The following is a 107,695-nucleotide window of genomic DNA, read 5'->3' on the forward strand; positions in this document are numbered from 1 at the left end:
ATGTTTGTCATCTCTTTATGTTCTCTAGATCTGAAGTCATTCATGTCCTAGACTATAAATTGTTTGCAGTTGTAACATGTTAGTATAGTTTGGAGCGTACTCTCCCATTGCTATGGAAACAAAATCTACTTGATCCAGTTATGAAATGACATAAGCCATAAAGTCACTGCAAAAAGAAGAAATAATTGCAGAATTTTCCAGCTCCCTTCGAGGGGAAGGATGCATAAGAAACACGACTCCATGCATACTTCACATTACCACAACCTCTGTTTTGTACATCATATTAGTAAGTTGTACCATTATGTCATTTGTTTACACATGTATGAACCCAAAATATGAAGTTTCATCAGTATGTTAAAAACAATTAATAATATGACACTATATCACATTGATACAAGTCTTTTTTATAAGAAAAAATAGATTTACACATTTTTGCATAATTGTTCATCATTTACACTGAGTGAACATGTGTTTGTGTATTTATGTATTTATGTCCATGTTCAAAGCATGTCTGTGCTGTGTTGCTATGTGTCTGTGTGGGAGTAACATCCTTGTGTTCTATTTATTCCTGACAAAATGATCAAACCAGCTCTGGCAGTCTATCTCTGACAGTTGAACAAGTAGCACGTACAATACTAGATCACAAATATTTGGCACCGTGAACAGAAACTGAGCCGTTCATTAGATACAGGAAGTGTATGAGCATGGGAACTACTGTACATCTGTAAGACAAGTTGTAAAGATTTATGTAAGCATATATGTCTAACAGTAGAGAGGCTCTGGGTATATATCAAAGTGGATACACTGATAAAGATGCAGTGTATTTACAGTACATGTAAGTTTGTGATATTTATTATAAAGAGAAACAGAATCGATATTAATTAGGGAAAACCTGTCTATTCCTGTACACGCTGGCTGTAAATTACTCTTTCATGCTACTGTATATGGAAAGACAAAAAAACGTTTTCTTCTTCTTGACTCTCGTGCCAAATGTTGTTGTGGCGACGGGCGGATGATCTCACAGTGAACCCATAATACGAGGAGAGGCAGGAATGACACAGAGTCCATATGGAGTCATGTCTCCTCCACGTCAGTGCCAGACCCTCCATCTGGATGGCTCTTTTAAACCTCTGCATTTGACATGGGGCATGTCATGTCATCAACACTCCTCCATGATGAAAGAACAAAAAAAAACTTCAAATGGAAAGTGTCAGTGCCGGGTGCAGTCTGAGTCCAGCAGCTCTACACCATCTGTTCTCTTTACTCCCTGCATGAACCTATCAGTGAGTGCATGGACTGGAGGGGGACTTGATTGGGTTTGTTTTCTCCTCCTTGAGCACAGACCTGCAGAAATATCCAGTGTAGATCGTGGGCCGGGGGCAGAGTTTAAAAATGACTAGTGGCTACCAGTTTTCGGGCTTTACGTCCCCTTACGACAAAGAAATGTTTACTTGTGAACCATTATCACTAGTTTAAATGGTAGATAGACTGCATTTATATTGGGTCTTATTAACCACTGAAAGCACTTTGCACTACAAGTCACATCCACCCATTCACACAAACATTCATACAGCCCTTCTACACACATCATTTAGACATAACGTAATCATTCAGTGTCTTGCCAAAGGGGACACGTGGACTGGAGGAACCAGGGATCAAACCACCAACCTTCTCATTAGTGGACAACCTATGGAGTTTTTTTCCTATCTCTTTTCAACAGCGTGGTCTTTCATTTTGAGAGCAGGACCTATTGATTTCACATTCAGTTTTTGTAATGCTATCACTCAAAACCCTGCGCTTGCACTCAAATATCCCCCGCTTGTGCTTAAACTGTGTACTAGCACTCAGATACTGTATTTTCTTACTATATTCTTCCTCAAAATTCTGTGGGTGTGTAAGCTAACTTTACTACTGCACTTGGCATTGGTTGGGGAATTTTAATAAACTCATTGTCTTGTGTGCACAGAAGCCGCATGAGCGCAGGAAGACCTAAAGCTGGATGGCAGGAAATCTGTTCAAGCAACAAAATATGTAAGTGCAACAAGCAGAGCAAATCTGAGCACAAGCAGGGGCTATTTGAGTGCAAGAGCAGGGTTTTGAGTAAAACATTGCAAAATCTGAACGTGAAATCGGTCCTGCTCTCAAACTAAAAGAACACGCTCTTGAATGAAGAGGGGGAAATACCCACCCTTCCTATTGTATGTAAGTAGCCGCCTGACAAAGAAAGCAACCAGCTTGTGAGACTTCACCAAGTTGGGAGGGTACAAGAGCATCAGTAGGCTTCTGAACATAAGCGGATACACAGTGGCAGCAGTAGGAGAAAAGGAAGAGCCCTATGGCCATATGGGTGCAGTGTTCCTCGAACATACAGTACAATGCAAGTGTAAAAGTAAGAGCTTAAGCAGTGGCACAAGGATCGTCTGTGGTAATTGATGTTTCAGAAACTGCTGGTGAATTCTGACAGCACAGATGTAACCAAAATAAAAGTGTGTGGACCAGCATGTTTGGTGCGAACTTGCCCAGGACCACCACAGTGACTGTATAACCCGAGAAACATGGAGGTGGAGTAGTTTGCTGAAGTGGTGGAGGGAGGTGACATTTATAAATGGCACGATGAGTGCCAGTTAGTCATCCAAATATTTAATAAAAAGGTGACTCCAAGTCTCAAGAAGCTTGGCAGGAGAGGATTTTTCCGACATGGCAATGATCCCAAACAAAACTTTACACAAGCATATGTAAAAAGTGGAAACTGTGACCTGGCCAAGAACATCCTCTGGGTGGAATCCAATGGAAAACCTTTGCAGTATTTTAAAGCTAAAGCAGTGAGAAACCCTGCAGCACATTCAGTTTTGTTGGGTTTTGGCCAAAACAAATAGACTTTTAGCGATACTTCCTACTCAGTTTTTGGCTACTTCCCTGTGAAGACCCCAATCATATGGAACTACTAAACCAAGTAAATACAATGGTGACAGTTCCTATATAGTACTCTTCAATGAATGAATGAATTACAATTGTTATCGGTCACATCAATAATATGATAATCAGTTAATGTGCAGCTCCAGCAAAGCTTAGCATCAATACAGACAACAACAATAAATAATAATAATTAAAGACACACATCCAGGCTCAAAGAATTAACATATTATATATTTTGTATCTAATTCATACAAAGACCAAAGTATAAAAGGTACATATCGAAGTGTTTTGGTATTGTACTGGTTTATTGCTTGGCTGGGCCTACTATAGTCCTGGAGTCTCTGTTGGCCGCCTGGTAACTGAACCAGAGTCAAGAAGTCATTATTATGTTATTCCATCATTATGGCCAATAAATCACAACTTGATGTTTTGTCATTTTTGACCTTTTCTTCCACCATCAGTCCCTGTGTTACTACAACAGGGTGTGTTACAGTATTTGTTATAGTTTCAGCCATCATCTATGTTGACCCTTCATAAACATTTTGTATTATTATTATTATTACAGCCATGTTGGATCTCAAAGGTCTGACATGTTCTATAGTTTTGATAAGAGATTACATTGCTTTTGCACGTTGGCTTCGTACAGAATAAACAAACAGGCTACAACATGTTAAATGTGAGCTTCAGAGTTGCTGGTAGCGTAGGTGGTATTTGTCAGACAGAGCCAAGCTTCCCTCTGTCTCAGGTCTACTTGCTGAGCTAAGGTAACGCTACAGTAGCTTCATACCTATGTGACACAAAGACATGAAGGTGCATCAATCATCTCTCCAAACTATTGGCAAGAACACAGGAAGCTTGTTTCCAAAAATGATAAAACATTCTGGCAGATAAGGTGAACTAAAAAAGAGGAGAAAATAACTTATATAAATAATATAGATGAATGGCAGATGAATGGATATTTACTTTGGTTTAAATCAAGAAAAACAAATGTAACTGTTTAATAAAAACAGTCAGAACATGGTGTTCATTTTTTCTGTGATTAATTTCAAAATTTCAAAATAAGATTGGGGGGAAGTTTGCATGAAATAAGGCATCACCTTCTTCTTACAGGCTTCCCATTTCACACAAAATTAACAACTCTTATTAAAATGCACAAAAATAAATGAAATTTGTTTTGAAGATAATTTTGGGGCATTTCATCTTTATTGATAGTACAGAACCAGTGTGGAATGGAGAGTATGGATGAAGACATATAAAACATATTTTATATCACATGTAATATGATATTGATTATAAAATACATTGTGACCCCTTTAGGATCCATGACTCTCAGGTTGCCAACAACCACTCTGTAGTATGATTTAATAATCTGACTCATTGTTATTTATCATTACATTATATTTTCAGATAACACAACTTGAAAGAGGAGCTCTGCTATGTGATTGCATCCGTGTATGAGTAATCATCTGACACTCGATACTGTCACATGATTGAAGCGTCTCAACTTTTTAAAAGTCCCTCCGGGCTTTTATGAAGACAAATGTTTTGTGCAAAGCCATGATGTCACATCACAATGACAAGGAGTTGTAGATCATTTTCTACAGAATTCAGTTGAAGGCTTGTTGGCTACAAATTGTCTTTTTCCTTAATTAAAATTCTGTTTGATAATTTCTGACCTTTTCTCTCAGCCTCAGACCCTGTGTTACAACACCAGGTGTGTGACAGTATTCTCATATTTTCATACATCATGTATGTTCTTCAAAACTATTAAACGCTTCCTTTAAATTAACCTTTTGCTATTTGTATTATTACATGTTGGATCTCAAAAGCCTGACATGTGATATGTTTTGATAAGAGATTACATTGCTTTTCCCAGTCTACACTATTACCAACATGGTAACAGCAAGTTGTGTCTGTGTTGTGGTTTGCCTTGTGTGTATCAGAGAGAAGCATCAAAGCCTCCTCCAGTCACCTGCCTCAGCCTGTCCCATCTTGTGCTTGTCCACTCAGCCGGAAAACTGCTCCTTTAGGATACAGTGACGTGATGAATCTGTAGTTCAACTCCTCTGGGTTAGAGCTCCATCTCTACTCAGGACTACCGAAGACTCAGTGTGTTGCTGATGCTTCCAGTTTCTTTATGAGCTTTACAAAATGTAGTTACAATGAGTCCGACCACTAAATCATTCCGAACAAAGAACATAAATTAAAATAGTTACATTTTTATTACCCCTTTAGCCAAATGACCTCAAATGGAGAGTGAATAAGTGTAAGTGCTGTAAAAGTAATGACAGCAAAGATTTCTGACATTGGAAACTCATCTCAATAGATATGATGCCAAATTATTTACAGTGATAACGTATTTTAAATAGTAATTTGTTGTATGTTTAACAGGTATATCTGTCAGACTACACTGTTGTTAACGTCTCTCTCGTGTGACATTGTAATTAGTATCAGTGATGTGCCAGAGTTAGACTCATAGATCACCTAAAGTCACAATTACACAGGATTTTGTTGGTGCAATTTAAACCCTGATTTATTTATGTGATTTATGTCTCTTTGAAATAGAAATTGGGATCACAGTGAAGGCGGTGATCAACATGTTATCAGTTTGAAGGTCAGAAATCTTACTGGTTGTTGTTTTTCTGTACAGCCTGAACATATGAAAAAAGAAATACATTTGTTTCAAGAATAATGCTGAACTGTAAATCAGTTCAACTGAGTTTGGTGTCTTTGTTACGGCGGCAGCTCTTCTGGTTTAGGAAGCCGAGGATCAGGGGTAATATCCATGGTTCAGATGTGTTTCAGTTCATTGAGGGGAACTACACAGTCAACACAGGTTTTTCTTCTCTACATGAAAACCACTTAATGGCTCAGACACTGAGCACCAGAGAATGAATCACCCTGTGAGGCTCCAGGGAGCATTGTTGCTTTGTACAAGTTACAAAGTGTTGTTTTAAATTCTCCAACTCTATTTAAGTGCAACACTAAATCAACGGAGTATCTCTCCTTCTCCTCTCTCATTGTACATGTGCAGTACAGATCATATACAACAACACATAAAAACATATAGTGTACCATCGATTATGTGATTTGGTGCCGTGCAAATAAAAGTGAATTGAACAAAGTTCCCTAATGGGACTGTATCAACAGATTTTCCTGACAGTGCGAGTAATACAAATTCACACACCCTCCCCTGGATACTGACAGGATTGTAGGACAGTATTGGAACAGACAGGATGATCTGCCAGAGTGCAGGCTCTCAGGGCCATACTCCAGTGACCACACATACTTTGTCTCCCTCCCTGCTGCTGCAGCGGTTCAGTGGCCGGTCAGCAGAACTCAGGTGTATCAGTGCACAGTCGGGGGCCTCAGGAAGCTCAGGCAATCTGCCAGACGACTATGGAGGTTGAGTCTTTTCATGAGCAGGAACACTCGACATACCCACAATATCAAAATACTCATCCTCAAACGTTATTTCATTATAAAACATGAGTCTCCACCATCCAGAGGACAGGACGAAATACAAAATAATATGAATTAATAATGATAACAGGAGAAAGGTCACTGTAGGCCACAAACACACAATTTATATAAGCTTTACAGAAAAGCATATCGGCCCCTTGATCATGGAGGGCATTGCATAACCGCCTGAAGAGGCACCATCCTGCCCCAGATCATGTTTTTTGTTTGTGTGTACGTGCAGGTTGCCAGACTTCCCCTGTTACCATGACAAGTGCCATTAGGCGCACACTAGTGTTTCTTTATTTAGACTGTAGTGCATACATTCCCCTGGCCTCGATAAAATCTCACATCTATGTGTGTGTGACCAGAGTTTGTCTTGATGGGAGCAACTTAACATAGAAAGGACAGCTAAGTTATCACTGTCCTTTGTATCACAGCAGTACGTCTGATCCATATCTTTCACATCTAAAAAATGATAAATATTTAATAAGGAGAATTTGCCACCACCTGGTCAAGAATAGCACAGATGACCTGCCCGGTATCTGTGTGAGCTAATCCTCATATCTTGATTTGCTTATGACGTACAGGCCACAGTTGTCTTCAGCTCACCTGCCAAGGTGCAGCAGTCCTCTGAATATAATAAGCTCCTTCCTCTGACGGCCACAAGACTCACCGGTCCCTCCGGCTTACACCTGTCCCATCCAGTCACGAATAACAAGCAGACCCACCCCCTCATTAACACTTCCAGCACGCACACCCACAGATCAGAAACTCAGATGAACACCCCTGGTATAAAGGAAGGGGTCCCAGGAACATAATAGTTGATGGCAAAGTGTTTATGGAAAAATAAGACGGATCAAACGTGTTGTCTTCCTGCTATAAAAGGTCTGTAAGGTGTTTGGTGGAACAATACCCTTCGTGGGGAGATTCGTGCCCAGCTGAGAGATAGCGTGTGACTATGTGCAGCCGCGGCCACCCACACAGATAAAAGAGGAATGGTGTCGTGCAGACAAAGACACCAGGCCTCACCCGTCCTTCAGATGCCTGTACTTTTTTGGACGAGTCACACTTGGCCTGTTAGGGAAATCATTTTCTTCTTTTTCTCTTCCTTCACATGAGAGGGGAAATTCCATCCTAACACTTGTAAGTTCACTCTCCACATATCCAATGTTTATGATTCTCTTTGCTTTTTATGTTTGAGAGTTATTAAAAAATGGTTTTGAGGTCATTTGCTGCGAGTCTCTCTTTTAATTAAGCATATTCCTCCTTTGCATGCGAGCAGCAGGTGTTGTTTGTTCTGACAGGTAATAGCAGGTTAGGCCTCTCTCATCATTCCTTGATTTACATCTTGACATTTTCTGCCCAACGAAACCGAGATAATTAGGTCAGGCTAATCTGGAATCCGTTTCCTCTCAGCACAAGTGTGAGAGGATTGTTGTGATTTCTGATTGGGTTTGGTAAAGCAGTGCAACAGGCCTGCACACTGTTGCGTGTGAACCTCTGGCCCGCTGCCAGATAAGAGAGCGAGTTAGAGGACAGGTTGCATAAGAAATGAGGTATGTTTTGATTTTGAAAGAGTGTGTCACGTAACATGTATTTAAATTGGCAATATCCATGGTCAAGTGTCACGTAGGGCATTTAATTAGACAGGTGATGACACTGATTGTTTCACGCTCATTTTGGTTATGGTTAACTCTCTCGAAATAATTCAGGGTGAGTAATAATAAAAGGCTCCTGCCACAGATCAGTCACCAATGACTCGAATACTTGTTCATGATGGAAAAACGATACGTGTGGTGTGTGAAACATGGTGTGTGAGAAGTCAAATGAGGGAAACCTCTCCCTATTGATCAATCCTTCCCACAAAACTGAATACTTTTGTATTCTGATGGTGTTTTATCATGTGTCTATAGTATCTATGTACATTTATTTGACTGTTTTTAATTTTTACCTTAATTTGTTGTTTAAAGACATTTACTCAAATGTAACATACCGTATATAATAATTACATAACATGTGTAGTGGCATCTCCACAGTAACCTTACAATTTGTAAATCCTTTAAATATTTCAAAACACTTATATTTGCAATAAAGTTACTAACTTATTTATAGTTTAATATGAGTTTCTGCAGTTTGTTTGCCTTTTATTTACTTGTTTTTCCCACAAAAGTCTAATGTACTTTTTAATGATTTATTCTAACTAGAGCATGGGAAATTGGTGTGGAGAGCTTGCTGAGCTTATTACACATGGGTGTATTAGTTTACCTACCTACCAGACCCAAAATGGCGCCTATTCATATAGAGTCTATGCTTCTACACGAACTGCTTGTCTGGCCATGAATGTACTATAAATCTTCAAATAAATAAATAATTAATAATAAATGTAATTTAATACAAATAATAATAAAAATGTGTTAAATCATCATCATCATTGTTCTCTGTAAAACCAGTACATGCAGCACACGGTCCAGTAACTACTGAACTGTAGACATCCCTCATGTACGCACCAATGTTGGCAGAACTGGATTCAGTTAAACCTTCTAAATGAAATGATTTACAAACTTCCCTCAAACTACAGGCTTTTTTTCCCCTTGGACATTTAAAATCTGTACTATGTGATGTTTTTATTAATCTTGTGAGATGTAACTGCCTGAATAGATAAAGATAAAAAAATATATATTTAAAGTCTATGGCCTCATGTCATACTCGCAAAAAAGAAAAGAAATCACTCTAATTTTATTAACTGGCGCCCTCCAGAGGACAAAACCTGCACGCGCTGAGCATTTAGCAGAACTACAGATCCCAGCATGCACTTCAGTCCGCGGTGCTTCCTCATCGAACCCAGCGGTGTGGTGACCTGCAGCCATGGACAGGGAGGTGAAGGCTTTAATATTTGACCTGGACAACACGCTGATAGAAACCAGCAGGGCCGGTGCACTGGCGATACGAAAGGTGATTAACATTCCGCATGTAGTGTTAGTGAGTCGGCGGCCATGTTTGTGACGTGGAGTCGAGAGAGGGACTCAGCTGCTGATTCATTAGACTTCAGTTCACCGGATAACACAGATCAACGGTGTCATTTCATTTTGCTCCCACTGAAATAAGCTTCTCTTGGTTTTGGAAATGTTGCGTCACTGTTGTAATCGAGAAGAAAGAAGAAGAGAGAAACTGGATATATTCAGCTTCATTTTGAAGGAGGCGACACTGACACCTCTCCTGTGGCCTTAGCTTATACACTGTGCAGATTTTATATATGTCTTCATGGCAGACATTTTGATTTGTGACAGCAGGATAAACTGATGATAATTAGTTCTTCATCCTATTTAACTGGACGATTTATTTATTTTTCACGTTTAAAGGCTCAGTGTGTAAGATTCAGGTGAAAGGGATCTATTGGCAGAAGTTGAATATAAAATAATCCTAGGGATGTTTTCATTGGTGTGTTTCATCTAAATCGTATGAATTGTTTTCTTTACCTGAGAGTGAGCCATTTATATTTAAAAACATAATATTTACATCAGGAGAGGGTCCTCTCTACGGAGGCAGCCATGTTTTTTTTTTTACAGTAGCCCAGACTGGACAAGTTTAAAGACTGATGGATGCTCTTGAGTGAAGGTTGTGGTTTTAACGTCTTCTCTATGAGCAGAAAATGACAAACAGCAAAACATTTGACAAATCTGAGGTAGATCAGTTGTTATATCTTCTTACTGTGCTTACACAATGCAAAAGCAATATATCGATGTGCATTGAACCTTTGTTATACTTTTAATTATAAATATATTGCAGGAATTGATATTGTTTTATTGCCCAGCAATAACACAATCCAAAATATTTGCCTCATTTAAATTTTTTAATTTTATTTACACATATTAAAAAGTTGCCAAATTCCCACATCCATCAAAATAAGTGTCCGTCATATTTCCTACACAACCCCAGGCTGTGGTTTATTACTCAGTTAGATATGAAGGTATCTGTTGTGTGTGATTTACAGACCAGTGAACTTCTGAAGACGACACTGGGCCTCGATGACGACACCATCAGCAGCATTTGTGACAAGTTCAAGCAGAAGCTTTTCCGTGAGTGTTTTGAGCCTGCAGCAGGACGATCCATAGATGATGTACGAGAGGGTCACTGGGAGGAGAGCCTCCAGGAGACAGTGGGCAGTATTCTCACGCCCTCTCTCGCAGCTCAGTGCTACTCTCTGTGGAAAAACAGACGGCTGGAAGTTCTCAGTCTGTCCCCTCAAATCTGCGACCTCCTGAAACAACTGCGCAGCAGATACAAGCTGCTGCTGCTGACCAACGGGGTAGCTCAGACCCAGAGAGAGAAAGTGGAGGCAGTCAAATGTGAGGAGTTCTTCGATGCCATTGTGATTGGGGGGGAACATGCAGAGCAGAAACCATTCCTCTCCATCTTCACACTGTGTTTCAACATGCTGGGGGTGGAGGCCCGGGACTGTGTTATGGTTGGAGACTCTCTGGACACAGATATTCAGGGGGGCTTTAATGCTGGAGTACGGGCCACAGTTTGGATCAGTAGTGCTGGAGGTGCAGTGCCAGAGGGCTCAGTGAAACCAGACTACACTGTCCCCACTGTGTTAGACCTGCCACATGTACTGGAACAGCTGAATTAAGAGTCAAATGGTGACTGGAACCATGTGACATCATCAAGTGGGATCTCGTGAAAATGTTTAAAGATGAATGTCATGATCTGGACATCTCTCAGCTTTAATTTATTTTAGGCAATCTATTGATGTTTACATTTTTTAAAAAACTTTTATTTGTATACACCTCAACAGAATGTGTCATTCACTCCATCACATGCTGGTCATTTCTCCAAAGTTTCTGCTAATAAAACACTGGACAAAGCAGTTGAATGTCTCGGGTATTTGGCTGCTCTTTATACACACATCAATGTCTGTGCAGTATATTTGATCTGAAGCATGGTTCATTCAAGCAGCTTTACTGAGACACATTTTAACAAAACAAAAGCAGATTCATAAAACAAATTTCTTCTGATTTGTACTTTGTCATATTTAAGGCAGGTATCTACTCATTCTCCTGTAAAATTTACTTTACATCTAATTTTACTTTGATGTTCATCGCTGCGAGCTCGGCTACAAAGTAGCGGAAGACGTAAGGAACAGACACCGAGTCAATAGAGTCACTTTTGCCACACAGGGTGCACACAGTCTTACGGTGGCGCATGGACGACCAGTAGGGAGGCGGTTTCTCTAACAGAGGGGAGATGAGGCTGCCACAGTCAATGCACACCTGAGCTACTGATCGGTCCGAGCAGTTGAAGAGCCGATCCTGAAGCAGGAAGGACGAGCCGTGCGCCAGCAGGGCGTCTCGCTCCATCTCTCCAAAACGAATGCCTCCCTGGATGTTCCTCCCTCCCACCGGCTGGTTGGTCACCTTGTCTCGCGCTCCCGTGGTCCTCACTTGAAATTTGTCAGAGACCATGTGACGCAACCGCTGGTAGTAGACAACCCCGATGAAGATGTCGGCCTCAAGCTCCAGACCGCTCAGGCCACTGTAGAGCCGCTCTGTGCCGTAATAGTTGTAACCTCCAGCCCGGAGCATTTTACCGAAGTACTCTAGAGCAGAGTTCTCCTCAGAGAAGGTGAAGGGTGTGGCGTCGTGGCTCAGCCCGTGCAGGGAGCCGGACTTGCCGGCCATGCTCTCGATGAGCATCCCGATGGTCATACGGGAGGGGAAGCCGTGGGGGTTGAAAAGGATGTCGGGAGTCATGCCGCTCTCTGTGAAGGGCATGTCCTCAGTCGGCCACAGGCGGCTCAGGATGCCTTTCTGACCGTGGCGACTGGCAAACTTGTCACCGATGGTGGGGTTTCGTGGCACTCGTATGGTGATGCAAACTCGTTTGAAATAGCCTGAGCCGTTGTCGTTGCTGCAGATCTTTATATTGTCGACTACAGAGGATTCTTGGCTCCTAGAAATAAAGAGAGAAGAAACACAATACTTGTTGTAATTTGAAAAGTTTAACAATTTATTTTCTTGAATATGAAAGTAAAAACATTTAATGTCTTGAAAGGGGCATGATTTAGTGAGCTGAAGACTCACTTGTAGTAGTTGATGGAGGTGGCACCCGTGTTGAGGTTGATGTAGCTGTAGTAGGGGTCTCCATATTTAAGTGTTGATCCAATGTGAGGTAGTCCATCAGCGTCCAGTTTTCCATCCACCTTAGGATCACCTGGCTTGGTCCCAAACACCACGCCGTCCTCTCCCCTCACCTTGTCTGCCAGATCCACCAGCTCAGTCTTGTAAATGCTTCCATGGGCGAAGCCTCTCTCCCACGAGGACTTGTTCAAAATCTAAGAGGAGTGTGATAAATGTGGATTTTACAAAAATAATAATCATTAGTTCATTATGTAGTGTCTTGGTTCATAATTCTGTTTGAGCAAAAAATGATAGTAACTATTTTTCTTACCATAGCATCTTCCATGTCATAGCCTGTGTAGGATATGACGGCCACAATGGCGTTTGTGCCGCTGGGGTAGTTGTCCAGGTTGTAGTGGTCGTACATGTAGGGCCTGACCAGCGGGCTTTGTGGGGTCTGGAGCCGGTACAGCTTGTTATCTGAGCGGTCCGTGAACGAGTGCAGGGGAAAACCCATAGTCTGCTTACCTACACAGAGAACATGTTTAATCTCTGACAAACACGATGAAAGAACTGGAATATGAATCTACTCAACCGGTTCACCAGTGTAGGTGTGTGCAGGCTCTAGCTGTGGTCTCAGACTTACCCATCTGACACTGGTACATGTTCCTAGGACTCTGGTTGTGATCTGAGTAGGGGATGAAGTTGGCCACCACGCTCAGCATACTGTGAGGGAACAGTTCCTGGTGTGTGGTCACACCGGGCTCGATCTCCCCCTCAAAGATGCCCACATTGGTATAAAGCTGCAGCAAGGTAGAAAGAAAAAAAAAGCATTTCAGTTGTGTTCTGGTTAGAACCACCATAACATATTTTTTAAATCTTGGTTTACACATACTTGTTCAAAGGTGCCAATTAACTCTTCTTTTCCATGAGCTAAATTGCGTACGGGCCGCACCATACGACAGGGCGTTGTGAAGAGGAACAGGCCTGGGTACAAGCTGGCCTTGCCTGTTTTGGGAACCAGGACGATCTCAGTCCAGGGAGGGATCTTGTTTGTTCTCAGTACCTGAAGGTATTTCATATAAATGTCACTTTTCTGCACATACAACATGTGCAGTACAGCTCTTTTTAATATTTCACTATCATACCTTGAACCTACGTAGCGAGTCAACCACAACTGGAGCTAATTCAGTCTCCAACCAGCCGACAACGGCCCCGTCAAGCACCACAGGGTAGCAGTCTGAAAAGGGTTGACCAGGAGATCCATCCACGGGACAAACACCTTACCAGAGACAGAAGATTTAATTATATGAAATTCAGTTTAATGACGTGCTTTAAAACTTTTGTCAAAAAAAAGGACAAAGCGGTGAATTTGGACCTTACAGCTTAAGCCAAGTCACACAACACGACTTTGAGCCTGATTTGCCAGTCGCCGACAAGTTTTTCAGGTTGCAGACAAAAGTCCCCCTATTGTCGCTTGATCTGCAGTCGCTAAGTGTTAATTCTTAAAAGAGATGATCATAGAGTCTCGCCGACGTGTCGGATTTTCAATCTGCTGGAAATGTAGTCGGAATCAGTGACAAATCCAGCCAATCAAAGCGCAGGATGAGGTGTAGTGGTGAGGTGCCCCTGATTTTTAAACACACGACATGTCTGTAATCAGGGAAATAACCATGAGTGTGTGGGACAGTATATCACAGACTGTTAATGTCTGTCGGGTTCCATTCAAGCTCTGTTAGTTTTTCGCCAGTCAGTCATGTAGTATGAACTCACAATGTCTGCAAGATTCCTGATCACATGACAGCGAGTCAAGTAGTGTGAACTATGCAGTAATCCAGCAACTTTGAAAATCATTTCCTGGGAACTCGGCTTTAACTGAACAGAATAGTAATCTGAAGAAAGAACTCACCGAGGGAACATAGCAGAGCAGGCAGGGATGTGGTGGACGAGGTTGGTGCCACGATCTCACAGCTGGCTGTCATGTGATTCATGAGGCCACAAGGCTCTCCGTCCGGGGTGTGGACAGGACACAGGAAGCCCCAGGACTCAGGCAGCAGCTTACGAACAGAGGTGGTCCTCATCTTGGCGAACGCTGCTCCTCTGTGCACGCAGCGGAAGTGGGACAGGTAGCGGATGAAGTTGAGCTTGTCGGCTACGACACACAGACCTGTGTTCTGCAGCATGCCGAGACCTGGGGTCAGAGGAGAGAGCGATATGCATTTAATACATGAGCTCTGCTTTTGTACCGTAACACGTATTCATACTCATGTGGCCGCACCTGTCTTGGAGTTGAGGTTCCCAGTAGCCAGCAGAAATTCAAAAGGTTTGGTTACGTCACTGCCCATGTTGAAAAGCTTTATCATGTTTTCAGCGTTCCATCCTCCACTCAGTCTGCTGCCTCTCTTGTCAAAGGCCAGCTTGACAGACACCAGCCAGGCAGCCACTCTCTCCTGTGAAGATATCTTAGGGGTTAAATCACTTACAGCTGATCAGTGCAGATGCTCACTTAGCGTTTCCTCTATCCAGCATTTCCCACAGAAGTAATTTATTCTATGGCGGCAATGGGGATGCACGCACGCACACACACACAAAGGTCACTCTCACACCAGAAACATTCCAAGTTAAAATAAGTTTTCATGTGAGAGAGACAACTGCATTCCATGATAGAACTGCAGCTGAAACTATGAGGTCTGACTGTCTGCATGGAAGGTAAAAACATATTTGTGCAACACGCAGCAAATAGCGCTGCATCCACCCAGTTAGAGATCTCTTATGTTATAATGAAAAGTATAAAAAATGTTGGTTTCTTATGAAACTGTGGCGGGACGTATGTCTGGCTGCAACAGTCTTAATAATTAATGGGAAACACTTTTACCAAATCTTACTGCAGCTCCAACTGTTCAGTATCAGAAGCTAAAAAAAGGACAACAGTTGTTCAGAACCAGTTTGAATGACTTTAAACAAACTTGCCTTCAGGAACATGAGGTAGAGCTGACCAGGAGTGAGCACTTCCTGACACATGATGCTGTCGGGGTTCTCCTCCATGCACTCCTGCTTGGCAAATGTGAAAAGCTTCCTCGTCATCAGACAGAGCAGGTAGAACTTCTCCACATCGGACTTCAGGTGGATACAGATGCACTCCCTGATCAAAACAGAACACAACTAATTTTACTAAATGTACCATAAAATACCACACTTGTGCATTGTGAGGTTTTAAGTAACAAAAATGTCTCATTCATCTTTGATAAAAACTTACTCTATCAGGTAGTTGGCACACTGCTCGTTTGTGTACCACTCAGGAAGGTTCATCTTAACCCTGAAGCGCTCTCCGAGGTAACTGAGCACCTTGCTGCGGGTGGTGCAGCCCTCCTCCATGACGATACGCAGCATCTCGGATGCACAGCTCTTGTAGAAGGAATTGTCCTCGCGGCCCTTGATCAGCTCCTGGTAGATCTGGAAGTCTGTGAAGTCCACCAAGGCCTAGAGGACACAACAGAGCAAGTTTGCTTGATCAACAAATCATACAACACAAAAAGAGGTTATACTTATATTTTTGAACTCTTCTGTGATTTGGACTCTTAACATCTCTTTTCACTCCAAATTTAATGCTGCAGACTGCTTCATTTTTTAAAATACTGTAACGACTGTGGTCATTTTTCTGATGTAGATTTGTGTTGTCTGTACGTGTGCTTGTGTGTATGTATATACATGTATGTAAATAATGTGTGAAGGTGCAAGGACATGGTTGGTGGTCCTGTTCCCCGCTCAAAGGTGATTAGCTGCCAAGCAGAGACATAAGAAACCAAGATGGCTCACTCCTACCAACCAGCCACACAAAAACTATTGTTAAACATGGAATTTATAACGTTGTTGAATAGTAGGGGTGGACTGTCACTTCTGTTGATTGTTTTCTGCTGTTTCACTTAGTTATTAAGTCAAGCTGTTGTTTGTTTTCGTTATTTTCTGTTAAGTTAGCAGCAACTTTCCAGCTAGTGTGGTTAGTTTGTCCGCCTGAAGTCGGAGTGATTATATTTTTTTTGCTTTTCCAATTTAATCTGTTTCCTTGTAAAATAAATGGCCTTTGTTGTCAATATTTGAACCATCAGTTCAAAGCACGATTTCAACACTTTTCAAAAAGACATTCTCCCTGATAAGTACCTTGAGTGCAAAGCCTAGTGGGAGGAAGAAGAGCTCTTTTTGGTAGACGAAGTTCAGCATCACAGTCCCGTTTTCCAGATAATGAAGGTTCATGTTGATGGCTGTGTGCTCTTCCTTCACACAATGTATAGATATACCTGTGACAAGAAAAAAAGAGAATGGCATCCATTTTAAAGGATATAGATTTCTGTGAATACACACCCACTGTCACTGAGTTTCTGCACATTATCTGAGGGGTTACACTTACCATACTGAGTGTAGCCCTGGCCCCTGCTCTTCCACTTAGGTCTTGACATGGCAATTGGATAGTTCCTCCTCGGCATGATCAGCATTCGGATCACCTTCTCGATTCCATTCACGATGAAATAACCTCCCATTTCCTGTCAATATGTAAAGGGAGATTACACTTGTTCACGAACATGGATTCATATAATGGGCACGTGTTTATATTTCAAATATTATAGACGTGTCTCTTACCTCTGATTCTTCATGGTGTTCAACTAGCTCTTTCGGAGACATAGCATGGAGGTTGCACAGCTTGGACTTCACCATGATTGGCACCTGACCCAGGGACTGTTTGATGATGCCTTTGGGAACTCCATTGACCGACCAGCTGACGTCAGCCTGAGGGTGAATAACAGGCACCGTTAGTCTCTCACATGTAGATTGGATCTGTCAATGACTGCTCCCTGCCTGTGAATGACTGATCATTTAGCATGATGCATTAAAAGTCAGGTAATAGGTGAAGTGAAAATGTACACAGTTAAAAATAAATCATGATGAGACTATATATGAATCTTACCACCAGCTTTCCTTTGTACGAGCATCTCCTGCCCCTGCACTCTGCAGGAAACACCCTCATGTCCCTGCAGACGTTCCCTTTGGCAACCACCGGGTTGTTGATGGAGGCCTCGACGAACGAAAGGCTGATCCTGTCATTTTTTACAGCGAACTCCAGCGGAGGGATGGCCTGAAGAACACACGTCACATCACAAAACAATGAGTAAACGTCCACAACACAAACACTGACAGAAACTCAGAGAACAAAAAAATGACACATTGGTTCCTGTTGAATCAATAACAGTGGTTCTCTGGTGATAGCATAGACACCTTGCAGAGTATTGAAGCTGGTAACTTTCACATAGACGACGCACTCAACCAGGTTTATGGTGGGTTTTGCGTTGCTGTGCAGCTTTATATTACAAAGTCTGCACAAGTTTCATCATTTTGAGAACAGATGAGCTACGAACAGTGTGTTTTAAGTGATTGGTTTTCCAACACAAATAGGAAAACACTGATTTCGAGACATACTCAAAACAAACGTTAGCAAACATGGTTAAAACTTAATGAACTAATTTACGTTAACAGCTAAAGACTATCTGTTAACTTTTGTATAATCTGATTTGGTGCAGTTTCATTTAAAATGTACAAACTGTATTTTATAAATAATTTAATTAGGCATTTCATTTCCGGTTAACAGCTGAATATTAACTTTATTTTATATATAATTTCGTTGTGCATTATTTCATTTATAGTAAACAGCTAGAGACTAACTTTATTTTATATATAAATTAGTTAGACAGCATTTCATTGATAGTAAACAGCTAGAGACTAACTTTATTTTATATATAATTTAGTTAGGCAGCATTTCATTTATAGTAAACAGCTAAAGTTATTTTAGAGACCTTATTTTACAAATATTTTTACTACGTGAAATTTGATTTAAAGATGACAGCTAAGGCTCATTTTCCACATACAGTAATATCTAAGTGTAATAAGTGAGAGCAGCGCGGACCTGTACGACCCGGATCAGTCCGCTGGTGACAGCCTGGTCGAAAGACTCGATTTGGGCTTTCGTCAGGTCCTGAACCGCCTCATGTTGAGTCTCCTTCAGGACACCGAACCCGCCCTGGGTCAGGTTCTTCAGACTCGGGCCTGTGGGTAAATTACTCCACTTTGTAGAAAAGTCCATGCTCCACACTCCCACACACACACACGGACGCTTGTTTACCACATGTGCAGTGACACAGGAAGTACATCCCTCAAGACCGGAAGAACTTCTCCTTCGCGTTCAGGTTTTGCGGCAGGTCGTTTCTTTGTTGTTGACTTACTGCCACCTTGTGGTGATAGTGTTTTATTTACTATCCAGTTCTCAAGGAAGTTTTTTTGTAGTATAAATAAATAAATATAAACATGCACATAATTATCTTGTTTTTAGAGACACACCTGACACAACTTATGTTGAAATGTGTTGTTTCCTTCCAAACCAAAGGCCTTACCATTAGGCATTATATTTTGCCAGTGTACAGTTAATGAAGAGTCAAGCTGTACCAGGACAATTCATACTAAATCTGAAACACTATTATCAAGTATCAAACATTTATAATTGTGTGATTTTAATTAAAGGTGTCACTGGAGGACACTGTGTAACATCTTAATTTCTTACCAGGAGACAGCTGAGAAGATGGATACCCACCTTCATGTCTGTCTAAAGATGTTTCTTTACTCAAGTCAAGTCAGAAAGATGACAGTAGTTTGATGATAGTATTTTTTTTTATTGTAGCAGTATTGTTTCTGATAAAGACAAATGTTCATGCAAGATTCTGAATAAAACATTACTGAACAGAAGCACAGCACACACGTCCCCCTGAATATGAGACTTGCTTTACGATCCCATTGGCCAGTCGATGTGATGACGTTCAGATTAAAGTAAGTACAAAACATTTTACAACTGGAATTTGATCTTTGGTAAAGATGAGGAAAAAAACGAAACATGAGAAAATTTGTCAGATGTGCAAAGAAACTCTGACGACAAAGAAATGACATCATTGAATCCAAAAAAGGTTGAATAATGAACAAAGCAAATTCACTTCAGTACAAACAAATGAAGGTGCATTCAATGTTGGAGGTTCATTGCGTTCTTTTTTTTTTTGTATGAATATGCAATATTCCCTCTAAGGCACCCGTCCCTTTGATGGAAAGACATTTCCCAACAAATTTTATTTAAATAATACTGATAGTTTGCTTTTGGATTTCCAAAATCCGCTATCAAACCCTTGTAACTTAATAAACAACATAATCATGCCCTAAAAACCAATTTTTGACTTACATTATCATCTTTCCAAACATCATTTCAGCTACAGCAGAACTCAGAAACTGATTCACCAAACTCTGTTCTTAGTTTCTGGGATTCATTTTACAACAAAGTTGTATTATGTCAGTGTAGCCCGCCCAAGACAATCCCATTTTTCTGACCTACAAACCACTCACATATCCTTCATTCTTCAGAGTTATCTAGTAAACACAAATACAAGGAGATTAAAAACATGAATAAATGCTGTGACGGTGTCCCTTAACTTATGTTACTCAAATAGTGTGGGAAACAAAGCCTCACACGTCTGAACTGAGGTTAAAACAGAGGAGCAGCAGGGTTTCTAACATTATGAGAGAACTATTAACATGTTCTGTATCTAAAATGAGCTCCCTGCAAACACAACAAAAATCAACCACCCAGCATGCAGCTGTCACAGATTCTGAATGGAAACACATTCCTATCCTCTGGAGACCAGGAAGAAAAAACTACTTAAGTATTAGGGAGTAAAGAAACTTTTCCATCTCATGTCTCAGTGAAAATAAAAGAACTCAAAACACTTTTTTATGACCCCATGAAATGAAAATCAACATAAAAATTTAATTTAAACAAAAATAAACATAAAAATTAAATCAAATTAACCAAATTGTTGGGTTTCCATTTGGTCTCCATCAGCTCCCTTATAAACAAATGTTTACTTGTTTTATTTCATGGGGTCTTACACTAATTCTAATAATCAACAACAAACGTTGGACAATCTATTCTACTTCCATTTCAACAATTAAAAAGAACATAATCCACACAGTTATTAACAACACTTTACATTTACACTCTTATCTGTTCCAAAGTAGAACACAGATATAAGGGCAGCTCTTTACAAACTGGGGGCGAACGGTTCGGTTTATTAGGATGCGTTCTACTACATGCGTTCACACGAACATGCTCTCTTCAAATGACAAATCAAAGTGTCTTCAGCTTAACTAATCACTGACTGCCCCACTTAAAGAATGGCTCTGGTTTCGGAAATAAATTTCCCATAAATTTTCTGAATTGACGTTTCAGAGAATCCATATAAAAAATAAAAAAAAGAGTTTAAAGTCTGGAGCCAGGCCGACCAGCAACAAGATGAATCATGATCATAAAACATTTGATTCAGAGCAGAACAAATATTGGGAAAAAAAGCAAAGGTCTGTGTACATAATTATTTTAAGAGCAAAGGGAACTACAAATCCCATAAACCATTGCAAATTATCCCTTTCCAACGCGTTTGTTCTTCAATTCAACCTTATGTTGATATAGTATTGCAATATATTGTAGTTTGTGTCTTGTGTGTACGTCTACAGTGTTTCAGATAGTATATAGTGTATTAACATTGTGTAGTAATGATACGATTGTACCAACGTGATTTCTGAAAATGAATGGGAGCGTCACTTCCGGAACAACACTGTTGAGCTCTATTAAGGGAGTCGTTTTCATAGAGAGGTCAGAGGTCAGGGAGCTTGCTGTAAACTTGGGCGTTTGAGCAAAAGGACGATCTCCCTGATCACTAATGCCACCATCCTGCCCTCAGTGTAAATACGCTGTAGTGTCCACATTGTGAAGTCAGAGGACTGATGTCAAACCTTGACACGTTGGTTCGCTCATCAGACTTATTTGGTTAGTATATTAGCTACTATTATATAAGGGAGTCATAGGTTTGCTTAGAGCGGTCCCTGTGGCTTGTTAGCATTCCACAGATCAAAAAATAGATTCAAATTAAAACGATTAAAACAAATAAAAAATAAGTGTCTGATGAGAAAATAACAAGTTCACCAAGATCTTATCAAGCAATCTGTTTTACGCTTACTCATGTGGACGGATCATGACTGCATTGACTGCAACAGTGCAAATGCTTATAGAACAAGTACAAGTCACGGTAACAGAGCAAGCTAACTGGCAGTCTTTTTAAGGGAGCATGGTTGGAAATGTAAGGCACTAGTCTCACTTGGCAGCATCTCTACATCCCTCAGAGCTCCATTCATCTTCCCAGGGAGAAAACTGGCGGCGGTGGGACTGAGATGGAAGGGCATCTCGTCCGCACTCAGAAACTCCCACACGTTCATCAGCATCCGCACGTTTATGATATGCATAACGAGGAGCGCAGAGATTAATTCTGCAGTTCAGTGATTTCCATGAAAAGAGAGACTCCCTCTTAACCTCGCCTGACTTGCCTGGGGAATTGGGGAGTGGGAGGTTTGAATAAAGGCCCTGCTCGCTGGCGTGTGCTACATCTCTTCTATGGGCGAGGACCTAGCATGAGGAAGTTTCTAGTTTGGAGGAGACAAGTGTGAGCTTACAGTCGAGTGAAAGGGCCGACGTGAAGAGGGGCTCTCAGTTTGGGAGAGGAACAGGAGTTGGTGGTGAACATGGAGGATGGAGAGGAGGAATAAGGAGAGGTGGAGGCAGAGGGGGAGTCACTGCTGCTGTTCAGGGTGAAGACACTGGAAATGGCCACATCCACAATACCTTGACATAGCTCTGAATATAGTTTCCTGCAGGAGGAAAGAATAGGAGAAGTGAAAATATGTTCACTTGTGAGACTGATTTAATGAATTTGAGTTAAATCAATGTTATACTTTGAAACAATGAAAACATTTTCAGAACTGGTATTTACATCTATCCTCATCACAACAGCCACGTGTCTGACCTGCTGCACATTCACAATGAATCACACTTATTTTTACTCTTCAGTTCCCATATGTTAATTTGTTTGTGGCCACTGATCACCACATAATATCGTAAAATATTTAATCTAGTCCCTGCTACGCTGCTTTCTCTGTCTCTCTCGTTCATATCGCTCGCGCCAACACGACTCTGCAACAGACACATCTGTAAAATTATGCATGTTTTCATTTGCATTTAGAGAAGGGAAGTGAGATCTGATCACAAGTTCCAGGAGGCCCGGCAGGATGTGTTTTAATGCCAGGTATGAACAGACAAACATAACTCTGTCCCCTTGTGATTGGATCTCTCAGGACAGATGTTAATACCAGGTCTGAACAGGGGAAAGAAAGCAGAGAATGTTGCATCTAATATTCAAAGCTTGGTTTTCCCCATATTGTAAATAGAAGGCAAAACTGTCCTGGAGGAACAGAAGAGGCAGAATACACTAAATTAACTAGAACTATACTATTTCTAAATGGAGAAAAACTGTGTATATCACAAACAAATTGACTGAGATGCAGAGAAAGAAAGAATATGTTCAGCATGAATGATCAGCTGAATGTTACTGACTGTGCACAGGCTGGAGCTCCGTTGATCTCAATGAGCCACACTTTGAAGCTCTCGTCCACCATGAAATCGAATCCAAAGAGCTGGAAGCTCTGGTAGGACAGGTGCTTGGTGCTGATCGACGGCTCAATACACGAAAGACAGTTCCTGTGAGACCAGACAACAGAATCATGTCCAACTAAACATATTTCATATCAACATTTCAGGCATCAACGAATCACAGATCTTGACTGTTTGAAAGGAAATGTCCAATAAGGCTACCCAGCATGCACTGTTGCAGAGGAATTATCTTTGCGAACATAATTATCTCTGTTATTGCGCTCCTACTGTTGTTATTGTAATCTGCACTATGTTCTACAGTTTTCCACTATTGTTCACGTTTCCACACTGATACACGATGAATTAATACGAGTGATTACATTGCAGGTGATGCTGAGTTCACAATTGTAGAGATTATCATCCTTCACAATGATCTGATGACACGACGCAACTCTGATGAATATTCTTCCACCAATGACTCATATGTAAAAAAAAAACTCTCTTTGCTCCATTTATATTTTCAAAATACTATCTTAACAGAATACATGTACTTGTCGTGTCATTGCCATTAGGTGCATTGTTAAATACTGCATGTGGACTTAAACCAGGACAACAGCAAGTTAAACCTCTGCAGTGACCTCTGCAGTGATTTGTAAGGAACACAGCAACAGCAAGTGCACTTTAAACTGCAGCTTCTCAGGAAAAATCAGTGGATTCTAAGAACAGCAGCATCTAGAGATTTAGTAGCTCAGATGTTTATAAAACACATGTCGGATACAGAGAGATTTATTCCCACTTATAATACAGTCTGCAGCCATGGTAACGGCTCTTAGAGTTTGCAGTTAAGCAAGATGCTAACATGTTCACAATGATAAAGCCAGCAGCCTATGTTGATGCTTATGTTTATCAGGTAAAAGTCACAAAGTACAGCTGAGGAATGACATTAGTTTTGCAGGTAATACGTCATAAACCAAGCGAATGGGGCAAAATGAAATTTTAAGTCAATTAAGTCATTAGAATTAATCCAGTAGGGACATTTAGCTACAAATGTCAACCTCATAGTGGTACCAAGTAAAATATTATATATATATATATATATATTTATTTATTTATTTATTTATTATAGATATTCATTGCATTCCCACTTATCGTGTTGTACCAAAGATTTCAGTCTGGACCAAAACGATGGACTGATGGACATACTGATATTACCATCACTAGAGTCATGCAGCTAACATGTTTTAATATACCTGTACTTGCCTAAAGGTGAAGTTTAAGGTAAAGCATCCGTCAAACTAATCACTATTGATATTTATATCTTGGCCACATCTCCCCAGAAAAAGAAAATATAATCTCAAGGGACTTTCCTAGTTTAATTAAGGTTAAATAAATAATGGAAACAAAGTCAAAAATCCTACAACAAAAAAGTTGTCTCATGTCATTGCTTCTGTTGCACTCAGGTAACAGGACTAAATATAATCCACTAATAGAGTAACTTAGTTAACCAAGTTACAGTCAACTAGGACAGATTTGACTGACAAGTTTCAGTAGTAGATTTTGAAGACGTCTCCAGCCACAACAGATAGGCTGGTTTGTGTGTTTGGGATGGGACTAAACACAACTGTCACTTAAAAGAAACAATACATTTCAGCTTTCAATGTGATATGTGATTGCCAAGGTTTTCACAGCAAAACTTGAGGGACCTACTTTATGATCTGCTTGATCTGAGGTAATATGCTCGTCTCCAGGGCGACGTTGTGAGTGTTCAGCATGTACACCCTGAACTCGTCAAAGAACATCTCGTTCCCCTCCTCATACCGGCCGTAGTTCTGGGAGTGCTCCTTCTGGATGCAGTGGTTGGTCAGGTGGCTGGTCATGTCCTGGAGGTCAGAGTCGTTGTAGGGCTCTGAGGAAGTCCGCAGCACACCCTCCCGGTACAAATAGATGTTATACTGATGGTCCACTAGCACCCAGCTCCTGACAAACGCACACAACACAAACCAAACGAGCTTCACTTACAAGGTTCGGACCAAATAACACAATCTGTGTGGGTTTGTGTTAAACACTACACACTCACCTTATGTCAAATTTCCGATGTCCCGGCTCCAGAAGTAAAGGATTCTCCAGGTACTTCTGAATGACATGAACCTGACCCTGATTATCGATGTATTCCAGCAGCTGATTAGCATCATGAGATATCAAAATACCAGCCCCTGTTGGAATGAGTATGAATAAGTTATGCCATCTACCACATCATAAGTTTGAAACTGTACATAATATGTGCAGTATATCACATAAAAGAGGGTTAATCGAGGAGAAAGTGTTGCCTTTAGGAGTTCAGAAAGATTATATTAATCTAAAATATAATCTAAGAAGACACTTAAGGTAAAGTGTCTGACATAAAGGCTCATTTGTAACAGATTTTACCTTTAGCTCCAGCAGAAGACTTTGCTATCCACGCTGTACCCTCCCCACTATCTTTTTTAGAGTGATAAGAGGCCAAGAAAACCTCCCGCTCATCTGTTTTAGGATTGTTCTTCAGATGGCTAATGCCATTTGTGGCTGGAGCCACCGGGGTCTTGAGGTTAGTGGGATAGATGATGTAGGATTCTGGGAACCAGTTACAGGAGTCGGACAGCTCCGGGCTGGTCTTTATCAGCCTGGCGGCAGAGAAGGGAGATGGTCAGCTAATGTAATCCCCTTTAAATGATTTACTCATAAGTGCATTAGTAATATGAATGATGGAGAGACAAAAAAAACAAGGTACACACTTGACCAAGGACGCCTTTCTGCAAAGCTTGTCTGCTCCTCTGTAGTAGTTGACCAGCTGCACCAGTCCTGGTTCATGACCTGTAAAAGCCAAGTGGGGCCATTTTAACATTCATTTCAGGGAAGTCACATGTGAACACCACTGCGCATCTCAACAAAAGACGATCTTTGCACAGGATGTTGTTGTAATGAGCATCCTTGCACCGTCACAGCAGCCGTGGACATTCAATAACACACCATGCACGCACGCACACACACACTTCTGCCTGCTGCTAACATATGACAATTGCAAAATGACATGATTACCTAGACGTCCGAAGGGAAGTCTGTTCCGTTCACCCAGCATCAAGTTGAATCTGGGGTTGTCTCTTTTCAGCCTCTTCCATTGTCCAGTTGAGAGCAGGATTTTGGAAACTTCAGCATAAACAGTGCTGTTGTCGTCACGGGTGACAAAGGTGTACACGGGGGAATTCATGACGCCACTCTGACTGCGAGGTTTTATCATTTACACAGAGAAAGCGTGACCGAGCGAATGGCCGAGCTGTCCGGCTAGTCGAGAGGCTGCCTGGTGAGCACTGCAGCGCAGAGCCTGGTCAGGGTTATCTCTTCTCTCCGGGCCATGATGAGGAGGAGGATGAGTCAGTCAGATCCAGTCCACACATCCTGGTTAACTCACAACTCAGCAGTTTGAGGCGAACACGTATTCGCATTAGCAGCGTGAGAGGGAGAGCAGCGTCATGGTGGTCAGCAGACACAGTTTCTCCAGTGCTACCTCCAGACAAGGGTGTGACTGATGCTGCTGTGACCGGCTCCTGGGGCTGGTCCCGTCTGGGTTCATCTATACCCTGTCTCCGCTCGAGGCTCGGCTAACGGGCTGCGACCACTGTGCACAGCTAACAAACAGACTTCCGGGATCCCTCCTCAAAGGCCAATGAGGAAAGATAATCAACGTTAACGCAAATGTAAACAAACGCGATATTTAACTACATAACATCACAAACGCAGTGTAATTTCCTCCGGCGGCGCGTGCTTCATTCTCTGAAGCTTAGCGGCCGCTGTCATCCACTGTCGACGGCACAAACATGAAGCTGCTTATGGTTATTGTAGTTTATACTGGTACACTGACGCGACGAGTAGCTGTTAATCAGCTGTTTCTTACTTTGGGGAAAAGTAAATAACACAACTTTGAATACAATTCATGTTCCAGTGTAATTATTTCAAAATAATTTACATTACAGTTTCGTTTTCTTCCTAATTTCAAACAATTTTGTACTACATTTCCCATAATGCAACGTGAGGGGGCGACCTTAGTCGCTTCATTTGTGTAGCGCGTTGTGACCACAAGATGGCGGAGTAGACCTCACTACAAATAAGCAGCGAGGACCCGAGTGGTTTGGAAACTACAACAGAGAGAAATAGTTTTAAACTCAACACAGGATCTTTTTTAGCTTCGGTAAGAATCTCACTTGTTGTATAAGTAAATATTAACAATGGGAAGTTTTACGTGGACAATAAAGCGGTATAATAACACATTAACTGACAGGGGCGGGTCTCTGGGCGAACCTGGAGGATAAATGGAGCACTCCCTTGTTGTTACACGACATGGGTCCCCTTCCGCTATTCTGGATTAAGTTGTTTAATTTTGTTCTTTGTTTGCCTCATATTTAATCTCGAGTTGGTGGTTGTTCCTTAAGTAGAGAGACAGACATGTTGGTTGTTCTTTCAGTACAGAGGCAGACATGTTGGTTATTGGTGAGAGAGACTCGTTTAAGTTTGAGAACAACGAATTGGGACGGGACAGGAAGTCGTACTGCTGAGGAAGAAACAGGAGGCGGGAACTGCTAAACTGTATGGCTGCCGTGTTAACGTAATAAGAGTTGTGTTCGTAGCGTAGTGTCCATTTATTCCTCTTTTTAACATCGGGGAAGTTAAGAAGATATCATCCATAGTAAGTGACGTCCCTCCTCCTCGGTCCTGTTTGCGCTGTGAGGCATTAAACAGATGGAAGTGGGACCTGTGTATCACAACATGTGACAGTGTTAGATTGATCCCACAGTATAACTAATGATAGTCTGTCGTTGAAGGACACTGCTCCAACTTTGCTTGTGAACGTAGGCCTTGTGCAGCTGCTCATCATCACATCATCTCATTCATACACACCAGTGCTGTGCAGTTCTAAATCTGCCTGTTTTGAATGGGCTGTTCTCTTGTCCTGTGTTAAAGAACTGCAGCTACTTCAGGATTATTCCTTGTCATTAGTGAGTCCTCCTCAAACAGTTCTACAATACACTGTCACTTTTTAGTGTTTGTGTAATGGAAGTTGTGTGCAGAGCTTTTTAACAACAGTCTATGGTGCGGAGTGAAGTTAGAAAACTTTGCGTTCATCCCACCTGGTTTATCTGCAGGGAAGATTTCACAGCCAATATTTTTCATAAAATTGAACTGAATTTGCTTCGTTACTCTTCTCTTTTAAACGAGTTTGAATGATGAATCTTCAGTACCAAATTCACAACTTTCTAAAATAAAAGCCCTGTAATTGAGCTCAAAATAAAACATTGCAGCAACAAAACGAACCTTGTGCTTTTACTTTGTAGACAAATTCTTAAAGGGAAAGGGATTCTATGAACATTGTTGTCATGACAGTGATCAGCAACCGTGAATGTCTGTCGGTCTGATTGGGTAAAATAAAGATAATCCAATTATTAGAATGATCTTGCATCGAGTTTGACTCATTTGCTGACTGCTGTGGTTTATCTAAGGATGTTGAAGAAGACCTGTTCAACTTGGTCCAAAGACTGAAGGCACACTGCCCCGCCCCCACTGACTGCGACAAAATACTGGTGGCCTGTTCTTAATATTGAATGGACAGCATGTCTAAATCACACAAAACTGGGCACTGCACTTCGTCGGGACATTAACAATAGACGTACCAAGTGTGAAGCTGATAAGATGAACTGTTCGTGAGATATGCGCTCAAAATACAGACCGACAGACGTTTGTGGAATTAGTAGGTAGTTTCAGATTAATAGTTATCCAGTTTTCTAAGAATGTAATATTTTAAGATGGAACTTTTGTGTGCGTGTGGGTCAAGGGTGATTGTGTGCCTGGGCTTTTACTAAGGTCATGCATTTTTAATAACTCTTGTCCCCTCTCCTTCCCCAGGTTGGAGCAGGCCAGGCATGAGTGGCGCACACCTGGACGAATGGCAGAGGAGGTCCTTTGACATTTCATCTGGCAACTGTACACCTGAACAGACGGCCGATGCCTACCGGGCCCACATCCTCTCCATTCAGTATGCATGGGCAAGCTCCCAGCTCTCACAGGCCGGCATGGCCAGCCTGCTCAGGACCTACTCCGAGCGCTATGCTGCGGTGCTGGACTCGGATGACCCCCGCACAGGGCTCAACAACTACGCAGAGAGCGCACTGCATCTGGCCCGCAGTCAGAGGAACCACAGCGACAAATGGGAGTCGTCCCTGACCATGGAGAGTGTGCTGGAGCTGCCCTGCGTGCAAAAGATGATACAGGCACAGACAGGGGGAGGAGGAGGAGGCTCCCTTGTGGAACCAGCAGATGTTAACATATCTGTGGGACCAGAGAGCAGAGGCAGCTCCCTGTCAGCTCCCTTTACTGCAGTCAGGTCAGATGCTGCATTATTGAAACCTATAGGACCACCACAGCCTAAAACAGAGGTTAACAGTGGCAATAATCCTGCAAATATTCATGCAGAGGGGCCAAGAGGCTCTGAGGGAATCTCAGCTAATCCAAACTCATTCTCTCGACCTTCAGCTCGACCACAATCTGTGTTTAGTTCTTCTTCAGTTCTTCCACAGGGAAACCCTGGCCCTGCAGGTGGCACACAAAACTACCAGTCCCCCTTCTTCTCTACCTCAAATCCATCTAAGCGGAAGAATTTTTACAACCCAGATGGAGGGGATGTTGGCAGGGGCTCACACGGAGGTCAAGCAGCCACTGATCTGCGACCTGGAGGCAACTTCAAAACGGCTCGCGAGCAGTTTATCGTTGACAAACAGAAGAAAAATTCCCATCAGCCCCAGAGAGGCCAGGCCCCTGGGATGGCAGCAGCTGTGAAAAAATCTCTGGGCGCTAACAGGCCTCGAGGTACATTTTCTAAATTTGTGTCACCCATTCCACGACAGGAGGAGGAGGAAGGGGGGGAAAGCCGTAACTCCAATACGGAGCCTCAGATCGTGGATGAGCGTCTGAAAAACTTTGAGCCAAAGATAGTCGAGCTGATCATGAGTGAGATCATGGACCATGGGCCTCCTGTGTCCTGGGATGACATCGCAGGTCTGGAGTTTGCCAAGACCACCATAAAGGAGATAGTGGTTTGGCCCATGATGCGACCTGACATCTTTACTGGCCTCAGGGGTCCACCCAAAGGCATCCTGTTGTTCGGGCCCCCAGGAACAGGAAAAACTCTGATAGGAAAATGTATTGCATGTCAATCAGGTGCCACATTCTTCAGCATCAGTGCCTCATCGCTCACATCAAAGTGGGTTGGTGAAGGAGAAAAAATGGTGCGGGCCTTGTTTGCCATCGCCCGCTGTCACCAGCCTGCTGTCATTTTTATTGATGAAATTGACTCGCTGCTGTCCCAGCGAACAGACGGGGAACACGACTCATCACGCAGGATAAAGACAGAGTTCTTGGTTCAGCTGGATGGAGCAGCCACAGCAGCGGAGGACCGCATCCTAGTGGTGGGCGCCACCAATCGGCCTCAGGAGATAGACGAGGCGGCCCGGCGGCGCCTGGCAAAGAGGTTATACATCCCCCTGCCCGAAGCAGCCGCCCGGTGGCAGATCGTGACCAACCTCATGGCCCAGGAGAGGAACCAGCTGATAGAGCCGGAGCTGAGCAGCGTGGTGACAGGTACTGAGGGCTACTCCGGGGCTGACATGACTCAGCTGTGTCGAGAGGCAGCGCTGGGGCCCATCCGAAGCATCCAGCTCAGCGACATCGCCACCATCACCGCAGACCAAGTGCGACCAATCCTCTACTGTGATTTCCAGGAGGCTCTGAAGACAGTTCGACCCAGTGTCTCATCAAAGGATTTGGAGCTGTATGAAGAGTGGAACAAGACTTTTGGATGTGGCCGTTAAAACATTGACCCCTCATCCTGATTGTCCTCTACCTCTGTTAAAGTTATGAATGTTGTTTTGAACTGGGACGAGAGAAAGTTTCAGCTCTGGAAAATATTAAAGCAGTTGAAAAAAATGTTATGCTGTTTATGCAAACAACATGAAGGGTGTGGACTACAAGCGCACCTTCATGGACATAGTTTTCTAAATCCAGATATTTGAGTTCAGTTAATCTCTTTACATCCAGTCTGATTTCTTGTGTGATCCATGAACATTTACTACTTGCATTCAGCCTGCTGTAACTGGAAAGAAAAATATAACCACAATTTGCTGTAGAGTGATGAAGCATAATTCATGAAAATGTCTGAAACTTGTTCTTATGCACATTCTTTGCTCTGAACTTCGATGTAAGCATTACGCACCATGTTGTTTACATAAGCTGTTCTAAAAGAGACGGGGATCTCTGTTTATACCGTTGTTAGCATCCTTTTTCTAATAATAAGGTTGAACATTCAGCAGTTGGTATATATTCCAAGAGACATGTTCACCAATATCACTTATGTTAAGACTTCACTTTTGTCTTATTCTGTTCAGTTTCAATAAATTACGTTTTCAAATTTATTGTTTTTTCTTAAATAAAATAAAGTAAGATGTCACAGAGTAAAGTTTGTTCTGTCTCAGAGTTTAAACAGAGTGTAAGTAGAGCCTGTCTGATATATCGGTTGATATGAGCTTTTCACAGGCACATTGGTATCTGTGTTTGCTGATATCCGCTGATATGAAAACTTATTTTACAGAATAAACTATGCAGAAAATATGTGTATTTTTGTTTATATTGTTTATTTTTTATTTAGTTATCTATAATGAAATTTATGTTTAAACTATCAATATCAGAAAAATGAACTCCCTAATATCAGTATTGGCATCATCCCCTAATCCCCAATATCAGTATTGGTATCATCCAAATCCAGTCCAAATCAGTCTCTTCCCACTTCATCCTCCTCCCTCTGAATCCACAGAGGGCAGTGTGGCCACAGTTTTATTTGCACATTTTGCCTCAGGTCTCATTGTGCTGAAAGGTCCCCTGAGGCTGGGTGTGCTAATCCTGTCAATGGAAGTTGGGCAACACACAGAGTGTATCCTGGGTGTCATGTTTACAGAAACCTGTAATGCCCTGCCTCCCTTCCTGTTAGAGATAAGACAGCAGTGGACTCAACAGGAAAATCTGTTACTGCAACACTTCCCATGTATGAGAAATCGTGTGACTTCCATTATTTTAGTACCTATTCTGATCCACAGGGTTTATGGTGCAGAAGCAGACATGAGGATCTGTCCAGGTCAGTTTGGAACTATCTCCGCAGAAACTTATTATCCTGTGGTCAAGTGAAAGTTCTTGGTTCTTGATCTTTTTAACAGTGTTCATGGTTCCCCTCCCCCCTCACTGGTCATACTTACTTTACTGATGAAGAGGACCATTATAGATTGTGCAAACATGAAATGAAATTCTCATGTAAATTTTATGAAAGTAATGTTTAAAAATCTGGAAGACCATGAAAAAAGACTTTCATTTATTTTTCATCTTTTTGTCAAGTCCCTAATAAATAATTCAGATGTGTGTGGTTGGCCTCTGTATTGAAACTTTGTTGAATTAGCCAGCAGTGAAAGCTGCCCCCCTCCCCCTCCTTTCCACCCCCTGTGGACGTCTCCGAACGTGGGGACTCCTCACAGCTGGACTGGGACATATGCACAGAATTCCTCTGGTGCTGGCGGGATCCATAGAGTCCACAGAGTATGGGCTGAAGACTGAGCCATATGGTGGAAGCTTGTAGCACAATTTGACTGTGGCTGTGCAGCAGTGGATACATCTGGGGCTGTGTGGTGGCAAACGCACACACTTTACACAGCGCATTCATAGAAAACAGACAAGTAGATGTTTGCTGCCTGTGTTCTTGTTATTTACATCTGAAACACTCACATTTGAAAACGAATATGAAACTTTGAGTATTTAATTTACCCGGAGACGATTTATTAGATGTGATTCACGTTGCTTTGGATATTTTGAGTTGATCAGTTAAACATAGTGGTGGATTAATCACTCAGAATAAATATCTATAAATCAATAATATCTATGAATCATTATAACTATCTATAAAAATATATATCATTATGATTTTGTAAAGTCTTGAACTTAGTGCCCTGAATATGTTGTGATTTGGTGCTATACGAATAGAATTTAATGACATTGAATGTAAAAACACTCAACTACAAACAGCATTTCTGTTGTATTTTAATTTTAACTTATACGTTTTTAACAAAAATAAGTTACATTTACATAATGGCATTTCACGAAATCAGACCCTGTTTTTTTACTTTATTTAATGGGCAACATTTCTTCATCAATGGACATTCAATACATTTCCATTCTGTAATAACGTCTTATAGGATTTGGATTCAAATTGCCTTCACATGCATGATGGAACAATGCAGCATGAAATCCTGTTGCTTTTGTATTTCATTAGGGAAATTACACGTTGTGTTCAACATGTGATTAGATTGTGTTTGTAATTTATACTGACTGACTTATTACAACAACATGAGACTTTTGTGTGAATGGATTCATCAGCTGCTGCTTTAAACTTCACCAAACAAACTGTAACGGAAATCCTAAGAACTGTAGCTTCAAAGTAGGGAATCAAACACACTTATTTTTCTGGAAATGATCCCTTTGAGGGTTATACTATTTTCTATTATATTATCAGGGTTTGACTTGGCTAGTCAAGGTAGGGCTAATTCTATATAATCCACGGTACAGTTATCCGTATATGTGAGGGTCACAAGGTAAATATGAGATCATTGATGAGTAATACAAAAGGTAAAAAAAATTCTGCTACACAAGTTTTTTTAATTAAATTTTATTTATTTTCTTTAAAAAAACAACAACTGTGGCACAGAAGGTGGAGCAGGTCGTCCACTAACCAGAAGGTCGGAGGGTCAGTCCCTGGTTCCTCTATTCCACTTGCCGAAATACTGACCCCCAATCTGACCCTGTCATCAGTGCCGACAGTGTGTGAGTAATGTGTGAAAAAGAAAGTGCTGCACATAGACTCACTGTATGATTGTGTGTGAATAGATTAATAGCTAAACTGTACTCTAAAGAGTTTTAAGTGGTTATCAAGAAAAACACAATACACTGTAAATACAGACCATTATTTACATCTTTAGGCCTTTATTTTCATTTGTATCCACATACATCTGAAACATGAGGATGGACAGTAAGCTAACTACATACTGTCAATAGAAGCAATCAAATTTATCATTTAATTTACCACCTTTATCAGGAAAGCTGAGCCCATGTTGAGAAAACACTGGTACAGAGACCATATTCGTAAAGTGGATGTTAAATATTCTGTCATGGCCATTAAAGTAAAAAAGAGTGGTCAACATCTTGTTGGATCCTGTTGACATTACATTTGGATTTGGTCGAGTCTGATTCTCATGTAAGTCAGCTGGCTGAGAAGCAGAAGTGAGATCTGGGATCCTGGCAGGGCCAGAGTTGGTTGGCCACATTATCCCTCTCATGCAAATGCCCTCCCTCTGCATGTCAGGCCCCAGTCAAGCGTGGAGGGACACAGCGCTGGCCACAGCTGCTTCCCGTTTCTGCTAAATCACACAGCAGCCATCTGGAAGAGGCCGTCGCCACACAATGATGGCGAGCTCCTACATCGGCCCTGACCTGACGTCTCCAGACGGGCCTGGGCTTCTGCTCCAGTGGCTGATCCTCTCCGTCCCAGCTCTCTGCTGCTGCTGCTCCTCAGAGGACCAGCTGCACTCTTCAGGTCCTGGACACATGTCAGCAAGCTAGTGTGTGTGTGTGTGTGTGTGTGTGTGTGTGTGTGTGTGTGTGTGTGTGTGTGTGTGTGTGTGTGTGTGTGTGTGTGTGTGTGTGTGTGTGTGTGTGTGTGTAACCACACCCACAGCAATTATACAGTATGTGGGGAGGTGTTTACTCATTCATTCCCCTCTAACTGTACATTTTCTTTCAGTATGGTCAGTGTTGTTTCTTTCTATACACAGATGCCAGTCATTCCCTCTGTCTTGGCGCTCCCTTGACAGGCAGGACTGAGCCGCATGTTGAATGACATCCAACCTTAATTATTTTAGAAGGTTCGAGAGGGTGAGATAAAATCTCCATATGTCTGAAGAAGAAAAAAAATAAAACCGTAAAAGTCAAATAAACTGTTCCTTTAGCCATGGTCTAGTTAAGAAAACGATCCTATCAAAAACACATTTGCCAATATCTGTATATATGTACAATAAAGACATAATGACCCATACAGTTCAGCTACGATTAGTCCCTATTAATTAAAGTAACACTGTTAATTCTCATTCACCTGCTACAAAGTTTCTAAGCCATAAGTCCGCTTTCTAAATTCATTCACTGCAGAAAAAAAAACAACACTCATTGTGCATATATAAAATATCCTTTATTGATATTTTGCAAGCATAAAGATCCCTTGAAATGGTTCACTCTCATTATGCGAGTGAGACAATTCTTAGCTATCAGGTATAAAACAAAAAAGGGCCACGATAACATTTCCTCATGATAAAACCAAGAGGAGCGTCCAGCAGCAGTCATGTTTTCACCTCAAATACATTTAGTACAGTTGAACAGAAAAAGATGCAACTTTTAAAAAAAAAACTACCCTACAGACAAACAACAATCATTATAATAAATACAAAAACAGACAGGATGTGTCTAAATGTGATATAAATAATGTGTAAGCTGCTACAAATACCAGAACAGGTTGATACTTAAGAGGGAAACGTGAAGTTATCCACACTGATTGTTATGTTTTTAATTAAGTGGATTTGAATTCTGACGTTTAAGTTCCTCTAATGCAAACAGCTGAAGAATCTTCTACTGACATTTCAGACACATCACTAAATGAGTGCGTTAATGTATGGATGGAGTTCTTTACTATTTTAAGGAAAAAAAGTTGCTGCCTGGTTTTCCAAAAGAAAAGTCACATTTGTACATTTTATATTTTATACAACTGTAAAGAAATGATTTAAATTGTGTGTATGAAGCGGCACAGTACCTCAGCTGTGTCGTCTTCATTTTCTGTCGTTACAAAAGACAAATGAATAACAAGTCTTTCTTTTGAGCATGGTTTTTGAAAAGAAAATTAAGCAATATCTTTAATAATTGTATACATTTATCTGTGTTTAACATACATGCAAACTTCGTGTAAAAAAAAGAAAACCTTTCAGACAATAGCATTGTATTTTACATTTAGTTTTTCTATGCATTTGTTTCAGATGCATGTCTAAGAGTATGTGTGGCATTTTTCACTATGTACACTTGTACTATGTTTGTGTGTGTGTGTGTGTGTGTGTGTGTGTGTGTGTGTGTGTGTGTGTGTGTGTGTGTGTGTGTGTGTGTGTGTGTGTGTGTGTGTGTGTGTATCAGGGCTCAGTAGCGATGCTCCCCTCGCGTTATGTGAGAGGAGAACTCGTACCGGTCTTCGCTCCGGTGACCGCAGAGGTTGCACTCGAAGGGGTCTCTGAAGCCGTGGCAGCCCATGTGAATGGTGTACATGACATGATCCAGAAAGAGAACGCGGCAGTGTTCGCACCTGTACGCCCTCACCTGCTCCCCATCCGAGGTAACCACCTTGAAGCCCTCGGAGGCCATCTCCATGCTGGCGCGGAGGGCCTCGTACTGCCTCTGCTGCTCCTCCTTCACCAGAGGGAGCACGCCATTCCTCACCCCCGAAGTGATGTGATTGGTCAGGTAGATGAGGCCGGAAGTCGCCCTGCCTGGACGATCCTCGTTGTTGCTGTCGCTGTCGGTGGAGTCCTGGCCGCTGTGACTGGGCGAGCCGTCCTTCTCACTGGAGGCAGACTTGGAGTTGGAGAGCAGCAGCAGGTTCTCGGCCGCACTGTCTTTGGCAGACAGGTTGTGGCCCACGTGGGACTCGGCCAACGGCTTGTGAATGGGGTACAGGGAGCCGAGGCCAACGTCAGAAGAGGAGGCCGGAGAGGTCTGGACCAGAGGCCGCAGCGACTCGGCTCCCAGGTAGCTGATGGCACTGTTGATGGCCTGGTCGATGACATGGGGCTGAATGAGCTCGCCTGCTCCTCCATCGTAGGAGAGGTCGGACAGACGTTTATCACCTGAAGAGCCAGAGAGAGGAGCAATGTGAAGGTTAAACCTAAATGGCACACTCTCACTCTCACCTACACTCTGTGATTCCACTGTCTACACACTGTGTCTGTTCCTCTCTAGCTGAGTCTGAAAATAACTCACTTTTACTGTTTCTTAATGTCTCAATGTCTCTTATCCGTATTTTAAAAATGTATAACATCCACGATTAAACACTCAGGAAATATTGATACAATTCATAATCTAAAGGCAATCAAACAAATCACAGGCACATTCCTAATCAGGCTGAGCTGCAGAAATTTACTTTTTTTTCTCTAATACTGCATGCTGAGCCGAGGTGGCCTCTAACAAACACAAAACACACAACAGCTTCATCTATGCAGCTTTCAGAAGTAACATTGTATTTGTTTTAGACAAAGGAAGCAGATTTCAGCCCTTACCCACAAACTTCTGTGGCATAGTGCTCTTACGCTTAGCTACATTATTAGCTAGTCTGTCTAGCACCAGGGCTCTGTCAGATCCCATCTGGCTTAAGTCTTCCCTCTGCTCATTCTGGTTGCTTTCTTCCTTTACTACTGGAAAGCAAGACAGAGAGGTAGATTTCAGAGTCAATGTAATCTGAGGTCGTACGGTTTAAAGCGAAGAACTGGTGCCTGATAACACATGCCTGGTGATGCTAGTCTCACAGAGCACACTAATCTGACGCATTGGTTTGTAGATACAGTATCTGTTCATGCCTCACATACCAAGACACAATCCTGCACATTATGAGTCTCAAGTTGTCTATAGGGAGTTCATTTAATTCATGACTGCAGGGGATTATGTGGCAAATGGCAGCATGATGAAAGCGACGTAATTTAATTTGGTTGCATATTGTCACAGTCGAAATTGTGAAATGTACCTTTAAATGTCCAGCGTGTATGATTTAGGTGAAAGGGATCTATTGTCAAAATTTGTATGTAAAATAATCCTAGTGATGTTTTCATTAGTGTGTAATCACCTGTAATCGTCAATTGTACAAATTGTTGTTGTTGTTACCATAGAATGGGCCCTTATCATATTTACATCCGGAGCAGGTCCTCCGCCATTTTTTTTACAGTGTCCAAGCTGGACAAACTAAACACCTTTCGAGTTTTTATGGAAACTGAAGGCTACCACAGGTTCTCTTTCCTGTTTGGAATGGGAGTGTGAGGTGAGGGGTATTCAGCAGCAACATGCCACTTCACCACTAGATGTCACTAAATTCTACACACTGAACCTTTAAGACATTATGTGTTGCCTAGATACGAGAGACACAACATCATCAGACTGCGCATTGTGTTCTAAGTTAGTTGGGAAGCATGCCCTGCTTTGGACGGATGTGATACTGGACTCTTCCTCTCGTTCCAACTCATAACTGAATGTTTAGGTGACAACGGGAATCTGTTTGGTTCATGTTTGATAGATAGTCGGCTTCGTCAGGTTGAAGTGGATTTTAGCAATAAAAGACGAGCATTATGGAATCTATAGCTACGGTGTGTCTGTGACTTTTTGCCTGTTGCCATTTTCTCCACCCACATGCACCTAAACTGTTACAATATTCAAATGGGCATGACATGAAGTACACGAAGAGAACAACAATTTCACTTATTGAAGCAGTCTGAACATGGTACACATGCATAGAGAGCGCTGGGCTCAGGGTAAAGTAGGTCATCAGATTTGGGTGAAGTGCGAAGCGAGCGTCTCCCGAGGCACGAACCTGTGTAGATGCTGTTCTGCAGCCCCATGCACTGGAGGTAGTTGTGACAGCGCTCCTTGTGCTCCTCTAAAGAGCTGCGCTGCTTGTAGCTCCGCCCACAGTACGCACACTTGTGGGGTTTTCCAACTGCAACAAAAAGAAACAGTTTATCAGTGAACAGAGCAATGCAATTACTGCCAAGAAAATGATAATAAAAGATGTTTAATAAATGTATTTGGTAACTTTCTCTGCTCTTCTCATGTGCTCTGTCATGGTGATGTGCTGGATTTTAATACGTCCACTTTGATTAGAACAAATAGAAGAAGACCAACTGGGCTTGTCACACTGACAGTGGTCAGACAAAGAAAAGAGCACCACCTACGGGAAACCCAAGGAGAAGACCTGACAGCAGAACTCGCACTGATGATCCCTGGAAAGTCCAGTGGAAAAAACTGGGAGAACATGAACCTGTACTGAGGTCACTTCTTGTGTATTTTTGGGGGAATTCTGGAAGCAATTTGAGGGGATTTTACACTCTACAAATAAAAGCTTACATAGAGTGGGTATTTTATTAACAGATTCCTGTATAGAGTCAATTTAAATTGAACTACTTTTACATAATTAAGGGATTTACTTTTTCCCTGTGGAGCATTTACATTTTTCTTTTAAAATTATTATTATTATTATTATTATTATTATTATGGGGGTAATTTAATCTCTCTCTCTATAAATGAAAAGTTAAATAGATCAAATATATTCAATTATTATGAAGAAAATTACTCATGACTTCAGTCTGACTAAAACTGTGTCTACATCCCTGTGTATGAGTCACCACTACAGCATAGAGGTCTGTAACTGTCCAAAATAGTATAGACATTGTGTGTAATTTTCCTTTGAAAGATGTCCACATACATCATCCTTGTGTCATAAATACTCTTCAGCATGTATTCATCCACAGCTCATAAAAGTTACAGGAAAATGCACAGTTTACTGACAGTTGAATAACGTGTTAAAAACTACAGTACCTAACTGGTTTGGGACATGAATCATTTTTTTTATTTTTATGAACCTGTGTGTATGCGACCTGGTTTTAAATGTTCACACAGGAACCAAAGGAGTCATGGGGTAGGGAAGTCTCAGTCACGACAACTGGTTCTAGGTCTTTTTATGGGATTTGTTGACAATAACAAAAATAGGTCTATTAGCCTAACACTAATTAAATGATATGAATTATATTATTACCATATTTAATACCATATATCAAGTATAGCCTGAGAGCTCGCCAGAGTTTATAAGTTTTAATTGATTTATTTACCTTCCATGCAGCCTTTACTTTTCATTTCGTTCCATTTAATAGCAAGTGCATCTCAACTTGTGGAGACTTAAAAAGTGCATTGGACAAATAATTCAAAATACTCGTCTCGATACTTTTGATAAAAAATGTTGTGAGCATTGTTGTATTTTAATGAATTATAACCTGCATAATAAAATTATAAAATTGTGTCCAGTTGTAACGTTGCAGTTTAACCTTTCACTCTTCAGAGCAGGCTTTGCAAGCAAAACATTTCATTAACACATACTTCTGCAAAGCATTTGCAATAAAAGTGACACCATATCTACCCTGTCAACTTCCTCATGTACTATAGCCCTGAGCTGTCGCTGTGTGTACTGAAGAACATGTCATGCTTTCTGTAAAAACTTCCATCCACTGATACAACTATTACCATGAGTGCAGAAGTTTGCAGTGTGGGGGCGGCCTTTGCGTACTCACCCGAGTGGGTGCGTAAATGTCCGGTGAGGGCATCCCTCCTGCGACAGGCGTAGCTGCACAGGTGACATTTGAAGGGCTTCTCCCCTGAATGGAGCTTGATGTGGCGCAGCAGGTTACCCTTCTGGGTGAATGAGGCACCGCACTGGCTGCACTGGAAAGGGCGTTCTCCTGCGGGGAAGAACACAACAGACACACTGTACTGTAAAGAGGCCGATAACACACTTGTATGTTTTCAACAGCACCCATTTGTGTTTTTCACTTATGGCTTTTAAGGCTTTTCCTAATTGCACTGCTCTCCCTAATCTCACCATGTTTGATTCCTCATCTGACAACAATAACAACACAAATTATTGTTTCTATGTGGAGAAAAAGCAGGCTGCTACTGTGGGAATGCGGGGTCACTGCACTACGAGCATCCCGAGCTCCAGAACAAGCGGGATGATGGAGCGTCTCCGGGGCAGAGAGCGATCCAGCAGCCTGCAGGAGGGTTTCACAGCAGAGTGACACTCCATCTCTCCATGCTCCCCCTGCCCCGCCGACTTCTGGCGCTCTGATCGAACAAGAGCCTTTCAGACTCAGCCTGCCAGTTCCGTAATGCACCATTGCCTAGGTCAATTTGATCTGAAAATCTCATTTTTTACTCTTCTTCATCTCTAAAATAAGAGCGGCACATCACAATGCAAATTCAGCCTCATTTGAATAAAGCGAAGGAAACACTTTGTGTTGAGAGCCAGTCTTCCTGATCAGCGCTTCTGGAATAAACCAATATCCAGCCTCTCTGAGTGTTGTGGCATTCTGTGAGAAGGTTTTAATATGGCTTTTTTTTCAAAGGCCCCCCATAAAATAAGAGTCACCAGTGAAGCAGCAAAAATATATAAAAGAGGAAATTCATTAAAAATGCATTTCAGGAGCTAAGACTCACCACAGAATATTTTCTATTTAAATAGGAGGCACTTCATTATATCCTTTATTGTAGTTTCTTTTGCATTTACATTAGTCTGGTGTTCCTTTCTTCCATTTTGAGTTTCATTAGTTTCTAAAGCTTGACAGTTAAGTGCCTTTTTCAAAAATGTTCCCCACCACTGGTTTGGTTCCATTACAATAGAATATCAATTTTGAAATTTGAAAATACTTTTAATAGCCAGATAATTGTCACTTGGTGGAGATTCCATATAATTGCAGCAGATATCCTTTTCCTCATTTTTTTCGGACCAAGTTGTTCTCTGATACTTTATCGCACGATAATTTGACCAGTTGCTTGTCATGTGGTAATTTAGTCATTTAGATGAACAATAATGAAAAGTAATGTCACGCTCAAAGTCTATTTCACGCACGATAGGAGGGTGTACATGTATACAGCCAAATGCAGGCATGCCACCACAACTACGTTTAAGGGTGTCTGAAATCACAAGTACAGGCTCTGAAGTTATGACTATTTCTAATTATTATTGTGTAGGCAAAGAGAACACAAATCTACAGCAGACTTATATGTGCTGTTATATTGCTTGTAGGAATCAACTACTCTGAGATCTTTATTTTTGCCATTTAGAGTCTCAATCTATGGAGGAGCCATAGCAGACACCTTTCTAGCCCTCATCCAGCCTCTCATACTGACAGTGAACATGGGTGCAAAGGAAGGGCATGAAGTAGTGCAGGTTGGCTTACCAGTGTGGCTTCGCTTGTGCACCATCAACACATTGGGGCCAATGCAAACTATCCCGCAGATATCGCACTTGAGCTTCCCGTTGGGCAGCCGGATACCGCCGGCCGAGGAGAAGGCCTTGGCTTCGGGGCGCGGCTGTGAGCCGTTCAACTTCGCCCCGGAGGCATCGATCACGCGCAAGTCTTCCGCACACTCCTCCTCCTCCAGGCCATTCATGTCACAGGCCAGCCCATTCTCCTCATCACTGCGAGCCTCAACTTTAATGTTACAGACTGTAAAAGAGGGCAAGGGGGGGCCACGGTTTAGAATACGAGCATGCTTCTCTCATGATGTTACTTATTGAAGATGGGCAATTTGTCAGTGTGATGTTGATACTGTGGCATGAGAATAAACTACCTTAGTGATCATTTATAAAAATGCATGTGCTTTTACTTTACACTGTAAGTGTCCCTCTTTTGCTTTCGGTCGAGTATGGCTTCTCTTTCTCTTCTTTTTTACTTTTATGGTTACTATTGGTGTAACTTATTTTCTTTTCTTTCAATTTGTATCTTTTTTTTAACAATTTACCAGACCAATTTGTTTAAGCGATTTATTGAAATTCTCTTTGTCTCATTGTTTGGCATTTTATTTTGGTGAGAAACTTGTTTTTTGTTTTAAATCTCATCTATATTATCAATTACTTTTTAAAAAATATTTTGTAATATACTTGTGTAAGATTTATTTCAATGAATCACTTCCTGACTGACTCATTTTGTTGACTCTCCTGCTTCTTTCTAACAAAGCAGCACATATTTGATCAGGATACACCAGTGGAGAGCACGATCACTGTTTGAGGATGTCAGTGATGAGATGAAGAAACACACAGATCATCTCACACTATCACACTTTTGGTGAGGCGAATGACAGCAAGATAAACAGGAAACAGAGACACAGGAAATAGTGTGAAACTAGGGACGACAGCGGTGTGCATCAGAGCCACAGTGTGCGATGAACACACACACAAACAGAGAGAGACATGCCTGTATGGCCTTCACCACCTTGTTCATTTACAAGGTTTGTGATCTGTCTTACCTCTGACATTTGGAACTTTTAAGCGTACAGAAAGAAAATAAGAGTTGCACCATCTGTGAAACTAGAAAAAAAATCTATCATCTCTATTCTGGTGTTCCCGAAGTGATCAGAAAAAGAGAAGTGTCCTCTGCGTTAAACTACCAACTCCTTACTTTCCTACCAGAAAACCTTTCATTTCACAGAACTGACAGATCTCGCAAGTCCCAGAATGTGGTTGCATGTCATGGTGTGGTGGCCGACTGATTTCCCCATGCCACTAGCTCTGTTTGTACAACCGAAGAGGAAGAAGGGGAAATCATGAAATATAGGAATCTATGGAAAAGGGGAAGCTTCAGAAAGAGGGCCCTGTCAAACTGAAATACCAAGAATTATGGAGAAGTGACAGAAAGGGAAGCACGGGAAGGGAATTGTAAAACAGCCTGTAACTGAAACAGTTTTTTTTCTTTTGATAATTTTCACAGAGAGCCACAGGGAAACATAAATACCCTAATGCACAAAATGTTTCCCATAGAGAGCTGGAGCAAAATTTGAGAACTAACAACAAGCGATCACGAGAGTCACGTAATCCAATCATCTATCAACACGCAAGATTTTTCTTTTTTTCTATTGCAGGATAAACAATCTTCTCATCTGTTCAACTGTTGACACTTTTAGGACAACCTCTCTTGTCTTTTGCTGAGATGACATAAGACAAACACACATTGTGCACGCAGAGAGAAGGAAAGGCGTTACTGCAGGAAAACTAAATGCTACTTAGGTTCTGTTCAAATGCACAAGATGACGCAGAGGTATTTACAGAAGTGTGTAGGATATATTAACCGCAAACACTACATATGCATTCAATTACATTGCAATGAGGATGTAAGCAGAAATCTATGGGTTAACAAAAGACTGGTTTTACATAATAACAGTAACAATGGTGGTTCTTAACTGTTTATGTCAGTTGTGCCCCCTCTGCTTCTGCTTACTTTAACTATTTATCAAAAGACTAAATCTTTCAACCTCTCTACTCGCTCGTTAGCTTCATCACTTTTTAAAAGGTGATGTTAGGTGAGTCAATATGAAGATTATGTTTCCTATTAATACGTCATTGCCTTATTTTTTTCAAAATCATCGAATTGCCACAATTTTCTGGATAACTTAACTACTTTTCTTATGTCAACGGGGAGTTGTCAAATTATGTTAATCAATAAAAAGGTTTATTCATACTATTGCCTTCCTCAGTACACCAAGAGGTATTTCTCTGTACAAGTGCAGCCACTGATCCAGAGAAAATTCAACAACAAATAAAACCGTAAAGCAATGCATCATCTGCACAGAGCATTTTGTACATTTTCACAGATTTAAGGAAAATGAATAGTTGGATCAATGCACCAAAAACTTTTTTTTCTTATCTGCAAAGGTCAGTTCCTTAAAATTCTAACACAGCAGCGAGGCTCTCAGGTTATCAGACTGCAAAAGCAGACAGAATGGAACCATGTTCCTGCTTCTCATGGATATGGGGAAGTTGTGACTAAATTGGGAGAAGGAAGAAGGCTTTTTACTTTATATCATGTTTGTCACGGTCACACATCCTGATTAGCTCTTTTTGGGAAGCAACTGTCAGAACACACTGTCGACAAACAAAGCAGGTCACAAAAACAATGTTATAACCTGGAGTCGATCTGATTCTCAGATTACAGGTAACTGTAACTGAAAATGAAACAGCAAGGACAAATACTGAAGTGACAAATGAATATGTATGTAAAATGCCAAAATAGCGGTGAAGCCTGTTTGGCATACAAAAAGACATGGTCAAACTATTCTGACAGAGATCAATGATAAATACAAAGTACGATAACAAGTGCGTTAGTTCTGCAACATGGAGACACAGGGAGTCTGCAGGAGGTTCCTGTTACTGACTTATGCTGCTCTCACTGCCTGAAAATAACCCTGTGTGCAAGGTAGTGGAACCGCATGTGTTAAACCATGCCAGCAACACACAACACGACTTGCAGGAACACCAAAAACAGACTGCTTTTCCCCTCACACTTTTCTTTTTTTAAACACTCGTCTCCATGTTTTCGGGAACTAGAGGGCTCAGTCTCATTCACTGAAAGTGAAATCATTTCACTGGACTTTGTGAAGATCATCTTATTTATTTCAGTTATAGCTGAGTAAGAAAAATTAAATATAGTGAGCCTTTAAAAATTTGACAACAAAATAGATTTTAACGTTGACGTTTAAACCTTATACTTGAAATATTGTGAATGTATAGCAATAATAGCACTGCCAAACTGCTGCAAATACTTATTTGCAACAGGAAAGAACATGGGTTTTGAGGTTTTGAGCATAACTTGAGGTCCTATGTCCCACTTACAGACCCCTGCTTTTTTGCCTTTTTCATTACAGAGAACTGAGCAGCACATGATCCTGAGTGATAATTATAACACATTCAGGCTTTTATCACAGAGGCAGCGATGCATAGATCACCAGATACTTGCACTTCCCTTCTTTCGCTCTTCGGGCTTTTTCTCTGTCCCTATATAGAGACGTGTTCACACACACATACCCACGCAAAGTAATGATACTGAATCAGGATTGAACAGAAAGTCACGTATAGAGTCCGATGTCCACGCTGACAGCTGTGTCCTCGTCACTGTCTTTACATGGCGTAAATGAAAGTTAAATGTTTAAATCATCTGAAGGCTCTATTTCTTGTTTTATCCAGATTGTACTAAACGTCCATCAGTCGACTGAGATGAGACGGGCACAGACATATAAAACATGGCTCTACAAAGCAATGCGTAACACAAATGAACACGGTCACGATCATTTAGATGCCATCACAACAATTGTTCTGATGTATTCTGAGATTCCTGCATGACAATTCAGCTGCTTCAGACGAAGCACATTTGTGAGTTAAGTGTGTGTGTGTGTGTGTGTGTGCAGGTGTGTGACCTATGTGGTGTAGCGATGCGCTTTTCTGTCTCGAGCTTGGCCCTGTTCCTGAACTCTTTATCTCCATGAGTGTTGAAACTGTCTGATGGCAATGTTCTTCTTCTTTGGAAACTCTTACACATCCTATTTCAGTTTCCTCTCCTACTTTATTTTTGACTCTGTGCCTCTAATCTTTGCCGTTATCTGGAAAGGTAGAAAAACACTCATAGGGTGTCGAAATTTCAGCTGTCATGCTAGATTTTTTTCTGCGATCGGGTAAAACTATTTATCATGATGAAAATAAAATATTCAAGCCACATTTTGATGGTCCTGAGATATTTTTTTTTGTGCCAATTTTACATCTGTTACTGCCTCAATACATTTGGCAAATTCCTCCATCTGAGTGCATCTTTAACGCTGACCGTGACCGTCCCTTATATTCTGGACATTCCTTTAACTTATGAATGCACTTTGAACATAGTTAAGAATTTCATGAATAAACATGAATATTAAGCAAAATAATAATACTTGTTTGTCCTGTGAATGTTAAGTCTGACTAGCTTTTCACATTTTCTCCACAAACCACCCACATCAGCAGGCAGGAGATAAATATACACCAGCGCTGTGGTTCCCTCTTGAAAGCCTCCTCCTTATTTTCACCATGATATTCCCTGGCTTGATGTTCACAAACTCAAATCAAGGCCACATTAGCTATTCCTTAAGATTCGGCTTATTAATGACACACCATGGATCAAAGAGTTTTTTTTTTTCCTTTTTACCTTTTCTGCCAATGACCTAAATGTGTCTCTTTGCAGCTTTAAATTAATTTTCCCAGGGATTTGGAATGGATGGGCATGAGATTAAGTTATAAAAACATCTTTATGCTTTTTATGCTTTTGATATTACTGATGTTCCTCTCATGTAAGCGTTTTACTCTGATTTGGATGCTTTGGGAATGAATACATCACAGCTGGGAAAGGCCCTGCTGTGGGTTTTTTACTCATTTTATTGCTGCTTCATGGGTTACACTCCACTTAATGTGGCAATCTCACACTCGAAATTAACACGAGCACCGGGGATGTTCTGAGTGGCTGTGGGTGAATTTGAAGAGATGTTGCCGTGCACGTACCTTTGTCCCCTCTGTTGTTCTGCTGGTGGGCGGAGCCGGCTGACAGGTCCTCTGGGACGGCCATCGGCTCCTCTGCCTCCTCGGACGCTTCGGTGGGAGGGGGGCTGTCCCTGCCTGGGGAGACACACACCAGCAAACACCCATCACTCACCGCGCAACCCCTCAATGTGTTTCATTCACGAGAAGCAAAATTACCTCCAGGTGGGTGTGCGAGCCTGTTTGTGGGCCTATTGTATCTACTTTCTGCGCTCAATGGCTCAATCATGCAGTAGGTAGTCTTTTACCTGGCATCTGGGCCAATTCCTGGGCCTCCTCTGTCTCCATGCGGTGCAGGTACTCTAATGGGAGAGAGAGAGAGATGTATTTGTGTGTAAGTTTAATCAAGTGCAGGCTGAGGAAACAACATTATAAAAAGCCAGAGTGGAGTAAAAGGTGCACTTCTCGGCATGACTCCGTCACCTCAGTGAGATCACTCTTGTCACAGCCGCAGACGCACCACTGTCCCCCACATTACATTACAAAGAATCACAGACATTTTCATTACGAGCCTGACAGTGAGCCTGAGCCTGGAAAGTGGCTCGGCTCCAGCTGATGGGGCCCACTGGTAGCGTGACTTCGCCGGGAATGAGCTTTCAGACCACATTTGTTATTTATTGTTAATTTCCTGCCACGTAATCATCCAAAAATGCAAACTGACTGCCGCAAAATTAAGCAGAAAATTAACTGGCCCCCAGGTCACCGAGGATGCGGGTGTTCGCCGTGCCCAGCTGATCGGCGCTCGTGTTCTCTCTAATTTACTGAGCATGCATCGCTGAGCCCGCGGCCTGAGCACAGATGCATGCAAGTCACAATGAGAAAAAGAGGGAGGGAGAGAAAGTGAGAGGAGAAGGAGAAGAAGAAGAAGAAGAAGAAGAAGAGGAGAAGGAGGAGACAGCAACATGATAGATATAGCGGCGGAGAAGTAGATGGCGACGGGAGGGCAAGAGTCAGAAGAGCAAATGCAACAGGAAGGTGCAGAGAAAAGAAAAGATACAGAAAGCAGGCCAAAGGACAGAGAACTTCTCTTTATTTATTAATCTTTTTAGCAAGACCAGGCAGTTGAGTCCAGAAGCAAACCTCCGGCCAGGGCTGAATATCTGAGGAGTCACCAGCGCTCGTGGCCCCATTAATAATGGATGGCCCTCAAGCCTGCAGCAGATGGGCCCGACAGCCTCAGCCCCAGCTCCGCCACTTCAAGAAGCCCTTGGTGGGGCCGCTGCCCGGTCCAAGCAGCCACACAGGGAGAAGTGAAGCTCCCGAAAATAGCGAAACAAGCCCAAGGGAGAAGGGGAACCTAGGCCTTCCTGTTTTACTGACAGATGGCTCCACACATTTGGAACAAATAGTGGGAAGCGACCAGGCCGCTCTGTCGCAACGCACCATATTCTGCGGAGTCAAGTCAGGAGCTCCTGCAGACACCCAGGACACAAGTGTGAGGGAGGGGGGCAAAGGTCACTGGTGCAGATGAATTGTTCAGCACAACACAGGGGTGTTGCGTGTTTCTCTGCCGAGCTCCGACTCCGCAGGAGCAGCTTCTTCAGCATCTGGAGTTTGGAGGTCGGGTAAAGAGGGAGGTGTATTCTCATGTGCCCTTTTTTCTGGGCAGATGGTGCGATGGGAAACACGGATGTGTTGGTGGGGGGGCTTCGACAGAAAGAAAAAAAAAAGAGAGTCCCTACTTTCAGCCACAACCTACTTGCGTAGGCATGTGGAAAGTAAGGTGCACGTGGAATATTCAGGAAGTAGCTATTTTGTTTGAGAAAGTGAGACTATTTTCAAACGGCTTTTATTTTCTACATGTTTCACGCATATTTCTGTCACAAAAAACTCTATAGTTGTATTGTATTGTAGTATAGTTGTCTATTGTACCTCAGTTTAAAGTTTTACTTTTTAATCAATGAAAACTTTACTTTTTTTACTTTTTGTTTTATATAGTGTAGTTAAAATGTTTGATGTATTGATTCAACAAATCAGTCATGACCTTTTTTTTTCGTTTGTGTAGTAGGATCAAACTGAAATGATAAAAACAGCAGGATTTTCAGCATGTGTGTGTGTGTGTGAACTGTGGGCAGGTGGAACCTTTCAGTCGCTTAAAATGAAGCCACAGAAAAGACTTGAGACACAGAGTGCAGGGGGGACTGGAAAAGTTTTGGTCTGAGTACATCGAGTGAAGGAGAGGCAGGAAGAGGCTTGTGGGTTGACAGAATTCTCGGTCCTCCTCCTGTGTGCGTGCGTATGTGTGTGTGTGTTTCGTGTATCATGGTGGTGTGTTGAAGGGGGGGTTAGGGTTAGAGGCGTCTGCTCATAGTGAGGTGCAAAAGCTACACCAGGGAGCAGGGTGGAGATGAGAAACAACGAAACCGTTAACAGATACCGAGGACCACACCAGTGAAGACATGGTACTCTGGAAGAGGCTCAAACAGTGGTGTGTACGTATACATTAGTATGCACAGTGTAAAAGAGACACATTTAGAAATAAAATTAAAAAAGACGGAAAGATGTAAAAAACATTACTTAAAATATATTTCTCATTTTTTTATAAATCTTTTTATAAATTTTTATAATAATATTCATGCAATAGGACATCATTTGATAATTTCAACAAAAGTAACAAAAGTAATGTGTTACTTTTATGGGACTGATTTATTTTTTGAAATAAAAAATAAAAGAGTGAGTTAAGACCAAGGAGAATATTTTTGTACGCTTCTGCTTACAAAATCTAAACCTTGCTATTAATAGATAACATGATATAGCATGACATATATAATATTCATTATAGGTTTTTTTTCAGGGGCATGTCTATGAGTGAGTGTGTGTGTAATAACCTGAGACATCATTCTTATTTGTATTACTTGTATACTTTACTAAAGGTTTCCACTGTAGGCAGAAACTAATCAGACTGAAAGATGTGTTTCATGAGGAGTAATGAAGTTATGGGCCTCTTCTTATCAACCTTTAGGAAAAGAGATCATCCTACACTGCACAGTGCGCGACACGGTCACCTTTGTTCCTATAAGCACATGAAGATTCTCATCAGTAATTCATGAAATGTATGGGTGTAAGTGGGTAGATATAGTGTTAGCGGATGTGTTCTGGGAGCTCATCGATGGGGGTGAGGGGAGAGTTGAGGTGCTGAGGAGAAGTTTCCTTCATTTGCATCTGACACACTTCACTACTCTGCTATTCAGACAACAATCATTTTAATAACTGCCTGTCTTCCTCTGCCCCCCTCCTGCTTCTGTGTCTGCTGACAAGAAAGATAATGGATCCGCAGACAGATTTGCCCCTCTCTCTCTCTGAGCTGTGAAAAAGTGCAGGTGCCGGGGTTCATTTCCAACTTTTCAATAGACTCTCTGTCCAAGTGTTAGGTTTTATTAAATGTTTGCATTCAAGTCGGATTGTGGTAAAAAGCCCTTAAATGTTTCAACTCAACAAAGGAAACTGCATTTTACTTAAATGTGAACTGCAAATCCATCCATACTTACAAAAAAATGACAGATAACATTGAATTAATGTGTCTTGTATAAAAGATTAAAATGGCAATCCAATGATTTACCTCATACAAATTGTAAAAAAGTAAATGAACTCCTTATGTAATAAATATTTAAGATAAATTGAAGTCTAAAATATTTTCTAAAGAGGTTTGACTTCTTCAGAACCAGAAAAAAAATGATTTCCTCATTAGTTTTTCTGTGAATCTTTCGTGGCTTGTTTTTTTCTGGGCGTTGAAGAACAACTTTCTTCCTCAGTGTAAAAAACTTTCATCAGTCCTGCCTACATGTGTGTGTTTCTCTCTCTCCTTCACACACACGTTTAACAACTCAGACTGTGTGGATGGAGCAAGTGAATACAAAGACTAAAGCGATGAGAAATGATCAGATTTGTCGATTATTGATTTATTTTATAGACATAAGAAGCTGCGTTAGTCGGTGCGTACTGATTTCCTGTTTGAGCGGCGCCAAAATATTTTCACATTCGCTTTACCATATTTTTATTCTCGTCAAATGTACATTTTAATACAAGTTTTATTCTCAAAATACATCTTTTAGGACTTTACTGAGCTCCAGATAGAGACCGCGTGAAGTTTAGTGCGCACATCTGTTGCAACAGGTGCTATAAATAACAGGAGTGTAAAATGTATTAAAACAGGTTTAAATTACAACGAAATGCGCAGATAATTATTAGGAAATTCTGAAATTACATTAGCAGTTTTTGTATAAATCAAAATCATTGTGAAATAATTTATCCGCATGTTCCCAAAAGAAAATTACGCAAGGGAAATAGGGAACATTCCTTTATTGCTCTCGAACATTTGGCTCTACAGGAACACATTATGATTTCAAAATGACATATTTCTAGTCATTTGATAAAAAAACAGAACACAAAGTGGATAATTAATCACTGACATGTCGTGCGCCAGAGGAGAATTACGCGCAGCAAACGGGATCTGATGCTGAAGCTGCACCTGCACCGAAACTAATGGAGAGGTTTTTTTTTTCCTTCAGGCGCAAACGACTCCTTAAGACTAGAGACCAAGCTGTGTGAGTTCAGAGCTCCTGAGAGTCTGCGAGGTCAGTGTGGAGCAGAAGAGGAGCGGTGGAGGTCACTTTACCTGCTATTCCTTGAGTTTGCAGTATGAAGTTCTTCCAACTCTCCCCGGCTCCATGTGCAGAAGGTCGCAGCGCCGCCGCGGCCCCATGGAGCTGCGCCCGGAGTCCCTCCCCTCCTCTCCACTGCACTTCCTCGTTCCAGCCCAACATGACTTCACGCCTCTGAGCTCTGCTGAGGCATTTTGCTCGCTTTTATCCACAGGGCCGAGTCTGCAGACTCCGCGCAGAGCCCCTGGCACCCCGCTTTGTGCCGTGCCAATAAAAAGCTGACACCCAGTAGACCATCACTGGCAGCCATGCATGAGATGGGATGAGGCGCGCGAGGAGAGTGGACCGTTCATTGTTTATTTATTTCGTTCACACTGAGGAAGCTGATTGGGGGGGGGGGTTGGGGGGGTTGGTGGGGGTCCTCACTTGCATATTGGACACCCCCCCCCCCCCTTCCACTGTCACCTGTTCTGGCACGCTGAAGCAGTCCATGAAATTAACACAACTGTTTTTTTCTTTCCCATATAATGAGTTTTTTCCCCCCAATGTGTGGTCTTTCATGCATCAGACTTTCTCCCCTCAGTGTCAGAGCCCCCTGTCCCACCTCATCACATCAGCAGGTGTCCACCATCAGGAGTGGTGTCGGAGCACATTGTTTCCTTTTCAACATTTTACTCTGCGCTACTTGCTCTTTTAAGATGCATGTAAACGGAGTGCCTCTTCCCTCACTCCCAGCGGCTCAGTCCTGCGGATGATCATCGTGAAGATGTACATTCTTTTTTCACTCCTCCACAAACCAACACTATGCCACTGATTCTGTGAGTCCAAACCCATCGGAGATATTTTTGCTTCAGAGGCTTCTATATAAGAGCTCCATTTAGTCATTCCTTGAAACTGAGATACACATACATCTGGATAGGTCGCAATATTTCATCTCCCTGGCTTCTCCCATCACTGATCAACCTACTAATTTCACAAACATCTGTCTGTCTGTATGTGGGACTTATATCTTGCCAACTGTTTAACCTATCGGCTTCGCACTTGGCATGTGTATTGAAAATTGACAGAGGAAGCGCGGCGTTGAATTTGGTGTGATTTGGACACGTGATACGTTCAATGTTAATACAAATTTAATAAACAGGCGACCAGCGCTCTGTAGCAGTCAGTGGGGGCGGGGCAGTTCATTTTCAGTCTGTGGACCCAGTTGAACATGTCTCCTTCTACGTCCTCGGAAAAACTACAGCAGTGGTTGGTAAGTGGGTCAAGCTGCAGGTCAAGTTGGACGCCCGAGCATTTTGATAAGTTGAATGTTTTAATTTCACCATATCGGACTGCCAAAGATGGACTGAGCTACTACGGGTGCTGATCTCTGTCATGACAACAACATTCGTAGAATCACTTCCTATTTGGCAGTTTGTCTTCAAAGTAAAAGCACAATGCTCGTTTTGTTGCTCCAATGCTTTTTATCAGGTTAAATTACAGAGCTTTTACTTTAACAACAGTTCAATCAATTATTCAAACTTATATAAAAGCCACATACAACAGTAATAAAGCAAATTCAGTTTAATTTTAGGAAAAACGTTCACTACAATATCTTCGCAGCAAATAAACCAGTTAGGATGAACACAAAGTTTCTAACTTCTGCACCAGACTGTTTATAAAAAAGCTCTGCAGACAACATCCAGCACATAAACAATAAAAGTGATAGTTTATTGTAGAACTGTTTGAGGGGGACAAAGAATAATTCTGAAGTAGCTCCAGAGCATTAAAGGGATAGTTCACCGAAAAATGAAAATCTACTCATTATCTACTCACCACTATGCCGATGGAGGATGGGTGACACTTCTGGAGTTTCAGGGGTAAACAGTGTTGCAGCCGAATCCAATACAATTGAAGTTTATTGTGACCAAGACTTCAGACGTAATAAAACAACAGACAAAACACAACATGCCTCCATGCTGCTCCTGTGGTGTCATCCAGTGTCCACGCAAGTCCTGTTGTGTTTTTTTTCAGTTTTTTTATTATGTCTGAAGAAGAGGTCACTTTGGCTGCAACACTGTTTACCCCTGAAAGTGTGTTGTGGACTCAAACACTTCACCCACCCCTCCATTGGCATATGAGTAGATAATCATTTTTCGGTGAACTATCCCTTTAACACAGGACACGCAATCAGCTCATTCCAAACAGGCAGGCTTAGAATTGGACATTAGACTAGTTCTGATAATCTACACTCAACTATGCACAGCAGCAGCCACAATCCCTATACAGACCCTTTTAGGTGTTTAATAACTTTCCAATTTTCTTTAAAGGCCAATCTAAAGGTCAGTCTCTTGAGCAATTGTTAAATTTGAATCTGAATGATGGGTACCCACATATTATCTGAAATTATTGAAATAAATATAAATTGTGGATTAATATTGATGGAAATTCTAAATAAATAATGACTTATGGTTTGGCTAACTCGTCTCTCATATTCAAATTGGTCCTGTCATTATTTTCTCATATATGAGAATCTGCTGAAGTGGACCATCTGTAATTATTTGAACTTAAATTTCAACTATTGAGATGGAGCTTGTATATATTCACTGAGTTTATATTCACTTTCCCAGAAAACGTGATGGTTCTGCACCACTGTTTCTCTGCTAGTTGTGACTGTTTATCCCAGTATCCCACTGTCCTCAGGCCCCCCCTCAGCGCTCTTATCTCAGGAGAGGCCGTGCTGGATTGCTGAGTCACCTTTCGTTGGAAGCTGCCCTTATCTCCTGAGAAGCACAACATTCAGGCAGTTGGTTGCAAAAGGAGGAACTTTGGGCAGGAGAGCTGCGGCCTGCTGTGTCTTCACGGCCATGACATGGATTGCAGCAACGTTCGCCAACTTCCTGAAAGCCTGGCAGCCAGTGCTCCTTGCTTTGTCTTACAAGTTCGGAGGCTGCAGTCCTCTGACACTTGCAGGTATGAGCAGGCTGCAGGATGGGTGCGAGTCCTGAGGCCACGAAGAGGGAATGCTGGGACTGTGATGTGACCCGGCGCTATCAGTGAACGCAGAGGTGTCCAAGCAGGCTGGGGCTCTTCCAGGACCCAGAGATACTGTCCCCTTCAGTGACACAGCAGCTTCACTCACTGACAAAATACTGTAAGGACAACCGTTCAGGCAGGATTTGAGAGAAGTTACTGCAATATTATTATAACAGTCTTTATTTGATTATATATTATCATATGATAGGGTATATGATAATAATTATATGGCATATGATAATGATTTTTTTAATGTTACAATTTTTATTGCATATATATATATATATATATTATTATATATACACATAATAATGGTGATAGCAACAGTATTATACCATAGCATATTGGTTTATTATTACTATTATAAAGATGTTGATATTACAGCATGTATTTATTAGTATTAACTTGTCCAAGACCACTAAACATGGACATGCTCCACGGAGACAGACATCGCACGCGCACACACACGCACACGCACACGCACACACAAACGCACACACCCTACTTTATCTCTACTCCAGAAACCCTTATTAAATCATTCCTTTTCAAATACATAATTTTAACTGTTTCATGTTTTGTCCGTTTGTCTTCTCATTATGTACAAATATCTTGTGTCTTATCTGTCTTGTATGTCATTTTAACTTAAAAAATTAAGTTACTGCAAAAGCAGGATCGATTCTCACTTCTGGCTGAGTTACTGATACTCATTCTACAGTATGATTTGGACAAAGCATGTGAATTGTCATTGGTAATTTGCAAATGCCTGCAAATTAAAGCCGATTTCTGCAGAGGGCTCCAACAATTCATAACATCATTTATGCATTCTGCTGCATTAAAGATTACACTTCACATACAAGCTGCAACCCCCTGCTACAAATCAAACTCAACATTACCCTCTGCTCCCTCAGGTTAATCCACAACCTGATGTTGCTGTAATTAATATCATTATGGAAAGTCTCAAAACATCATCAGGCGACGTAGCAGGGCGACTACGGAACAATAGACTCCGGCTGGTTCTTATTTCATGGATCTTTAAGCAGTATTCACTGTTTCACATTTGGAAGCATGAGAAGCATGTAACCCTTAATTGGTTTCAACACCTTAATAAGTCAAAGACGTTCAAGACTGATAATCACATTAAATAGTCCAATTTATCTAAAAAGTCAATTGCAAACTGAGAAACTCTCTTTCTTTAGGAACGCATTATGCTGTGAGGATGTCAGAGTAAATTAAATTCCCCTCTGCACACTAAAGCATCAATTTCCTTATGGTAATTATCTGCTGGAATAGACGTGTCACTAGAAGGAGTCAGGCATGCTTGACATTTAGCCTTTTTATAGAGAGGCGATGAGTAAAAACTAAGATGAGGAAAAGGAAATTAATCTCCAGCCCAGGCAGGCATTGAGAGATCCTGGAGGATAGTGGCTGAATCAATCACAATGTTTGTGAGGCTGTTTTGAAAGGGAGCCAGTGATGAGATGCAGACCACAGGCTGGAAAATGAGGGGAGGGGGCACTTTTTTAGAAAATAGAGTTATGATTGCTGTGAGGAGGGTTACTCAGTTTTATTGGTATCACACACAACAGTAAACAGCGTCTTGGGTACAATAATGCAACACTTTAACATTTCCTTGCTGTCGTGCTGAGAGATAGATGAAAAGATTGATACCACCCTTAAATCTATTTGCTTAATAATAATCTACAGCCAGGAGAAGGATAGCTTAGCTTAGCATTACCACTTAGAAGAGCTAGCAGGCATCAGAGAGTCATACTATAACATAGTAATTAGTGAGTTAAAGAGGTGATGGTTATCAGGTTCATTCAAACTTTCAGTCGAACGTTTGAAAAAAATTGTATTTGAACTGTAATGACTTCATATGAGTACATCAGACCATTACAAGTCATTTTCTTGAAGATGAACGACACGTGTCTACTTCCTCCCACTATCCAGAAATGAAGCCAAAATATCCCGGATACGAACTCTGCCATCTTGTACATTTGGAGCCAGAGACTGCGCAGTACTGAATGGGGAATGGAGCTGCGGTAGCAAGGTCTCAGCTGCCAATCATGACATTTCCCCCCCATTTTTATAGCATCTAATAACTACTCCCTAAAAAATGTATTTAACATGTAGTCCTCCATCTTTATATACAGTCAATGGTTTGACTTATCGCCTGCCCTACTGACCCATCAGTAAACTACACCTGCTGTCAGACATGTTATGAACTCTGGAGACCGTAGTTTCTCCGGAGGAGATGTATGTGTGGGTGCAAATGTCCGAGAGGGAGCCTCCATAGTTTCTGCAGACTTTCACCATCTGGCCCCCTGGTATAAAGTCTGCAGAAAGTCCGGAGGAGCCAATGTGAGAGCACAGCAAGAGATCCTCTGCAGAATTCATCACAAGTGAGTTGGGGGTTGATGACGTTTCTAACACATAGAAGACACCAACGAAAATGTCAAGAGAGTTTGTGGTGATAAGAGCTGACGGCGGTGTTGATGTGCTATAATGAGGGAGTTTTTTCTCTCCACAGTTGCCAAAATGCTTTCTCGTTATAGGAACTGTTGTGTTTCTCTATATATATATATAAATATATATATGTATTAGGCGCTTTACAAATTGTGTATGATATTGTGTGAATGTGTCTGAGCTGAGAATCTCCCGCTGCGGAGAAAGTGCAGACCCAATTTTACGCAGTTCCTCCTCAGGTCATGAAAACCAAAAAAAAAAGAAGCATTTTCAGTTTCTCAACTGTACAGTAGATGGTCAAATTACCACTTGTTTGCTGACTTTTTTAAGAGCTGTAGAGCAAATAGTACAAATCATAGACGTATATAAAGATGGACAACATGACTGCTCTCGAAGGTGACTGTTATCTAGTGGCTGGCAGCAGTATAGGTCATAATTCATGTTGACTGCTTGGATATTGACCAAACTAAAAACTACACATACAAATTTTTTTTCTCAATGTCATGTCAGGTTAGGAATTTGTTCAAGCGCTCAATATTCCAGTAAGTTTGGTCTGAATTTTTATAAAACGGAGTGAAATGTCAACTGAGTCACGATTGGTCATGTGTGTGTTGATCGGACCTCGCGACCGTGGCTCCATCCCCCGATCGCTACTGCACAGACTCTGGCTCCAAATGTTCAAGATGGCAGCGTTCAAATCCAGGATATATTTTAAGTGGCTGACATCTCCAAGTCGAAAGCATAAAAGTCCAAAACAACGATCCCAAATTCTTCAGTCAATTGCAACAAAGTCTGGTCCGTCCTTCATTTGATACTGGGGTTGGCTTCCTAGATTTAAGCTTCAAGTCAAGACTGTCCAGATCATAAATTGGTGGTTAATATACATTAATTAACTTCTGAGCTGTTCATTGATATCAAGCCTAAAGGAAGAGTTCACTCTCTAGATTTACTGGATTCACAGTGATACAAATGAAAGGATGAAGCTGAGCAAACGTATGGAAGATGTATAAACCCCATGGTCACACAGCGAGGACAGAAATACTGCAGTACTGCTTGTGCCCTCACTGCCAAGCAAGAGTATTGGTCAGTAAATACCTTTCAAAACGTACACAGACTGCTTGTGAAAATGTCCAGTAAAGGATTTGGGGATTTTTAGGATTTTGAGTTTTGGTATGGCTGGAGCTGTGCTGAGTAACAAAAGACAACTGAGGGCTGAGGTAGATTTCACCTTGTGATTCATTGTTGATGTGTGGAGCTAACTCATATTTTGGTGCAGATCCGGAACAGGGGACGGAGCCAGGGAATTTTTATCACTTTCTTTGAAATTATGAGATAGTCTCATTGATTTCTGAGAGAATAATTCACTGATCACCAAATTACTTTTGCTGTTGAGTAATTACTTTTAAATGAATACTGTAGAGCCTGGGAGAACAGGTGCACAATGCTGATGAGCTCTAATAAAAAATGCTACAGAGCTGCATTAGGTTAAATGAAACTTTATTTTTTTGATATTGGATTATTATAAAAAAATTCAAACTAAAGGTTGTATCAGCCTCTGCTCCACGAAGTCCCTTCGTTTTACAGAATTGAAATACTACGTCATTAAGCTACTAATTGAGAAGTGGATTAGAAAAGTAATGCATTATTGATCACACAATGTTAAACCCTGAGAAAATCATCACAGTGTTCATGTAGGAATCCTTGTGAAATCTAAATCTAAACAAAGTATAGATGAAGAGAAACAGGAGAACCATCTCATCCTATTTCCTTCCTCAACGTGAAGCCGAAAAAATATAAAACAACAGTAATGTCAGTTTGCATGAGAGTCACATCTGTAGCAAACTGGGTGCTGTGTAAAGTGCGACTGTGTATTTAATGTGGCTTTAACGAGCAAATTATCTTGGATTAATACCAAAATGTTATTCATAATGGATCCATTATACTCACACCATAACTTATACTGGTAAATATGAAACATAACTCAAGAAAATCCTTGATTCCCTCCATATTTTCTCTGTTTTGTCAGTATTTACCCTTCACGACAGAAACACAATGCGTGGGTGGAAATATGCTACACACACACACACACACACACACACACACACACACACACACACACACACACAGAGTGAGCGAGTCGGTGAGAGAGTGAATGTTTAAGAGCACAATGCAAGCGCTCACTACCCAGAGTTAGAAAACCACTCATCTAAATCAGGGAAATTATGATAATGGGGCATCTCATTATTCTCCAACTCACTGCGAATCAGTCACTGACATCACATCATTATAGACGTATTCATATAAACAGATTGGAGCGCATAAAAAGCAAGCCGACACCTTCAAAACTTTCTCATCTGCTTTGTCTAATGTCTCCTCGTGTGTCGGTGTGTGAGACAGGAAGTCTCAGGAAGGGGTTACAGGGGGCCGCTGTGGTCACCATTCTGGACAGGGGCGCCGCGTGGCTGAAAACAGGCCTCCCCGCTTCTTCGATTGTCCTGTGAAAATATGTGATTATTTTTAACAGTCATTAAATTATGAATCATTTAGGATGAATTAATAATCCAAGAACCCAACAGTTATCTTGAAAGACCCAATATCAGACTGAGACTTGAAAAATCCCCAAAGACACTTGTGTAAGGCGTGAGCTCTGCAAGTGGAAATCCCAAGGCGTCTAACCGTTGCAGCAGACAGTTAATCAATCCAAGTGCTTGTCTTTTCTTCTGTTTTGGGGAAAAAATACGGGAGGCCAGCCTAATCAGCAGAGGAAACAGATCTCGGGGGGTGTCAGGCACCAGGAAAATGGATCTGGGTTGTGAAAAACCACGATTACCACGAGCTGCTCTGGATTCAGCCATCTGGAGATGCCTGCTCCAAAAGCCGGTAAAGTTCGCTCAAGTGAGGCCCAACTAGGAAACAGGTTTACGCCTCCTTAACAGACGGAGAGCACTCCCAGAGCCAAGGCAAGCACTTATCACTTGCATTCACGCACACTGACATGGTCTCAGTTAAGCTGACTATTACTGACTATGACTAACACTTTATTTATTAAATAATTAATTTAGTTTCATCCCAATTTTCCCAAAATGTTCCCATTTTTTCCATTGTTTTTAAAATTTCTAAATGAACACTTCCAATTACTGTTAGTGACAATTATCTCACCAGCTCATTCATCAAAAATTTAAATCCACACTTGTGCAAATGCAACGCTAATACAAACACCAACAGAATTTGAAAGGGATGCGTATAGAAGTCAGGAAAGAAGGAAGGATGACAGAAATAAAATACAACAGAAAGACATATGCTTATTTACTCCACTGTGCTTGACCTTGACCCATCTTCTTGTAGCATAAAGGATTTAGGCTAAAAGATGTCTTTGCTGCCCTAGTTGTTATTGGTAAGGTTTGAAATGTCCTTATATTATATATACTGCCCTTAACACTCGACAATATTATAAAAAATATTGACTTGTGTAGTTTCTGACAATGTACTTGTTTAAGTATATGGTTAACACACATACTTTTTTCTGTCTCTTTTTCTGTCCACATTTAAATAACAATAACAAGGATTTGTTTTATGTCTGACATCAATCACTATATACCTTCTACATCTTGTCAACCAAACCTGGAGCTAATTTCTGACTTCTAGGTTTAACCTTAGGGGGCTAGGGAGTGTTTAGCTTGTGGTGTCCCTGGTGTCCCTGGTGTCCCTGGGGTCCCCCCAACATCTGCAAAACGTCTCCAAACGGCCAAATTCAACCTTTAAAATGTACCAAACATCTTCAATTATTCATTTACTTTTACGTGTTTGACCCTTTTGTATAATGTTGGAATAATAATGATTCCTCTAAGCTGTATTTCATTTAGGAATGAATGGCAGTAAAATATCCATTAGTCAATTAAATTATATTTGTATACAGACCATATTCACAAAGTTTGCCGATAGGGTTTTACAATCTGTAGAAGGTGCAACATCCTCTGTCCTTAACCCCCAAAAAATACATGAAAACCTCAGAGAGAGTCGCTTGTGAAGGATCCCAGTGCCAGGACACACAGAAGTGCATTCAAATGTGATAAAAGTGTGAATAGAAGTTGAGGCAGGATGTCAGTAGAGTGCATTAGATCGCCCTCCAGTGGACATTTCTAATAATTCTTCAGGCCTATAAAAATATGTGTATTACAGTTGAAGCCAAAAATCTGAGACCACGTTCCAACAGTGGCATTAAAGAAAAATAATACAAACACATACACACAATACAGAATAGAAAAAAGGAAAGAATTGATTAATTAGTCGAATTTAACAAATGAAATAGTGTTTGCTTTGAACCCTTGAATAACAAAAGAAAACAAGAAACACTGGCCTACTGAGCGGCAAACTTGAGGTAATGATTTGTTTTGCTGCCTCAGTTGTTTGAGAACAGTCACAGTGAGGACTCACCCAGAGGAGCGAGCAGGAGCCGGGACAGGGAGTGCAGCATCAGCACCAGCGTCAGCATAGGCAGCCCTGCCTGTGTAACCAGGGATGGTGGTTCGTCTGGCACAATATCACAAGTTCACACATAATGAGGCTGAATATCACCATGTGAGAGGAATTTTAAAACTATTAAGTGCAAAGATAAAAAACAAAAATAAATGGAATGTTGGAGAAACAGAACCCTGCAGATCTACAGCGAATGCAAGTCTAACTCACCGTGCTGTTGGTGTGTACGGCGGCACGATGCTCCTCTTCAGGGTGAGCGGCTGAAAGGTTTCATCCATGCTGTCAATATTATCCATGTTCTCAGAGCCAATCGTACCACTGCACATACACGAGAGCATGCATGTTAAGGTAGGTCAGGGTCAGCTCTGTGGATACATGCCTCATCGTTCATGCCAACGTGTAAGTCAGACACTCATGGGCGGTGACCTCTCAGACACATGTACTCACGTGTACAGAGGGATCTGACCCGACCTTGGACATCCACTGCAACTGAGAAGAAGGAGAAAGTGGGGTCACAGGAGGTCAGTGCAGATCAGCATAAAACTGTTTAGTTAGACAGGAACAGAGTTTTCACTGATTATTATTATAAACTTACAACGATATGGGTTTCTTGGCATCGTACCTCGGTCGAAGCTGCTGCCGGCTCCACTCAGCTCCTATAGACTTACAGAGGACAGCAACAACAGATCGTTTATCGCAGTTTATCAGACATCTACACCAGGAAAGACAGATTTTGTCTTTCTCTTATATCCCCTATCAGTGTTTAAACCTGTGTTATAGACATATTGTAATCCACAATCTGACCTTCCCAACTACACCGAGCTGTTTCAAATAAGGCTGCATGCAGTGTTTTGTCATTTGTAAATTTTTACCACATCAATCTGAAGATATTCAGGGTCATAGTCTATATTTTCCTATTTTATCACAAATTCCTACAAAAGACCCAAGCCCTATGGTTCCTATGCAAGATCTGAGGAACACTACAAAGTGATTTATTGTAATGATAAGATGTTCCTTTATATATCCTGTGGAGAGGAAAGTCACACATGACACAGCAGCACAATAAAGAAGCAGTACATGGGGGAAATTATATTAAGATTTAAAGTATGAATAAAAATAGAAATATTATATATAAAAAGGTAGACATAATGCTATATATACCCAATGCAGTTTTTTTGTCCATTCCTTGTGATATATTCAGTGCAAAATGTGCAGCAGTTCTTTCCTGAAGTTTTCAATGTTTGACTGTAGGTACTGTGGCGTCATGCAATCTAATGGCTGAAGCCACAAAGGAGTCCCCCCCCCCCAACCGCTTAAGGGACGTGGCTGGATGAGTCCGTGACTGATCGTGCTCCTGAGCTGCCTCAGTTCAGCAGAGAGGGGGTGAGAGGCTCCATGACGGCTTTCAGTTTTGCTCTCATCCTCTTCTCAGTCACTGCCTCCACACAGTCCATGTATGTATGATGTCCACGATGCACATGTGTCTTTGCGAAACAGGACAAATTCATTTACATATTCTGATTATGTTAAAATATAGAATACCACCCGTCCCCAGACTCTGAGAAAGGCACCAGTTTGCTCATAGGCAGGACAAATAGACACAGAAATTCATTTGTCCCAGGTGTCATTGCCTCTTTCAATAATTGATTGTGATTTTAAATTATTGAGACCCTGCAGTTTTGTATGTTTTATGTTTTTTTCCTGTTTGTATGTTATTATAAGTCTTTTATATTGTATTTATCGTCCGTCTCTTATGTTACAGTGTGTGAGTGTGTCTGTGGTTTGTGTGGATACTGTCTGTACAATCTGCCTAACGGGGACAGTAAAGATATCCTCGATCCTTGATCCTCATTTCCTATCGTCTTCCTTCAGTCTCCATTCTTGTGACACCAAGTTAAAACAGATGGAGGTCGATCTATTGCACGTGTGGGAAAAGTTACTTCAGCTCAGCAGAGGTAATCAACCTATTCTAGCTTCAGTCCTGTTATATTTATGTCCCTTTTCAGAATAATCAGGTATTAAAAAAAATAATTTCCCCCAGTTAATTGTGGTGATTAATGTAAACCTCTAAGAGCCAACAGCCAGAGTTCACCTGTTGTTCTCCATGGCTCACCTGCCACAGCTGAGGTCTACTATTGTAGCGCCTGGACGAGGGACCCTCACTCACTGGGTCAGCCTTCCTTGTCAGGGATGTTTCTGGTGCATTCAAGCCCCGTGGGAACTTCGTTTCCCAACCAACTTTCTCATAACTCCTGAAAGACAAGTTTTTGAATCAAGAGCTCTATAATAGATTCACTTGATTTCCAAAAGTTATTTGCTTCAGTTTGAATTCTTAAGCAGTCCCGTTCATTGCACAAAGTAGAGTAGACAGCTTATTAAAGGGGAACTTATTCTTCCCGGAGGCCTTAAGCGAAGCTACAGTTTATCTGCATAATTTCACTGAGCAGTAATTAACACAACAAGAAGCAGCACTGTTCCCCGATGACATCACAGGAGCACAAAATCAAACCTGATTGCCCCCAACAACCCTCAATGCAGAACGACACTGTGTGTGTGTGTGCACTGTATTAAATGAACGATGTGGGCACTGAGCTTTGTTTCACTTTATTATTATTAAAAGGAGACAATGAAAGGTCAGTGTGTCTGACCTGTGGGTTGTAGATGTGTATCTGAAGCGTCGCACTGCCACTGAGTCTGTCCACAGTCTCACATCAGAGGAGATGTCATCCTGAAAAACAACATTCATACTGTCAGTGGTTTTATTCTGTGGTCGGGAAGCAACTAACAACAAAACAAAATACTCAATCAGAGGTCAATAGTTAACTTTTCTTTCTTTCTTTAATTCTTTCTTTCTGTTATCCATTCAATATGTACTTTTTTAACCAACACAATATGTAAATCCATGAACAAATCAAACATCACTTTCCACTTAAAATCACATATGATTAATTAGACCATCTATTTGTGCTGTTAACAACATAACACCAGTGGGGTGATCTTACAAATGACCTCTCTTCTTGTACCTGGCCTGTAATGACTCCAGATCTGAGACACATCTGAATATTCATCTTAGCTTAAATTCCTCCATGACAGAAAACTATGATATTTCTGTCTGCGTTTCTATAATGTTGTCAGGATTCATCCTCCTGTGTTTACAGATGTATGAACCAAATCTGTTGAGATATTTCCGTCTGGACCAAAGTGGTGAACAGACAGAGCAAAAGACTGAAAAGACCAACCTTAAACCTAACCAGGGTGGGAACATGTCTGAAAGCAGCTATAGACACTGAAACAGCTTGCTGATCACAACGTAGCCATCACTAATTTGACAGGCTCTTATCACATGACCACCTTCTTTCCCTACCAACATGAATAATCAATTAAAAGCATTGCTGACCCTTTTGTCTTTGCTAACAGCTGTTCCAGCATTTCCTGTGCACAACGGTGCACGCATGCCCCGGTGTACGTGAGTGGTCATGTGTGCATTTTCAGGCATGTTAGTATTGATGGGGATAAAACTGATAAGAAGCCAAAACGCTTGTGTGAATAGAGATCAATTTAGTTGGAATCGCCATATTCAAATTAAAACATAGGATGTAGCCTGATTCTGTTCTGCGAGAGTGAATGCAAATGTGTAGGACCCCCTCTCTTTTGCCTTTGGCCTCCAAAGTCCCTTAAAAAATGGCCCGAAACTGACGGTGCTGGATGACTTATACAAAGCAAAAGGGAAAAATCCAGATAAGTGAATCTGAATGAATCAGTGAGACAATGTGATGTTTGAACACATGAGGGAGCAGCACTGTGTTCCCCTCTCTCCTCCCACAAGTCAGACAGTCCAAATACAGACATTCATTAAACCTCCACTCCTCATACAACTGAGTCTCCTAAACCAGGATAATGAATGTCAAGGTAATTATGACGACTTTAATTAGCTGAGTGAGAAACTAAATAATAAAGCACCATTATGTTCTCAAAGTGAACATCTGCCCACATAATTACTGGCTGAGGATTCAACCTGTGTGGGGAGGTCTCTGTGTGTGTGTGTGAGTTGCTCTTTCATATTTAATATGTGTCACTGTAGTGAAGTGATTAATTAACCAGAAACAAACAGAGCTTTAGTTCAATAAGATGATTGTGTTGTCTGCACTGCAGATTCAATTTATAAATCAGTCAGTGTTTCAATGCCCTGAGAGTGAAAGAGAGGAAATCAAGGAGAATGGAAACAGAAATCTGTTGGGGTTACAGTGCAGTTGAAATATGAGTATTATTACCAAGCAAATCAATGCTGTTTGCAGTACACTTCAGTAGGGAATCAAATTCAGTTATCACCCACCTGAGGTCCAGTGTGTTTATCAGTGAGTCTGAGGTGCGTTGGTTGAACTTCATCAGCAGTGGTTGAACCTAAGGACAATAGAACAATAATCAAGTCTCTGCAAACTGGGAACCATACGCACAGCAGTAACCAGACGACCCTATAAGAAGACACTGAGACAGAAATCAGCCGTAGCTTCCTACTGACCCTCTGTTCCTCTCCATCAGGTACAGGGCACACAAACAGCATACTGCATAATAACACAACACACTGCGTATATGCAGATACCCATGGGTAATTCTCTTCTTGATTACTACCCAAGGTTCGCTGAGTGTCTGTTTGTTTTTTTAAATCTGGTTAAACAGATCTCAATGAAAACAGCTGAAATGGTAAATACACTGTCCTTGCAACAAGTTGTCCATCTCAGAGCTATAGGACATTTGCTGCCAGTGGTAAGTCCCCAAATAAACACCAGGCTTAAGTTTCTAATAAAGACTTACATCCACAAAACTGCATAATAGCACAAACAAAAATGAAGAGCTCAGAGTCAAACCACTACACATTACATTAACACCATGTAAGGCTCTGACTTAGAAACTGAAAATGTCATGGCAGTGTTCATTTAAAGGGTTTATAACTCAGCACGCCCAGTGTGGGATATTTAATAAAACAAAAAACTTCAACAACATTGCACAGGGGCGGATCCAGGGGTGGGCCAGTCCCTCCCTGCTTGACCCCTGAAGTGCCCCTGTCCTATCAGTATTGTTGTTTTTTTTTATAGACAAGTCACTTGCTGTCAATAAATAGGATAATTTGTTAAGAGTTTGTATTTTCTGTGCGTTTTTAAAGAACACAATGTGTTTAAACAATTCTCAAAGACAAAGAGCACGTGCTCCTTAATGAATCAGGAACTGTACATGGATGTTGGACATATAATTGGCCCCTCGGTGTAAATTCTGGCCCCTTAATTAAAAAAATCTGCGACCCGCCACTGACATTAAAAGATGTGATTAAAATATAATCGGTTTCATGATTTATTCTTCCAGTGTTTGGGGCCCTGGGGCAGTTTTCCTGTTGGTAATCCATTCTTTACTACTACTCATTCTTTCCAAATTCATAAATCTTACCAACGCAACAACACAACATCAGATACGAATTGGGATGGGTTCTATCTATACTCTAGTCTCAAATAAAAACTGTTAACTGTAGTTTTACCATTGGTTCTTGCTTTGAAGACTGTATCAGGGATCCTCCTGTAGTTCCAGGCCTTGTTCTCACTCAGGTCCACACAGACACCAGGGGGGTTCGGGGCTGTTCTTGCCCTCTCTCGGAAACCTGGAGGGACCCGCAGGGCAGAGGCCACATGATGGAAATCTATGAATTTCGGTCGACCTTTGACCCCCAGGTCCACCTCCGCTCCTGCGCTCAGCTGACCAGTGCAAGGATCCAGCAGGGGGACGTCGTACCGTGACGGAGCCAGGGTGACACGCTCAGCAGGTGGGTGAAATCTATCAAAAGGAGAGTTTGCTTTTCCAGGTTCTCGTGCTGGTCCGTTTCTACCACCAGTCCCGTACAAACTGTAGTTCAGCCGTCTGATGACATGTTGCTCTGCAGGGAAAGGCTTGAAGGGATCCCAAACCGCACTCATTACTGCCAGTGGAGAAACAGTGGAGAGTGTGTGTGTCTGTGAGTGTGTCTAAGTGTGTGGTTGACAGAGGAGGTCATAGATCTGCTGTCAGCCATAATGATGCAGTGAGTGCTGGTTGCCCAGAGACTGTCTTTGTTTGCAGCTCAGATCAAATGGCTGACTTGCAGAGAGGCCACATGACCTGCCGGCTGCACAGCCTCACATACCTCTGCATCAAATCTTTGTGTTAACATTTATTTGCTATTTGCTACAATAATGGGGAGAGCAAAGATCTAATGATCCTCCCCTGGTATCTATTTCGGACTCTACACGCCAATGATTCACCTCAGAGGGGCATTCGTGACCAAAAATGTTTCCTCTGAGCTGCTTTATTTTGTCAACCCACAAATATTAATTCATCACGCTGACCAAATAAAAATGTTTTGTCCATATTCAGGGGCGGCTGTTGTCCCTGGAACATTACTCTGCCGGAATGGGTTCTGGTGGCAAATAATAATGAGAGGGCTCGGCCTCGCCTCAGGTCTCAGTGACCGTCCTGAGAGAACGCTACATTGCTTCTTGTGAGGTTAGGATCTGTTTATTTTCTTAATAAAGAAGAAAAGGAAAAAGTGAAGGAGAATGTAACTGCCTGCTTTCCCTGCAGCTGGCCACTAGATGGAGTGATAGAGCCTGTGTAACTGACAGTTTAATATCACTGCAGAAATATACAAGTCCCAGTTGTAATATTATGATGATGCATTATGGGCTTGAGATACCCTTATTGTACATCAAGGTGACCATAAAGCCACTGCTGAATACCTCAGACATACTTCAAGCCCCTGAAGAAATATTAAAAGTTCTTTTTTACTTTGTGCATGAACGATAAACAAGATATTTTTACAATCAGAAGTGTATGCTGTGTTTTTAGAGTTGACAATAAACTAAATTGAAAAAACCACACGGACGCAAGAAGAGTAATTACAGAGGGTGTAATGTGGTGCATGCTATGATTTGAAGGAGCTGTCCTACAGTCACAGCAGCAAAAAAACAATACCATCAAAACTCTGTGCCTCAGTGCCTATTATTAATTAGCTTGCTGAAATGCAATGTCAAATGTAAATACGTTACATAAATACATTAGTATGAACACCTCAGCTACTGCATATATATATATATATATATATTTATATATATATATGCTTTATGTAAATAGGGGAATAGCCAAGGCAGTCTGGGTAAGTGGCATTTTTCTTGGGAGAGAATTCATCTTAATTTGTTTGCGACGATGATGGTGATTCTAGCTGATAGATGATTTTTACTCAGGCTGTCATTAGCAAATGTAAACACCCGAGAGCTGTTGAAAAGGATGTGTTAAAAATAGCCTAATTAGAGTTATTCTGATAGCAGAGTGGTGAATATGCCCGACTCCCACCCAGTGTTCCTCCACAAAAGGAAAGCACAAATGACACTTGTGAGATCTCCTTTTGAAAATCACTCTCCACATATATGAAAAAATATAACTCATACCATTTGTTGCATCAATCTTGGGTCTCATGAGAGCTGTGCTGATTGTAGCGTCATACCGTTGTAATAAATGAGGTGATATAGGTCCAGAGGTCCACAAGATTTATTGCATTTGAAATCCATTAGTTATTCCCACAACAGAACTCCTCTGTGCGCCAAAATAAAACCTCCTCTCTGCTTTGTATCCTAATTATTTCAGGGGGGATTCTTTTTGCATGTTGTTGCAGGAATTTAAATACCAGCTCAGCCATGAGATATCTGTGTTTTTGCGGGGAATCAGATATTTCTGGTGTGAGGACTCATTACCATCAGAGCAGCCCTTGTTACTGAATCCTGTGTTATTAGTCAGCTTGTCTGCCATTCTCCACACTCCTCCTCAGGCTCAGAAATTATTTAAATCTCACTTCTCGCCCATGGTGCCAGGCCCAATTCCACAGTGCAGTATCTGTTAATTTGCGCCGCTTACATCCATCTGAGAGGAACTGTTGCTCTGGATTAAGAGGCATTGCTGCTGCTGCTGCAGACTGAGGGTCATCAAAGCAAAGTCACCACTGTAGTGTTGTGGCTGCAGACAATATGCTGCTCTGGGCAGGGTATTTTTTCTGTTAATCAGACTAACAGTGCAGAGGGTGACCCAGGATGACACCCCGGGATCAGACAGGCAGGGCCAGGAGGAGATATGGCTTAAAGGCACAGGGAATGGATCATCCGAGAGCGGAGAGGACGCTCCACAATGTAGACGGACAGAATCATTCAACATGAACTGTGCTGGGGAACCAGTGCTTCAAGAAATGAAATGGGAACACCGACACAGATATGGTTGCATTTGTTCATCTTACTTCTATACACAGCAAATCTTTGATGCATTAGGCACCTGCAGATACAAATATAGGGCTCGATATCTGGTCACAGTTACATGTATATTCAGCTGTCTCTTTGTATCCATGATATACAATGCAGCTACTGCAAAGAGCCCCGTGTCTGATGCTGAATGCATCCACTTCTGGGATTATGTCTGTTTGTGTTGTAAACTGATAGAAATGCATGGCCGTATTTATAGCACAAGGGTCCCAAGTCATTGCTCACGGGTCATATTCATCCCACTGTAAAAGCAGAGAATTGATTACTGGCCGATGACTATGGAAGCATTGGATTTGAGGGCAAATTGGCTGAAGTGAACTCTGTCTCATGCCATATGTGGCACTCTCGCCCATTTGGAAGAATCCAAACAGAGTGCAGAGATGAAGCTGCCATGAGTGGCGGGGGTAGCCATGTCCTCAGAGAGTGGCCAAAGGCTTTATTGTAGTGCTGCTTTCCTGCCCTCCGTCGCTGCAGCTCTCCGCTTGTCGCACTCAGTTAGCTCAATGAAGTAATGAATATGCCGCTGTACATTTTTCATGAGGGAGGTGGGAGTGGAAAAATCTGCTCTTTATAATGCTTTTAATATGGAAGTTTTCACACACGCTCTTCCCCCGCAAAGCATAATCACCCTGGGGGTTATCATGATGCTGCATGAGCACGATGTTTAATGTTAACTTTCCCCAGGGGAGAGTCAGCATAATGCAATGTCACTTCAGCAGATATACAAGCAGCTGTACATCATGAGTAAGTAGGGATGTCAGTGCCTGTCCTCTTTTTGGAAAGAAGGCTGCACGAGAAAAAAAAGTACTTGTGCTGGTTGAAAAAAAAAGAACGTCACCTATTCAGGTCTCACATCGTTACAGTAATTAGTTTACAAGAAAGCACACCCGTGAGCTTCCAGAGATGGAGGACTATTTAATATGAAAGGGAAGCATAATGATTCGAAGATGAATGTAAATGAAGTGCTCCTCAGAAATAATCAACAAGCGAGTTATTAACCAAATGACTAAGGTTTGTAATAATTTCAAATAAAATACTCTTATTTATCATGCATGGAAACACACAGACACACCGCTGCAGACAGAAAAATGATCAGCTGACATTGTGCTGTTGTAGATCAGCGATTTCCAAACAACTGACAGAGTAAACAGAGGGCGTAGAAAATATTAAATGATTATATCTTCACAAATATTTTCATTCATTTGTCTTGGGAGATAATTAGCATTGAGCCAGGATTACAAAGAGATGTGCTGCTGCTGCTCTTTGGTAATTGTATGGCCAGCTACAGTGCACAGCTCACACCAGACTGAGTCAACACCCGCAGGCCGTGGTTTTCCCAGCAGACTGCAGGAAACCTAGTTAGCAGGCAGACCAACTACACAGCTAAAATATTAACTAATAAATAATTGATAACCAGTAAACAATTACCTGGCAGTGGTCACAGTGTTACTTTCTGCAATATTATCCAGGGTAGGTTTAACTGTGCATCACAGTCAGTTCTAACGCACAGGATTTGTAAGTGCAAAGCAAAAGTAAGGACACATAGGAATTCATCAACACTCTAGGCTTCATTTACTTGATGCTGAGAAAGTTAGAGTCAATATGTTCCTTGATCCCGGTAAAGGACTACAGCTATACGTGATCTAAGCTTGTTTATTTATTTATTTATTTACTTGTTCTTTTATTCACTCGCTCAGAGACTAACTGACAGTTTTTCATTTCGTACATTTCAATTAATACTGGATTTCTATATCTCTGATTTTAAATCAAATTTAAGTAAAAATGAATATAACCAATAAACTAGAGAAATGTAGCTTAGAGAGGAGTCTAGCCCTACAAGCCTAATTGATAAAAAAAAAAAGAATATTAGCTAAAAGTAATAGGGCCCAGATACAGAGGTGAAATAAATAGCTAAAATGAATGGCCGAACAGCATTTGACTTAACAGTTAGTTGAAAGAATGGATAAACAGCAAAATACAGTCCAACCAAGAAAACTTAGCTATAATTAATGGATAAAAAGTTAACATTTTTGCGAAAAGTAATGAATACAAAGTTAAAATAGCTAATCGGAATGGATATACAGTTGAAACACTTTGCTAAAATTAATGGATAAATATTAGAAAAGACAGCTTAAAGAAATGGACAGAGACTAAAAAATACTTGGCTAGAATGGTGTGTAAATCATTAAAGGGTCCAGCTTCACGCCCAGTATAAGTTAAGAAAAGAGAAACTTCACCAAACTAACTTAAAAATTAAATTCATTGTAGCGTCACCTAACATCTACTTTAGAATCATGAGGGATGGTGTCAATGATGGAATACTTTACTTTACGTCAGACATAAAAGGTTGGAAGAACTATTTTAGATCATTTCTACTTTTAAGGATATTTCTGGCTCTATCACAAGTGGCGTACAGGGCACCACTTCACATTTTGATCCGTGTGCAATAACACACCTCTGATTTTCAATTACGAATAAGACGTTGCATTAGGCGCAGAAACACTGAGGGTAATGGACTTTCTCTGTTGCTCACAAAGATGGACTTGTCCCTCGAGACCATGGTTTCCATTATTAAACCTCCAGCGCATCGCCCACCTAGGTTGTTTCCATTACCTCTGCCCAAAGTGAAATTACCTGCATTTGAAACTCAAACATAGTAAAGAAGCAAGAGAGTGGTCAACCACAGCCGGAGCCTCCATTTCCTTTCTGTCAGCTCGGGCTTTTCATGTTCTTTGAGAATGCAAAACAGCATCCAGGTCTGACATCCCTCCTGTTTTCATATACAAAATATCCCAAGGTAATGTGCAGCAGCATGTGTGCTGGTACCTAATACATTCGCTGGGCACTCTCACAGTATGTATCAGGAGTTGGATGATGAATTACCATACAAGGGCCATAGGAAATACACAACAACAACAAAAAAGGAGAACACCCCAGGATGAATGTTTGTGCCGCAAATATAAAAACTTAGTATTCCGCAGGGGTGAGACAAAAGCGGCTTCTCTTATGATAACCCGACAATTCACAATTCTATCTCCAGTCTGACAGCAACTTATGCAGATGTGCGAGGCTCAGCAGGGCTCCACTGAATTGGACGCCCCTTAAAATGTGTTCAGCAAGCAGGTCACATTGTTGCGGATGAAACGCTGACACATTGTCCTTCCAAGATGCTCGGAGCCTTATCACTCACTTACCTGCCCTATAACGGTCTGTGATGGATAGGGCCAGATTGAACCTGCAGTCGCCTGAACCCAACCCATGTCATTTAGAGAGAAAATAGGGGATTTGCTTTCTCCCGGGCCTAGATCACTTTTTAAACACAAAAGCTCAGTTGTTTGGTTCCTATTTCCCAGCCCACTAAAACCCAGTCGAAGTTAACTGAAGAGTATCAGTCCCTGCAGGTTTGATGTGCTCTACAGATATATGTAGGGGAAGACAACGCCGTGGTGCAACAGTGTCCCCCTCATCTGGAGGCAAGACAAGGCAGAGAGGTGAAATTGGAAATGTGAAAGTCTGGGTAACAGCAGAGGAGGAGTGCTGCTGCAGATATAATACCAAATCTATAAAGGACAATTTCAGGCCCCAGACTCTGGAGACTCAGGCGCTCAATCATGAAGTGATTCACTCAGATTGATCAAGGGGCGTCGTAATCACATGGGAATGTTACATGTGGATGACTCACAGAACTGTCAAGAGATTCAAAGCTGGATTTAATGGATTTGAGGTGATGTGCTTAGAAATCATTGTGGAAGGTGCAAATGGAAACCTCAAAGCATTTTACCAGCATTTAGCAGCTGTCCGGTGAAATTAATGTTCAGAGCAGTGGAATTTGGACGAATAAAGACACCATCAGAGGAACAGAGAGATGGAATTTCCTTTTTATTCTCACAGCAGAAATTCAAAGGACCCGGTTTTATGAAAAAAGGGGTAATTGGAAATCTACTAATGAACCGCGCTGTTGATAACGGGCCCGTATTAAGCAGAAAGTCTAAATGCACTTATAGATAACAAGGCTTTTATTTCAAGTGATTCTCTGTAAAAGCTGAGTGCTCCCTCAGAAATTGAAATAAATGCTGCAAATGTGACATTAAATATTCATAACCTTCAGCTGTCATACAGTTCCTTCCTGTAGAGATACATACAGGCAGTATTTGAAGATGAATACGCAACAAAAAACTTCAATCCTAAATAATTATTAATAAATATATCATGGCTGAGTGAAATCTATGTGCAGCTCAATATCACTGTCTGGTATAGATGCAGGGAGGTAAACTGCTCTGTGAACCTTTGCTTATTTTCCTGTAATATGGGCTCATAGAACATTTTCACCTCTGTTACACCATTGTCTCTCTGAGCTTTTAATGCGTTCCATTAGACTGCAGACAGCAGGACCATTGACATACACACCTTTGTGTGGGAAATCATAAACCTGCTCTTTGAAAACTTTAGATTGAAGTTGGCCTTGAAGTGGTTTAATCTAAAGTTGTGATCAAATTACATTTTTCTTATTCTGAACTTTAAAGTTGCACATACTGCAAAAACATTCATATTTACTGTGCTTGAAATGTGGAAAAAACATGGATGCTACAAACAACATGTGTTGTGTTTATGTGTTTATAACGTTTTCCAATATTTGCATGATAAGTAAGAGCAAAGAAAAAGGATCAAGTGTGACATAAATACCTTATATGCACGTTAATAAAAAAAAACGCATTAGCTAAAGGTGTTGGTGCTGGTGAGAGAAAAATACAACATTTGACAAATTCACACTATTTAGATTAGAGCTGACTGTCAATGGGTTTGTAATTGTAAGTACTAGCATCAGCAGCTCGCCAACTCCTGTACCAGAATTTTTGCCAGAAGATTTAGGTGAAAGGGATCTATTAGCAGAAATTGAATGTAAAATAATCTTGGTGATGTTTTCACTAGTTTCTTTCATCTAAATTGTACGAATAATTGTTTTTTTTACCCTAGAATGGGCCCTTTATAAGTATATTTTATATGTATACTTCAGGAGCAGGTCCTCTCTACGGAGGCCACCATTTTTTTTACAGTGATCAGACTGGACAAAATAAAACTTCTTTTGAGTTTTTGTGATAACTGAAGATTACCACAGGTTCTCTTTCATCTTTGGAAGGGGAGGGTGAAGTGAGGGGCGTTCAGCTGCAACATGCTACTTCACCACTAGATGTCACAAAATTCTACACACTGAACCTTTAAGTTAGCGTTCTAGTAAATTTTCAGTCGGGAACAAATTTTTATGATTATTCCGACACCACATGAACATCTCAACGTGTTTGTAAAACTGCTGCATCTTATATCTTGATGCAATATGACACAATAATTTAATAAAAACCAATAAGAAGGAACTTATCATTTAAAGAGACTCAATAAGGCTTTAAAGCACTTAATCCACCAGCATCTGGAGGATTTTGTAAATTTTCTCAGCTTCTCCTCCAAGCACGTGTTTTAAATTAATTTAGGAAAGTTTTTTAAATAAACAATTTGCAGAGAAATTTACAGAGAAACATTTCACAGATGTCAAACAATTTAAAAATGTTAGAATGCAGCAGCCATGAGAAAAAAATCAGTTAATATATTATTAAGCCGTTAGACGGCAATGCAGAACATGTATAATAGCTAACATTAGCTAAGTGGTTCTCTTTAGTTTAACCATTGAATACATGGTTGTTCAGTAACAGAGTGAGGTACAAGTTAAGAGAATGTTGCTTGTGAACCTTGGAGAACTTGGTTTTAACTATAGACTGTAAGAGCACAGGACTCCTCCTTGTAAGTTCATGTCAGTTAAATTAAAATAGTTTTGCTTAAATTATGAGACTGATCACTGAGCACAAAGTAAAAAGATAATCTTTCATTACTCTACATCCTTTGCTACAGAGTCTTTTAGACAAAGCATATTACCATGCTGACAATGGCAAGTAATAGCATGCTAAAGTTTAAGAAAAAAGAGAACTGATGAGGTAATTAGATAGTAAATGTGTTGAAGAGTTTATTGAAGAGGATTTGATTTACTTTGTAGAATAACATTAGATTCCATCTGTTATTTAGGTTACAGTGTATTTTACTATCCTTCAGCAAGAGCCAATATGGCAGACTCTTGGTTTTATTCCTTAATATTCGTGAGTTAATAAAAAGTCCTATAGTGAATCTGCACAGTCAGGAACCCTCAACTTTCTTTTCTTGACCAGGGGTTTTATGATGCTTTCATTTGAAATGACCAAGCAATAAACACACAATATAAACAGATCTCATCTCAATGTGCAGCAGTGCACATTGGCCAGAACAGAGCATAGGCCTAATTATACAGTTGCAGCATTTGGGTAGAGCAAGCTCTCATGGGTTTCTCCGACAGATGGATCCTGTTAATGGCAGGTCTTTGAAGGGGTTCAGATGCTTATTACTGCTGGGAGTTTTATGTCAGAGTACAAGACCCAGTGGTGCCTCTGATGAGAAGACTTTGTGTGAAGTCTTAATCACGGCTTCACACACTTTCCTCTTTCCAATCAAACACAGAACTGATTTTAAATAACTGCTGGAATATGAATTGATCTAAAGCCATTTGTAAATGTTAATGACCTGGACAGAATGGAAGGAAGTGACAGATAACATCTGGGGTCAGAGTCATTACTGCACTGGCTGAGACCGTGGCAGGTAAGCTGTCAGAGGAATCAGACATAGCTTGTAAAATAGAAAGAATACAGTGATGACACAGTAGTAATATTTTAAAATAGAAGAAAACTGAAGGGGCCGAGCAAAATGAGCTCTTCATATTATGAGTGAGGATTTGTGGGAAAGGAGAGAAAAATCCCACGATCATTTGCCACTTGTATGCGTGAGCACAAGTCCCCTTTTCCTCGAATGAATGAGTCTGGTCTGAGAGCACCGACAGAGTCATTGAAACAGGGGAGTTAAGGCTGACCAGAAAACCTTAATAGATGTGGGCCACTGCTCTCCCGCTGCTCCATGAGAAGCCTGCCATGATGCATGTACATGCATTTAGGCTTATTTACCTCAATCCTGCCAACAGGCTGACAGGCACGTCTCACTGCTGGAGATGCACTGTCGTTGTCTGGCAACCCCTTGATCAAAGCGTTCTGCGGCGTGGCCGGCACATTGCAAAGGGTGACACAGAGCACCACACTGCTAATGCAAAAGATAACAGGAAAACGCAGAAACACAGCATCTGCCTCCAATTATCATAGCCTGCCCTTCAGTGTTCATTACCTGGCCTTAAATAATTTAATCATCATTTTGATCTGCTGGTCTGTGGGGCCCCATGGCTCAGCTAGATACATGCATGCATTACTCCTCATCCTCAAATTGATGATGAAGGCAAGACAAAATATGCCACGAGCCACAAGACCTTTCTATTTTTTAATTTTTGGAAGCAAATTGGGATCAGTGACATTGAAACGTCCAGTCCGGCTTTATTAATGTAGCTGAAAACCTCCCACCTCTCGAGTGTAAATTGTGATGATTGCAGCAGGTGGAAATGAAACCACAGTTTTACTAAATAACTTAAAATATGCTTTGGTTGAGTTATTAAATATTTACCTGCAGCTCTCCCACAAAACAGATCTCATCCTAGAGCATCAAATGGAAAACTGAGAGTGGATTTGTTCATGTTTGTCTCATTCAAAGGCTTCCTGTGATTTATTCCAAAGGAGGGATCCCGATTGATCATTCCAGTATATTTGATTATTATAGATTGATCAGTTGAAATAGTGAAAATGTTATCAGCCTGTCAATGTGACACCCTTTCGGGCAAACCTGACCGTACAGCTGAACAGTACCATTTACGCATTTACCGAGCACAGATTGGCATTTATTTGAAACATCAACACAGAGTACCAAGAGAAATACAAAAAAGCACTTTCAAATCAAAACACATTTGAACATCCAAAAAAGATAAGAAATCCGGAAACTGATTCTCTTGAAGTCTCCTGTTTCTCTTTGAATTTTTTAGAGTCTCTGCACATGATCGTCCCGCACAGCAAATCTTTACCAGTCGTTCTGAAACCGATCGCACAAGTCCAGTGTGCACTTTGGTGGTAGAGGGGCAGGTGTCAGGATTGTTGGATGACGCCACATGTCGACATGTTGAGGTTTTCACCTTCAAAGACAGCTGTGTGTGTTCTATACATTCTATTGTTTTATTGACCTCTGGTCCAATACATTGCTTATTAAAATACAGAGGCTATAAAAAATATGTTTTCACTAGTTAAGCATTAATGACCCCTATATTTGTATATACTCGTAAATAATTTAATACATAGATAAATAGATATTCTGTGTGTGGATTATAAACTTTCATAAAAGCATTTTGTTCTGTAATGCAGGAGTGACTACAGTATAAATGCTGAATTGCTTGAGGGCTGCTGTCCGACCCTGATGTCCTGTAGACTGGGTGAAAGGCCGAGAGTTTACATGCGGACTGGCGCTGTGTGATGTGTGCCAATGTCCTCTCTCAGCGTGCCAGTCTCTAGCTCCGCTGGCACTCGTTCTTACTGCAGGTGGCCTGACGCTCAATCTGCCATGTGCCCTCCTCGTATGTGCAGTAGCAGATTGTACACTCATCAATCTTCACCTCTCGGCCGGCTGGTATGACTGCTGTGTCCGCGTAGCAGTTTGGTCCTGTGGGTGGTACAAGAGAAAACATTTTCAGATTGACTTCATGTGCGGTACTTTTTGCATTGTGTCACATAATCGAGGTCAGGCTCTTAACACTGAAAATGCACTGTTCGCTTTGCCCCTGTGATTTAATTTATTGCTCACATCCTGAGTCGACCAAAGGTGCAAAGAAAAATCCTCTGTATGTTGTTGTAGAAGTAACAACCGTGTTATTGAGGCTGTACTCATCTGTGGTATTTCTCTGCTACTATATCCACCAAGGTCGTTGTTCTGTGTGTGAAAAAGCAGTTAAAGGACTAAGCACACAATTCAAAGTCACATTTCTTTGTGCCGCTCGAAGGACCCTGATCTGTTTAAAATTCCTTAAATTCACAGACAACCCTCGTCAGTCTGGGCGCAGGTGATTATTAAAATATAACAACCTTCGAATCCTGCTGTTCTGCTGATAGACAGTGACAGTGAATATCAGGATTAGTGGCATCAATGCATTGACCCAGACTAACAGAGTATTATTGCAATCGCTCAATTTCACACTCACCAAGTGCTGCGGAACACTTTTTCCTTTATGTGCACTGATGTGACCTGCACCACAACCTTGATATTGATGATAAAACACAAGTGCACGGATCAAAGCCAACTAAATCATGAGACGAGGTGACATATGACGGAAGAAAGATTCTGTCACTTACAAATGAAAAATTGACAAAATAGCTCTGTTATATAGCTTACAAAGGCAGATGTTTGCTGATATCAGCATTAAAGATACTGTATAATATAGTATAAAGGAAAATTACTGATAAAGAGTGTTTCTGGCTAACTGGGACACAAGCATAAGTTAAAAATATTCATGCCCTTGCTACTGACTTGTGCAGTATACCAATACCATTTATCAGCTAGCTTTAGTTAGCAATGTAGACTGCCTCCACTTCCTCCCTATTTACAGAAATGAAGCCAACCAATCACGAGTCTCAGCTGACGGTTTCTTGCCATTTTATCCCATTTTTACATTAATGTGATCAGAACTGAGACTTTTTAGTTTAATCGATGTTCCATCCACTAACATGAAGGGGGCAAGGTTTATGAACCATCTCGACTGTTGAGATGCTTTGGCTTCACTTTTGGGGACTAGTCTTGTCGTCCATCTTTATATACAGAGTATGGTTATCCTAAAGACCTACCAATTAGCCTATAAGCTAGTTAGCGACATTCACGATTACCTGGATTCACCAAGAAGGTTATATTTTCACCCCTGTCTGATTGTTTGTTGGTTGGTTGGTTTGTGTGTGTATGTTTGTTTGTTTGTTAGCTGGATTACACAAAAAACACAAAAAAGACCACCACAAAACAATACGGGGGGAAAATACAGCATATTTAGTGGACTAATATCTATGAGTGTGTGGAATTTGGTGCAGCTTAATTGAATATAAATGGACTGTTGGGCCTTTGTAGAGGAATCCACTCCACTGAGTGCTAGTGTCAAGTTTATAACAAGAGTATGTTCTCGGTATTCCAAACATTCATGTACAACAAGTGTAGTTATTTGACTCTGGTTATTGCCATCACACTGAGCACAGTCCCCTATTAAGACAAAAGTTATTTCAGCCTAAATTCCATGGTGAATTTTGTAGTTTCTTTTCTTGGTGTCTCTTCACAGTGGGCCTGTACTTGTCTTCATCTATATGAAAATATATTGCGAAACAAAGGCCAATGGGACACGAAGCTAGTTAAAAGTAGGACAGGACTCCAGTTATTGTTTTACTGTTACTTTTAGATGCCACAACTGCTGTAATGACCAAATTTGCATATCGGGTTCAGTTAGACATCTCAGCTTGTTTCTGTAAGATAGTTTCATGACATCTCAGTCCGTCAGAAAAGAGAATGAACACGAGAGACCAACTGCGCTGCCCTTCATTTCATTTCTCTCAGAGGAAAATGGGGCCTCACATCTGGGCTTTCATCGATTCTTTCCCAAAATAGTCTTCTGGTTATGGGATTATAAGAGGCACAGAAGAATAATAGATAAACAAGCATCAGGATTTATGAACAGGCTTGTGTTGTGTCGGTGGTCAGTTTTAACAGAAGGAATGAAACCAACACTGGTCACTTGATCACATGATGAATATAATATATGAATTAAATATTTTTCAGAGGGGTTTATCAAAGATGACATCTACCATGAATCTACTATTTGCCTCATATCTGTTTTTAAAATCCCATTGGCTATTATTGGCATGCTCTTTAGACCACTGGATGACCACTCATGGTTTATGCAGAGGAGCCTCTTTATTCACGAAGCAAAAGCCAAGAGATGCATCCTGGGATTACAGTGATCACACGGAATTTTAAGGATTTGATCCAAATGATAATTATCTCTTCCACTGTCTTGTTCTGCGATTCAAGACATTCAGACTGAACCTTTTTGTTTTAATTTGGACTCTGAGTATTTGATTCAGCTCGTTAATGATATTTTGTTCCACACTCCTTAGACCAGCTATGAATCACGTAAAGCATAAATCTCTCTGAAGGCGGCTCATCTCCATGTGTAATGTCAAGGTAGGAACGCACAGTGGAATTGTTCATAAAAACCAAATTAAGCACTGCTTTGCAGTGCTTTAATATAGTTTCTAAGTGCACCCCAAGGGACTGTTCCCTTTTATTATTATTTTGGAGGAAATTGGCTCACTAATGGAAATGTTGATGTTCGGTAGGAGTTGTTTAGAAGTGAGCAGTGGAAGTAGCCCAGAGATGTGCAAAAAAATGACTACCAGCACAGCCTTATTTTGTTGCTCCCCACACTGTGTGCACTGAAGTCCTGTTGTCAACCCCCTTGGTACTATAGTAGTGTGTGATGCCTTTGCTTTGTGAAAGAGTCTCTGTCCTCAACCAGTGGCTGGAAAAAAGTCCTCATAAATCATCCATTATCTCTAAAGCCGCACGGCAAAATATAAACACAGAGGGAATTGCCTCCACAACATCAGGTGTAGCATAACAATAGCTATTTTCCTTCGACTAACAAGGTCTTGAGCCACTCTGTTGTATAATTAAGATGCTGATAAATGAGGAGTCTTTCAGCTGCAACCGGCGCATTTCATTGGACGGCAGCAAGCAGAAGAAGCGAGTTGGCACATCAATCAATGTGAACAGTTTGCCGAGGCCTGTCAAAACGTCAACCCTAACACATTTATAAGTCTTCAGATGAACACACACACACCCTCTCTGAATAACAACTCATCCTGTGGCCCAGACCGCTGTCGCTACTGATTCATCATCATTAGCAGCATTTAGAACACAGTGTGTCAAATAAAAGACGCATATGTCAAGGATACGCTGTGAGAGAAAATGTGAAAAATAATCACGCACTTTACAGAATAAATCAAAAGTACTTCCTCCTGGAGCCAGGATTAAACCCCAGCCTGTCAGCCAGTCATTCACGGTTGCCTGACACTCATTTGGGTTAATTAATGCATGGATTCGGCGCCACTGTGCTTACTCATTGCCATCACCCTATTATTCTGCCATTCATATCACACCCACCTTTTTGTCGTCGCTTCATTAATATAATATAACCTCATCTCTCCACCACTCTCTGTGGCAGAAAGTGATTTTTATGGGCACAACGCCTCATAAGAGCTTTTCAATGACGCACAGAGGCAGAGACAAATGGACTGTGCATGTGCATGAACAGTTGGACCCAAACTGTCACTACAGCGTGTCAGAAGTTGGCATGGGCAGCTTGTGAAAAGGATAGCCATTAGCACCTGTGGCTTTTGGCTCTCGAGCGGCGCCAGATAATGGACAGGGAGGCAAGGACACGTCCTGATCATCACACCCCTTAATTCTGAAGTGTTAAAAACCTGCAGAGCTCCATTATAAGGTAATGGAAGGAGAAGAATGGCAGAAATCACTTATCGTAATGCATTTCTTGAATTAATTTGCATTATAAATGCCAAATAAAAACGACCTTGTGTGATAAAGACATGGAGGCAGGAGAACCTTGCGGGGAGAAACTCTGATTTAACAACAATGTGAATAATTTGTTTCAGAGATGCTGCGTGAAACACATTCTGTCTTTCAAATATGAAAAAAAAATGTCGGTTTTTTTTCCAGATTGACACCTCATGTTTGTTTTCATATGTGCATATGTTGTCTCCAGCTACTCTTCCCACTGATCATCACTGTGGCTGAACAACCCAGCTGCACACAAGCTGCACAACTGTCATAACCAATGGCCTTCACAGGGAAGAAACCACAAACCCTCGCCAGTCAGCAGTGCACTGTGCAGGTGACAGGCCTTTTACTGGAAGACCTTCATACACGTTAACTTCCTAATCACTGTATTTGACTATATAGATTCATATATTGTAAAACATTTATATTATAATATTAAAATATTTAGCTTTGATGCCAATCCTCTGCATCTGTATTGTGAAAAAATGATTTGAATGTCACATTGACAGTGGCTTTTATTAAATTTAGAAAATAGCTCCTAATAGGCCGACCAGAGCGGTGACCTAGCAGCACTATAATTGTTAGGACATAATGTGACATAACTGCCTTTATTCCAGTGACCTTTCTCTGCTATCAGAACCATGAACTTAATTGAAGGAAAATAGCCTCAAGATAATGAAACACGCCCGTGGGTAGCAGTGTGATTAAAGATAGAGATAAATAAAGAAGAAATTATTTGAACCTTTTCGGGAATTTTTCAGATGACGCAAAATCTACTTTTTCTGCTTTTGTCCTACTTTTATCTAAGAGTTAAATCAGTGTATTCACAAGTTATTTTTCCTGATTACATCATGACCTGCTGTAAGTGTGTAACAAGTGTGTAACATGCAACAGTCTATACACTGAATTCATTAATTGTTATGTTTCTGATTGCCTGGAAATAACTCGTAATTTTAAAGAGAAGCAATAACTGATTGATTATGAACTGTTTGCCTAACAAAGTGATCTCTAATAGCAGCTTAGTAACTGTCAACTTTTGGATTTATCTGCATGTTAGCAGTGTGAAAATGACTCTAATATGAGCAATATTATCTAAGAGTTTGGAGGCTTGTGTGTTTTGTTCCTTGTCCATAATCTCATATTACCATACAGGATGATGGAAACACAATTCCCAGACCACCAACCGAAATTATTCACAGAATTTTATATTATGATAGAAGTTATCGAGTTTTCTACTGGGACATGCAGCTTGAACCTCCGTTTTTTACATGAAATAATTGATGTAGTCACATAAGAGTGAGGTAACTTGGCAGGAGGACAGAGGAATGGAGGCAGGTGGTGGTTTTGCTTTTAAACCTGCGTCAGAGGGGAGAATGAAAGAGCAGCAGATAAATACCAGGTGCGCTGGCTGATTGCTCAGGTACATCAGTTAAGCTGATGATGTCACAGACACACACAACACAACTGAACAAACAGTGCACACAACATTTCGCAAACAACTTCGGTTCTTTGGAGACGTTAAGAGCACTGCAGACAGTTTATATCTGTTAACGGAAAAAGCTTCTGAAAGCAGTAACATGTCCCAACTTTGACTCTGATCAGTTATTTCTCTCTTATTGTTTATTGTTCAGCGATGATCATCTTTCACATGAGTTGCCTCAAGTAGCAGGTTCAACCTATCAGGACATTATACATGGACCTCAGCATTCAGACTATTGACCTTATTCTGTCTATTCTGAGATACATTATTTCAATTAAAGTGTTTACATGAGTCACATGAATATACCATTTATATTCCAGTTTACATGTTACAGAGCATAATATGATTACATCCGACTACTTGTTTACACTCGAACCCAGGACATGAGTCATCAAGCAGTTGGTAACGGTCATATGTCCATGATGCAAAATGCTGTGAATGAGTTGTTATAATCCAAATAAGATGTATACATAGATACTGCAAATAAGTTGTAATACCCCACATGTCTTCATTTGATTATTGCTTATATAACCTTAACCATGTTAATCAATTAATTAAGAGTCTTAATATTGGAATATTGCTGTCCATGTAGATGTGTCTAATGATGGTTAATGTCCAAATGTTCTGCATGAAGTCAGACTCTCACATATGGAACCATTGGGTTCTGTTGAGAGTTCACCTAACAGCAAGTATCTCTCAGTCTTAATACATTTAGCATTACAACTGGACACCTTAAGTGATACGTAACTTTGAAAACGTCAGGTTTCTGATGCTCAGGAGATATATCATAACAAATTCTGCTGGAGTCCCATATTGTTGTAAACTTGATCTCCTTGGTTAGATTTTTTGAAAGAGACCTTTATACGATCTGGTCTCCAGTTTTTTACTGAAACCATTTAGAAAATAAAACATTTTATGATCTTATCTACTGAAACTCAAATTGACACATGTTGAATACTAATCAGTCAGAGAGGAAGCCAAGAGTGAGACACAGTAAGAAACATCACAACTTGTTCACTAAATATCAATGGACATTAAGGAAATACAAATTGATTACAAATCAAATGGAAACAATATCTTAATAGTTACAATCTCTAACTTATACAATATCTTACTATTTTATGAGACTGGCAAAAGAGAAGACTGAAAATGTATTAAGCTCTAGTCTTCAGTTTGAACAAGTTAAAGGAATAAGCTGCTGATTCTCAGTTAGATCATGTTGAGAAACTTTAGCTGTTCTCCAACAAGAGAAATTAATTTAAAGATCATAACCCAACACAAAAAAGCTTAGCAGAATTATCTCAGACTTATACATGTTTTAAATTAACTATTAGGCTACAGACTGGAATAAAACAAAGCCAGAGCACAAGACCTTGTTCATGTTCCTCCATTTCGCCCTGTTACAGACGCCACTAGAAGCTTTTTAAATTGTACTTAAAGTGATTGAATCTCTTCCAGCTCTTACTGCAACAAATGAATATACTTTATAACACTCCTTTGGTGCATGCCAGTTGCATTGAGGATATACCATTACACCTTTATGAAGACGGATACAGATTCATGTCTCTGTGCACTAATGTGCAACTGGGGAGAAAGATTGATGTCATCTTCAGGAGGCTCTTTAGTGGGAATAAGATCTCAGCAAACATCAGGAAAAGTACTTTGACAAAGCTCATTAAGGAAATGTACTAAAACAATATTCCCCTGCAGTAATGACTGCTACAGTCAAACGGGATATGGTAGCTATGGAATCTGCTATTGCAAACATAATAATGACTGAACTGGAACAGACAGAAATCATAAATCTGCAAAAGGAAGGTTCTATGCTGCTCTGCTGGTGATTCTCGTCCTGGTTGATTTAAAGTGAAAGCTCCGAGCTTGAGAAAACTGCCACAGTGTTGCTGTCATTCTTTGGGATAACTTTACTCTATGTGATGAATTATTAATGGATTTCATGGTTTATATAGATGTCATTCATATAGAAGACCAATTTACAGGTTTTGTATTTCAAAATAAATCATAACATAAAAAGCTACCTCCATACTACTACGCCTGAAAACACATGTCACATGACCACTCACATACACTGAGCATCATTGTAAAATGCAGAATTTAACTGCACAAGAGCTGTTAGGATTTATTTTCCATACCAAGGATGACATGGAACTGTTACTGAGCTGTTGCTGTAACGTTTTGCATTTACCACTGGTAAAAATATTGTGACTGAACCAATCAGAAAGCGAAGGCAGGTGACGTCAGCCAATCCAAACGTCTCTGTCTTTGCACATCCAGACTACAACACAGTCTCAAACTAAAACAAGGTCAACAGCATTTTCAAACTTCTCTGGTTCAGGTGCTCAAAAAGTCTGGAGTAGTGTAGATGCCACAGTTGTCTCTGCATGTCGGCTCTGCACTATGATGGGGAGCTATCCAAGGGGCACCCCTCCTCTAGCCCAAACTCAGTGGGATTTGCTCAATAGAATAAGTGGCACACGTAACCAATGGAGGGTTGTGTGCCATGTCAGGGCAGAGAGCTTGACAGTCAGACGTATACCAGTAACTACATTCCTTGACCGAGACGAATGCTGACTCAGATTGACAAACCACATTATTCCAACGTCATATTAACAACTTCCCCTGTGTTTTTTCGTGTATTCCTTAGAAAAAAGAAAAACCCTGCCACATTTTCAAAGGTCCTCTATGATTCATGCCTCTTTTAATTCAAATGAGTCTCCATCCCTCTTGGCAACAGGCTACGATGTCTCGTGTTGCTCTATTTGAAGTGATTTTATCGCAACCCCCCCCCCCCTTCCCAGATTAGCATTGACCCTAATGTCTGAGTCTTGAAGAGCACCACTTGTTTTCTCATGCGTTGCCAAGGCGATACCCCGCAAGAGCAAAGGACAAAAGGGAGGGAGCCACAGACGAGGTGCGGAGGAGAGAGGCTTCTCTTGCATTGATTTATTGTTTTCCCTGGCATTCTTCAAAAGCACATGCTGCAAAAGAGAGTAAACTTGTCGTACGATTCATAACAAACACTTCCATGTAACACTTCATATACATTTTCACCAGGTAAATAAAAGCATTTATAGAGTGTTTTCCCTCCTCTCCTCTTTGACTTGAATTGATGAGGTGTTCTTTGGATGAATCGATATTGTTTAATTAAACTTTATGGAGGCCAAGCGAACGGCGGTCACAAACTTTGGAGGGTATATGAAACTATTTAATTGCAGTGTGTTCGGCTGCTTTAAGATAATGAGTAAAAAATGATGAGAACCTGCCTCCATTCACAGCTGTTCTTTGATATTCATGAACAACTGTCTGGGGCGGATGTAAGCGATACCTCTCACTTTCATCTCCGTCCCCTGGCTCTTCCCCAAGTGTCTCCATGCACACAGGCTGAATAACACATCTGAGAGAGGGTGCCCCGCCATAAGCATTGATTTTGCATGCCTGAAAAGGCCACGATAATGCCTGTGCATAATTGACAAACTTATCGAGCACTGAAATACTTCATTGTGATTTATATCAATAGTGAGGGAAATAGTTAAGAGGGGGAGGCCGGTAAATGAGGGTAAAGATGGAAAATGGACGACTTGTTGAATGAGAAGACTAAAGCTCGATTTGTTCTCTTTATCTTTCAATATTTCACCTTATTTGCTCAGTTTTCTGCACTTTTACACTTTCATGTGCTCCCTCTGTAACTCCATGACACTCTTTCCTCTTGTGGCAGCATTTACACATCTGGATGATTAATTCGTCCCCATTAATGAGCCGAGCTTTGATGCCGATGTTCCTGGGAGGTCTCAACATCTGTCTGCACTTCAAACAACATCTGCAGACAAGACAAACAACAGAGCCAGAGGAGGGTGCTCTCGGCCGACCTCCAGTAACCTTATTTTGCATCAGCCGCGTTTCATCAGCGAGCGCCGTCTCGTATCGAGTGCTGTGTGAGCAGCGGCGGCGAGATGGGAGTTGACAATCATCGATCCTGATCGTTTAAATCAAGGCGTCTGTAATACCTGGCAGAGAAGCATCGTGGATAAAAGTCAAAGAGAAAATTGAATGTATAATCATTTTGATGTTGATGTGAGCTGAAGGAAGATCATTGGTGCCATTTAGTATGATTTCTCATTTACTTCTTATTACACCTGCCTAAGATGAGATATCCCCTATGGACGTAATTTTTTCTTGGCATGCTTATTATATTTACTTTATGGTGTCAAGTCTTGTGAAAAATGAGCTGCAAAGTGGCATGTTTCTGATGGACTATCCCATAATGGATAACTCTATTTTCTCCAGTAGGTGGAAGGTGACAGGCGGTGTGCAGCATCTGACCTCTTGCAGCCGTGTTTCCTGCTTGTGAAGGGGGGTTTACACCTTCCAATGATACTCAACTCTGCATACTAACAGTTGGAGCTCTGATATTTACAGTTTCCTGAATGTGTGGGGAAAAAAAACAGAGGGGGCGGAGATACAAGAAAGGCAGTCTAAATGATTGGCACATATTTAAAAATCTAATTATTTTCAACATAGGAATCTAACTTTATAAACACTGCTGCACAAATAAGGGGTAAATGCTGCCAATGGCGTTTTCTGCATCTTCACAAAAAAAACACCACTGTGTGATTACTCTAAAACAGTGTGAGAGCGAGCTGACGGAGGCTGCATGGCGATGTAGGAGCAGACTATTAATTACAGCCACATGCCTGCAGGTGTATGTGAGCTAAAGGGGGTCCTCCTGCAATCTAGTATTTCACTTCCATAAATCTGCAGGGTTCACATGAGAAACTAATTATAACTAAATCATCCTGACTTTCCATCCATGTTGGACAAGCTTCAAAAACAGCAGCCTACAATTCCCACTATGCAATTCTGTGCTATTTTCATGGCGTAAGGACACGGTCACGGTCACACATATGTGAATGAATAATAATCGCCTGCTGAGGTGAATAACGTAGCATCCCTCGCTGAATGTGAGCAGCGCAGAATGTAACGCACACATAAATCAGTTTCGTGGTCTGGCGTCCGTTAGGGTTAGGGTTGTTGGACGAGCGGCTTTTAGGTTGCGAGACAATGTACGGTGAAGATCAGAGGAATATACAAATTTTCATTATGCAACATCATAAAGTCCCGGCTGGTTCGACACAGCTCATATCCGGGTCTCCTCCATTTTGACTCACAATGAAAACTTCAGCCAATAAATAACAAGGATTCTGGAAGTAAGGGGTGCTGAGGGGGGTGCAGCACCCCCTTTGAATGAGGGGCTGTGATTGCAAGACAAAATAGCACAATTCTTTATTTTCTTTCATTTTAGAACATTCAGTATATTACCTGTGTAGCCTGTCTGATGCAGAAAAGTAATATGACAACCTGCGTGATTTCTAATGAAGAATAAACCTGTATTCCAAGTGTGAACTGTCCAAAACTGAATAGAAAACTGAACAATGCTGCTTTGACGAAGCAGAAAGTTAGTTTATGCCCTTCTGAACTACATTTGATATGATGTTGTTACTTAAAGTTTCTCTCAGCACCCCTGACTCTCACTGACCTCCTGAAGCCGTGACCTCAGACATGACCTCCGGGTAAAATCCGGAGAATTGGCTAAGGACTTCACCCGCAGTTTTTCTTTCAAACATACACAAAACAGTGGGAGGTTTTCAGGCCCAGACACGTTCACAACACCATCAGATCCTTGTTCAGGCGAGAGGTGGAGCAGCCGGGTGCAGCAGACCGAGGCAGGAAGCGACGTATTAACTCCGCTGCGTCGATCACGTGATCATGTTTAAATTTTTGCATCTGTCGTGTGCTGAAGTGTTATTAACCCCCACTCGCTTGCGGTAAATCCAGCCGGGGGATCTCCTGCTGTATTCACACATTGACTTCTCTTGGATTTCTACGGACTTTATACCACGAGGCCAGGCGGTGAAAGTCTGCAGAAACTGCGGAGCCTCTCACTCAGACATTTGCGATCACACATGCACCTCCAGAGGTCAGCACATGTCTGAAAGCAGCTTAAGTGTTAAGTGACTGACTGTCAAAAGAACAAGCCTGTGTACATTAAAAAAAGGTGTTAAACACAACTCTAAAGGTGCACCACCAACAGTGAGTGGAAGTTCAGATTATGTTGCTGAGAAAACTTGCAAGAGACTGGTTTTAAATTACTTTCTGAATGTTTGTATTCAGCGCCAATTTAATTAATTCTGAAACTATGGTCCTGCATTTTGTCCACAAACTCACCAACAAAGCATATTTTTTTATTTGCTACCTTTTTGATGTGAGCCACCGCCTGGCTTTTCAAAGCTGGTGGGTATTTAAGTATTTAAAGCCATCCGCATACCACAGAAAACTCATTATTTGTCAGAAACAAAGATGGATTCATTAAAATTGATATTAAAAAAAACATTAAAATGCTATATTTATTGTTACATTACCCAGGAGGATCCAGGTACAGTGAGGATGTAATCAAAAAATAGAAATTTACAGTGAGGAAGAAATACTTCCAGAACCAGCAGCTGCTCTCACTTTGCGACTCTTATTAAACCCTGGCTGCCTGATAAAAGCAGACATATTTCAAACTCCATGCCCACAGTTTACAGCACAGGTTTCAACTGCTCCTCCACAGCCACATGCAGAAGACATTATGTAAGTGTTTTTACAGCAGGCTGAGTAGTACTTCTTGTGATGAGTAAACTGATCTTAATGTATAAAATCAGCGCAGAGCCTCTTTTCACAACAGAATCTGAAAGGACGACAATAAATCGGGCATCTCAGACTGTGCCGGCGTTAGCTGTGGTCAGGTAACTGAGCTTCTTAGGCACGCTGAGCTCTTCTTATTGTATGGTAATGTGTGGTAATCTTATGGTAATGGGGACTGATACGATCCTAAAACCAAGAGTCCTTATCGGCTGAACGAGCCTATGCATTTAAGTGGGATTTTTCGGTACAGATGCATGCTCTCTCGCCGAGCCTGCCACATCCCTGCACATACTGTACTGCATCTACATCTGTCTCCTTGACGGATGTGCCTGCGACTGCAACCCAGCAAATCCTCTGGGCTTTGCACAGGGGGAAAATATGGAGCACTGCCCAAAACTCTGCCCAAAGCACTCTCAGCATAATCAATATGTGCATATATAAAAAGTGGGTGAACAGCAAAAAAAAATGTGAACAAAGGAGCAGCATGTATTCCCCAAGATTACAGGAGGCAAATATTAATAAAGTAAGTGACGCTCCATGACTGCCAATGTTTTCAACTCGTTAACTCCGGACGTCATGACACCGGCTTTTAAATTGAGTGGGACAAGCTATGATTGATACTAAAATTATATATTAATTATCCTAATGTCATATTCTGAGCGCAGTCATAGTAAAGTAAGCAGATGGCAGTTTTATGCAGAATAAAGCCTTTTGTTGACATTCTGTTTATTCCATCCAGTAAAATTATTTTCTTGATATATATTTTTTTTATTTATCTTGCAAGGAAATATTCAGATTTGTCACTTTGACCATCTGTTCTTTCTAATTATCTCATGTTCGTCATTTCATTTGCAAATGTGTTCAAACAGACATTTTGAAAAATCCTGCTTGCAGTTTTTTCTCAAAAACAACACACTGTCGTCCAATAAGTGGCTCCTACAGACGAAGCATTTTCCTGTGGCGTGCGCTGTCTATCTTATTTCTCTATCGCAGGGATTTCTTTTCCTTCATGCACATTGCTTGCTTGCTCTTGTTTATAACGGACAGCCTGTGCCACTTTAAGATTCCTCGTCAGAGATACATATCGCAACTCATCATTCTTTTTGCTGAAGGAAGCAATGTTGCTGACATTGCCATGTTGCATTAGAGTCACACCAAGAAAACACGGGGACATAATCTAGGACATGCTGTCTGGAATCATCCGAAACGACTTCAGATAATCGACTCTGAGCCGCAGAAATCCTCCTCAGACGGGCCGAGGCTCTCAAACCAACAGGATCATAAACTCGCAACCCCTAACATGGAAAGATGCAAGCGGACCTCAACTCTCCGTACCAGTAACAGTAGTGAAGGATTTGGAACATACACCACAGCGTCCATCAGATATACTGAAGAAGTATTTGGCATTAATACTAAAAATGACATAAAACAGTCGACGACTGATTAACCACATTTTTGCTGTGACGTCAGTGAAACAGACCTCATTGCTTCAAATATGCAGTCAGCTCTGGCAAAAGACTGCAAACACTGCAGTGCAGAACGCTGCGTTATTTGTGTCAGCGAAATGAGCATCAGCGTGCTACCTTCGCCCTCATAACTCCTGCTGAGGTGCCCTTGAGCAAAATAATTTGAAGCTATTCTGCGGTGGTGTTACCCAGCAGCCACCGCAGGCAGAGTGGCTGTACTGGAACAAAGGGCTCGCCGCGGTCTCCTCTCCACTCACCGGTCTTGCAGATGGGGCAGCACTGATCCGGCTCGTACTCCGGGTCCACGCACTCAGTCTGAGGGCAGGCTGCCACCGAACACAACACCTCCCCACTTGGCTCACATCGGCACTTCTCACATGGAGACACCTGGATAACAGAGAAGAAAGAAGACAGAGAGCAATTAACATCGTCATAAACATAGTTCACAGATACACATTCACACACACACACACACACACACACACACACACACACACACACACACACACACACACACACACACACACACACACACACACACACACACACGTACACACGTATACAAGAACAGTCTTCTCCTCTTAATTAATTTCTTGCTATCTTTGTCCCTGGCTCTTTTGTTTGACTCTATGTCTGTCTCCTTCCACCATTCTCTCTATAGCAATTGCCACGCACACACACACACACACAGACACACACACACACACACACATACACACACACACACACACACACACACACACACACACACACACACACACACACACACACACACACACACACACACACACACACACACACACACACAGACACACACACACACTGGCCTGTCCGGCTTGTTTAAGACAGTGTGCGTTCAATGTCACAGAACTACATCTATGGGGAGGTGTCATCCTTCTCACCTTCATTGCCAATAAAAGGCTAATTTTAAGAAGAGCTCAGTTGAGAATTGAACCTCACTCATCTCACTGTCTGAGGATATGGAGAAATCAATAGAAATGGGAAACAAAAGCAAGAAACTTCCAGTTTTCTTTCTGCGTAAAGGGAAGTAGAGATGAATGACTTTGGTATCCATGGGTATATACTGTATATGTATCGAAATAGAACAAATATGGGGCAAAGGTAGAGCTGATGACATACATTTGGAATTACACCCAGCTGCCCTTACATTACTTCCCTGTAAAAGGCTTCATTTAACAGCCGCTTGTTTAAAGCTTTGCACCTTTAGTCGTAACAATGGTGCAAAGGTTAATTCTACCACCGTTGCTGTAAATAGTGGAGGCCTGCGCCTCCGCATGGCACTCCACTGTGAAAAATGGAGCGAGGCAGCACTTAGTACAATGCTCCAGAACATAGCAATCAAGCATTAAAAACCCGCCTGTTGCTTAGTTTCAAAGCCCCCCCCCCCTGACGTATGCCGCTTGTGAAAGTGGAGCTTTCTGTAGATTTGCCAGAGCAGAGACTTGACATAGAGCTGTCGGTAACACAGTGAGTCAGAAGAAGAAAACTCCACATTAGGCTTAACCCCCTCCCGAGACAGTCGCCAACATAAAGAGACAATGATAAATGCTGCATCTAATAAGAGACGTAACACCAAGACTGCGGCGCAGTCCTGAGTCTCGCTGTTCAAAGACGTGACAGAAGATGAAACTCTGACAATGTTGCTGGAGCTTTCTCTGCATCTCCTCACAAACAGCCACGTGTGGCAGCGTGCTTTGCAGAGTTGTAACATTACTATAACTCTAATTCTATTCTGTATATCAACAAACCGAAAATGAAAACACTCTGCTGAAGCTGCATTGCTAAAGTCAGCCTCTGGTGATCTGCGTTGTGAGAGAAAAAAGACAAGTGCTGACCTTTGCCATAATAAATCTGCCTGCCTGCGTGCTTGCATGCTGTGAGGCAAGGTAACTAGTTTCTGTGTAGTGCCTGTGATAAACTCGATTGAATGGCAAGGAGTGTTGTGTCAGCACTTCTTTCAACTTTGAGTAAAAAAAAAATGAGTGAATGCAGTTAATGGGCTCACCTTAAACTCCTCCAGTGAGGCGTAGATCTTGCCTCGAAACTCGCAGTAGTTCTTCTTCTCCTTGCACTGTGGGCAGCACTGGCTAGTGTCCACTTTAATGCAGCGAGGATGAACCTTGGGACATTCTGGATTGGTGCACAGAGGGCCCTCATCTGTGCAGAGGCAAGGGCACGTGGAAGGGCCCGGCGTGAACTGCTCACCAATGGCGAACACAAAGCCGCTCTCATCCATGCAGCCTTTCCCTCTGTAGTCTGGGTAGGCGTACTCGTCGATAGCATCCAGGGAGAGGGTGACGTCACTGGTGGGACCCTCGTCTATTTGGTTCAGGTTGTCCTGTTCACTCCACAGCTCCTGGGAGTTCCCGCCCTTAGATCCTCGTGTCTGGATGTTGGGGTATGTGCTTGTGCGACTCACCGAAGTCTTGTTGGGGCTCAAATGATTGATTTCCCTCGGCCGCTGCTGAGCACCATATCCCAGCGGCTCCTCCCGGGCCTGCTTGTCCTGATGTTTGTCCTCGTTGGCTTGGGTCAACACCCTTTCCAGACGTCCTCGGCTCACTGGCAAGGTCGCTATAGGATTGGACTGAGTGCTGCTCATCAGGAAACCAAGAACAAAGAGAACTTCTGCTGTCATGGCAACGGAGTGCAGCATCTCTCCCCACCACCAGCGAGGTGGGAAAACACCTTGGCTCACATAACACACTTCACATCTCAGGTGTGAGCCAGTCCATCTGGAAAGAGAAAATTAAACTGGGGTTATGTGCTCGGTGGTTTGTCACTTTCTATTCCAGGTGTTAGGTTTGTCTCATTCAGACCTAGAAGTCTGCAAGAAACTCGGCCGACCTCAGAGCACTGCTCATCATGTCGAACAAACATCCTGCTGAGTGTGACGCAAGCCTGTAGCATCAGAGAATTGGCTCATCAGGACAGGGAGTATTCGTAGGGCTGTGTTAGGAAATCGATGCTGCTTATACTGTAACACTTCCCTGCATCAATCACACCCAGCAGTGATGGGCTAAGAGGAAAAGAAGGCCAAAGAAGGGCTGGAATCTAACACTCTTAAGCTCCTGCTCCTCTCACAGAACAAAGGATCAGGATCAATGTCTGCATTTTTTAAACAAATCACAGTCGACCGTACAGAAGCATGAATTGATCTGTAAATAGAACATAATTCTAGTCTGGAAAGACGCATTTTACCAAAGCTGAGGAAAGTAGCCTCATCAGTATCAAATTGAAGCCATATCTGCTCCAGCCTTTACCAGAAACCAAATACTGTATGCACCACAACCTTTTTTTAAAGTAGCCCTCTAAATGTCTCATTGTACAGTTTTATTGTTAAAATCGCATCACTTAGTCTTCAGTCTTCAGTCTTCAGCACTGTAAAGAGTCAATATTTAACAGCTCATGTCGAGTGAAATCCCAGGATCGACAGCAGACATTGCAGAGGCTGTACATTTTTGAAAAGCTGTAGCCACTGTTTTTTTGTTTTTATCTCTTCCTTAACTTGATTTACTGCGGCATGTTGAAATTCAAATGCCTGCTACGACGCTTTGCTGCGTGCGGTGGCCTACTTCCATTCATTTCCCCTCGTGCCGAACAGTCGAAGTCGCCGCCGAGCTCCGTTTAACGGGGCTGCGGACGTGTTGACATTTGTAGCTTATTATGAAAGGTGAGATTACACCGTATCGACTGACTCTCCAATTAACTGCAGAGTCCTGTCTGCACTTGTTTAGGAATAATTCACCGTATTGATTCGTTTGTCAAACTCGATGAACACAGCTAATTGCCAACAGAGCTATTAGGGGGGCTAAACAGGAGGTGAAGCGGCGAAGCATTAAGCAAACAGTAAGCAATCACGACTGTATGTGGCAACACGTGGACAGAGCAGGGGTACTGTTGGGACACACAGCCACATTCATTCTTTCTGGCTCCACTCTGAACCCTATGAAGTGTCTCCACATACTTTAAGTAATACATTTTGATATTCATGAATTCTGATCCTTTCTGAGGGTGAAGGGCTGAAGCTGACTGCCGGCACGCCAGCGGTATTTGAGCGGTGTTTTAGCTGAATTGCTATGTTTGAGGCACAATCTGTGGAGCTGTTTTGGAACTGAAAGGAAGCAGAATGAGGTGCATACCGATAATGCTGCTGCAGCTGAGAGAGAGAGAAAGTGAGAGAGCGATCTGGGACCAAGCCTCATTAGTAAAAAGGACCTCATTTGGCTTTTTCTCAGCCTTACCTCGCCACCTTCACAGCTGTTACTAGCAGTCACACAGATACGGCGTCAGGCTGAGCTCAGGCTGACTCTGGCCGCTCGACAAGTGGCCACAAACTAGACACAGTGCCAACAAGAGATCTATATTCTCTCATGGTCAACAGGTCTAATGAAAAGATCTTAACCAGCAAAAAACTGATCGTGCTAAAAATATTGCTTTGTATCTAAAGCCAGTTTCTTCTGTACCATAGAGCTCTGATGTTGTCCTGAACAACAAAACACACTCTGTGGAGTAGTTTTAGTCCAAATGTGTCAAATGTTTACATAGTTTGTGAAGTCAACCCTTATTCCTAGAAGTTCTTACAAAACCTAAATGTAACAATAATATAAATATGTTTTGTAGGAAACAATAATTGTAAGCTGCATTTGGATTACATTTTATATTACCATAATGAGGAAGGTGGATTATTTATGTTTTGCAAGTCAAAATTGCCTTGATCGTAAAATTATAACGGGTTTTTTTTCTGCCAAAATATTATAATCTTGTGCTAAAAAATTTGTAGTGATTACAGCATTAATAAAGCTTATGTTCAGAAACTCACAGCATTTTGGTAAGACAAGAATAAATTCTGGTCTGGTTTAATCCAGATATTTCTCATATATTCCTTTTCATCCAATCTTAAACAGAATTTTCGTTGACAAAATCTAACCTCTAACTGGAATCTTGGTGTAATAATCCTTCAACTTGTAAACCAATCCACCCCAACCCCCTGGTGGTGGCCCTGTCTCTGCACATTGGAGCTAATCCGTATCAAAATGTTAGTATTGTGACAATACTGGTGGAAACCAGTGGACCCTTCTCCTCAATTCCAGAAAAATAAAAAGAGTGAACTTTATGTTTTGGAAAGGTCAAAATATTAAAAGCACTTTATATTTTATTGTCCATTATCTCATAATGACCTTAGACACAAGCTTTGTAGTAAAATGTCTGAAGAAGGTCTTGATTTGTTTTCTATGTCTGTTGATGGTAGACAGTTCCTGTTTACACACACAGTGTTTCACTTTTGTTGTATTTCACTGTTGTGTTAAATTATACCAACAGCACAGGAAAGCTCGTTTAAAGTGTTAAAGCCACAGTCAAAGCCAAAGTTATGTTTCATGTATTTAATGTCTAAGGAGATGGATTTGGTTGTTGTGATAGTCTGACATATATGACCATGTCTTTGTTATTTTATCTCTGATTCTGCTACTGCTCTTGTTTCTGACATGTTTATAGTGTCTTGTAAGCTCATGCATGCTGACTACATTTTGGTGCTTGACACTTTGAAAAATAAATATCTTACTTACTTACTACCCTTGAAAAAGGCTTTTAAGAAGTATAAAAACTAGTTGTAGTGCATTTCACAGAGCTACATTGGTCGTGTATAAAGAACTAGTTCACTCCTCTAACAAGCTATTGTTGCTGCCTATGATTTAACTTATGTTAAGAAAAAAAGAAAAAATTAAGATCCAAAGCAGAGGATGCACTTATATAAAAAAATTAAAAATTTGTATGTTATTTGACTATATCGTCTGTATGTTGTATTTTTATTTTCACTGTTGCTTCTATGGAGGAAAATTATATTTATGTTTTAAGCAACACAGTCAAAATCAGTTTGCTTTATGGCAGTGTGGTAAATCAGTGTTGACGTTGTACACACATGTGTTGAGTCTGGCTGCTGTGCGGAAAAGACGAAAACCGAACACAGCACCGGGGGGAATAAAGTTGTGTAAGAGTGCATCACTAACTAGCTGTTAGCCAGCTGTAATAACTTGTTGATATTTTATTGCGTGCTGGGCGTTACTGGGCTCAGCTGAGCGGCACATATTTATATTCCGTTCCTATCTACACAATAATAAGCACAGAAATAGCCTTGCTTCCATTATTTCTCCACCTGACATGACACGATGCAGAGTCAAGGCGTCGCTAACAAGCCACTTACAGTGGTGTTGTATGGTGGTGGTGAACTGTAAACACTCACTAAAGCACCCAAAGTGTACTAATCCATGGCTGAAAATAGACCCCCTGCAGAATGTTCTGTTTACTTCTGTTTGAATAACTTCTGTTTAAAAGCACAGTACCCAGCTGTTTTATAAGAACACAAAGATGTTTTTGAAAATAGAAATGATTATATACTGCGACATGTTTACAAAGTTTGACATCTTCAGCAAGAATCAATGGGTTTGAAAAGGTATGAGAGACAGTTTTTGTTTTTTGTAATTTTCAATTGAAAAATATATAGAAAAACACCAGTTATAACTCATAACAACGTAAGGTTGAAAGTTGAGTTTATCCATATGCTAAAAATGTGTTTACAATGTTTACAGTTAAGTTATTTACATATTTACACTGGCATCGTAAGAACAGTTGTAACGATGTGTTCAATCTGCCCTTTGTGGTTCACTCACATGTTCGTCTGAGGCCGTCTGCCTTCTTATTGGGCATTTTCTGTCGCATGTGAGTCATAGGCAGGAAGTGTGATGTTGTTGTGAGATTGATGATCAGGTGTGGAGGACAGTAAAGTGCGTTTTAAGAAAGTTCTCCATCCAGTTGTTTCTTCACATTAAAGGGATAGTACACCGAAAAATGAAAATTCACTCAGTATCTACTCACCACTATGCCGATAGAGGGGTGGGTGTGTTTCAGTCCCCAAAACCCTTTTGGAGTCTTTGAAGTCAATTGCAACCGCTTCTTCAGACGTAACAAAACAACAGAAAAAACACAACATGCCTCCGGTGTAAATGACGCCGTTTCGAATCGGTTATGAACGTCGGAGCTTGCAGACACTTGGATGACACCACACAAGCAGTGTGGAGGCATGTCGTGTTTTTTTCTGTTGTTTTATTACGTCTGAAGAAGAGGTCGCCTGGGCTAAAACACTGTTTCTTGAAACTCCAGAAGTGTTTTGTGGACTCAACACTTCACTCACCCCATCGGCATAGTGGTGAGTAAATAATGAGTGAATTTTCATTTTTTGATGAACTATCCCTTTAAGACTGATCCAACCACCCCACGTCGAACCCTCATGTTACAACAACAAAAATCTCCACACCCTCATGTCGATGATCTGCCACATAAATCATTTACTGCATTCATTACATCCTCATGCCATCTTAGCATCTTAAATATAAATCACATCATTTATTCTCAGCGAAACAGCATAATGTGTGTCAAATTAGTACAAAATATTTTCAAGTTACATTATAAAAACGTCTTCTTACCACTGAGGTTCAAGTGTTAGAAAACTTTCTTATATTTATAGTGTTGCATATAAGCAATTTGGTGAAAGGTCATGGATTTATCTTTGCCCTACAGCCCTGCAGAGAATTCAGTGTTTCTTTTCTTTTCTATTTTTTTTTTTTTTTGCTTCACTGCTCTTACTTGAATACTTGCAAAGACATTCTGTCAGGAAAGAGAAAAAAAACAAACAAACTATGAACTGACGTCAAATGCAATTCAGTGTCTCTCTACACATCTCTGACGCACTGGGTAAGAGCTTGTGCTATGGCCTGTTACCCAGACAAATTGTAAGCATTGATTTCTGTGTAATGAGCAGGTAATATGTGATAAACTGCGAGGACGGTTCTGTGAAGTCTCTTTGAGCATCTGAACCTGATGTATGAGCCATCAGCACGGCGAGAGTAAGCCACAGTCGCTCTCCTAACCCTGCACAGGTGTGACCTGAAACCGCACCGTGCTCCCTACAGCCTTGTACCAACTAACTCTTGGCAGCCACCAATCGGCAGCATGCAAGAGTTTACATAAGCAAACATCACAGAGTTCATTCACACTTCTGACACATTTGAACACCCACTTCACAGCAGAAATGTTCATCTCTGTAAGTGGAAAAAACAACTTTCAATTAACACTTGACAGCTCCAAACAAATATCTCTGGAAAGCAAACACTAATTAATACTGGGAAATTGGCTGTATGTTTTTGTCTCAAAGAACAGTCAGCTTTTTTTCTTTTTTATTTCTCGCCGCTCACAGATAAAGCGGTCATACAGTTTCCTTGTTGTTCGGCCGCAGCGACAGGGCTCTGCGTGGTTCCAAACACTGAAGAGGTCCCAGCTATTACCAAGTGACTTAAAGTGCAGAAAGAGCATAAAAAGTGCAGCCACAATGGTCAATTAAAAAAAGAAATATATATACAAGCAAAACGTTAAAAGTCAACACAGTGCAGTTTGTAATACACTGTCGACCATAAAATACAGGAACATGGCAGAAACCTCCTGTTGTAAACAAGCATAATGATAACTTCTAAGCTTCAGTGATGAGTTCAACTGAAATCTAATGTCATTTAAAACTGATCTTTAATGATGACATCATGGTGCGACCAGAGGCTGTGAAAGTGAAGTCGTGTGTAAACTGTCCAACAAGCTGGAAGTGAAATCTATGGGTCTGTATGTATTACTCAAGCATCTCCGCTCATACCATCCAAGTTTAATGATGCAGCTGTATGATAGTATAGATGAACAGAGTTTTTCTACATCCTCCACCACTGAGCGAACCTCAGCGCTCGGACCGTGGAGGTGAAAGTTGTCGGTTCAAACCTCAGGCCTGACAGGTCAACCAGCGGGGGGACTTCCGCTGGAAACTCAACAGCAGTGCCACAGATCAATGCTTCAGTGTGTGATAAATAAAATATTGTGAAATACTATAGATCTTAATATGCTCCAAGTCTGTGATTCAAAAACCTAAGTAAGTTTGTTCAGAGAAGGGACTCAGATATTAATATTGATCATGTCACCGTAGGGTACATTTCTGTGCTTGTGGAGGATTTTTGGCAAACAACTTGAATATAGATTTATTTATAGACAGCCCATTTTATTTATGAAATCAATAATCTATAATAAAAATATAGGAATTAATAAGCCTGTATTTGATAATCTGGGACACTTGCCTAGCTCATTACCATTTGTTAAAAAGGAATTATGAAAAAAGGAGAGAAAGCTGAATAAGAAAATGTACGGTATTCATAGAAATGTCATTAATTCATATATACAAGTCCTATTTTTCCATTAAGAACCCTAGCCTATAAATAAAAAGAAATTCATTTAAAATAATATATTAAAGATGTATCACATTATTTTTATAAACAATTTAATAAAAATAAAAATAACAGATTACTACTTCTATGTTGAATTTCTATGTTGTGTACGTATGTGTCGACTTCTTCACATCTTTATCAGAGAGAAAAGACATTTCAACCCTGTCATTGTCTTGTACATATGGCAGGATTGACTTTGATTGAATAAAAGAAATATTTTCAACTACCGTGCATTTTCACCCAAAAACCCGCCATCAAAATATATTTACGTGTATGTGACTGTGGGTTTTTTTCAGCAGGGACTCATATTTCTGCTGGGGAAACATTAAATAAGTAGGACATCTGAGTGTAAATGAGGTCAGTTGTACAGATTCTGGTGCCGGCACAAAAAGCTGACACCACATCAGTAGTGGTCAGACTGCAATGTTAACAAGACCTAACTCAAACATTCAAAATGTCTCCCTCTCCTTACTGAATGTGAGCTGATCTGGCGTCGGAAACCTCCACAGCTTGATATTTTTAATCCTGCACTGATTTAGTAATTATTACAAATACAGAAGTAGGCTGCAATTGTGACAATGCAGCAGCAGGGAATTATAGTTTTCTAATTTGACTACAATAATGTTGCTATGTGTTATTATGTTCTCCCACTAACAGTGCAAATTTAAATGGGGCTGCACTGACATTTAAATGTTTCCCTGACCATAGAGCAATGAACTCAACATCAGCCTCCATGTTTGGCAGCAGCAGCCGGTTCAGTCATTATCGTCACTGTAAAAATAAATCTGTCCATCAGAGGCCAGAGTTCTTTTTACATCTCCGGCTATTGATGACGGCCGGTCTGACCGCCGAGGTGCAGCAGCCATGATTAATCAAGCAAGGATTCAACCTGGCTTCTAGTTCACGGTTCACTGATGCTTACCATCCCATTGATTTATGACTCATACATTATTGTCATTTTCATTACCCAGCAGGGTGAATAAGTCTTGACACAACAACCCGACCTCAGAGGCACGTCTTTGCTGTAGCTTGACTAACAGTATATAAATATTCAGTCAGATTTAGGTGGCAGACCGTCACTAGTACAAAATGTTGGTGGTTAAGATGTGTTGAGGTTGACCTGCCTCTCGCTGTCGTCTCTGATGTCACTGAGGAAGGTTTCTTCCTGGGTGGTGGATGGCTGATTCGCTCGCACAATAATTCTATAAATAGGGCCAAATGTACTGAGGAAGCGCTCTCATCTCCAGGAATTTTCCACACCCGAGCTAAGATGTTTTTGTCTGTTTGTTTCTAATTACTGGTCCTGATAAGAAGATGCAGCATTTCAAATGAATTGGCACATTTGCAAATTTGATCTGACAGAAAATGTCAGCGACGGAGGAAGCGATCCAGCAGCAGTAGTGAGCTTCCCAGCATTCTCCTTGTTTTAATTTCTGTTTTTAGGCCGTACACGAAGTAATGACTGTGAGCCTCCAAAACAAGCAAACATCACTCTCACATCCCGGTACATCTTTAAAAACACACCGGATGTCATTGAGAGGAAAACAATCTCCTCAGGGCCAGAGAATAAACTCAGACAGACAACGTGCCCTCGCACTTTATTTATTGCACATTACACATTCTCCCACTTTACACTATCATCCCAACATGCCATCGACGGCACATGGGGTGAAAGCAACCATTTACTTTTAGGTCTACTTCAATTTATGACAAAGCAGATCATAGGGGGGATGAGACGTGAAATGTTTAGACAGTGCAGGCTAGTGGGCTTGCATCTGACAGCGATGAAGGAAGTATTGAATTAATGATGCCATGCTTTTAAAATTCATTTTTATACAGATAAACAGTGTGAAATGATGAAATCCAATTAGAGCAATAAGGGACACATATGCAGGATCCAGAAGTATTAAGCCATCTGCCAGCGAGCAAAGATTGCTGCAGGGCTGTCTAATTGAATTTTATCCTCTGACTTTAAATCTTACGAGTGACCCAAATCAAAAGAAAGTTTGCCTAAACATGCGATGCAAAACCAACCGCCCTTGCAAAACTGTCATATAATCTTAGGATTATGTGCAGTGGAACAAGGTGAGAATATGCTCATATGCAAAAGGCTGCCAGGAAGAGTGTGCAGCAGAAAATATATTGTTAGTGTGAATCAGATTTTTATTTTATTTAAAGGAAAAAAAAGATGATGATGCTGCCTTTTTGACTCATGTCAAAGTCTTGTCATACCCAGAAATCTATTGATATTTAATTAAGAATTTAAAAACTGCAATTAATTCCAACAACCACCCAAACAACAAGCTGCCAGAGATGCAAAGGTTTTCAAAATTGTCATCATGCAACCACCTGCGTTGCTGTACATGACTTTAGTGAATGATGAATTTACTGTGTTGTGTGCTGGGCTGTTACAGGGGCTGTGTTGACTGTTTGCTTCGTCCTGAAGTGTGTAAGCAGCCAGAGTCTATGTGCAGCCGATGAAATCCCTCTGATGCCTCTGAGGAACATCCTAGAGTCTTATTTCCATCAACACAGCTGATACCTACTGTATGCACAACCTCTACAGGTGCCTTTCTCTGCAGGTTCCAACAATCAAGCCTTGTAGTTTTCCCTCATCAAGATCATTTGCACATGCATGGGTTCAGTGACAGATGCATTTTGATATGCAGCTGCAGGCTTTACTGTAACCCTCAGAGAGTGAAATCTGCCTCAGACCCTGATATGAAACACCGGGCAGCTCTCTCCCTGAAAGTTGATGTGAAACCTGTGCATTCAAGCAGTTTGGTGTAACGTGCAATGAAATCTGAAAACACACACACACACATGCACACACACACACACATGTATATCATAATTCACCTGTGATCCCCGGGAGTGCGTCCTCCTCCGTCAGGGCGCTGGGTTGGAGCACAGTCCTCGGACTGCTGGACAGCAACAAATGATGTGTGGAGAGGAGATGGGAACTGACGCTCGTTAAGCCAGTCAAATGCACTGTTTCCCCAGAGGACGCGCGCAGGTCCTTCAGCGCGACGCGCACAACTTTGATCGGCGCAGGGACTGAGAGGGTGAGGGAGAGAGTGAGGAGGGCGACGATCCACCCGCCGCCTGTGTGCGCAAGAGCCGCGCTGCTGCTGCTACTGTTGCCCCTGCTCTCTGCTGGCACTTTATTTCTCACGGTGACAAAAAAAATAAATTATTAAATCAATGGACGGGGAGGGAGGGGAGTGGGGGTAGGGCAGAGGAGAGAGAGAGAGAGAGAGAGAGAGAGAGAGAGAGAGAGAGAGAGAGAGAGAGAGAGAGAGAGAGGGAGAGAGGGAGGGAGTCACATTCAGCCGAGGGACCACTAGATGGAGCACTTCGAAATGACCGAGGAACAATAGGCAGTCAATTAACCCAAGGATGTCTCTCTCTCTCTCTCTCTCTCTCTCTCTCTCTCTCTCTCTCTCTCTCTCTCTCTCTCTCACACACACACACACACACACACACACACACACACACACATACACACACACACATGCACGTCTCTCTATACTTGTAAGGACACTCATTGACATAATCCATTGCCTAGCCCCTCATCCTCACCCTAACCTAAACCTAATCCTCAACCTAAACCCCAAGTCTTAACCCTCAAACAACCCATGGAATTTGTGAGGACCAGCCAACTCTAAAAGCAAGTCTTAACTGGGGTTGGGCACCAAACTCCTACCCAGCCGCTACTTACCAGACCGAATCACATACAGCATCGATTTTGGTGCTTCATTTCTGTGCATGAGCTTTACTGAAGTACTTACTTTTACTCACAGGCAACATGAACATCACTGTCTTAGCCACAAAAAAAAAAAAAGGTTATTATCGTGGACCAAAATTGGAAGAAGAGTGTCGCTTCTGCCACCGTTTAGGCACAGCAACCGTTTTAAAACTGTCCATATAGTCCCGGTATCGATAAAAACCCAAACCCTACCCAACTAAAAAGCTTAGCCCGCAAACAGCGCTTTGTAAAATTGAGGACCAAGGACCCTAACGTCTAGGCACAAAATGGTCCTCACAAGACATAGTATATATAGAAAGTATACATAGAAAATATAATATGTATATAAAGTATATTCACATACACACACACACCAGCTGTCCTTACTATGCATTAACTTTCATTCATTGTGTACAGCAGCACCAAATTCCTTATCCCTATAGCCTTAACTATGACCAATTCATGCCTAACACTAACCTTAACCTGACCACTATTCACATCTCATCACTAACCTTAACCAGGACCTCAGAAATGATATTTTGCCTCATTATGAGCAAGCTTTGGTCCCCTTAAGGTGTACTGGTCAGTCTTAAATGCTGGAAAAGGTCCTACAAAGGTAACAAAAATGAGTACACACACACACACACACACACACACACACACACACACACACACACACACACACACACCTGTGATTAACTTTACTTCATTATCTGGAATTAGAGAGTGGTTTCTGTGTCACAGTTTGGTCCCTGGTTAATTTGTTGCTGAATGAGAAAAGACCACAGCACATTATATGAGCAGGGAATTAGACATGTAGATAACTGTCAGTGTTAATGCCTGAATAATATAGGTACATCATTTGTTATTCTGCAGGGCCAGAGCTAAGATTTTAGAAACGCTGGGCTCATGTTTTCCCCAGTGATACAGCTGAGGTTGGGGCCATGATGAAATGACTTCAGTTTTCTTTCAAGGACTTTTAAAACCAAGGGCGTTTTCACACCTGCCTAGTTTGGTCCAGACCTTCTAACTTTTCAGTTAACTCTAAATAAAAAATATAGCAAAAAGGATTAGTTAAAAAGAACTAAAATAACAGGTGTGAAACGTGCCTCACACCAGGGTCATGACCAACGGACCATAAGAGGTGATCTGGGTCCAAAACAAACTGAGCAATGGATCGGATCGTTTAAAGTGTGAAAACACTATTTTGAATAGTTCTGACTTTCAGACCAATTGCAGGAAGTTGAGAAAGCATTAAACAATAGAAGAAGAAAAAGAAGCATTATGATTATTTGTAGCCTTCACCTCAGACTGTTTTATGTTTGAAAAAAGTACTTTTTACGTTTGAATGGAGAAAACTAATGAACCGGCTCACATTCATTTAGTTGCCAAATTAACATGTGTTTTTGCAGATGAATGAATTTTACAATTTACGAACTTGAATTGTGCTGATAGTAAAACCATAATGATGTTACAGTGGCCACGAAATTAATAAAGTGAACCGGTTCGCTCATTTTCTCCATTCAAACGGAAAGACTTTTAAATGCACTTTATTAAAAAAAAAATGTGCATATACAATAGCCGTTTACACAACACACTGGCATCAGACAGACATCTACAAACCAATCAATGTCAAGTATAGGTGACGACAGCTGGTATGTATGTCATTCAAAAGTCGTCCCTCAATTAGAAGTTGAAACCAAAACTGACCAGCTCAAACTATGTAACAAAAACATGAACCTTGGTCCATTCTTTAAATACAGAAAGCAATGCTAATGACCTAACCTCAGCGTGCTTAAGTTTCCTGGCCTGGATACACACAGACATCATGCAGCATGACTATTCAAGGACTTTACTGCTTCCAAAGAAACATAATAGAGGCTAAATGAAAGAAGACAACCAGAATTATGTCTCCACAACTATTCACTATATCTTTGAGATGATCATAGTTATACAGATTATTTGAAGTATTAGTAAAACTTTATTATTTTTAAGTTACTCTTAGTATTAAACTTTACGATAACAACAGTGGCCAATATAAAACTACTGGAAGAATACCATAGGAAAAGTAAAACATTAATTAAGAGGCT

At 41.2% G+C, this 107,695-nt stretch overlaps 7 protein-coding genes across 14 annotated transcripts; 2 read left to right on the forward strand and 5 right to left on the reverse strand.

Moving 5' to 3' along the window:
• The first annotated feature begins 9,171 nt into the window (after nucleotides 1-9,171).
• Nucleotides 9,172-11,248, forward strand: LOC118119186 (N-acetylneuraminic acid phosphatase). Its single transcript, XM_035172914.1, has 2 exons — nucleotides 9,172-9,330; nucleotides 10,370-11,248. The coding sequence occupies exons 1-2, from the start codon at nucleotides 9,244-9,246 to the stop codon at nucleotides 11,009-11,011; spliced, it is 729 nt and encodes a 242-aa protein (XP_035028805.1). The 5' UTR covers nucleotides 9,172-9,243; the 3' UTR covers nucleotides 11,012-11,248.
• On the reverse strand, nucleotides 11,134-18,699 carry polr1b (RNA polymerase I subunit B). The gene is made up of 15 exons (XM_047342376.1): nucleotides 18,451-18,699; nucleotides 17,458-17,625; nucleotides 17,133-17,279; nucleotides 16,903-17,035; nucleotides 16,656-16,792; nucleotides 15,754-15,977; nucleotides 15,468-15,639; nucleotides 14,776-14,947; nucleotides 14,407-14,688; nucleotides 13,646-13,779; nucleotides 13,393-13,563; nucleotides 13,144-13,300; nucleotides 12,829-13,025; nucleotides 12,462-12,712; nucleotides 11,134-12,330 (listed from the first exon to the last, which is right to left on the reverse strand). The coding sequence occupies exons 1-15, from the start codon at nucleotides 18,625-18,627 to the stop codon at nucleotides 11,448-11,450; spliced, it is 3,405 nt and encodes a 1,134-aa protein (XP_047198332.1). The 5' UTR covers nucleotides 18,628-18,699; the 3' UTR covers nucleotides 11,134-11,447.
• A 490-nt stretch (nucleotides 18,700-19,189) lies between these two features.
• ttl (tubulin tyrosine ligase) lies at nucleotides 19,190-26,889 on the reverse strand. The gene is made up of 7 exons (XM_035172925.2): nucleotides 26,131-26,889; nucleotides 25,827-25,905; nucleotides 25,483-25,715; nucleotides 25,133-25,268; nucleotides 24,763-25,032; nucleotides 23,020-23,163; nucleotides 19,190-22,277 (listed from the first exon to the last, which is right to left on the reverse strand). Exons 1-7 carry the CDS (start codon nucleotides 26,327-26,329, stop codon nucleotides 22,079-22,081), a joined length of 1,260 nt encoding a protein of 419 aa, XP_035028816.1. The 5' UTR covers nucleotides 26,330-26,889; the 3' UTR covers nucleotides 19,190-22,078.
• Nucleotides 26,890-27,173: 284 nt separating this feature from the next.
• On the forward strand, nucleotides 27,174-31,543 carry fignl1 (fidgetin-like 1). Of its 2 annotated transcripts, none has more exons than XM_035173616.2 (2): nucleotides 27,174-27,277; nucleotides 28,987-31,543. In XM_035173616.2, the coding sequence occupies exon 2, from the start codon at nucleotides 29,004-29,006 to the stop codon at nucleotides 30,945-30,947; it is 1,944 nt and encodes a 647-aa protein (XP_035029507.2). In that variant the 5' UTR covers nucleotides 27,174-27,277; nucleotides 28,987-29,003; the 3' UTR covers nucleotides 30,948-31,543. The 2 variants fall into 2 exon arrangements, with proteins under 2 accessions (XP_035029507.2, XP_035029505.2); XM_035173614.2 differs by lacking the exon at nucleotides 27,174-27,277 and adding an exon at nucleotides 27,380-27,772.
• Nucleotides 31,544-35,388: 3,845 nt separating this feature from the next.
• Nucleotides 35,389-52,352, reverse strand: ikzf1 (IKAROS family zinc finger 1 (Ikaros)). Of its 7 annotated transcripts, none has more exons than XM_035173465.2 (8): nucleotides 52,014-52,352; nucleotides 47,647-47,700; nucleotides 47,363-47,476; nucleotides 42,246-42,515; nucleotides 40,581-40,748; nucleotides 38,831-38,956; nucleotides 37,533-37,667; nucleotides 35,389-37,103 (listed from the first exon to the last, which is right to left on the reverse strand). In XM_035173465.2, the coding sequence occupies exons 1-8, from the start codon at nucleotides 52,159-52,161 to the stop codon at nucleotides 36,400-36,402; spliced, it is 1,719 nt and encodes a 572-aa protein (XP_035029356.1). In that variant the 5' UTR covers nucleotides 52,162-52,352; the 3' UTR covers nucleotides 35,389-36,399. The 7 variants fall into 7 exon arrangements, with proteins under 7 accessions (XP_035029356.1, XP_035029354.1, XP_035029359.1 ...); XM_035173463.2 differs by having other exon boundaries at nucleotides 37,533-37,664; nucleotides 52,014-52,177; XM_035173468.2 differs by having other exon boundaries at nucleotides 47,558-47,700; nucleotides 52,014-52,109.
• A 2,561-nt stretch (nucleotides 52,353-54,913) lies between these two features.
• LOC118119137 (spermatogenesis-associated protein 48) lies at nucleotides 54,914-67,916 on the reverse strand. Its single transcript, XM_047342389.1, has 9 exons — nucleotides 67,484-67,916; nucleotides 66,290-66,357; nucleotides 64,605-64,684; nucleotides 64,070-64,208; nucleotides 62,552-62,619; nucleotides 62,404-62,445; nucleotides 62,167-62,274; nucleotides 61,915-62,010; nucleotides 54,914-55,130 (listed from the first exon to the last, which is right to left on the reverse strand). The coding sequence occupies exons 1-9, from the start codon at nucleotides 67,914-67,916 to the stop codon at nucleotides 54,914-54,916; spliced, it is 1,251 nt and encodes a 416-aa protein (XP_047198345.1).
• A 9,746-nt stretch (nucleotides 67,917-77,662) lies between these two features.
• Nucleotides 77,663-105,034, reverse strand: vwc2 (von Willebrand factor C domain containing 2). The gene is made up of 4 exons (XM_035171748.2): nucleotides 104,717-105,034; nucleotides 94,552-95,281; nucleotides 92,783-92,912; nucleotides 77,663-78,935 (listed from the first exon to the last, which is right to left on the reverse strand). The coding sequence occupies exons 2-4, from the start codon at nucleotides 95,200-95,202 to the stop codon at nucleotides 78,784-78,786; spliced, it is 933 nt and encodes a 310-aa protein (XP_035027639.1). The 5' UTR covers nucleotides 95,203-95,281; nucleotides 104,717-105,034; the 3' UTR covers nucleotides 77,663-78,783.
• Between the last annotated feature and the right edge of the window lie 2,661 nt (nucleotides 105,035-107,695).

The sequence above is a fragment of the Hippoglossus stenolepis genome, chromosome 12 (genome assembly GCF_022539355.2).
Source record: "Hippoglossus stenolepis isolate QCI-W04-F060 chromosome 12, HSTE1.2, whole genome shotgun sequence".
NCBI classification, from domain to species: domain Eukaryota; kingdom Metazoa; phylum Chordata; class Actinopteri; order Pleuronectiformes; family Pleuronectidae; genus Hippoglossus; species Hippoglossus stenolepis.

Coding starts and splice junctions, on each gene's coding strand:
- LOC118119186 (XM_035172914.1), top strand. CDS start 9,244: ATGGACAGGGAGGTGAAGGCTTTAATATTTGACCTGGACAACACGCTG. Junction 9,331..10,369: donor GTGCACTGGCGATACGAAAG/GTGATTAACATT, acceptor TGTGATTTACAG/ACCAGTGAACTTCTGAAGAC.
- polr1b (XM_047342376.1), bottom strand. CDS start 18,627: ATGGACTTTTCTACAAAGTGGAGTAATTTACCCACAGGCCCGAGTCTG. Junction 17,036..17,132: donor AACACCATGAAGAATCAGAG/GTAAGAGACACG, acceptor ACATATTGACAG/GAAATGGGAGGTTATTTCAT. Junction 16,793..16,902: donor CCAGGGCTACACTCAGTATG/GTAAGTGTAACC, acceptor TTCTTGTCACAG/GTATATCTATACATTGTGTG.
- ttl (XM_035172925.2), bottom strand. CDS start 26,329: ATGATAAAACCTCGCAGTCAGAGTGGCGTCATGAATTCCCCCGTGTAC. Junction 25,033..25,132: donor CATCGGAAATTTGACATAAG/GTGAGTGTGTAG, acceptor TGCGTTTGTCAG/GAGCTGGGTGCTAGTGGACC. Junction 23,164..24,762: donor CAGATCAAGCAGATCATAAA/GTAGGTCCCTCA, acceptor CTGGTCTCACAG/GAACTGTCTTTCGTGTATTG.
- fignl1 (XM_035173616.2), top strand. CDS start 29,004: ATGAGTGGCGCACACCTGGACGAATGGCAGAGGAGGTCCTTTGACATT.
- ikzf1 (XM_035173465.2), bottom strand. CDS start 52,161: ATGTTGGGCTGGAACGAGGAAGTGCAGTGGAGAGGAGGGGAGGGACTC. Junction 47,477..47,646: donor GGAATTGGCCCAGATGCCAG/GTAAAAGACTAC, acceptor GTGTCTCCCCAG/GCAGGGACAGCCCCCCTCCC. Junction 40,749..42,245: donor GCACAAGCGAAGCCACACTG/GTAAGCCAACCT, acceptor TCTTCCCCGCAG/GAGAACGCCCTTTCCAGTGC.
- LOC118119137 (XM_047342389.1), bottom strand. CDS start 67,916: ATGAGTGCGGTTTGGGATCCCTTCAAGCCTTTCCCTGCAGAGCAACAT. Junction 66,358..67,483: donor CTTCAAAGCAAGAACCAATG/GTAAAACTACAG, acceptor TATTGTCCTTAG/GTTCAACCACTGCTGATGAA. Junction 62,620..64,069: donor GTAGACCTCAGCTGTGGCAG/GTGAGCCATGGA, acceptor GTCCTCTGTAAG/TCTATAGGAGCTGAGTGGAG.
- vwc2 (XM_035171748.2), bottom strand. CDS start 95,202: ATGCTGCACTCCGTTGCCATGACAGCAGAAGTTCTCTTTGTTCTTGGT. Junction 92,913..94,551: donor CCTCACTGGAGGAGTTTAAG/GTGAGCCCATTA, acceptor TCTGTTATCCAG/GTGTCTCCATGTGAGAAGTG. Junction 78,936..92,782: donor CTGCCCCATCTGCAAGACCG/GTGAGTGGAGAG, acceptor TACCACCCACAG/GACCAAACTGCTACGCGGAC.